General features: G+C 45.4%; 1 protein-coding gene and 1 non-coding gene across 2 annotated transcripts; one reads left to right on the top strand and one right to left on the bottom strand.

Moving 5' to 3' along the window:
* Positions 1-31,497: 31,497 nt before the first annotated feature.
* CLIC5 (chloride intracellular channel 5) lies at positions 31,498-131,411 on the bottom strand. The gene is made up of 6 exons (XM_059400335.1): positions 130,998-131,411; positions 78,984-79,093; positions 75,518-75,643; positions 67,300-67,406; positions 43,222-43,406; positions 31,498-36,153 (listed from the first exon to the last, which is right to left on the bottom strand). Exons 1-6 carry the CDS (start codon positions 131,058-131,060, stop codon positions 35,986-35,988), a joined length of 759 nt encoding a protein of 252 aa, XP_059256318.1. The 5' UTR covers positions 131,061-131,411; the 3' UTR covers positions 31,498-35,985.
* A 2,974-nt stretch (positions 131,412-134,385) lies between these two features.
* Positions 134,386-134,492, top strand: LOC132018865 (U6 spliceosomal RNA). Its single transcript, XR_009404642.1, has one exon. It is a non-coding gene; the product is annotated as a U6 spliceosomal RNA (small nuclear RNA).
* Positions 134,493-144,179: the final 9,687 nt, after the last annotated feature.

Genomic DNA, 144,179 nt, shown 5'->3' with positions numbered 1-144,179 from the left:
AGTGGCTGGTGCCTTTCAGAGTTCCTGCTCCTGAGTAGTAAGGAAGAATCAGGTTGAGGAAGAGTAGAGCCCCCTTCAGCAGGCCAATCCCAGGGAAAATTATAATTCCCTTTCAGCTTATCTTCTGCCAGTTCAGGACATGGGCAGCTCCTCGTAGGGTCAACCCTAGGTTGTAGATGATGGGAATTTCAGACCCCAGAACGCTGGTTAGGGAGATTTGTAGTTGCCTGTAGTTCTCAGAATACCTCTCTCACACTGTGTCTTAGAGAGAGATCTCGGGATTGGTTACGGACCTTCAAACCTAGTCACTGAGTCTTCTAGATCCCCCCAAGGACCGTCTCAAAGCCATCTTCTCTCCCAGTTCCTGTCTTTTGTTCCCCAGTCTCGGACTGTGCACAGCAAGGACCAACAGCCGTGGAGAAGTGTGGAAATCATTTACTACAAGCCCCCAAGAGGAATGTTGAATTTCGGATCAAAGTTAGAATGGACCCGTCAGGCAGTATTTATCCGCCCCTTTCTGAGTTCTGATGACTGACATTGTTCTGTTTTTATTACTGGCCCTTGGAAGCAATTGTTTTAGAAAAATATTGTCTAGACCTGAAATTGAGTGAATATGACATTAATTACAGAGGCTTTCCCCTGAGTGTCTCTTTGCCAGCTGTGTTCTCTGCGCGGGAGCTGCTGGGGGTTCACAGGGGATGAGATGGTGAAGGGCAGGAACCGCCAGCATAGAAAGGCTACAGGAGGCCAGGTTCTGGGCTCTGCCTTTATGTAACCCAGAGTCCTTCAGTTCGCCCTCTCAACAACCCAGGGAAGGTGGTACCATTTACCCTGTTTGACAGATATGGAAACTGAAGCATGAGAAAGTCAGATATTATGTTCAGGGATGCACCAGGCAAAAAAAAAAAAAAAAAAAAAAAAAAAGGTGCTATAAGGAATCATACAGGTCAACTGAGGTCTGAAATGTATGCTCTTTCCATCTCTGGCCCATTGTCACTAGGTAGCTTGGAAGGTGAAATGCTCCCTGCAGTAATAAAGTCACTTAAAATGATATGTCCTTTTTATGGAACTGAAATGGGGCTCAAACTCAGGGTGGCTATGCCTGACCTTTGTGTCATGGCACCACTGGGTCAGGGCAGGATGTGGAAGTACTATCCCTGCACACTACTCTCATCTTGGGAGGACTGGCAATCATGTAACCATGAAGAGGAATGGTTATGGTAGCTTCTGTCTTTTTATCTCTACCTATGTCCCACTAAACTCAAACTAGATTAATCCCCAACTCCGCAACTCAACTCATGTTCAATTGGATTCACAAAATTCCCACATTCCTTCTAGTACCATCCAACACATGCAGAACAGTGGTGGAGGGAAAGCAGGAATAGAAAGAGACAATGGTCTCTACATCTTTGTGCAAACATTGCAAAATCGTACAACCATGTGACCACATGACTGGGGCTCCTTCCAAGGACTTGTGCAAATGAGAGAGCCTGAAGTTTAAATTTCACTAACATCACAGGAAATCTTTTTCTCGTGTGTGTGTGGGGGTACTGGAAGCATCTCCACTACAGGCGTTAAGATGGGATTACTAATGAGAATACGTCTTTCCCCACTCTGCGCTGGGGTTACAGGAGGGTTGAGAACCAGAACTTTGGAGTTTATGAAACGCCAATCTTGGTGCTCTGTGGCTGGTGTTCTTTCTAGCACAAGTGTTGGCAAACTTTTTCTATGAAGGATGAAAAAGTAAATATTTTACCCTTTGTGGGCCCTGTGGTCTCAATTTTAGCTACTCAACTCTGCCTTGTAGGGCTACAGCAGGCCTAGACGTTGCGTAAATGAAGAGCATGGCCAAGTTCCCATGTAATTGTATTTAGAAAACTGGGGTGGTTTGCTGACCTCTGTTCTAGTCCATCTCCCTTAAGCTGATCATTTGCTGTATTGAAGAGGGGGGTGCCTTCAAGGAGGGGGTGTAGTTTGAAAGTCTGCTCTGTTGGTTAAAGTCATTTCCAGTTGCCACCATCTTTTGGTGCCTTTGGGGCAGGAGGGATTTGAAGGAAGAAAGAGAGATGGCTTGTGAGAGGGACAAGATCGAGGATTATTTAGGTACGCAGATTTTTTTAAATTAACATATAATGTATTATTTGCCCCAGGGGTACAGGTTTTTGAATTGTCAGGCTTACACAATTCACAGCACTCACCATAGCAATACCCTCTCCAATGTCCATAACCCAGGCTCCCTCTCTCTAACCCCCACCCCCTAGCAACTCTTAGTTTGTTTTATGAGATTAAGAGTCTCTTATGGTTTGTCTCCCTCCTGATCCCATCTTGTTTCATTTTCTCCTCCCTACCCCCCCAAGACCCCCTGCCTTGCCTCTCAAACTCCTCGTATCAGAGAGATCATATGATAATTGTCTTTCTTTGACTTATTTCGCTCAGCATAATACCCTCTAGTTCCATCCACGTCATTGCAAATGTAAGATTTTCTTTCTTTTGATGGCTTCATAGTATTCCATTGTATATATATACATCTTCTTTATCCATTCATCTGTTGATGGACATCTAGGTTCTTTCCACAATTTGGCTATTGTAGACATTGCTGCTATAAACATTTGGGTGCACGTGCCCCTTCAGATCACTACATTTGTATGTTTAGGTTAAATACCTAGTAATGCAATTGCTGGGTCATAGGGTAGCTCCATTTTCAACTTTTTGAGGAAACCCCATACTGTTCTCCAGAGTGGTTGCTCCAGCTTGCTTCCCACCAACAATGTAGGAGGGTTCCCCCAGGTATGCAGATTTTATTTGCTGCTTTCTCCACCCATTTTTAAGTCAAACATATTCTAACATATAGAAGTAGACACTTGGCTCTTTTAATCTAACTTGGGTCACCTGACTGGATGTAATTGAAACACTGGGTCCAATGAATCTGTTTTGTCTATAAGTTTTGGGGTGTTTCCATAATCCTTCCGGCGCCAACCCTTGTCATTCAGATCCACCAGTGTCTATTTCGACAGCCTACGTGCTGGCATTACCAACATCTTACTTTTCCTGGGCTGGAATATTAGGATGATTAAGGTAAGGTTTCTGTATTTATCTTTTTGAAGAGAGGCTTTACAGGAAAAACACAGAAACTATTCTTTTTTTTTTTTTTTTTGCTTTGGAAACTTCAAACTATTTCACCAAATCACTATGATTATTGTATACTTCAGAGTTAAAATTAGGAATAAATTTTAGTATTACTTTCCCTCTCTTTTCTTTTCTTCCCTCTCATTTTAACTGAGTTATAAGAAAGGACTTGATTAAATAAAGTGGAAGGCATCATGTTGTAATTTAAAGCATTTTGGATTTCAGTTTTCCTCATATATACATGTCTTTATTATATTATATTTCCACTCCCCCAATTAGATGTTTAACATCAGTAACAGATGCATATATTGCGTCTAATGCATACTGAAGGGATAATGTCCAATATCAGTCCAGGGACCTAGCTAATGTTTGACATAAATAGTATAAAATATTATATTTAACCCTTCATGTATGAAAAGTTCCATTTATCAACGCTACCAAGAGAAATAAATGACGCTGCATTTTATTTCAGTCTTGGCACAAAGAGCAAGTTTTGGCCAATGGTGAGTTAATTCATTAGAGAAAGCTAGTGATTATAATTTTTACAAATGTGAAGTATTTTGGTTCTTGTTTTGATTACAATTGATTCCCTGGAAATTATTTTAGAAGATGTTATATTTCTCCTAGGACCTGTGTAGGACCTATGAGAAAGGATGGGTCCAGAGTTGCACTTTTGCTAAGTGGTAAAGTTGGGACAGTCTGATCCTTGGTCCTTTATCCCAAGAATTTTCCTCATGGAAAGCAGGTTGGGATTCAGTGCTGGTTCTCTGGTAGCATGGGGCAGTGAAGGGTAAAGAGCAGAGCTTCTGAGTTCAGCCTGAATGAAGTTAGCATCCTATCCTTGGCACTCTGGTGGTGTGAATTTGGGCAGTAATTAATCTCTAGAATCTCTGTTGTTTTTTTCATGTGTGATTGGCAGTGGTAATACTCAATTCTTTTTGAGTTAAATGAGATTATTTTGTCAGAGCATTTGATAAGCTGTAACTTAACTAGTTAGGTTAGATATCTCATCTGCACCTCACCTTCTGTAACAGTGCTTACTGACTTTGGATACACCTGGATTACCTGGCTTCCATTTATACTCTGACAGAACCCAAATCAATAAAATCTAATAAATAATTGAAAAAAATCAGAGTGCTTGTGTCTGAAATCATTTCACTGCTCCCACACCAAAAGTGGGCACGCGTGAGCCACAGATCTTAGCCCACCCAACAGTGTTTCATTTGTGTGTGGAAATTTGGTAAGAAGGCGGGGGGGGGGGCTTGTATAATGATAGATTATATTTTCACAGCTCTTTCGTATTACTTTTTATAGAGCTCTTCATAGATGTTACTGATTTTATTCTCTTGGCAATTCTGGAATATTTTTCAGTTTCAAAAAGATTCTCCCATTTACAAAAGTTCACACAGTTTTGAAGTGGCAGAACTGAGACTTGCTCCCAGATCTTCAGACTCCAACTCATTCCCAGTCTCTAAACTTGGTGTTAATCCACCGCCAGAAGATGCTCTATTACCTGTCTGGTGTTGCTTTCCTCCCAGCAGACTGGTGAAGGCACAAGGAGAGGGACGCCCCCTAGATCCAGGAGGAAGTTACCTGTGCCCACACTGCCAGTCCTGGGCAGCCTGGTGCTGTGGACAGCTGGGGGAGGGGACTCAGGCACTCCACTGCCTCCCGTCTTCCTCCTGAGAACCCAGGAGAAGTGGTTCGTGGGGTGTGGCTTTCCAGAGGAGGACAATTTCCCCCCAAACTGGAGGACTAACTAACATGGGATTGCCAACTTTTTATTTTACTGAATGAGGTCATAAGAAAAACAAAAACAAGAACAAAACATCAGTCATCAACAACCAATATCCTCTCAATGAAAACATTCAACACCACCTCCAAAAAGGCAGAACATAGGCTCAGAAAAAAGGATAGCTTTTCCATGGACAATCCCCTCTCTCCCTGTCTGCCTTCCTTTCTTCCTTCCACTCTCCTCCCTCTTTCCTTCTCTCTTTCACTTGTCCTCTTTTTCCTTCCCATCTCAGAGCTTTCCAGTCCACAAGCAGACCCAAGCTCTCTGTCATCCCTGGAAAGACAAGCTTCTACATTTTGGTAGAGACCCCTGGATAGGAGTGAACGAAACCAACTGTGTGATTCTTGGAGTCTCTGAGGTCTGCACATTTCCAAGGAATGTGAAGGATTAAAAATACTAGTGCACCATGATATAAGAAAGCATGCAGCAGAGCAGAGTCAGGCCACCAAAGTATTGAAATGGGCCCACAGAAAACAAAGGGGACCCACCTCTCCTTTTCCCAAAGGAGGTGCCAACAGCCCAACTGCCATAGAAAACATGAAGTCTGAGACCTGCCCATGTGTTTGACAGCCCTGGAGGGTTCCCTGAGGAACAGTCTGGGTGGGTCCTGTCAGGAGAGGGTGGAGGCTGTGTTGCTTGGAGAGGCTGCTCTGAGCTGGACATTCCACTTTGCAGTGGGGGATTGGGTTTCTCTCATGCAATCACCGTTGAGCATGAATCACTTCATTTCCTTTATGTTGTCCCACCCTACTTACCCACACCCCTTCACACACACTTCAGCCTCCCCCAGAGGTCCCAGAAAATCCCCATCAAGCCCAGCTCTTTGATAATCTGAACTAACTCTTGGAGTGGTTCCTCTACCCATATGGGGAGCAGTGGACACAAGATCACAGATTCATTCAGTCTTCTGTGAATACCGTTAACATGCTGTCCAGGGACCAGCATAGTCAGCGTTATCTGAGGGCTCATGAGAAGTGCCCTACCCCAGAACTGTGGAATCAGGATCAACACTTTAACAAGATCACCAGATGATTCACTTGTACACTAGGGTCTGAGAAGTGCCACTCTAGGACTCTAGGGTTGACATGCCTCTGCCCATAGCTGAGATGTAGCTGATAGCTTTCAAAAAACAAGTCATAATTCCCATACTACTGTGGAGTGAGCACGAGTCAGAGAACCATTGAATTCAATCAGGAAACCTGCGAGATCCTAAAATTAGTTTCAAATAGAATAAAAGAGACTGCAGTATAGTCAGTGCAAGAAAGATCACTAAAAACAGAAACTTTAAATAAAACAGGAGTTAATATTCTATAGGACAACAAAAACTTTGATGTTATGTCTTCTATTAGGCAGACAGTGTTTGCATTTCTATCAGATAAAAATTATATATAATACATCAATCTTCTATAAATGAACATCTAACTTTACAAAATCTGGACTCTTAATATTAAGTAAGTCAGAAAAATCTATGTCCTCAAGGACAAAGCCAAATGGTTCTTATGAAGGCTTGTGAGACATGCTTTAGTATAACTCTGAACAGGAACTGGCTAATCCTTTGTGTCATTTCCAAATTTTGGATATTCTTTTTTTTTTTTAATACTCCTTCTTCTTTTTTTTAATTTTTAATTTTTATAAACATATAATATATTTTTATCCCCAGGGGTACAAGTCTGTGAATCACCAGGTTTACACACTTCACAGCACTCACCATAGCACATACCCTCCTCAATGTCCATAACCCCACCCCCCTTTGCTCAACCCCCCTCCTCTCAGCAACCTTCAGTTTGTTTTGTAAGATTAAGAGTCACTTATGGTTTGTCTCCCTTCCAATCCCATATTGTTTCATTTATTCTTCTCCTATCTCCTTAACCCCCCATGTTGCATCTCTACTTCCTCATATCAGGGAGATCCTATGATAGTTGTCTTTCTCCACTTGACTTATTTCACTAAGCATGATACCCTCTAGTTCCATCCACGTAGTTGCAAATGGCAAGATTTCATTTCTTTTGATGGCTGCATAGTATTCCATTGTGTATATATACCAATGAATTTAACATGAAGTTTGACCAGAAGGATGTTGCCCACTTCCTTCTGCCACAAGAACACCTCTAATTTCCCAGCACACACATTCCATTCTACTAGGCTTCAACTCCCCTCACTGGAGATACTTTGGGATCAGAAAATAAGATTGAGGTGCTGCCTCCAGAAACAAGCATGAAGAACATGGGGTCTACCTGGGACAGAAATGGGAGAAATGAGAGACTTCTGTATTGTTCTTCCTTTAGCATCCTGGCATGGAATTCTTTAACTGATTGACCACTGATATTCCAGACAGAGTCCAACCCTAGAAGATGAGATGCAAAATGGGCAAGTATAGAAGATGGATTCAAGGAAAGAACAAGTTATTGGATACCAGGATAGAGTAGAAGTGACAGTAAGCAGTTCCTCACAAACAACAGGGTCAGCCGGTCACTTAAGTCTGTCGCCTAAGGAGGGGAGACTGATGGAAGTCTCTAGGGGCCAAAAAGCAAGGGAGATACGGAATTCATCTTTAGACAGTTCATTCAACCTTTATTGACCAACTGTTGTGTTCTTGGCATTGGGCTACTGGGATGAATAAAAATCAATCTACATTTCAGGTATGGTTCAGTCAAGGTGTTTTAATTTGAGTTTCATGAAGAGGCTTCGGGGGTCCCCTAAAGTTACAAGCATAACTTCATATTTGTGTCAGTTTTTCTGGGGAGAGAGTCCCCAACTTCTGTCAGATTCTCAAAGTATCTGTGTCTCCACACAGTTAGAATCCAATTATCAAGTAGAAACAAAATTTTAAGAAGAGGGCACAGACTCACAAAATCTGCCTTATTAGCCCCAGAGGCTAACAAAATGGGAAAAATAGTCAACATTGAATAAAAGTAATGCCTATTTAGAAAGCTTCCTTAGGCAGAGTCCCACAGGCCTCCCAGTGTGAAATGGACCCACAGAACAATGGCAGCTTTCACAATGGCGGCTGTCCTGACCTGCCTTTCCAGTTTACTGTTTCTTCTCCCTGCAAGGTTTCCTCACTTCTTTCTGCTTCTCTGGAGACCTAGCCATACTCCAGGGCCCAGGTCCTCCAGAGAAACTTCTAGAATTCTCTAACTTGCAAAGGGCCCTTTCTCTTCTAAACTCCATGGCCTTTGCTCTGTCTTGCTTTATTAATGGTTCATGCCTTATTTTCTGTGCGTCATAAGCATTTTTAAAAAATATTTTATTTATTTATTTGTCAGAGAGAGAGAGCACAGGCGGACAGAATGGCAGACAGAGGCAGAGGGAGAAGCAGGCTCCCTGCCAAGCAAGGAGCCTGATGTGGGACTCGATCCCAGGACACTGGGATCATGACCTGAGCCGAAGGCAGCAGCTTAACCCACTGAGCCACCCAGGCATCCTTGTCATAAGCATTTTTAGAGCAGGGAAGGGAATGGAGAGGGTGCTACTCCTTTGTGTCCCAGCAACATTTGGGTCAGTGACAAGCTGCACTGTCCTTAAATGGTGTTGTGCTTTTGTTTTTTGGGGGGTTTTTGTTTTTGTTTTGTTAATTTTGGGGGGCTTGGGCCTTCTGCATTGGAAAGGGGACACTCTTCGTGGGCGTCTCCTGACAGGCATGGAATATAGAGAAGGACATATATACAAAGCATGAGGCGGTAACAACTAGAAATCAATCCCGCCTTGTGCGTACAGCCCCCGTTTTACTCCATTTCTAACTTGAACCATTTCCTTCGCAAATTGTTTGGCGCAGAAACATTTCAGTACCGCTTGAGGGAGTGGAAAAGAAGATACGTTCAAGGAAAAAAATGGAGTTTGGTAGGGCCAAAACTGTAAAAAGAAATACAAACTATGGATTCCGGAGAAATAAACAAAGACAAGGAGCGACTTCTTCAGACAACACGGGCTCATCACGGTGCATGCATTGCCCACAACTATGTTTGCACAAATATATCAGGGGTATCAAGAATGCTATAATGATACTCCATCACCCATGGTTCTCGTTTTAACCACTGTAATAAGCAAAACATACAGAGCACATTGCTGGCTTTAAAGACTATAATTTTCTCTGAGGAGAAATATTGCAAAAAGGGAAAAAGGAGAGAGAGAGAGAAGAAAACATGATACTTTGTTCTGTTCCTAAAAAAAGCATTTTTCCCTTTCTTTGCTGCTCTTTCCTTTCATTAAACTGTCCTTAAGTGCTTTTAGAGAAAACTAAGTAGGCCACAATTCTGGGCTGCTGACTACATAATTATAAGTCTGGGAGGCTGTAGGGATGGCCAGAGAGAGGCCCAGTCCCCTTCCTGAAATCCAGAGACCCATGGGGATTGTGCCAGTTGTGGCTGGACTCCTCACGTTGAAATGATTTCTCATTTTGAAGGAAAATCAGGGACATTCTTATCCTTATTAGTCCTCTGAGAACTTGGGCCACTGCCAGATTTTATTGGAAAATTGCAACAAAAGAAATTAGAGATAGTGAGTTCTGCAGGGGTCTTATATTTGAAGGGTTACACTAGAGGCATATCGAAACCAGATTATTTCCAGATCAGTTCTGTTCCATGAACTAAAATATATTTTTTGCCCTTTAAATATTCACATTTCCTTCCATTGAGATTCATATTGTTCATGTCTGCGTGTGTGTACAATGTGTGTGTGTGTGCGCGTGTATGTGTGTGTGTTTGTGTGTGTGTGTGTGTGTAAGAACAAGTTATAAGATTACCACGGAGAAAGTTAGGATAGAGAGATGGGTGCGTATTCTGCCACCAAGGGATTCACTTCAACTGGGCAGGCATCATCTCATCTGCTGGGACCCAGAAGATGGCTGGAAGGACCCCCTAAAAGAGACACAACGGGAGTCAGGACACACTACCCTCTGGAAGAAAGCACCGAGATTTAGTAGAAAGTAGTCATTGCAAAGGCCTCAGAACAAATGTGTCTGATGCTTGGATCTCTCCCTGGGGTCAATGTCGGAGCTTCCCTGGGGAGGCAAAGCATGGGGAAGGAGTCTAGGCTTGGAGGTGCACGCACCTGGCATTGTGTTTTAGTTGGGTGGTTTGTGTTGTTGTGACCTGGGCAAACTGTCTATCTGGTTTCCAAGATGAAAGAATTATAGCAGAAAATCTCCTAGTCACTTCTCATTGTGAAATCCAGAGAGTGCTCATCTCCTAGGCACATCCAGATAGCAAGGGGGGACTCAAAGTAGACATGTGTCCTCTCTCCATCTTAGCCCTCCCCCCACCCATTACTCCTGTACCACAGCATAAACCCTGACAGTTCTTAAGGGGATGCCCTCACGTTCCAGAACAAAAACCGTTGTGGGGAGGAAAGTGTCAGAAATGTGAACTAAGACAAATCATAATCTCATAAACTCAACAAAGTGAAGTCACGTGCTACGTATGTCTTTATCCCCTGATAGTGTAAAGATCACAAGGATTAAAATCAGAGAGAGGAACTAAAAAGAAAGGAAAACCCTGTGCACAATCTCAGGAAAAGACTATCTCCCAGCCCCCACCTTCCCCAATTTTGTCACTCAGCATCTCTGTAAGATAGGAACATTCACCCCAAGGGAGATCTTCTCGTCATCAAGAAATACCTTCTCACCTCATTTGATCCTGAGTTTTGCGTTGTGATTAGCATCTCGAGGTTTCTGAACTCTGTCGAAGTTTCAAATTCTTCCCTCCAGAGCCCTTGGGGTTGGATGCACATTCTATGCAATTCTCATGAGACTCTAAATATCAGAGACATGGCCTCCATCATGAAGCATTTCGGCCATGTTGGCTCCACAGCATGGGCTGAATTTCAAGAGCCTTTGCGCCCAAGGACCTCAGCTCAGGCCTTGGGAGGCTGATTTGGTCAAAGACACTGGTTTGGGCACTCTTCCTATGCATGTGGTGTTTCCATGGGCTATCAAGAGTTTGAGGGACCAGCCTTAGCAAAGTTAAAAAATGTTCAGATGTGGGCTTGATAAGTCATAGTGTTAATAGAGAAACGTAGGTGCTTAAAACAGAACAAGAATTAGGGAGCTCAGGGCAAACCTTCTCTCCTCTTCTCCTCCAACTGTGATTTTTGGAGATCATAAAGTAGTTGATTCCATCCAGGAGCCTCAGCTAGAGACCTTGGCCTTTGATCTCCCTGGCCCAGAGTGAGCCTGGCATCCTGCTGAAGGCCTGGCACTGGGAAGCAAGCATCAGGCTTTCTTTCAAATAGATGGTTTGTTCATCTCTATGTCCCGGTTTCTCCCACACCAATTAGAGTTCGGGCAACACATTAAAATCCTTCAGAAAAGCAGTCCCTTTAGCATTGTTATCAAATGCTTTTTCCAAACCTCAGAAACTTCTTCTTGCTTTCTTTCTTGCTCTCTTTCCAAGAAGTGCTTTGCACCTGAGGCGCCCACTTTATAAATGTCAGGCTGGCTTCCCTGATCTCTCGCAGAATGCTCCATGCAAGGAGGATTGGGGCCATATTTTTTCCTGCTTGGCAGTGTTCCCTTGAGAGCTGTGGAATGATTCTCCCCATGGATTACAAGGGGCGCATGGAGTTAGTTATCTTGTTTGTGGTCATAAGCTGCACAGGGGCAGACAGAGCCTACAGGCTGTGCACAGAGAAAGCAATCAGTAAATACCTATTGGATGCATAAAAATCAATTAATAACCCCCTTTTATACTTCCTTTTGCATTAGCAACATTGAGGTGTGGGAGATGTAGCTAAAGGGCACCATATTTTATCACACACTTCTCTTTGCAAACTTTCTGTTGGCTGGAACTGGAGTCCACCCCTAACAGAATTATTGGTGAGTGTTGTCTCTTTCGTAGAGACATCTACCCACCTATGCCTTTCTGGCACTTTCTGCCACAGCCTTCCCCCCAGTCATGGAGGGGCTCCTCTAGAGCCTTCCAAGGCAGAGCATGGTCACCACCACAAGTCTGCCACCATGTCTGACTTTGTGTTTCTACTTAAAACTGTTCTGTGACCATCAGCCAAATCTTGATAAAGTATATCACTTGGGTCCTCCCTCCTGGGATAATATATTTGCATTTAATAGGAGCTCTTAGGAGATCCTGTGCTCTCACGTCTAGAGGTGTTTTCAGAGTGACGATTTAGGCAATGGGAATTTAACCACAGGTATTATAATAATTTATCTCTCCTTTTTTGGACTAAAATCCACTTGAGGGCAGTCTCCTATTTTATTCATTTAGGATGCCTGGAAACACCTATCTCTAGCCAGTCATCAGTAATATTTCATAAATAAATATTTCAAGAATAAATAACATTTCACACCTACCTAATATAATAACTTAAGAGATGATATATATGAATTAATATATATGTATTGATATATCCTGTCCCTATGACATATTTGAATCTTCTACAGTTCTGTTCAATGGTTTTAATCACTTTTGTTGACAGATAAAATGTTTAATATAGAAGTTTCCAGTGATCCCCATCTCTTAATATTCATAGCCTTGTATAATCCCCTTCTCTTGAGTAACTTGCTTCTGGCCAACAGAATATGGCAACATTGATTATGTTATGTGACCAGACTCTACTTCCATGACTAGGTTACAAAAGACTGTCACTTCCCTTAAGGTAGCAGACACCTCTGTTGGCTTTGATGATGAAGGAAGTCGCCATGTTGGAGAGGTCCAAATGTCCAGGAAGTGAGAGCAGCCTTTGGCCCTTTGGCTAGTAGCCAATAAGGAACCAAGACCCTCAGTCCAACAACTTGGAAGGAACTGAATTCTGCCAACAACCACAGAGGCTCAGAGGCAAATTCTTCCCTGGTGGAACTTTTAGATTAGAGCTTAATTCCAGCAGCCATCTTGATTGTAACCTTGGGAGAGATTTTGAAGCAGAAGATCCTGCTGAGCTCGGCTCCCACTCCTGACCCACAGGAGCTATGAGATAATAAATGTGTGCTGTTTTTTAGCTGCTAAATTTGTGGTAATTTGCTATGCAGCAACAGAAAACTCATTTAGAGGTCTTTTATCCCGGTTGTCCTCCAACTTGTCACACATCCCCAGTGACATTTTAAATGAAATCAGCCCTGGGAAAAATGCCCAAGATTAGGAGTGATGGTCGGATCTTGGAGAGTTGCCCTTCCCATTTTGTCTCCTCCTTCAGCAGGAACACTTCAAGAAAATTTAGAGCGTTGACCAAACTTCTCAGTCTCTAAAATCCTCTATGGTTCTGATGGACAGAGGCTGAGCCACAGCCAAGAGAGCCTTCCCTTGTGCCTCCCTGTCTAAATTGAACTTCACGCCCCCCTCTGTGGGCTGCTTTGGTCCTTAAAGCAGTGCTTCTCCCTGTCCTAGGCCTTGTGCCTTATGCCTGAAGGAAATGCCAACCCCTCCAGCAGTGGATACCAATCCATTTTCTTTCATAAATCACCTGGGAAGTGGGTGGAAGTGGGAAGCAGATTTGAGGCTTACAGATAGAGAACCTGATTCAGGGAGTCTGAAGTGAGGTCTAAGATTCCTAATTTTTAATATGCTCCCATGGGATTCTGATGGTTTGTAGTGAAGCCCCTTGAGAAATTCTGATCCAGAGTCTCTGACACATTTCTCAGTTTCCTAAAAGCACACCCTTGACATCAAGATGTCCATGTTTTAATGACTAACCAACAGTATTAGATCATCCTTGTGACCTTGAAAGTTTTAACCTCTCTAAACTTCAGTGACCATAATTGTCATCTGATTGACTGATCTAGATAAATCTCTATTAGTCTTATAATCTAGGCCCTAAGTAGTGAAAGGGATAGCTGAATTTAAATAAAGTAAGAGCACACAAATGGCATTTACTGTGCATCAGGCACAAAGTCATTCTACATGAACACTCTTAGCTCCTAAAATAATCTCATGAGGTATGTACCACTATTATCTCATTTTACAGATGAGGAGACTGAGGCCCAGGAAGACTGAGTGATGTGCCCAAGGTCATAAACTTAGTGGATATTGTAGGCAGCAATCAAATATTGTCAGCGTGGCTCCAGAGTCCATGCTTTCAGGGGCCACGCTAGCCCACCTCTTTCGCAGGTTAAGTGTTCACGAGTTTACAAAATGGCAATATTAGGGTGGACTACACTTATTGGAGATGAATATGAGTTACAATTATCCTTTATTGTGGAATAGGATCACTGTTGGCAGGAGGTATGGGAGGAAGCAATTATAAACACAGGGAACACCCAGAGAAGAATTGTGGAAGTAGGCCTGAGCGTGGCGGGTTTTCTCATCTGGGCCACTGACAGCTAAAGGCTGAGGATCCCGTTGCGTGGGGCTAAATGTATCCTAACCGATCAAGGTTCTACCAGGAAGCCAGGGTCTTTAGTGAAATAACACCAATAAGAGTTAACAACAGTATGTGCTTCCACACAAGTTATTTCATTGCATCAGAAATGAAATAAAAAAAAACAGGGCACCTGGGTGGCTCAGTCAGTTAAGCATCTGCCTTCGGCTCAGGTCATGATCCCAGGGTCCTGGAATTGAGCCTCTCATCAAGCTCCCAGCTCAGCAGGAAGCCTGCTTCTCCCTCTCCCACTCCTCCTGCTTCTCTTCCTCTCTCGCTGTGTGTCTCTCTCTGTCAAATAAATAAATAAAATATTTAAAAAAAAAAAAAAAGAAAATGAAATGAAAAGTCACCAGCTTGGGAGTTGGAGAAACTATCCTCTCCAGCCTCTGTTTCCCCATCTGTAAACTTTGCAAAATACCATCACCTCCCTCAAGTCATGAGGATTAAAATGAAATCATATTTGCATTCCATTCAGCTCAGCATCCAGCACTGACCACCTCTAGAAAGCAGAGAGGAAGGCAGTGATCACGACAGCAAATAATTATTGAGCTCCTACTGCATGCCTGCCTCCTTTCAGTGTATTCTTTCATTTCACCCTCTTGGAGAGAGGTATGGTTAAAAGCACCGCTTAGGATTCTAGTCAGCAGAGCTCCTGGGGAGCAGACATGGGGAGGGCAGGTGGAATTATCTTTCTTTCCAGTCGATAATTCAGGAAGCAGTACAGGAAACGGAAGTGGCTTGCTGAGGATTACATGATGTCAGAACTGGGAACTTCAGGCTTTCTCCATTTAAAATCCCGAGTCTGGGCCATGGGATGTCAGTGGCCTGTCTCAGTGTCTTGGTGTCTCATGCCCAGGGGTGAGCATTTGCCTTCTGCTGGCCTTTCTTGTTAACAAACGCAATAGCCTCTGGTTGTTATTAACAATATTCACGGCCACAGACTCTGAAAGAGGAGAAGCTGTCATGCCTTGCATGGCTCGGGAGAGGGCTGTGGCTCCCACCGGATGTATCCAGAACACCCATCCAAAGGCCTGGATGGACCTGATTTAATGAGGTCGCTAGCTAGCTCTCCATGGTAGTGAGAAGGAGCCTTGTTGGGAGAAGATTTGCATCCTCCGGGAGCTCTTTGCAGGGTGATGGACCAAACTGTCAGCAGTGGGAGGTCTTGGGGAAAGATCTGGGACTCTTCTTATGTGGAAAAATCCTCTAAGCAGGTACACGATCTTTTCCACTTCCCTGCGGGGACCACCCACGTGCTGTGTACACTGGAATGGGGAGGGGAAGTGACCATGTGTTTTTACTTAGGTGTGGGTCGCTCAATTGTGTTAAGTGTCACTGCCTACATTGTTTTAGCCCCTCACAGCCCCCGGATCCGAACAGTGGCTCTGACTCCTTCATTCTGGTTTTGATCATGCAAGTTGAAAATGAATCTACAGAGGTTAGAGGAGGACCGAGTCATCGGCGCACATTCCTTATCTCCAGAGAGCCCAGTGTGTTTCTCGAGCTCACACAGCCCGTTGGGGCTAGAACCCCGGGTGGCCCTAGAACCTGGAGCAGCTGCAGGCCAGGGTGGAAACAGCCATCCGGACCAAAGAGCACCCAGTCCTGATTCTGTTTTCTCCAGAAAACAGAGTGGCAGGGTAACCTCCTGCATTCAGGAATATACTTCACATCATTCTTTCTGTCCTCCCGCTGGGTCCCCACATCAGCCTACAGCGTTCATGCTACTTTTCTATCCACTGTACAGATGTCTGTGGCCCAAGGTCACAGAGCACATGGGGGTAGATTTGTGGGTGTTTTTTTCTTCTCACACTGCTCAAGGCTAGCCTGGATCTGTTTGAAGAGATCCAACGCGTCCAGGACTGTCCTCTATGGTGGGCCTTACTGTGGCGGGAACCCTCCCTTCTTAGCTTTATTTTCAAAGACTTGAGGGATTCTGTAACTACATTGTAGGTGTCTCATTTTCACTCATGTTTTGTCCATGCCCCTTCCCTGACACCCTCTGTCCCTTATTTGGAGACAGCTGAGTTTGGTGGTACGATGTGAGGGCTGCTGGAAACCCCTAGCCCCGAACCCCTTCCTCGGCTGGAGTCTGTTGTTACTAGCTAAAACCCGAAGCCCAGCTCTTGACTCCAGGCCCCTCTAAATGCAGACCTTCTTTGTGGAGACAGTGCACCCCATAATTCTTGATAGTTCAGCTTCTGTAATTTGTATCTGGAGGTTTCCCAGCTCCTTGCCTGGAAAACTAACACTAGGAGAACATTTGGGTCCCAGGCAGTGAGAGAGGAACTGGATCTTGGGGAGAATGAGGGATCACTGGGGAAGTCAGAGAGCTGAACTTGGACTTCAACCACAGCCCCACTGGGGGGTCACTTCAGCTGAGCATGAGTCTGCACTCAGAGCTCCTTGGCACAGAGTGTGGGCGAGGCCAAGGCAGGACTCACCCAGCTACACAGAGAGGAGCGACACAGCAGAGCAGGGGGACCTGCTGTGCAGCGGGTGTTGGCAGAGGCAACCAGGGAGGGTGTCTGTGGGTGGCACGAGCACCCGACTCTGGTATTTCCATTTCTGCCTGATGAGGCCAAGTGAGCCCAGTCTTCCCAGGGCAATTCCAGCACAGCTCATTTGTGCCTGTTTTACAATGGTGTTGATAAAATCCCCACGGAGCCCCGGAGCATGTGTGAGGAGTTCCCACCAGAAATCTAAACAACGCCCTGGCGTTGCTGACAGCTTAATAATGTGACAAAGTTCAACTCGTTCAATGACAGGGACAAGAATGCAGCTGGGCTGGTCTGACCTAGAGCTTTACACATAACCCCCCTCCCAACGCTGACCTAGCATTTGACAAATAACCTTTTCTTAGCCTCCTCGAAGGCACCAGACAGAACCAAGTGCCATGAAGGGGCCACATGCCACCGTTAAAATGTTAAATGGAGTGGCAAGGGCCACCAGAGTCCCTGGGGGCTGACATTTATCTTTATTATTATTATTAATAATAATGCATGTATTGCTTTTTGGTGCATTCCAGGGTTTTTTGCACTCCTAAATCACGCGGCTATACATCAGCAGGCCCGATAAATCACCCAATGAACCCAAATTCAATGCAGCTGTCAGGCCAGATCCGAGGGAAGCGGAGTTAGCTTAATTGAGCTACAGCAGGGAACCAACGGGCGTTGCCCAGAAAAATCAGAATAATAGCAGTGTTGCTGGTGACATTTCAAGAACTAGACGTGAACTGCTAGCTTCAGCTTTAATTTTATAAGAGGGAATGGGGGGGAACGGGTGCAGGGAGAAATCCAGACTTCAACAAATATTTAAGCTTTTTTTTTTTTTTTTTCCTCAAAGCCAGTACAGACAATGAGTTCCACATTTAGAAATCTCGGTAGAAGGAATTCCACTTTTTCTCATTTCTCTAGCTTCTTCTCATTTCTTCTGCCTGCTCACCTCCTCCACTCCATGCCCCTTCCCTGTAAAAAGAAAGCTGAAAGCAAAGGAACAACGGGATTTGAGTTGGAGCCAACTGAATGGGCCAAGAGGTTACATATGGAGCTAACAAATCATGGAACCGTGAAGGATATTACTGATTTAAAGTTATGTATGTTAAAGCCCAAATCTTAACAGCATTCATAAAGGTAAAGGTAAGTAATGGAGAGGCTTAACCGGCAGAAAATAAGCTTTTTCCCGGCTGCCCTGCCTCCCCCCATCAGACTTGCAGTGTGTCTCAGCCAGAGAAGGATACCCAGCCACAGAGTCTCCCTGTCAGCTGACAAAAGGAAAGGCCTTACCCTTACCAACCTAGGAAGGACAAGTTCAGCTGGATCCTGCATTTATATACGAGGCCTCAGCTACCATGATTTGGTTTATTTTTGTGTGCACAAGTGTGTGTATTTCTTCTTCAGATGTTTTGGGGTTACCAGAAAAACCATTCCCTTTTCCCTCTTAATTTTTAAAACTGTGTGTAATTTCAGGGAAATTTGATCCATGTGTTTCAGATTCATTTGCACATAATCATGAAAAACCTTTCTGGAAAGAGCGATTTTCCTTCCCTAGGAGACTTTGGTGCCCTTTTTAACCCACTGAGCCACCCAGGCGCCCTGGTGCCCTTTTTAAATAAGCCCCAGGAGTGCCCTTCTACCCCAGGTCACCCTCTCCCAATGCAGAGGGCTGTGTTTGGCCAAAGGAAAGCCAGCCTGACCACTGAGGGCATGGGGTCTGGTGTGAAATGTTGAACACGTGAATTTGGACTGGGTTTTGGCAGAGGGAAAATGATTTCCCCTGGCCCCAGTGTTTACACAGAGAAAGAAGTCTTTCTTACACACACAGACACACACACACACACACACAAAGATGTGAAGATGCACAGATCTGCTGGGGAACATGTCCTGTGGGAGCTCGGCCTATGAGGGTTAGCCTCCGGTTCACAGGTTCCGAAAAGGCAATTGTTGCTTTACTTTGAGGTTCTTTGGGAAAATGCTGTCGCCCAGAGACTCCCAACTACCAAAAACACCCCGGAACCCTCTTGGATGGGTTTCAAAGGCCGTAGCCTGTCTGCGTCCAGGACACGCATTTCCCCACCCTCCATCCACAACAACCCAGCCACTGCACTGAAGCCACAATGGCATTCCTTCAATCCAAAACAAACATGTCATTACCAATCTCAGATTAATTGATGCCATTTGTGTGTCCTGCCTGTTGGGTTTCAGCTGGAGCCAGCCCAACAGCAATGGCCACCGCCCTTGCAAACCTCAAGGCGCTCGCAGCTTTGGCCCTTGGCAGAATTCCCTTAGCTGTTCTTTGTCACCCCTGTGACTCCCAAGCCTTTTCTTCTTCCCATTCCCTTCCCACTCTGAGGCTTTGGGTAATTTTGAGTTTCTAGTGGAATGAGGTTATCTGTAGAGTGGAGTTTTGCTTTGAGTTAATGTCTCTTCTGTATTTCATGAATTTTAAGAAACACATTTGTTTTAACACCCCTGAAATCAGGATATTCCTTACAACTGATAATGAGAAAACATGATGATGAAGTAATGGGAAGCATTTCCCTTTTTAGGGGTACATGTGATAATGGTGGGTCTAGTCTGGGTCCCAAAGAGATATATGATCACTTCTCAAAACACAGATAAACTTTTACCTCTCTCGCTCATTCTCTCTCCATTCATTCTGCCATAAGCATATACTGACCACACGCCTGATTGCACAGCGAGGGGATCGGAACCGTGTTGGAATGGCCTCTCCCTTTCAGAAAGTTATAATTTAGTTCTAGACATAAGTGAATACATGACCAACCTCTGCAAAGTGCTAAATTAGTGGTGTGGCCAGAAAGTGGCCAAGAAGAGCAAGCTGGAGCCACAGAGCTGAATGGAGAGACTGAGCCAGAAACAGGCAGCCTCTTTGCTGGCTTGGCTCTGCACTCCCACCTGTAGAATGAGGGACTTGTAGCATATCAGAGCATCCCAGCATGTGTCCCCTAGAACAGAGTCAATGGGAATGCTGTGGGAGAAGAGGGTTCCACTGTCAGGGGTTGGGCCATTGAGAGATGTCGCCATATTCTTTTCTCAGAGACTCCCAATACATATTAGCTTATTATGAGCTCTGAGAAGTTGTACCATGAAAGATGTGTTTAAATTTTGTTTAACTCAGTGTTTCCCAAATATATTTGTTCCTGGAATCCTTTTTTTTTTTTCCCCAGTCAATGTAGCTAGCACTGTAATAAACCTTAGGAAAGCTGCAAGTCTCTTCCAACTCCAACATTCCAGGAATTCATGAGACAATGTGTAGCTGTGGTACATGGGGAGAAGGCGTTGAGCTGTGCTCGTAGTGTGATGGGCTCCTGGAACAGGGGCAAAATGTACTTAATAAATAGGGTTTAATAAATATAGTATAACTTAACCATAACAGTATATGGTATAATAAATAGAGGATATGGGGTGCTGGGTGCCAGGAACTCAGAGAGAAGTGAAACACTGCCCCGACCTTAAGTGGCTCTTACCAATGGAGAAGCCTGGATTTTTCCAAATGTTTAGAAGAAAATGTATATCTGGCTTGTCAGTTGTCATTGAAGGTAGAAAGAAAGGGCCTTAAGGAGGCAAAGCATGCCTGGAGGAAAGCAGTGACGGCTCCCTGCAGGGAGAACCATCAGAACCGGGTCTCAAAAAGGAGGGGTGACGATCTGGGTTCCTGAAACAGGAGCAGGAGAAGAGCATTCAAGGCGGGGGTGAGGGGGGGACATAAATACAAAAAAAAAAAAAAAAAAAGGCAGGAGGATGTTTTCGTAGCTTGTAGTAGCTTGAGGGCAAGATACATGGTGATGAGGGCTGACTAGTTGGTTTGGGAACAGACCATGAAGGGTCCAACTCAGCAAGTAGCAACAACAAAAGAGGAGACGTAATTATCTCCCATAATAAGGAGTCTGGAGGTCCATAATGAGAGGGTCTAGGACTGGCTCAGAAGCACAGGGATGCCTCCAGGGGCCTGTGCTCCTTCCATCCTTCTCCTTGGCCATTCCTCACCATGTTGGCTTTTCATCCACATGCTGTTGTCTCATGTCAACAGACGCTGCCACGGAATCAGGCATACTCCTGGTGGATCATACACCTTATCCTTAAACATAGGCATTTGGAGGTGTCTTTTAGGCAAGGGAATCGGGCTTTTTTGCAAAGAGAAGTGATATGATCAGACAGGTGTTTTTGTAAGATGATTTGGTTGCCAAGTAAAGGCAAGAGGGGAAGAAGAGGAACTGGAGGCAGGAGACAATACAGAATTGAAATTATCCAGGTAAAAAAGTCTTGCATGCTAACACCAAATCCCTAGCAGGACTCCAAAGAAGGAGGCAATAGGGGGAAAAAATGCTTTTCTTTTGATATGTAAGGCAACTCTAGGCAGCCCCAAAGACTCACCTTTTCTCGCATTGGCTAGAACTTGGTCACATGACTACCAGCAGCACAACGGAGGCTGAGAAGTCCAGTTCCTGGCAAAGGCAAATGCAGTAGGCATGAGACCATTCAGGATTCAGTCACTGCCGCTGGGCTGTGGCCCAGATGAGAAATGAGCCTTTTAATTCATGAAGCACTAAGATTTGGCAGTTACTGGTTACAGCCATTAGACTAACTTTTGTAATACATGGGAATCCCAATGCTTAATAGTTATGTCTTGATGAATGAGGAATGGAATCGAAAACTGAGCTATGGCAACTGCAATTTTGGGGAGAGGGCGTATGTTGGGGACCAGGTACCCTTCACCGTTTCATCTTTTCAGAGGTTGATGATTTGTAACTACCCAATATGTGACGAGCTGTCAAAAGTACATGTAAAGTGCTGTGTATCTCATGGAATAAGTTTTCAATAATTTCAACTTTCTCATTAAAGGTTAAAAATAAAAAGACAATTCAGTTGAGAATTCTAATTAAAACACTTACTGTCCCACCCTTGCCCCACTATCTATTTCAAGTGCTAGCCTTCCCTAATTATGTTAGTAATGTTGCACCCATGATGTCAACAGAAAATCACTTTTTTCTCCAAAGAAGCAGGTCTGATGGAGAGGGTGGGGTCTGGTCAGTCCCTCAAAGTGGAAGCGTATGGAAAATGCTTCCCTGTTGTGGATACAGATCTGACAGAGGGAAGATGAAAAGATGGGAGGGAACTGCAACTCTCCAGTTGCTGCCTCTCAATTTAATAAAAAAAAAATGATAATAAAAAAATAAAAAAAAAACCTGAGGCTGATGAAATGAGGTCGTAAAAATCCAGGGAGGAAGGGGTCCTCTCATTCTAGAGGTCTTAAAAGCTAAGGGAACACCACATTTATAGGATATCTACAGTAGACTTTGGGGAATATATATTCAATAGGGTTCAAGAAAAATAAATATGATGCCATGTCAAGAAGTTCCAAATGTAGAGATAGCCCAAGCAGAATGGGAGGCCCTCAAAATTCTGAAAACATGAGCTTTGTGAAGAAGCAGAACTCCCCATCCGAAGTAACCAATATGGCACAGGAACTTTTTCACAGATTTCCATGGGATGAAAACAGGGGGACATAACTGAAGATGAATGTTGAAGATGGGATCAGTTGGCCAGAATAGAATCTGGAAGATTAGCTCCCAATGAATTCAGCCTTTTTTTTTTTTTTTTAAGATTTTATTTATTTGGCAGACAGAGATCACAAGTAGGCAGAGAGGCAGGCAGAGAGAGAGGAGGAAGCAGGCTCCCCTCAGAGCAGAGAGCCCGATGCGGGGCTCGATCCCAGGACACTGGGATCATGACCTGAGCCGAAGGCAGAGGCTTTAACCCACTGAGCCACCCAAGCGCCCCTTGAATTCAGCCTTTTAAGCTAAGTACCATAAGAGCTTTCCTGGGTCTCTTCAGAGTAGGCCCTGAAATGGGCTGATCTTCCACAAAGCATGGAGAAACCAAGTCCTCAATATTTCTCTCAGGGCCAGCCCACAGTCCTGATGCTGCCCAGGCTTCTATCTCTGCATCTGGGTCAGTAACGGAAGATGAACCCCAGGGAAGACACTTGCCTAACCCTCTATCCTTGGGTGTGCTCTGAGCCGACCCCCTCCCCATCCTTGTCCATGTAAGTCACACCTGCACAGACCCCTTTCATCAGCCCAACTTCAAGTGGCAATTTAAACCTTTTAAGGCCACCTGTCGAGCACCCACTCACTAGATTTCCTTTTATCACCGGCTTGAGGGGAGTAACTGGATAACATAATTATGAGGCAGGAGAATGGGGTGTTTTGATTTGTGTTCTTTGAGGATTAGCCAAGTGCCCCACTGCCAAATCCATGATCACCTGAGAGGAAATCTGAAGGGAGAACCTGCCAAATCAGTCTTCCAGGTGCTCTTTAGGCAAAGGGCTTTGAAAATGGCCTTTTCTGCCTTCTTCTCATCACTGCAGAGCTCCAAGGCATTTGGGGTGGACAAAGCTGGTGGGTGCCTTCTTCCACAATGAGGTAGAAATAAGCAAAGGAAGACATTTTCCAAATATCTGGACCCGGGACAAGACAAGAAGCCCACTGGATGTGGGAATATGTGCAAAGTAATGATATGGAGCCAGACCTCTGATCTCCTGAGCATTCTCGGGTGCTGTGCCCCCTTTTGTGTGAAGACTCTTGAGTGCTTACTGGCAATGCCAGGGAGGTGGCAGGAAAAGGCAACTTGGTCTCAGACTTCAGGGTGTGTGATGCGGAAATCCCATCTTTGCTGCCGCAGACAGCCTCTCTGAAGATGCTTGAGTGACATTCCAGTTTGGGGTGAGAATATGTGGAAACATCAAGAAGGGACATAGGCGGGACATTTTCAGAAGTGAACAAATACACAGTATACTAGTTTCCAGGGCTTCCATAATAAAGTAACCATAACCTGGGTGGCTTAAAACAACAGAAATCTATCTCTCCTGGTTCTGGAAACCAGAAGTCCACAAAGTGTTGGCATGGCCATGTTTTTCTAACGCCTCTGGAGGAGAATCCTTCCTTGTCTTTTTCAGCTTCGAGTGGCTCCAGCTATGACAACATAATATCAACTCTCTGCTTCTGTCTTCACATGGTCCTTTTCCTTTGGTGTCTATCTGCATTCAAATTTTCATCTTCTTATAAGGGTGCCCCTCATTTGGATTAGGGCCCACCCTGATCCTGTAGGACCTCATCTTAACCTGAATCCCTCTGCAAAGACCCTATTTCCAGATAAGGTTACATTAAGAGGTACTATGGGTCAGGACTCCAACATTTCTTCTTGGGGGGACATAATTCAACCCCTCACACATGGGTAGATGAAAAACCAAAGTTACCATTGGTATAACTTATCCCATGAGTAGCTGGAATGCTGTAGAGTCTTGGACCTCTGTTACTTCAACTTCGGGTTCACCATCTAAGAAGCAATGGCTTTTTAATATTTGCTCTAATTCTAAAGAGAGATGATCTGTGATATGTAATATATATAATAAACTTAAAGGTAATAAAATTATAATACAAATTTAGAAGGTGGTTCTAAGCCTGAGGGGAAGGGAAGCCTTTGGGGACCTACTTGTTACAGGAAGGCTTTAGGAGAGAGGGGTAAAAAATATTGGGAGGAGGGAGGAAAATGATCCACTGACTAATAGAATCCCCCCAGTACCTCCTGCTTATTATAGTATGACTTGTTGAAGGTTGCAGTCAAAGACGAACTGAAAGGCAGGGCCAGAATATAGTAGGTAGTCCTAAAATTCCCAGAAGGTCCAAGGGGTGTGTGGTGGGAGGGGACATTGCTGGATATTCCCAGAAATTGCAGTTCAAAGAAGCCAACTGAAGTGAGAGTAGTTCCAGAGGGTTCAGCTGGGGGTGGGGGAACCCACGAGGCTTGAAGCTCAAGGCAGTATGTGCTCCATCTCCCCTGTGGGCTCTCACCTGAGCTTGGCAAACCCGGGCTGCTGGGGAGTCTCCACAGCCATGTGTTGTCTCTTCCCCAATGTGGGATCTGTGTGTCATATGGGCATTTTCTATCAATTACACTTCTTAATTCAATTCTGTAGGAAGGATCTGTTAACTGGCACATCTAATATTTCTAGGGTTTCAGGAAAGTGCTGATGGGAGAAATATTAAATTAACCAACTGGGTTGAAAACTCATGAAAAATCACACTGAGGTTGTGCCACAAGCTGGGTGGGACACGGAAGGGATGAGTTCAGACGAGAAGCATCATGGACACTTAGAACTTTGTCTCAAGAGCCTATGGAAGTCCTAAATGGCCTATTTTTTTTAATTACCCCAAAAGTTCACAGGAACCTGTCATAAACAGATTTTGATACATATTACATACTTTCCAAAATAGGGACAGAATACAACACCACAGCATCTCGTCACATGACTTAAGTAATAAAATATATAAAAACATGTACAGAGAAAAATCTCTTTCCTACCTTGTTCCCTTACATTCAGTTCCCATCCTACCCAGTAAGGAATATTATTATTATTTTTTTTGTTTATCCTTTCAAGGAATTTGTCAAAAATTTGCCAGCCAGGGACACCTGCGTGGCTCAGTGGGTTAAGCCTCTGTCTTCTGCTCAAGTCATGAAATCAGGGTCCTGTGATCCAGCCCCACAATGGGCTTTCTGTTTGGCAAGGAGTCTGCTTCTCCCTTTCCCTCTTCCTCTGTGTTCACTCCTTCTCAAATAAATAAATAAATAAATAAATAAATAATCGTATTTTTTTAAAAATGGTCAGTCAACAGAGATTTGTATTCTGTTTTCCTTTATTTATGGATTATTTATGTATGCATTTATTTACGTATCTAGCTATCTATTCATAGAGAGAGCATAAGCAGGGGGAGGGGTAGCAGGAGAGGGAGAGATATAGTCTTAAGCAGCCTCCATACTCAGAGCAGAGCCTGATTCAGGACTCTGAATCTCCCAAACGCTGAAGGTCATAATCTGTGCTGAAATCAAGAGTCCATCACTTAACCAACTGAGCCACCCAGGCACCCCTCACTTGTTTTCTTTACCCAACTGGTGACACACTTTATGCATGTTTCTATATTTATTTATATGAATGTAAAATTAAGTATGTGCATACTTATTAATCACTGCATTGTTTGCAGTAGCAAAAATTTAGAACTAAGTTTGGTGTCCAGCAGAAGGGGATTGGTTAAGTTATGGAATAGCTACACTACAGAATAGTATGCAGCTGTAAAAACTGTGGATAAACATTTTGTGCTTATATGGAAAGATCTGGAGGGTATATTAAGTAAAAAATGTAAGATACAGGACAATGTATGCAGTATGTGCTATTGGGGTAAGAATGGAGGCTATAAGAATATATATTTTCATTTTCTTGCAACTGAATAAAGAACAATCCAGAAGGATGCACAAGAAGCTAATAAAATCTTTACATATAGATGATGAAGGAAGTATAATTATGAGGGATGGGGTGGTGAGATTTTTCAGTATTTAATTTGTTATACTACTTCAAGTGCTGAACCACACAAATGCATTAAATGAAAATAATAATTAATTAATTAAATGCATATACCTGGAATCTGCTAATCATACCATCAGGAACTTATTTTACAAATGTTTTCTCATATATGTTCAAAAATACCACCAAGAATGTTCACGGCAGCCTTATTTCAATGGCAGAAGACTTGAAATGACCTTATTGTCTATTAAATGTAGACTGGTCAAGTGAATTAAGTTATACAGTGAAACACTGTGCAGATGTTATAGAAAATGTGAAATATATTGATATAGGAAGCTCCTTAAGATAGATTTAGTAAGAAATGCAGAATTAAAAGTCAAGCTCCCATTTTTAATAAAATAAATCTGAAGCAATATATGCACGCACATGTCCTATAGTCTTACAAAAAACATGATGTGCAATATAACGTGTGTGTGTGTGTGTGTGTGTGCATCAAAAATTTCTGGAAGTTAATATAAGGAATTGTTAACACTGGTGTCCTCTCAGATGTGGGTGAGAGTATTTGCCATAGGAAGGTCATCTTCTTCTCATTGTAATGCCTCTTGAAATGCATGACTTTTCTTTGACTGTGCATGTTTTTTTTTTCCAATTCAAAAATATTTACAAATTCATCAGTAAATAAATGTACAGAGGTGTCTGGGTGGCTCAGTGGGTTAAGCCTCTGCCTTCGGTTCAGGTCATGATCTCAGGGTCCTAGAATCAAGACCCGCATCAGGCTCTCTGCTTTCAGCAAGGAGCCTGCTTCCCCGCCCCCCGCCTGCCACTCTGTCTACTTGTGATCTCTCTGTCTGTCAAATAAATAAATAAAATCTTTAAATAAATAAATAAATAAAAGGTAAACACATATCCATACAATGAAAATTGTACACCTATGAAACAAACAACTGAGGAAGCCCTTTATGTACTTAAATACAACATTCTCTGAGAGACATTGTTAAAGAGTTTGTATTTTTAATTTTAGATGTCCTAAGGAGTTGCATACTATGTGTACCTGGTTCATAATTTTACCCGGTCACAGAACTTTGTGTTACTTTGGGTTTGATCGTATTACAGCTCCGCCTTTCAGACTGAGGAACGTTATTTTTTGTTTCAGTTCTTCTTCCTCTTCCTTCCTTCTTCCTAAGACCTTCTGTTGGTCTTTTGGATTGAAATCCCAACCCCTAATGGCTAGTGAACATGAGCAACTTGCTTAATGGCTACAGGCCTCTGATTCCCTTTCTGTAATTTTTTTTTCAAAAAAGGAGTACATTATGGGAATATTGCAAGAATTTGAGATAATTCCAATACATACTATTTAGCACATGAGGTCCCAAGGATATGCATTTAACATAGAGACTATTGTGACCATTAATATTCCTTGGGATATGTCCATCCAAACTGCAGACAGGAGTGATCATACCCTGGTTTTGCACTAGGAAGTACAAAGCTTTGTGTGTCTTGGCCAATGCTGTTCTAGGAGATCCCAGTATTTGGCTGGCCTTTTTGCCCACAGTATGTACTTAGGCTAGTATATCAGAGAATCAATATTCTTTGGATGCAGTTGGGGCTGTATTCTTACCTATATGGTGCATTTTACAACCCCTGGTAGGGAAGCTTATTGTCATCTGTTAGACATAAATTTTACCCAGTGGCTTCCCCCTCAGGATGTCTCTTGCTGCCATTGGTTGCTCCCGGTCCTATTTGCGTTCAAGTCCATATTTATGAGAATATCTTTTAAAAGAGGAAGTGAAGATGTCCTTGTCATCTCTTTTTATTTTTAGAGAGTTAAAAAGAAAACAACTGCCTCTCCATTTTCTCTCTCAGGGTAGCTCTGGGTCAAGTGGTCTCACTGATTATCTAGTTGGCTTTCTGCCTTGATGCATTTATAGACCCTTTTATTATTGACTTTGGAGCTCCTCGCAAGGTACTCCAAAAAAGCATTTTAAAATAGTCTCCAGTGGGCAATTTACATTTTAACTGCTCCTTTCATTACTCCCCTCAACACCCTCATATAGTTCCCCTTTCTAGAATTAAATAACCACATGATAGCTTTTGGGCTCCATGTCTCTCTTGGTTGTTGAACTTGGCCCTGTTGTGGTCTTAATTGTGCAATGGTTCAGTTAGAGTCTCATGATCTTTTACATTCATCACCTTTCTTCAACATTTGTTTTCAGATTATATCGCATCTTGATAAATCAAGAGCTGGATAATTAACGCCATCTTGGTTTGCTTTTTTTGAGAATCTCTCTGAGAATCGCTGGCACTATGAGAAGAGATGGTGTTCCAGGAGTTGTGTGAGGCATGAGAATGGGCTGGGGGCAACAGGAAAGAATGAAGATGATCATTTTCTGCAAGTCCTTTGGTTCCAGGTGAATGTAAAGTCTCTTTTCCCCCTTAATTAATCTAAAATTTAAGGGTGAAGATCTACCTGTCTCTTGGGTGTTACTTTAGAGGCCATAGTACTCTAAATATCATCACCCTTGAAATACAGACTTGGGATTTCAGGTTTTCTGGCTTCACTTTTCTATCACACTTTCATAAATCCCATGGCAGGCCCTGCCAACTCACAATTTTTCTTTCTCTTCACTTTATCCACATTCATCTTCCTGAAGGACAGGCCTGACCTTACTCTGAAGGCCAAAAGTTCAATGAATTTGTGGGAAAAAATTCTGGTAGAAAATAGCTCTTCACAAGTCCAGTGCTAATGTTTCCAAAGCTGGCCCTCTTATGCACATACATACGCAGCTTCCCATAATGTTCCTGACACCTCTGAGGCTATACTGGCCGGGTATCAACTGGGGTTGGTCTAGGGTGGCAATCCTTATGTTGCCAAAAGTAAGGAATTTTTTTTATTTTTAAATTTTCTCATGTTTTATTCAAAGAAGGAATTCTACACGTGCCAAGGAGTCCTTCGGATGCCTGGGTTTTGCACTCATTTAAGTGACGACTCTTGGTTTCGGCTCAGGTCATAGTTTCACAATCATGGGATCAAGCCCTGCATAAGGCTCTGTGCTCAGCAGGGAAGTCTGCTTGAGTTTCTCCCTCTCTCCCTCTCCCTCTGCCCCTCCACCTGCATTCTCTCTCTCTTTCTTTCTAAAATAAATAAATCAATCTTAAAATATACATATATATAGGAATGATGTAGCAGATGAAAAGAGACATGGAAAGATGTTCATAATGTATGAGTAAGGAAAAAAATTGAAAAATAGTATACAGAGTGTTAGTTGACAATGACCAAAACAAATAAATGAGAAAAAAATCACCAGAAAAACATGATTGGAAAAAGCTACAATTATTAGATTGATTTCAATCAAAAAGAACACCTCTTCAATAGAGTCTTAGTATATTTCAGAAGAAGGGAGTTGGGGAGGATATCTACAAAGATTTGGAGCCAGAGCCCAGTGATTATAAGGTGGATCTCACCAGGCAGGGAGGATTGGGCACTTTTGAACATAAAACTTTGGATTGGTGGGCACACCCTAACCCACCAGTTCCTAATACCTATGTATTTTCTGGTGATCAGTTTCTTTCCATTTAGGAGGGCTACCGTGAGACCTTCCAATGGACTGATGGTTCCAATTGGATGAAATGTCATTTCCATTTATAAAATTATTTATTACCTCTAGGTAATTTTCATCAGGAAACTCATCATTCCAAAAAAGAGGCCTTAGTAATCCTGTTGGGGAACAGTCCCAGAAAGTGGCTTTACTCAAGATCGTATAGCAATGTAGTGATACATTTAGGATCAGAAGTCTGATCTCCAGTTTTCAACTCTGAGCTTCCCTGAGTCTGACACCCCAGGCACTTTCCCATAAGGTAAAATTTACTGGGAATTCTGGGGATCTTAGCTACTGGACATAAAAATGAAAGAGACACAGTTCACAACCTTTGCAAGTATAATGAGACGCTCTTGTTTCCAAGTTTAGTTTTGGCAGGTTTTCTGGAACAGGGCTCCGTTCTCAAGACCAAATACAGGCATGGCCACTTACGCACCCCTTGGTCTCATCACAACACAATTAAGGAAACCAAGATGCAGAGAGATGAAGTCTCCTGTGCCCACAGCCCGTGGTCAACCTGCAGAGCAAACAATGGAAACATGGAACACGTCTTGCTTGAGCAATCTGATGACGGAACTGGCTATTAAAAACAACAACAGCAATAATGACAACAAATTTGGCTCATCCACCACTTGGATACCTTCAGCCACTCATAACAACAAACAAACAAATCCCCTCAAATAATCCAGGATGTATAACAGAACAGGAAAAGCAAACTTAAAGCCAAGATCACAGTGGGCTGATTCAGAAGCTCAGTGGTCTTATTAGGAGATGGACCCTCTCCACTCTTGGTGCCTTTTGCAGTACTTTGCCTGATGCTTGTCCTTCATGGTCTCTGGGGTGGGTGGGAGTGGGGCGAGGGCAGCATTTCCAGGCCTCAAACCCACATCCAGAGGCAGTGACTTAAGGAGACACTTGTTCAGAAGATCTTTCTCAGAAGTTCCTAAACAAATCTCTTCTCACAATACTGGGTGAAAGTTGGTCAAGAACCCACTCCCAAACCAACCACAGCCAGGAGGACAGGGTCAGACCATGCTTCGCCCCTTGGAACTGGGGTGGGAACCACTTTTACCTGAATCCTGTGAGGGTGGGGACTAGGGAGGAGTGGGGAGGAGAACCCCTCGCCCAATCAGAGCTCTGCCAGAGGAACACAGGGGTGGTCGGGATGGAGGGAGACCATGGACAGCATCTGCTACAACCTGCTGTGAACTATAGGCCACCTCTCCTGTCAGGACCTCATCTGATATCAATGTTGGCTTCAGGTAAAACTTACTGAAGACTCTGGAGACCTTAATCTAGAGTCAGTGATGTTCTAGGGGTGGGAATTTCGGCCAGTAACACTGATAGGGTCAGGCCACTGTCAGCAAAGAGGGAGTTTTGGGTGCAGGTAGACTAGTATTTTAAAGTACACCTTAAATCATACCTGGACTGTCACTTTTGGCTTACCCTGGGTATAATGATACAGTTAGGAAATTGAAGTGAGAACCTTGAATGAACATCAGTCCTTTTTTTTTTTTTTTTTTTTTTTTTAAACGCAGCTCATGTTCTATAATAGAATTTAGCCCTACTAAAATAAAAATGGATTTTTGGATGACTGGGTCACAAGCTTCTTGTTTTTCCTTTTCTTCTTCCTCTTTTTCTTTTTCTTTGCTTCTGATTTTTAAGAATAATGAACATATTTTCTTTTATAATGGGAAAACAGAATAACTTTTATAGGGGGGCGTAGTTCATACTTGTCATTTAAATAGCATAGGAAATCCGCACCTCAAATAAGCAGTCTGATGATTGCCTTTGTAATACTCGAAAATAAACCAACTTTATTTGAATCAGTTAATACCAATACCAGTCAAGACTAGAAAACAAATTTATAACTCGTTCAGATTCATGAAGAGAACATTCAGCAGTATCTTCATCGAAAGGCAACTTAAATTTATTAAGGCTTGAAAGCAAGTCCTGCTATCTTGTCACCACAGTTAAAGGTCTTGAGAACATCAAGTAACCATCATTTGGAGTGTCTTTATAAAATGTAATGTTTGTTCTTTTATAAAAAGCTAGGCATCTTTTGCTAAATCAGTTAACCCCCAGCTTTTAGAATGGGACAAACACGAGGTCTTGAAAGTAAGACAAATTCCCAAACATCAGCTGGATATTGTATATTTTAAGTGTATGCACAATCATTATTGTGAAATCTCTAACTATACATAAAATATTGGATATATATTAGATAACTGGATTCTTTAAACTATGTTTTAAAAGAAAAACAGATTGCTTTTATAGAAACACATATTAGCCCAAACCTTATAATGAGGCAATGTTTCATTTTATTTTTGGTTGGTGAGGGGAGCATTGGATCTAATGCTGCAAGTAACATTAAATAAAATGAGGCACACTTTTCATCATACCTCCTGATGAAAGGAAAGTATCCTGAAACTAAGCCGGGAGAAGAATATTGGCAAAGGTAAAGGAAATTGCATTCATGAAGGGGACACACGTTACTTGGTTTGAATGCTAAAAAGCACTGGATAGAAGACAATGGGTCTCTTTGCAGAAAGGGCTCCAAGGCCAAAGACATGACAATGTCTGTCCTCCTAACTTTAGAACCAGGATGCTTCTTCACACGCACACTTCTCTCTCCAGTGCTCACGATTCTTTTTAATGGCATGTGAAAAAATAAGGAAGGGGTCCCTTAGGAATCCTTGAGCTTCAGTTTAATAATGAGGTGATACTTCATCTTTCCGAGGAGAGAGAGACAACGGCATCTTGACTCACTCTGCTACTTAAATGGCTTCTGGCCACAAGGAATAGCGGACGATCACAGAAGTAACTACTGGATTCCTGCTGCCTCTAGACCGATTTAATTTTAGACACAGACCCTTCACTGGTTTCTCACAATGGAAAACTCTTAAGAGATGGACCTGTACCTTCCTGACTCTCCGCCCCGCCCCCAACTTTAATTCTATTTGTCTAAGCCTTACTGATTCCTGGGATTCTGAGATCTTCAGGGTCAATTCCAGGCTCGATCCAACCTGCAACAATGTGAAGATGCTTGGTGTTGTCTTTGTGCAGAATGACTAGTAGTCACGGGTGCTGTGAAGAGCTTCTGCCATCTCATTGACACGGGCTGGAAAATGCAGCTGAGGAAACGTCACTCTTGGAGAAGGCTTTTTCTAATGAAAAGACCAAGATCCTTGCTGGTGCCCCCGGCAGGAGATGTGAACACCAGAGACTGGCATTTTCTGAGAAGCTGAAACCAGTCTGAGATTGTGCGGCTAAATAAAAGTGGGTTTTTAGGGGTTCGTCACCTGTGATTCTGAGCTGTCAGGCATTTCACTTCTGTCATTGGGAGATAAAGACACACAATACAAGGACCATGCTCTAGAACACTCAAGCTTTTATTATCCAGCTCATCATATAAGGTTATTTAAATCTTACCCAATACCTTCTCTCAGCGCCAACCTGAGAGGTAGCCCAATCTGATAGATGGGTAAATTCAACACAGTCATTCTGAGTTTGATTCTTCTTTCTGCCTCTGCCTCCTGCTATGCTATTCCACAAAAATAAAATAAAATAGTGACATGAAAGTCAAAGGAGAAAAATAAATCCGAAATAAAATAAGATCTCAACCCAAATCCTTTCTAATGCCACTGAAATGCTTTCTAAGGGATCAACACTCATTCAAGACCAAAGATGGGGTTACTTTGGATGAAGACCAAACCTTCAGGACTCCCTGAGCAGGTTCTGGAGACACCTAAGGACCTCATCAGACTGAGGCCTGAAGATGCTGTATATGTGACAGGTTTGTGGCCAAAGCCCAGGGAGGCTGAAGGATCTCGAGAAAAAAATCTCTTTTGGAAAAAATAATTGGAAGGTTATGTGATTGTTATTTTAGAATATTCTGCTAAATCTGGTAATAAGACATTAAAGCTTTCAGTCAAGAGTCGGTTGTATTGTCATAATCTTATATTAAAATCAAAAGATATTCTTGAATTAAGTACTCAGAAGTGCTTTCCATCTCTAACTCCATCCCCTGTTTTCCGTGGTTATAACTGATCATTTAACTGCCTCCCCCCACTGGTGCCTTAATATCGTTATTTATGCAAAACTAAGTAAACCACAGAAGGAACATCTAGAAACAACAATATTGATTCAGTTTGGCTTCTTTGTTTTTAAAGACTGTGTTTTAAGACCAGCCAATGGCTGAATTCTGACTCTCAAATCAGTCATTAGTATGAGACAACCCCTAGCCGGGAGCTGTGCCACCTGGGAGCCTGTTTTCTGTCCCGCTGCCTTTGCTCCACCGCCATGCTTCTAGAACAGCACCACTGCGGGTCTCTGGAAAGTAAATTGCCTCTTCGGTCATTGTGACTGTGTTGCTAAAGTCAGGTCAGGGTTTCTGAGGACAACAGGATTTACACTAATTAAAAATCCTCTGAGATCATTCCAGACTTCATCTCCCAAGAGGCCAGTTTGGGGCTTTTCCCTACAGTAAAAAGAACTGTTTCCTCACCATGTTCCTTTTTAAACATGTCTAGGGACTCCGTTCCCAGGGAATCCCTGGGAAGGTTTCTTTAAGGGAAGGAATGAATCAATGCCTCTTGCCCTTGCAAAGCTCTCAGGCTAATAAAACATCCTACTGAGAAATTTCCTCTTCCTCACTGGGCTCAAGGGGCTCCTGCTTCCTCCCCTCTGCTAAGATCACTTCAGAGATCCCTGGAGACAAAGTTCTGTCTGGGGGTGGCTGGGCCAACGATGTACCAATGTTTCTATGGAAAGGACCATTGTTGCCTGACCTTCCTGAGCAACAAGTCATGTCCTGGGGCTTTTTGGCACTCGGGAACCTCACTCTACCCGCGGGCAGCCCGGATGGGAGAGCTGCTGAAGGGGACGGTCTATGATGCCTGGTTGTTCTCACAGGCCACCACTAGGACAGAGGGCTGATGATTAACTCGTTTTTCTTAGTTCCCTCTGCACAGGTTCCCCGGGCTCAAGCCAGATGAGCTTTGAAGAAGGTAAAACTGAAGGAGAGCAACTGAGGAGAGAAATATTAGCTAAAAAACTTTTCTTTTTCATCTCGCAGGTGAGTCAAATGGCAGGGGCATCTACTTTTCCTCAAGTTCAAGCCACATGGTTTCCCAGTCAGAAAGGCCCATGGACTTTCTTCCTAAGGTGTTCCATGATCATGCCATCTCTTACCCATCAGGGGCTGTAGCCAGCTCAGCCAGGAGCCCCACCCGGCTGGCAGACCCACATTCGGGAACCACTTGAAGAGACTGGAAAGTCAGTTTTGGCCAATTCTTGGTTGGTAGTGACATGACATCAGCAGTTCAAGACTTTGTGAGATCATGAGAAAGAAGACCTGCACAAAGATTCCCAGGGAACCTTGAGGCTCATAAAGAACTTCCCTATCTTCACCCCCTACCCCCTGCTCCCCCCTCCCAACTGCTTTCTCACAGAACGAAATTCACTCATGGATCTGTCAAACCTGGGCATGTCACCTCCAACAAAACTACCACTAAGCAAGCAAACCCATGGCTGGTAGACGCCGTGGGCCTTTTGGCATTGATACTGTTCCCCCTCTCCTTCCCAGACACCCTGTTTTGTGACTGCATGCCAACTTCGCTTTCTCAAAAGGCCTGGACAGCACAGAGCAGAGGTGGGTGTCCCCCCGATACATGAGAGCAGCACGACCTTCTCACCCTGCAGACCAGAGATGGTCTGAAATGGTCCTCAGTGCCCTGTGTGACCGGAGCGTCAGAAAGCAGAGAGGGACTGAAGGTGTGTGTGCCAGCCGCCCAATCCACAGCCTGCCTGTCCTCCATTCACTCTCTGTCTCCCCCAAACGGGGTGGCTCTCTTTCTAGTAAGATCTCTGATGGCATCTGTCCTTGGCCAAGGAGTTACCAATGAGGAGGGGGAAGGGGACACGGGGTTGCATGTTGCTACCGCAGCCGAGCAGCGAATCTGGTATTGGCAGAGGGACCGGGGACAGTCCCCTAGGCAGGTTCTCCAGGGCTGACCCCAAACACACTGAAAGCCGGACCAGGCCCAAAGGCTGAGAGCTTGAGGGTGTCTATCACTGCCGCCTGCAGATGCCGGCAGGGATCAAATGGGGTTGGCTGGGACCTTCCTAAGAGACAGCAGGCTAGAGTCCACGGGCCCAGCAAGAGGTGGCAGGCGACCAAACAATGTTTCCCAAGGCGATGTGGAAGGGGAGTCAGTGAGGCTGGAGTTGGTTTCGGAGAAGCAGAGTCCTTGTGCTGCCAGTGGCAGGGCGAGGTGGCCGAGCTCAGGACCGGCTGAGGCGCTTGGCGACGTCGGCATAGGCGGACTCGATCTCCTGGTCGGCGGCGCAGGTGTTGGTGAACTCATCCCGCGCGTAGGCGTTCTTCAGGTATCGCCACAGGCCCGTCATCTCGGCCGGGAAGTCATAGTTCCGGTACTTCTTGGCCACGATCTACAACACAGACAGCAGAGATGGCGGGAAGGCACAAGACAAACCCGGGAGAAGGAGTTAGTGGTGGGACCGGGTATGCAAGCAGGGGGGGGCGGAGGGGGGTGGAACCCCGCATGCATCACACCCTGCCACCCTGCAGCAAAATGTGTATTGTGCAAGATGGCAGGCAGAACTGCCTTCTTTCTATCTTCTCTAATCTTATTTATTTCACAAGTAAATATAATTTTCCCTTTGACCTACTCCTTGAGGGACTTTCCTTGGGAAATCATCAGAAAGATTAGCTACCTATCTGTGATCATGGGATCAAGAGTAAAAAATGCAAGAGTGAAAAAAATGACAGAGAAAAGATATGTCCAACAATAGGTACATGAATTAATGCATTATCATAGGTAAATACAATGCCGTGCTGGAGAGCCTTTAGAAATGATGCAGCAGAGGAAGTTTCAGCCATCTGGAAGACTCTCTTAGATCATTAAGTGGATGCCTGAGTGGCTCAGTGGGTTAAGCATCTGCCTTCGGCTCAGGTCATGGTCCCATGGTCCTGGGATCCAGCGGCGCATTGGGGTCCCTGCTCAGTCGGGACTCATCCTCCGCCCTCTGCTCAAATAAATCTATCAAATTCTATCTCGAATAAATAAGTAAAATCATTTAAAAAAAAAGATTGCTAAGTTTCAAGTGCAGTGCAATAAAGTAATAAATTTTTTTAAAGTGTAGTATAATGCATTTGGAGAAATACGCGCAGAGACTAGAAGTATCTATATCAATATGTTACCAGTGGTTATGGCTAACTGACAGAATTATAAATTTTATCTCCTCATCCACTTTTTTTACCTAAGCACCCTTATTCATGGGGGAGAACAAAAAACATAAAAAGGAAGTTAGATGTTGGAATGTACATGCAGGTTCCATGTACGCTGTGGGAGTGAACAAATCGTGACTTCTCTTCGTAGTTTGCACACGTGGGGGCTGTGGCTGGGCATTCTGGGGAGGTGCTGTTTGTGCTGAAATAGTAGCATTGCAGTTAAGAACATGGGCTCTGGATCCCCACGGACTGAATCTGCCATTTTACTCCACCACTTAACAGCTGTGTGACATTGGACTAGTTACTTAGCCTCCTTGAGCCCCCATTTCTTTTTTTTTTTTAAAGATTTTATTTATTTATCAGAGAGAGGTGGGGGAGAGAGCGAGCACAGGCAGACATAGTGGCAGGCAGAGCAGAAGGAGAAGCAGGCTCCCAGCAGAGCAAGGAGCCCGATGTGGGACTCGATCCCAGGACGCGGGATCATGACCTGAGCCAAAGGCAGCTGCCCAACCAACTGAGCCACCCAGGCGTCCCGTGCCCCCATTTCTTTATCTCTAAAATGAAGGTCATAATAAGACCTACATTGGAGGAACAGATTAATACACATAAAATTAATACACACAAAATGCTTAGAGGGATGGCTGGCTCATCCTGAGTGCTCAAGAAACATTATCTCCTATTATAATTCCCTGAGACCCATCTTTTGCCCATTTGCATGCAGAGAGGGTGACCTTTGTCTTTACATGGGGCCTCAAACTCAGAAGGGCTTGTGTTTGGTTCCAGGCTCTGCTGTCACTGGCTGGAAATTCTGAGTACTTTTTAATGGGGCTCCTTTATTGTAACTATACATTGGGGTCTGCACATCAGCTCCTCTTGCTTCTAGGCCTCTAGGGGCAGGGGTGGGAATAGCAAAGAGTAATCTCTCCCCTAAGGTCCTGACTTCTGAATCTTTTTTTTTTTTTTTTAAGATTTTATTTATTTATCAGAAAGAGAAAGGGAGCACAAGAAGGAAGAGTGTCAGGCAGAGGCAGAGAGAGAAGCAGGCTCCCCGCTGAGCAAGGAGCCCGATGTGGGGCTCGATCCCAGGACCCTGGGATCATGCCCTGAACCAAAGGCTGTGGTTTAACCAACTGAGCCACACAGGTGTCCCTGACTTCTGCCTCCTTTTCTTGTTTTTTTTTTTTTTTTTTTTTTTTTTTAGAGAGGTCTTCAGACTGCTGGCCCTGGGATCCTCCCACTTCAGAGAACCCCAAAGTTCAGCTATGCTGGGCTTTTATCTTCATTTTGGTGCCAGTGATGGTCAGGGCTCCCTGGAAAGCTGTGCTGAGTGAACGCAATGATGACCCTATTGTGTGAAAAGCTCAGCCTCATCGGTTTGACCACATTCCCAAGGAGCATGCATCTTCTCCCTCCCTTCTCCTGCATCAGTTTGGAAATTCTGTCTCAATAGTAAGCTCTATTCTATGCTGAATTGCAATTACCGTTTTAGTATCCTCTCTCTCTCTTCCCTAGGTTGTGAGCAGTATAAGGGCAGAAACTCAGCTTCTTCATTTCTATACTGCCTGCTCAACACTAAGGTTTTTGTAAATTTTTTTTTTTACGATTTTATTTATTTGAGTGAGAGAGAAAGAGAGTGAGCAAGAGAGAGAGAAGAGCCAGGGGAGGAGGATGGGTGGAGAGAGCAGGCTCCCCGCTGAGTAGGGAACCTCAATGACAATGCAGGGCTCCATCCCAGGACCCTGGGATCATGACATGAGCTGAAGGCAGATGCTTAAGTGACTGAGCCACCCAGGTGCCCCTCAGTAGCACTGTTTATAAGAGTAGTGACACTAACAAGCATTGATTTACTATGTGCTCTGCTCCAGGCTTTTCTGAGCACTGTGCAATCCTCTACAACTTCTAAATAACTCCATAAAGAAGAGTGTATTATATTTCCATTATAGAGATGAAGAAAGTAAGGCAAAGATAAGTTAGATAAGTAAGGATTCAATAAACGGTTGTATTGCACCTTTACCATCTTCAGGTGTCCTAAATCAAAGTGCATCTAGAGTCAAATGTAAGAAACTCACCTAATTTTAGAGCCTGAAGATCCTTAACAACGAGTAGACTGAAACTGCCAAGTGCCTAAGTGGGTTCCACAAGATGACACGGGAAATTAATTAATTCAACCGGTATCTTTTGAGTAATCACTAATGTTTGTTACAGTCCTTGCTTTCCTCTTTTTATTTGGGGATAGTTGACACCTAATGTCACATTAGCTTCCGGTGCACACATAGTGATTGGACAGGTCTATATGCTCTCCTGTGCTCATCAGCCGTGTTGCTCCCATCTGTCACCAAAGGACGCTATTACAATATCATTGCCTCTACACCTTCTGCTGGGCCTGATGTTCCCATGACCGTCCTTCCTCTCTTTCTCTACATGGCCACCCAGCCCTGCACCAATGAGAAAGGTAGGGCTGTACTTGGAATCCCTTGTATGTGCCCCTTATCCAGCTATTGTTGCTTATCTCCAAACCACCCTCATGTCTGTTTCTTTGGGACACTGGGACGCGTGGGCGGGGAATCTGCCAATCACAGCTGTTCTGCCAGGGACTTCCCATTAGGCACTGCCAAGATGGGGCGCTAGAGAGGGGGGGGCGGGGAGAGACTGCAAAGCTGGAGGAGGGAGAAGGGCCGCCGCTTTCTGTCCTGGCCATCCTGTTCCCGTCAGACTCTCCTTTGCCCCAGTAGCAGCAGCTGAGTCCAGTTTTCTCATTCTGCCACCACTCGTGGAACCAGTGTCCTCACCCTGGCTGAGAGAGGCCAGCACACAACAGTGACCCCACAGCAGGGGATGGGGATCATCCCCTCAAATTAGCCCCCAGCAGCAGCTGAGTATGCCCCACCTCAGAGGTCCAAGGTTGACTTGGCAAGGGCCCCTCATCGAAGTTTCCACATTTAGATCATTCCGGCCTCTTCCGTTTGCCCCCCCTGCCCTTCAGTCGCAGCTGCCTCACTCAAGTAGAACCTTGTGGTATATTTTGCCTTCCTAGTTCTTCAGTACTTACTACTTCTTTCTATTAAATTCTCTCTGTTAAGAGAACTGGTTTGGGCTGGTCACCAAAAAGCCATCCTCACAACGTTGTCCAGCTTAGGTGTGACTAAGAGGCCAAGGCGGATGGCATCTGAGTCTCTGGCAGAGCACCGGCCATGAGCAAATGCTGGGGACAACACCCACTGCCAGTCTTCCTTGACCCCTCCCACTGTTCACTACAGGGTGAGGGTCCCTTGGGTTTGCCCATGAGCCTTTAAGAAGCAGCTGTCGTGGCTAAGAAGCAAGACCATGCAGGAGGGGCGGGTCACAAACGGACAGATGGAGAGGCCTCAAGTCTCTCCATGCTGGGATTTGTTTTCCTTTTTAAAGGATGCACTATGTAGATTTAAAACAGCAGAAGGGCGATGTATGGGTATATACTTGTGCTTATGTCTCCTTTGCTGTTTGCTTCAGGGGCTGAAGTGGGTCCCTGTGCTAGGCACAGGTCCCAGGGGCCACTCCAGAAGGCCTGCCATTCCCCTCCCTGCCCGGATCTGCACTCCCCAAGCCTTGGCCATGTCTCTGGTTCTTTCCTCACATGTTGGCTTGCCTTCAGGGGATGAGGACTAGAAGGGAGCCAGACAGTCAGAGTTCAAACCAGGCTCTCAGGGAGAATGAAGATGAATCTGAATGAGAGCCAGGCAAGAGAGGCAGAGAGCGCGAGAGCGCGCGAGAGAGTGCGGGCAAGAATGAGCACAGGAGCTCTGACGATCACAGGAACGTCCATGTTCATGGTCTGAATTTGCTCTTTCATATGAAAACAGTTAGCTCCCACAGCCCAGATTAGGTTTTGGCCTCAGGAGCCAAACTGGAGGCCTGACTTGGCTCCCCTTTCATTCTTTCTGCAGGACGGGGTTTTGCCAGGTCTCTGGGATCTGATAAGTTGGATCAGCAGAAATCCAAGGAGACAGAAGGCGAGGCCCGGTCTTTGTCCCCTCACAGGCCATCCTCCCTCTGATCCCAGCTCCTCCAAGTGAGGAACTCACTGAACTCCATCCAAGGACATGGGCGGAGCGTTGTTGTTTAGGGCTGGCGAGGGGGACTGGAGGAGCCAGGGGATGAAGCACAGGACCTTGGGGGGGTCTATTTGATTACCTTATTCGACAGGAAATTCTTGAGTGGGTAGTCAGTATAAGTTTAAGTAAGACAGAAGAAAGAAGGAGGAAAGGAAGAGAGAAGAAAGAAGCTAGAAGGACTATACTTCATGTCTCTTCATTTAGGTATGAGAAAAATTGAATTCCAGAAAGAGTCAGTGGCTTGCCCCAGCTCATGCTGTCGGTGGGTGGCAGATACCCAGCCAGGATGTGGGTCTCGTGACTTTCTGAATGGGGGTCTTTCAATACCATCACACTGACACACTGTGACTGAACTTGAATTATACCATCTCTGATGTGCCACTCGTTCCTCAGGAAAGGAGAATAAAAAATGTTTCCAGGGGTGTGGTGGGGCATGCAGTCATTAAGAACTTCAGAAACATGGAGTTTGGCTGGACTTGCAAGTAAGCATTGACTTGGCGCCGGACCCAAAGTGTCTTCATATTAACAGACTGCATTTTCCCAGCCTATCAGTAATGGCCCACGTGATTCCCACCCAAGTCTCAAGACGCCCAAGTCCAGCTCCAACCAAGTCCTGCGGGAACACTGGGGCTTGCACAGCTCAGATTTCAATTCAAGCTGGTTGTGCTCTGATTAGAGGGAAGCCCACATTTCTAGCTCAGGACTTCAGCGGGAAAACGAAAGGCAGATATCCAGCTGATGAATGATTGAATCTGATTCTTCTTAGGGAAGGGCAGAAGGAAAATGGTATATTAAAGACTCAAGCGAGGTGATTGAATGGTCAATCAATGAATATTTATGAAAGGGCTACCTTGTGTCCACCATCGGGCTTGGAGAAGCCACTGTCTCCACAGAGCTTGCTGTCTGACTGAGACATATGATATAATCAGTCATATGTCTGACTGAAACATAGAAGTGTGTATAAAAGTATACACTAGAACAGTCTAGTGATATGGTCCTACTGTATGTTTCTCTAGGCTGGTAAGGGCCCGGAAAGGATGTAAGAAGAAGCAATAGTCTAAAGAATGAACATCAAGGCACGACTGTTGTCTTTGAATGGGATGAAACAGAGCAGCCCTGTTCTCTGCTGCTCCAGAGAACAAAGGGAAGAAGGGAAGCTGTTTGGCTCAACATAAGAAAGGATGTTTTTAGAGGTGTCTGGGTGGCTCAGTCGGTTAAGCATCTGACTCTTGATTTAGGCTCATGTCATGACCTCTAGTTTGTAAGACGGAGCCCTACATAAGGCTGCGCACTGGGCATGGAGCCTGCTTGAGATTCTCTATCTCCCTTCCCCTCTCCCTTACCACCCCCTTTAAAAAAAAAAAAAAAAAAAAAAGGAAGGATGTTTTAACGATCAGAGTCATCCAAAATGATAGGGCTGACTCGTTCGGCAGGGAGGTCTTCATCACCAGAAGCGTGCAGCGACAGCTACATGGAAATCTGTCACAGACGTGCAGAAAGTGGTCCAGTGGGGGTGGTAGACAGTTTAGGTAGACCTTGGAATTCCCTTCTTTCCAACTCTCATATCCTAGAATTCTTGTAGGACAGGATTACATTGCATGTCAACGTTGATCAGGGAGGACAACCATGGCAGGAAAATGACATCACTTTCTTGCAGCCTCCACCCCTTCAACTGATAGATGAGGAAGAGGATACATGCCTGCCCTAGGGAGTTACTAGAGGGAATGAGAAGGCTTGCATATGAAGCAACTTGGCAGAGAAGTGAGGGTATGGCCAGTGGAAAGCTTTGAGGCAGAGGCAAGGAAGAGGCGCTCTATATATCTATCTATAAACATACGCATACACATATAAATGTATGTGTAACCACACAGGCTACGACAATAGCAACTACTATGTATTGAGCCTTTATAATATGCCAGGCACCGTCATGCTGTATTTCTTCTCCCAGCCAAGAAGTAAAACTAAGACTAAGTAATACATGCCTATTTTATGGAAGCCAGGAGAGTCTATACAGCCAGCAAGCAGTGGAGGCTGACTTTGGATTCCTATTCCTGTGACTTCAGAGCCCAGGCTCTGGACCAGCAGGTGGCACTGTCCTTGACTCATCTATGCAGGTGATGTAGACCTATGATGGAGTTGGATATGGCAAGCAACCTGCAGGTAGAGCCGTCTTACCTTGACCACATGGAGTTTGGGCAACAGATTGCAGTCGGCCAAGGTCAGCTCATCTCCATCTAGGAATTTGCGTCGGGACCTCTTGTCTTCGTCTCCACAAGTGTTGGCGTCGATCTCCTCTGGGAGAGGGTTGTTCAGGTAATCGTCCAGTTTCTTCAGTGCCTTGGTCAGGCCTCTCTCAAGGGCTGGCATGAAACAGCAGAAGAAGAATCCTCAGTCAACCTTTCTGCCGCTGGAAACAACTAGTGGTCTTCAGAGTGAAGGAGCCTATCCTGAATTCTGTGCCCCCCATCACACAGCCAACTCCCACACACTGCAGAACACCTGCAAGTCACTAATACAATGCAGCAGAAGAGTGTCAAGTGGTCTGAAGAAGTAAACCTTAACCAAACAGTAAAGACTAACTAATCCTTTCAAAAAAAACCCATAAATATAAAAATGCAACCATTAGAATATATAGCAAAGATTTTAAATGCTTATCTCCAATAGATACGATAAGAGTCAATTTTCGTTTTCTATTTTGCTTCTCGATATTTTGCCAATATTCCACAATTAACCCCCATAATAATGCAGAAAGAAAGGGCTATTCATTTAGTAAATAATTGCTTAGAAATCCTAGGACAGAGAGATACGTGCCAGACTTGGTGGGAGCATTAACTATGGAAGCACCAACCGACCAGCATAAAAAGGGGAGGAGACAAGGCTTCCAGGAAGACACAACATAGTAAAGTAAACCTCCCTGCTTTGTGTTGCCCTTACAGGGCCAATGGATACCAGAAGGGTAATACTTCGTGTAATCTGGAGAAGGTTGTTCAAAACATTGGAGATGTCCAAAATGGAAGGGCTGGTCCACCAGGCAGAGAGCTCCACCATAAATGTACCGACACAGATGCGTGGAAACCAGTCATGGACACGGTTCAGAGAATGCACATCCAAAGGATGACAATGTGGCAAAGACTTCTACAGTCTTGCCCCAATAATTTCCTATCCAGTAATTCATTTCGATGCAAGAGTAGAACCAATCTGTCACTTGGAACCAATCCGTCGAAAATCCCACAGTCAATTCCAGACACAGAACCCTGACCACCCGAGCTCCAAGGACACCGATGGAGGAGATGGCAGGTCGGGTCCCCGGCCACGGCACCTGTATCATCACACTGTCCCCAAGGCTGGGTTTTGTTTTGTTTTGTTTTTTTCTTTTCCCCAGATTCTGGTGTAGAGTATGATGTGGAGGTAATAGGAATCAGTCCTGATGTTAACTCTGGAAGATGAAAGAGGGATGCTGCCCCTGCGGGAAAAGTCCAGAGGATGGGACTCTTATTTACTTTTTCCCAAATGTGCCTTCCGTTAGCCTCCTCCCATAACCCAAGTTTGTCTTTTCATAGAAGGCCTTTGTTTGAGACAATGAAACAACACCAGCCCAAGATAAATCAATTGAACACTTACTGGAATGTTTGAAACAGGCTGGAGGTTGGATGTAGTTTCTCAATACTTCCTTCTCCCTGGTGTGGCATTTGAACTTGTACTTCATCATCTGCTTTGAGTTTCCCGTTTGGGAGAATAGAGGGAACAGGGCTGGGAAAAATGCTTGTATTCTCCTTAGTAATTGTCTAGACTAGGACAGGATTGCAAGCCTCAAGGACAATAGTAGAGGGCGGGTGCGGGACAATGGTTATTATGCTCCCCACTCCCACCCCCACCGAAGCGCTTGTGATCTATATTGGGTTTCTTTGCTTCCTTCAATCCCTCCACCCCTTCCAGTTATGGCGCTTATGACAAAATCTTGATTATAATGGAGAAAGGAAAAATCAGAGTGCCTGTTGAAATCAGACCAATGGATATCAATCCAAGGGACAGAGACGGATAATGAAGGGAAATGAAACACTGCTGCTTGTAATTACAAAGTGCCCGCTGGAGACCCGAGCAGGCCATTGCGTGAGTCTGTGCCCAAGTCCCCCAGTGCGGGAACGATTGTGACATTTGGTAAGAGGCCTAGAAGAGCAACCGGAGTTCCTTGGGAGGACAGTTCTGGATACATCTCAACTATGTCTCCTTGAGCTCTTGAGGTGCGAGGATAAAGTGTGGCAGCAGGCATGGCTGTCACCATACACCGTAGCTATGACATCCATGTGACATACCAAGAGGTTGTGTGCTGAGGATGTCCTCTGTGTGTCACGGTCATTGCTGGAGTCTGTGCAATTTTGATCAGGAATGTGTAGCAAGTAGTTGGTAGAGAGAAGAGGAGGAGAGGCAGCAGGGGAGGGGCTGCACGGCCTGGAACAAAGTGTGTGCTTAAATTTCAACCCTGCCCCAGATAGATTTGTTGTGATGCTGCTCAAGTTTGAGCTTTGTTTCGCTTCATCCCATGGGCCCCTTCCAAAGCCTTGAATTAGATTTTTTTTAATTCCCTATTTATATTTATTCTATTGTCTTCAGACCCCACAAATCTTGGGAACATCCCTGATCCTGGAACTTACAACGAAGTGTAACCTTGGGCAAGCTCCTCACTGTCACTGGGTTTCAGTTTTCTCATCTCAACTGTGAGATGAAGATCCTCATCTTCCTGGGGCCATGGTGAGGACTGATTCAGATTATGCAGAGTAAAGTACCTCCTACCACGCCCGCCCCATATTAAGATGTCTTTATGATTGCTTTTGCTACTGCAGGACCAAATGTGACAGCTGTCTGCTCTCTGTCCCTGACCCCATATTCTCCATCAGTTATATTCCTCAAAAACCCAAGGGGCAGCATTGAATGGTTCTCAGATGCTCCAGTTCTGAGGCCCAGTCTTCAGAGAGGATAATCAACAGCCCAGAGCCTTGCCTCCCATCCTGATGTAACATCCAGCCACACCCCTGTCCCTTATGCTCTGTCTGGATCATTCTTGGTGACGCTCTGTGTGAGACATGGCCATGGGGGGGGTGGTACAGATACAACACATCTGTGCTAACACACGGCCATTCTTCTCAACTAACAGATGCCAGCACCAACACGTCTTCTGCCAGTTCTTTTCCTTCCTAGCTGCCAACTTCTTCCTCTGACCCTGGCTCGATCTGGCATGCATAGAATTTAATTATCTCTTTTGGCCGACAGCACCCAGGTCACGAAATCACTAGTGTTGAACTTTCTGCTCTGGTAAGAGTGAGGAGGCTGCGAAAGAAACCAGAGGGACAAGGAGATGTTAATCCCCTCAGTTTCCACGTTTGAAACCTTCCCTCCCGAAGATTTCCTCTTAGCAGCAGGATGGGGTGACCCTCAGACCCCAGCAAGCCTGAGGCCAGGGGACCCTAAGAGCCGGGAGCAGCAATGCTCCAGGCTCTTGACGGCTCCCTCTGTCCCTCACTGCTGCCTGCCCCTCTCTCCACCCGCCCTTCCCGTGAAGATTTATTCTGTACCACACGCAAATGCGCCGGGTAAAATATGTGACGAGGAAACAAGGGGAATAGTTCATAAATATTCTCAGGCATATGCAAACAATCTCAAATTTATTTTTCTCCTTTTTAAGGAGGAAAAAAAATCCACCCATTCCGTGATCACTTCCAGATTCATTGAGGCTGATATTACATAAGAACCAATATTGTTTTCTCGTCGTAGAGAAATAATGACTTGGAAACGGCAATTTGAGCTAAGAAAATAATATACTCTTACCAGGGCATGGAGGCTGAATGAGGACCAGAGAGCCGAGACTCTGGCTCAGCCTCCAACAAGCTCTTGCAAGCATGGCTCAGCCCTGCTTTGCTGACATTCTTTGTGCAGCAGGGGTCTCAGCAAGCAGCCACACACACAGACTCTCTGGGGCTCAGAATTCACACAGAGCAGAACAGATGTCAAAGGCGCTCTTTGGAAGGACAGGAGCAGCTCTGTGCGCCCAGGGTCCCGCACCTCAGCTCCTCACGTGTGTTTTTTCTCTGGCACGTGAACTTGCAGAGAGAGAGAGGTAAGAACCAAGGGGCCGCTTCCGACCACCAGCTGCAGCCTGGATGGGCATCTCTTCAACTCTCCCATGGAGAAGACAATCGTGGCTATGGGGAGCTGGCCCCAGGCCAAGGACCTTCCATCCCACTGTGTCTCTCACATGCTCAGATCCAGCACCAGCAAGAAATATACTAACTGAATTTCTCAAGTAGACTGGGGATGTTTACACAACCTATCATTTAAGTACACAGTGATGTTATTGAGACCGAATTGTTATTTATACCCATTTAACAGATAAAGACATTGAGTCTTGGACTTTTTCAGGGCACAGATGCATGAGCAAGCCAACAGTTCCCCAGATATACACTGGTTCTGTTTTTAACTGCTGTTGTCTTCCTTATGAGCCCCAACCCCTGGTGATGGGAGAAAGACAACTTGATTTTAGTCAGTTCTGGATTACAACTTAGTCTGATGTCATAAATGGTCCTCTAGAGAATTCTTGGTTTCTTTTGCATAAAAACCCTCAGTTTCTCATAAAGTCTCCATTTCCTCTGCTCTTCTCACTGAGTAAATGGGAAAGGGGAATTGCTGTGACCTCATGGCCTTGGGGAGATAAGCGTACTGAGATCTAGTGGGTGGAAGGCTTTGGGAAGCTTCCACGGGTCCTATGTCTCTTCTCAGTTACCTCTTCTCCAGAAAACTTCCACTTCCTTCTAGAGTAAGCATAGGTGTGTTGACCCTAGGGTAGTGGTCAGAGGTAGGCTGTTTGGCTCCCTCCAAAGCCCTGGAAAGATACCCAAGCAAAGGGCCAAAGGGGGTTTCCCAGATGCATCTCTCTTTCCCTGATCCTTCTACCTGTCTCTTATCCTTCATCCCCAAGTCCCCTGGGCCAGGAGGGGTACACTTTCCTTTTTATTTCCTAGGTCAAATAGTCCATCAACCACAGACCAGCAAGCCTCCTGGCCCACAGCACAGACCTAAGGGCTATTTCTTCTCTATGAGCTGAGTCCTCTAGGCTTGGTTCTTAATGTGCTAAAACTGAGAGATAAAGGGATTTAGAGCATTTTAAGACAATAGCTTGGCCCGTAAGGCTACTATCTTGTTGAAAATGCTACTTTGAATCAGCAACTAAATAGTGAATGCTCTTTTTCCTTTGTTAGAATTCCTTCTACAGAATTCTTACCTGTCATGGGGCTGATAGATGCTTAGGACAGATCAGAATCAAGAAAGACAAAGAGAAAGTATTTTCAAAATATTAGCCGTATTATCCAAATAAGGAAGAAAACCAGGACTGTTTTCCCACTCCCCCTGCTTATATTCCCTCTCTCGCTGTCACTCTCTGTCAAATAAATAAATAAAATCTTTAAAAAATAAATAAATAAAAATAAAAACAGGACTGTTGGATTCCAAAACTTAAATTTCTTTTACCCTGCAAAGCCATCTCTCGGTGCTAAGAACTGACCCATGGCTCTTGGGGAGTCCGCTCAGCCTTCCGCCTTCCTTCCGTGCTATAGACCTTTAGGTCTATAAATAGGCTCTTATTTACCTAACAAGAGTGTGGCTATTAGGACACACGTCTCATCCCTTACCTTCCAGCTAATTCGATAAAATATTTGTGTTCTTCTCCTAGTGGTTTGATTTTAGCTGGAATTCTTGGCACTCTCAGTGACTGTCATTGGGTCTGGAAGGCGTTAGCTCTGAATAGACAGCCTACCGGGACCCTTCACATTATTTCTCAGCAACAAATAACTTTGCCTCTACTCAAGGCCAATGCTGTCACATTGTCTGTGTCACAGTAGAATGTCTCATGAAAAGAGAGAAATTCACATGAGTGTTTTCTATGAAGAAAGATATATCTAAATATTGACAAATACGTGGAGGACTGGAGGAAGATTTTCCTTTTCATCTCCTTCAAGATCATGTCAATATAAGAAAAAAAAAATGCATAACTGTGGTTTGAGGGAGGCCACAATGGAGATTTCTCTGGTCATCACATATTCTTGGAGAGAAAATACAAAGATGGCCACACCTGGTTGACATCTGATAGTTTTAAACACGAATGATAATGTGACGGGAACAAAAAAAAAAAAAAATCAAATAAGAAGAATGTAATATCATCTCTCTCTCACCTTTCTGGAGGAAGAAGACTTTCTTCAGAAACAGAGAGGACATATTGCTTTACACAGATGCCCGAGGGCCAAAGATCCAAGAAAGAGGAAGAGGCTGGAGCAGCCATAAGGCTCAGGAGAATTATAGGGGTAGGAGAAGAGGAGATATAGGTCAGGTGGACAGAAACATAAATGCTCTCATAACGAGGACCATTTTAAGGAGAGACAAAGATGTTCTAAGGTGGGATAGGGGAGGGGACATTTGGCTTTGTGCTGGGCAATGTAAATCCCTCCCCCATAAGAAACCTTCCATAAAGCTCTACATTCATCTCTCAAGCCTTAGGAGTTGGAGTCATGTGGCTTTTCTCTGTTGCAAAAGTCCTTAAAGACAGAAAATATAGCCCAACTATGGTTGAGTTACATAAAGACAAATGGTTGACCACGTAAAGGCAAAATTATTAGCAGATGGGGAACTGGGCTTCATACCCTCAGACCCACATGACCCTTCTGGAACACACAGTAGGTAAGTGGCAGCTGATCTGCATGGTCCTTTTGTGACTCGAAGCATATGCCCAGTCCTTCAACCACAGAGGCAGAAATGGCGGCAGGTTTATAGAAGATGGGAACGAAGCTTTGTTTCAGGTGTGGTGCACCCTATCTTCCTGTGCCTTGGCCCTCTGATTATGTTAACCCCTCACAGGTATCAACTGGGAAGGGGACAGAGATCCTGGGTTGGGGTGTCACATAGCCCTGCACTAGGCTTCCCTGACAGGTCTTGTGATCAGAGACACAGTCACAGAGTGGCACATCCACTCTGCTTTTCAAGAGATCTGAGGCCGAATCCTGCACCCGTTACGGTGGTTCACAAGTTGCTGTCAAACATCTTCTGCGGACTCTGGTACATAGAGGGACTAAACAGAAAATTAGCTCTGACGATTACAGCTGTCCAACTTCAGTTTACAAGAGGACGTATGGGAAGGAAAGAATGAAGCCAGGTGTCTGAGGTGAAGCTTCTCCAAGCATCCAGGAGCTTCCCAGGTGCAAGGAGAATCCTAGGCAGCTCGGAACAGAGAGTGCACTCGCATTTCCAACGTGCTGCGATCCCAAGTTGCCTAGAATAGTCTCTTTCAGATTTGGCATTGCTCTCTCCAAGCTATGGGAGTGTGTCAAACTTTCTTGGTCAGAGAGTTTGGAGAATTCATGACCACCTTTGACATGAGACCAAGAACACTAGTCTTGGCCTCACAGCCAGAGACGAGGATGTTGTCAGAGGGTCTCTAGCTGTGAAAGACCCAGGGGCTTCCGTGTGGGGAGCCATTCCCAGGCCTCCGTTTCTAGGCACTGGTGAAAACAGGAAAGGTGGGAAGATAAACAGTGATTTAGGAGAAGGCAAAATGCAACAGCAACTTCCACAGGTTCCCTACTGTTCCCTCTTGTGGCGTCAGCTGAGCTTGGCAGGATGGTGTAGCTCTTGCTGCCATGGGTATTATTTGTTTGTTCTAGAAAAGATCTCAGCCTTGACTGGGGAGTGAATTCAATGACAAAAGCCCATGGTTCTTTGCAGTAAGAAGGTACTGATCTTAAAACTATGGTGGACTGGAATATAGGACACTGTGGGAAGCTGCTTATCCCCCCTTTGGTGGAGAAATTCACCAAGCAAATGGGTCTATACTTCACTGAGATATTTCTAAGGTAGTCAGGGATTTTTCCTTGAAGAAGAAACAGATCCTCTGTAGAGCTTCTTCCCCAAGCCCAACAGGGGATCATCGTGCAGAATCAACAGAGATCAACCTGCTCTTTCCTCATGTTGGAAAGTATGACTCCCCAAAACAAAGAAACTCTGTGTGTGTGTGTACATATACATATATGTTATATATAGGCAGATGTTATATATACATATATGTGTATATATTTGTACATATATGTATGTGTATGTAAAAGCACATGCATTGAAAAATATATATGTATGTGTGTATATATATGTACATACACACACATATCATATATATATATATATATCTTTTTTTTTTAAGACACATCTTTGGCAATCATTTGGCTATGTTTAACATACCAGCATGGTAAAGAATTTAGGACAACCTTGGCCTGCCTTTCCTAAGATGTTTTTTCTTAAAGTATGAAGGGAGGTATGCATAATATAGACACTCCCAGATTCCAATAATTTTCTAATCTGAAAGCCACAGTGAATTCAAGAAGATGATCACGTATGTCTTCAAATTTAGACTTCCTCTTATACACACACCTTGTACCCTGTGAGCTCCCCAAGTGATAACTTATCCGACAGGAAGGGAGAGAGACGGAGAAAGACGGACTCTGACTGGAGCTAGGCAGTGGAAAGAGCAAGCAGCAGAAAGGGGCCAGGGAGGGCGTGGCTAGCCAGGGGAACCCGCAGACACTGTGTTCCCAGTTAGGGAGGCCTGCCCAGACCTCAGCCGCGGGGCGGCGGCGACCCCTCCTGGCCTGGCCTGTCTTCGTCCGACGCAAACGGCATCTTCCACGGCCAACGTGTAAAACATGTATGTGTGTTTTCTATTAGGCTTTCCAGAAACTCATAAATGGTTGTAAAAACCATTGTGCTAATAGAAAGAACGACATAAATGCTGACTGGAGCTATTAATGCTGGTTGTAGTTTATGTAGCAGACTGAATCAGGCTGAGAACTGTGAGATTTTTATGGTTACTTTGTAACAGGTTATTTTTAAGCCATAGACTAGGCTCCGTCTTCATGAACAAACACCAGGGTATGAACATAGTCAAGGGAGAGATTTTCTGCACCCTCAGTGCAGCGTTTGGACCTTTCTCAGGGCTCACTCCCTCTAAACACTCAGGCTGAAGTGATTTAACCACATTTTGTCCTGTTCATCCTCAAATGCCTACGTCTTTTCTATAATAGCCATTGACAAATTTAGAACCCGGCCACCACAGCTCTAAATCTAAATGATTACTGGTGTCCATTGTTCTGTGCCTGTCCTGTGAACTCTCACCTGGCTGCCCAAGCTTTCCTTTGTTAACGCGTCTCTGTCCAGCACCCACGGTGGGTGGGCCGGCTTCGGTGTTCCTGGCCTCCTGTGGCTGCTGAATGAGGACTCCCCAAACGAAGCTGGGATTGTGCTGAGTGAGGACTCTCCAAACGAAGCTGGGATTATTTGAGAAACACACATGGTAGTTTTTCCATGGTTTATGGACTGACTGGATCACAGTTTCCTAAATGAACCGCCTACTCTTGTTTAAAAACTCAGCACCCCATGCCTTTTAAATAATGGATTATTTCTTTGTATCCCGTATAGAGGTCAGGCGCACGGACGATGGGACTAGCTGCCTGTGTGGGGATCCTGGCTCGGCCACCTACGAGCTTGGGCAGGCTGCTTAACCTCTTGAGCCTCAGTTTGCTCCTTCTGCGAAACAGAGATCCTAACAAAGCACACCTCGTAGGGTAGCCATGAGCGATGCCTGTTGGAGGTTTAGAACTATGTCTGCCACGCAGTGAGCCGTTCTTTTGTGCAAGGCAGGACGCTGCGTGATGTAGAAAATACATCAACAGCATGCAAAAGAGCTAGTCTAAGTTCCTAGAGTTGCAAGAAAAAAGTCTGCTGGATAAATATTGTGCTTGACTTGTCCTCTACCCTGAGGAAGTCACCCCAGATGAGTTAGGCAGTGTTTTCTTGAATATTCAGCTGGTCCTTTCACTCTGACTCTGCTGTCGTAACCACAGCCCCACCCGAGAGAGAGCCTTGCTCCTCCTAGTCATGCAACGCAGCGACCTTAAGGGGTAAGTTCCACAGGGGTGGGGGTCGAGGGATACTTTTGCAGAAGTCCCCCAACACACCACAATTAGACCCTCCAACCCCCTTGCTCAGAGCAGCCCTCTGGGTGCCCGAACTTGCCTCCACATGGATTATGGTCTCGGAGGAGAAGCTCTCAGCTGGGTGCCTTAATCGCATGGCTTGCGTCTTCTAAAGTTTGAAGTGTTGCAGATTAAGGGTACAATTTTTTAAAGATTTTATTTATGTATTTGACACAGAGAGAGATCACAACTAGCCAGAGAGGCAGGCAGAGAGAGAGGGGGAAGCAAGCTCCCTGCTGATGAGAGAGCCCCGATGCGAGGCTCCATCCCAGGACCCTGAGATCATGACTTGAGCTGAAGGCAGAGGTTTAACCCACTGAGCCACCCAGGCACCCCTAAGGGTACAATTTTACACATCTATTTCTTTATTTTCTTTTTTTAAAAGATTTATTATTTGAGAAAGACAAAAAGAGAGCCGGGCAGCGGGAGGGGCAGAGAGAGAGAATCTCAAGCAGACTCTCACTGAGCACAGAGCCGTTCATGGGGCTCCATCCCAGGGCCCTGAGATCATGACCTCAGCCAAAACCAAGAATCAGATGCTCAACCAACCGAGTCACCCAGGCACCCCTATTCTTCTATTTTTTTAAATCAACGTGGGGAAATGATTCAGAGTTGGTCAACCTCAAAGGAGAATTTGAAATACTATGGCTTTTTTTGGCATGGCTAGATCAGCTATTTTCACTGTAGTCTCTCTCTTTTTTTTTTTTTTTTAAATCACCTTTAGCTGAAAGTGAGTTATATGCAAATATTCATGCTTGCCTTCTTTGTTACTGAAAGAACCCAGATTTCCTCAGAGTGGTAATATCCCAGTTAAAAACGCTTCTCTTCCCAGACTTTTACTAGAGAAGACCAAATGCCTGGTATGACCAATAAGATAGAAGTGAAAATTCATGGAAATTCATGGCTTTTGGGAGAGAAAAGACAGACACAATTGCCCTTGCCTAAAACTCAGACTTAACGTCTGGAAGCAGAGTATCTATCTTGTGACATGAGGATGAAAGTCACACATTAAAGACAGAGGGTTCGTGCTCTAAGGATCTAGACCCATGACTCTTTGAGCAACTACAACCACCCAGACCTCTCTTCTCTCTGGACTTGTTATGTGAGAAAAGCAAACTCCTATTAAGAAGTGAACATTTACAAAGAGTACTTAGGACAGGGCATGGCACATAGTAAAATGCTGCCTAGGTTTTTGCTAAGGAAAACATAATCAATATTTGCTTTAGCATCTGTAATCAGGTTTCTATGACATGCGGCCAAACACAACCTTTGCCAATTCACATAGATATTGTCAATATTTCTTTATTCCATTACTATTCTAGCACCTTGCACAGTGCTTGGTACTGAATAAGTGTTTGTTGAAAGAATGAGCTCTTCAGTGGGGTTTGAGGAAAAGTGAGGGCCCCTAAAATGTAATTCTATATGTCTCTATATGCTTATGCAACTGGCTTTATTTCATTAAAGGGCCTATAATGGTTCCCTTTCTTCATGTAATGATAACATTTGGTCTCTCAGGGATGGATGAAGGGAAATCATTTGTTTGGCCTGGTATGCCCTCCTGGTGGTTCATCAGAGTCAAACGAGTATAGGTCATCAGCAACCCGGCATCTGTAAGCCAGGTGACACAGGTAAGACCAAGACCAGGGTCAGACGTGGGCCAAGTGTTGAATAAAACCTGCCTTTGAGGTCCCCCAAACAGAAGCCAAACATGGGTAATTGTCATTGCAGACACCAATGGGCACGTGATCATCAGAGTCAGAGCTCAACACAAAGGAATCATGTGGTTCAACCCCCTTCTCTAGAATATTCAGGAATGGGAGGGGTTCTGGGCGCAGAGAAATATATTTCTTACTATGACACGGATCATTAAATGCTTCTTTGACCAGGGCTTTCTAGAAGAATAGTCTGACCTCTGACTTGTGGCTGGAAGAACACAAGTATTTGGTTTTCTGTGTCTTCACTTCTGATTCTTGGTGAAATTCCACCTCTAACACTACGTTCAATGTTCCTTGAATGCATTTTATAAAAATGAGGATGATAAGAAAAATACCACTTAAGCAAACACTGCTACCACCACCACACTGACAGTCTTCATGAGAGAACTGTTCTAATTGTTCTTATTGATTGGTTTTATATGTGGTACAGAAAAAAATTCTTTTTTTTTTTCCCACCATGAGGCTCCATTTACTACAACAGAGGCTATGAAAGCATTATAGGTTCTCAACTGAGAGACAGTTCCAGTCGTAGAACATAATTCCAAATACCAGACTGGATTTAGTCTCGGTTTCAATTCCCATTACTTAGTTTGTAGCAAAAGAGTTTGAAAGCTGAGAAATGCCTGGTTTTTCCTGTGACCATCATGGCTCCCTCACGCCTTCTGAACAATCGCTCCATGCGCCAACCTCTCCTGTGAGACAAGGAGAAACCATGGTCCATCCTGCTTGGATGGGACAGTATTGAACTTGACAAGGAGCATTTATCATTGAGGTGTCTCAATGTTTTCGATAGAAGGTTCAGGACACCACCTGGATTTCCTATCCTGTCATCCCCCCAAAACGGCAAAACCCATTCTACATGCTACTTTGCCCAGACCCACTCTCCACCAAGAGTCAAGACAAGAGAGAATTTTCCCTCAGAGCTATGTGCTAATCATAGATGAGGAGTTCTAAGCACAGACCCCGTGTCACCAGCTACAGTTCTCCTGACCCACATGCACATGATGGGAGTATAAACAGACTCACGCACACACGACTGCCCTTCTGTGGTCTAACTACCATCATGCTGAATACTGAAGATGTGAGGCCCATGTCGTGTCTCATCACTAATAAAACTCCACATGTAAGCACATGTTTTCAGATGAATGGGTACATGCCATTTATTTCAGGAGCTGTTGAATGGCCTTGGCTAGTGCCTAGAAATATCAGAACACACACGTGTGTGTGTGCATGTGCGTGTGTGGAGACAGAGAAACATATTTAGCTCCCATGTGAAGACCGCACAAAGACAAGAGGTGTCAAGTACACAGAATGAGGTAACGGTAGCCGAGGGTGAAAAAGCATTTAACTAGGGTTCAAATGAGTCATTTTATGTTCCTTTATTCCCCAGGCCTTGACGTGAGGCCAGGCCAGGCCAGGCGAACTCGTTCTGGTCAGACAGCGGGAAATTCCACCACATGGAATGGTGTTGGTGGTCTCTGCTCTACTCCAGCCGGGGAGCCCACCCAGCTAACACCGGCTCCTTCCACTAATGAATGCGCCCACCCACGCAGGACCGTCCCCCCCTGCCCCCCCCCCCCCCCCACAGTCAGTGTGCCATGCCACCACCAACCGCCCTCCAAAGATTCGGTTCAGAAGCGAAATTTGTTAAATTAGAAATTGCCGGCATCCGCCTCGATAATGAACCAAATCAAAGGCCCTCTAGAGGAATCCCCTGGGCAACTCCTGGGAGGTGCCAGAAGGAAATACTCAGTCCTTCCCCTCCCTCTTGCTCCCAGCCTCAAGGACCCGACGCCTGGGAGGGGGTGCATGGGTACAGGACGCGCCAAGCCTCGGAGGTGGGTCCCACTGAGCCTAGGTTATTTGTTTTTCCTTGTAAGAATGCTAATCAAAGCAAAACTTTAACCCAACAAACAAACAAACAAAATATCCTGAGTTGGCTCTTTGCGCACAGGGGTGGCCAAGGAAGGCAGCCTGAAGGGTTCCTTTATGACCAGAGGCGTTTTTGAAACGAGACAGCAATGGCTGCTTTATGAGGAAGTGGCAAGACAGTCACCTCGTTATCCTCACCACTGCGGTGGTCCGGGGACCACCCAGGAGGCTCCACCATGATAACCGCTTGGGCTGGGGACTTTGTCCGGGGAACCAGTTGTCCCGAGTTGGGACACAGCTGTCTTTCTCCAAAAGAACAGGTCAGTGTTTCTGACAGGATAGACCTGGAATCCCACAGCCACCTCGCTGGGTTCTGCGCCTCACCGGAGTCATTAGAGTTCACATTCCTGCCTTTTTCATAGGGCCTGAGCTCTCCCCCCAGAACCGGGGGCGGGGGGGGGGGGGGCCTGAATGAGAGGCGGGGCCGTGCCCCTCCCCCCGGAGAGGCCGCGGCCTTCAGACTGGGCCCACCACCAGAACATGGGGCCGAGGGCTGGGAGGGAGGAAGAGGAGGAGGAAAGAATCCCCTCGTGATTGAAGTGGCTTGGGATAATAAATATCCACTGTCTTTTAAACACGGCTCGCCACATCCTGGGGGATCCGGAAAAACTTGCCGCCTCGCGCCTCCCGGCTCTCCCCCCCCCCCCCCGCCCCCACAGCGGTCCACATTCAGGACGCGTTGGGAGAAGGCCTTTGATTGTAGGGGGCTTGGTGGTTCTGGGCTCACGGCCCTCCCCGGCCGCTTTGAAGCCTGTCAAACACCTTCCTATTTTAGGTCCAGGAGGTTCATAACAGTCAAGACTGGAGGTGGTGGAAGGGGAAGAGGGAAGGGAGAGAGAAGCAATGAGGGCATCTGGTTAGCAGGTAGCCGGCGGCCTCTCCGGAGATCCGTCGGGCCTGCTGGACGTGCGCCACCCTGGGGTGTGGGGGACAGAGAATGGAAGATGGCTTTGAGTCCCCAAAGAAGATGTGGCCTCTTCTTGAAGCCCCAGCCAAAACTTGGGGTATAACTGGTTCTCCTATGAAGAGGATGCTTGAAAATCCACAGGCCTCTCCAAGCTGAACCGATCAGCCCCCTCTAGCGCAGATCCCTCCCGCTGCCAGAAGAGGGCAGCACATGCTGCTACATTCAATGAGAGCCGGGCCACCCAGAGCGGAGGGCCGACACCAGGGAATTTGGGGGAGGATTTATGAAATTAGCAGCAGCAAAGTAGCAATAGCTAACCCATATTGGTGCCTATGGTGTGCCAGGAACTGTCTTCGGGGCTTTACTGCATTCATTCATGTTATTAACATGACAAGGCTACAAGAAAGAACACTGTTAGACTCTCCCTATTACAGAGGAGGAGGCTAAGAGGTCTAGAAATTAAGAAATTTGCTCTTAGAGTCTGAGATGTCCTGAGGAAAAGGTCAGCAAATTATTGTCCAAGGGCCAAATCAGCCCACTGGTCGTTTCACACTGCCCTCAAGCTAAGAATGGTTTTTACATTTGGGGATGGGTGAAAAATTTCAGAAGACTATTTTATGACCCCTGGAAAGAATGTGAAATTCAAATGGTGGGTGTCCGTAAGTGAAGCCACACTCCCTTGCTTGTGTGTTGTCTGTGGTTCCCTTATATTTCCAACAGTGCGCTGAGCAGGTGGGACAGCCTCTGTGGTTTGAAAAGTCTGAAATATTTATCTGACCCTTCATAGAAAATGTTTGGGGAGGGGGGAGACTGGATGGCTCAATCAATTAAGTGTCTGTCTTTGGCTCAGGTGATGATCTCAGGGTCCTAGGATCGAGGAGTCCCACATCGAGTCCTTCATCAAGCCCTCATTGGGCTCTTACACTGCTCAGCGGGGAATCTTCTTGTCCTTCTCCCTCTGCCCCTCCCCCTTCTCCTGCTCTCACTTTCTCAAATAAATAAATAAAACCTGAAAGGAAAGAAGGAAATGCTTGTCAATCCCTAACCTATGAGACAGGTGCTATGTGTTTCCAGGCACGAGAGACAGGGACACAGCTGACCCCTCAGCCAATATGGAGTTAGGACGGACAGCCTAGAGAGATCTGAAAGTAATGCTGACCTCAATTCACTTTCTTTCCAAAGGCATCACTGAAGGCCAAGCGTAAGGAGGATCTGATGCTCCATGGCAGAGCTTCTAGCAAATTATAGAATGCTCCATTTGGGAAAGTTTATGGGAATCATCTACCTCTCATGTTTCATGTTTTCATACTTGACATCTCTGAAATCAGGCTGTTTCTCACAATCAATATGTTATAGTTGAAATGAAAGGATTTTTGTTTATCTGAAAGCATCTTTTGTTTTTAACTGGTAATTAAATAATGAGATGACACTTTAGATCAGGCAGTTCCTACCTCCATAGGTCCAGCCTCTTTCTGTTCCCCTTCAGTGACGGAACACTCACTTCTTTTGTTGGCAGCCCATTGTACAGATTTAACTAAACTTCTTCGTATTGGGATAAAGCCCATGAGCCTCAAATTCCATACATCAAGTGGGGTTGGCCTTGTTTAATGACAGATTTTACTAGAAGGGAGTGAGGGGTATAGCTAGGAAGTAGGTACTTGACCACTGGGACAGGGAGGTGCACACAGATCAGGGGGCGGGAGGAGCCCATCTGCTGGAATGGTCAGCCAGACAGGCGGGCTGCGAGGTGGAAGGGCAGGAGTGAGCTCGTGTGGACACAAACCACTGGGCATGCGGCAGGGAAAGAAAGATGGCCAGGGCTATAGACAGATTTTTTTCCATCAGCGTCAGCCAGTGAGTATGGCTCACTGCAAGGGACACCTTTTAGATAAAGAGAGAAGTCGGGACAGTTTGAAGATTCAGGCCTGAGTGCAGAAAGGAGCAAGGAAAGCAGGTGCATATGGCTTGGTCATGCTACCACGGATGAGGGCTCTGGGGGAAGATGAGGGGAAGAGAGAGGGACAGGATGGGAGTAACTGATATTGTGTTAATATGTGCCGTGTCATCCTTTAATGACACGTCCATCAAGTGAGAATGATCATTGCAATGATGAGATGAGCTCACCGAGGTTTCTAGAACATTCCAAGAGTCCTCTTCCTGATATGTGGCTATGATCGCCAATTTTCTCAGAAGAAGCCAACAGAGCCCACTTCATGTTTCCAGGTCTCAGGATGTGAAGCTGCTGATGTGAGTCTCAGAAAGGAGGAAACCCTGGCCTTTGTTTGCAAACAGAATCAGGACTACTCAGCAAGCTTCGTGTCTAAGGATCACGTGTTTCAGCAAAGGATCTGGGGTCAGGAGGTGGTAGGAACCATGATAGACTCTCCTTCCCCCTGTGGTGGCTGCTGGGTTTGGATTTGGGTTGGTGAGAAGGGGGAGCAGAGGGCTAAGCGCCAACCAGCTGCTTTTCAATTTGGGACATGTGTCCTGGATTTTCTGGGACAGTACCAATTTCTTATAATTGGATTATTTTCAATGAAAGCAATTTGTTAGACAGCTGATCTTCAGTTTGGAAAATATGGCCACAGCACTTCTAACTAAGGAAGGGCAAAAGCTAGAGAGACAGCTCAGTCTGTGGTGTGGGACTTTACACTAAACACACAGCACTGTGTCCCAGCACACCTTCGGTACCCAAGGAAGGCTTTTAGGGCTTTATTTAGGAAGGTAGAAGTATTTTATTAGGACAAATACTTTAGGATGGGTATGGTAGGATAGCACAAGTCATCCTTAAGTGGAGAGGGACACATCTTTGCAAAGGCAGCCCGCTCAGGTGCCTGAGCCTCATGATGAAAACAGACATGGGTAGGTGGGTTGATCTGAGTCTTGGAAATGACAAAAAGCAGGAGGAGAGCTGGTGGAATAGGCCTGAAGCTGCAGGGGGCTCTAAGGGCCCTTGGGATACATAGAGAGGAAAAAGGAAAAAATGCATTTTGGGGGGAAAAGGGGTACAAGTCAAGAAAAGTCTGAAATATTTATCTGACTTGGGTGGGGGAGGGGCAAGGTGAAGTAGGCACCTGCAGGGAAAGAGGAGAGAAGTCACAGGAGCGTGAAGTCGGCAGCCTGGAGTCTACAGACAGGAGAAGGGAAATCACACAAGGCAAAGGCCAAAGCCAATGAAAATAGCAGCTCCTCCATACCAGGACTCAGCCCCCAGATCGGTAATACTAGTTCATCTTCTGGGAGGTCTGTATGTTTTTGTCCAGGGGGAGAACCAAACTGTAGCTGACCAGAGGGTCCCTTTGGGCTTCCCGTGCTAGAAGGTTTAGTGCCAAATCTGTGGTCTGCGTCTGTGTGCAGCCCTGGCTTTCCATTCGCACCCCGTCCTCGTGTGTGTTGCGTGGTTGTGCATCACGTCCCCCTCCGAGCAGTTATCAAGCCTTTCTGGAGCGAGCGGAGTGAGGATACATTTGAAACTAAAAATGCCCATTAGACAGACGAACACAAAGGCAAAAATATAAGGGAATGCTGCACTTGAAGAAAGAAGAGACGAGGGGATTCCAAGGAAGCCTCGCAACACCAAAACCATCCAAACCGGGGGGGAAAAATAAATCATTCGGCTCAGAAACACGGGGTACCAGCAGCCTGACGTGTATGTGTGTTTTGTAGCTAGGGAAAGCCATAAGGCTTCACATGATGTATGCGTGAGATAAAAGCCACTGAGGGGGGCTTTTTGCACACCGTGGGAGGTAAGGAAAGAGAGTCCCTCGGAAGCCAGCATGTGCGCAAGGATGACGATGGCAGCAGGTGCAGGTGTGAAGGGAGCAGGAGAAACACAGGGCTGTTGCCCTAGTCTACGTGCATATGTATGTCCACTCCCTGTCCAGGTAAAAAGAAAATGGGAAAAGAATACGGACAACCACACCGTCATGATCCTGGGCAGGAACGTTAAGTGTATCTGGGGAAACGGAATGGGGCGGGAAGAAAGGTAAAAGGGACTTGAAACATAGTAACAGAGAACTGAAGATGCGGGTTAGACCCTTTTGTGAATCACCCACGCATGCCCTATGTTCAAGACCCGAAAGAAACTTGTAGGCTGAATAGGATTGAGGCATACGAAAAAAACAGAGATTGTGAAAAATCAAGTAAAATAGAGTATCTCACAGCCGGACTAGTGTCAGCAGTTAAAATGAATTTCTTGAAAGCCAAAGGGTTTGGCAGAGATTTTTAGTCTGTTCAAACAGCATTTTGAGGGTTACACATGCACAGTGTAAGGTGGGTATGCAGACAGAAAGGCCCAGATCACCATAGAGAAGACAGAGTAGGGAAGACCAGTATAAGAAGGGGGTGGGCGGAAACCCACAAGCAATGGACTGGAGCAGCCCGGAGCGGGAGCTAGAGTAGGGCACGGGAGCCAGGAGAGACAGAGCTGTAGAGTCTCTGGCCAGGGGAGGTCCATGTGCCACAATGGCATCTCAGAGGAGGGTGAAAACCGCAGGGCCAGAGGGCAACAATTTTGGAAAGAGATAGAGGATGTGATGTGAGAGCTGGAGGCCCACGCGCTGCTGAAGGTAGAGGCCATGCCACCGCCGGATTCCGAGTCTGAGCCACGCAGCAGGGCAGACAGCGGACTGGGGTGGCGACAGAGCTGACTGTTGCTGACTGCCCCTGTGTTACCAGATGTGCCAAAGGCAGGATGGACAAAGCTGACACCGTCCCATGATCCTTCAGCTGCAAACCTTCACTACTGCACCCAGGAGGCTAGGTAGCCATCCTACTGGATGGAAAAAGTACCTTGCAGGGGCTCACAGCAGGGAGCCAAACCCACAGCCAAACCCACGCCCAGTGCTGCTCTCTGCATGCTCAGGGATGTCCCTTCTCAGGGCCACAAGCACTGCCTCCCAGTGGGCTCTTGATCCCACTCAGAGCGGTCTCCTCTTGTGCCTACACCCCCTCGCCTCCCCAAGGGAGAAGGGCCCTGCTTCTCCAGCCAGCCTGGACCCCCACTTGCTGTGTAGGATCTGAGGAACGGGCTACTGTAGGCGAGGGGCTGCCATCAAAGAAGGATGCCCAAGGACCCTTCCAGGGAGCTGTGCACAGCACAAAGCCTCCCATGATCCTTTGCATAGCATTTTGTACCACAGATCACTCTTAAAAACAAAACAAAATAAAACAAACGTTCCTTCCTCAGCTTCAGGATCTTCCCTGTCTTCTGCCTTTCTCAGATTTCTTCTTCACTCCTTGGCCAATCCTTCTTAACCTTCCTCCCTAACTTCTCTCTCGCTGCTCTCCCATAAGTGTGGGTGAGCCTTCATGCTGTCCCTAGTGCTCCCTTCCTCTCACTCATGGACTGTACTATATATACCCCCAGACCTTTTACCCAGACCTCGCTGCTGAGGTGTACCTGTTTGCCTCTGGATAACAGCACAGAACAAGAGCTGACATTTGTCTTAAAAAAAAAATTACGAAGAAGATGATGATAATGTTCAGTATATTATGTTACAAGCAACTCATGAATCACTGAACACTGCATCAAAAGCTAATGTTGAACTGTATGCTGACTGACTGAACAGAATGAAAATAGAGCTGATATCTGAACCCAGTGCCAGCACTGTTGCTGGCACACCTACAAGGTACGGACATTTAGTGCCCCCACTTTACAGATGAAGAAACTTGAACCCCACTGAGAATTGCAGTAACTTGCCTGGTGTCCCCAGGCCAGCAAGAAGAGAGGGACGCTGGGGTCTGAACCCAGGCAGTGGATTTCAGTATTTAAGGTGAACCGCCACACAGCTGCCGGTCTCTGAGATAAGGGGAAACAAAGTCCCTGCATCGCCTGCAAACCAGGTTGGTGGTGGGAGAAAACCCAAGTGGCCAGAAAGTAAGGCCATATAGCGTCTTATTAAGTATGGCGTCTTGAGACTTTTATTTATTTGTTTAGAGAGTGTGTGCAAAGGGAGGGACAGCGAGAATCTCATGAGAAAGTCCAGGCTGTCTTTAAGCCAACTGAAGAGCACGTCTGAGAAGGGGACGTGGTAGGGCGTGGAGGGGGATCTGCTCTCAACAGACCAACGGGACCCGGCTGGGGCGGCTATCGAGGGAGGAGGCCGTACAGTGACAGACACCAGACCAGAGCACAAAACCCTAACTTGGGGTCAAAAGCAACAATCCCGAAGGTGTGACAGGCGGGCCCAGGTCACGGACCTTCCTCCCTATAGCCTTTGGAGAGGAGGAGAAGACACCAAAACATGGAGACAAAATGAAACACACAGAAATGAGAGGATGTGAGTGCGAGATTTGGAAGTGCTGGCTGGGGGTGGTGGAAATAAGAGCTGAAGTGGGATTTTCTGATTCCAGTACTCATGTTTTTTTCAGTAGCAGCTATAATCAAAGTTAAAAGTAAATGAGCATTCCCCACGTGTCAGAATTCGTCGGCCCTGACTTAACGAATCTGCATTATAGAACTGGCCGTGCTATTAATTGCCTTATTTGGCAGATGCAGAAACTGAAAGCCTTCCTAAGTGTATTTTATAGGTGCAGAAACAGAGGCTTAGAGAGAAGTCTCTCTAGTAAAATTGTACAGCTAGAAATGGCAGATGTGGAGTCTCAGTAATCACCTGTTCATATGTTTTCCACCCTCCACCCCTCCCCGAGTTAGCTCTTTGAGGACAACGACTTGGTCTCATTTGTCTTGACCCCTCTAGGACCTAGCATAGTACCTGGTACACAAGAAATGCCCTTGAAACATTAGCTTGGGCTTGTAGCCGTTCGAGGCAACCCATGTTTTTGAATGAATAAGTGAACGACCGAATGTACAAACTAACAAATAGTTCTCTTGTGTGCTTGCTATGAATGGCTCCCCTGGATGGGGGCTGGGTCTCAGGAGCAGGGAACTTTTGAGGTTTTGTGAAACAGGGACATTTTGAATGGCAGTCGCAGTATCCACCACAAGAGTGGAGAGATGACCCACAGGGCAGGACCCCATCACCGTGCTGTTTTTTTTCATACTTTGATGTCAAGAGGGCAGGAAAGGCACACTGCCATGGCCAGTGCACCTATGGGGACTGGGAGGCTTTAGGTGATAAGGTGAGAGAGAGGGCTCTTTTCAAGAGATAATGAAGTTGAAAACACAAAAGGGAGAATCTGAAGAGGGGATATTGAAGAAATAGATGCAGAGTTGAAGATCCAGAGAGAGAAATGGGAAAGAAGCATATGGAGGGGTATCAACAGAAGCATGGGGTGTCTTGCTGCAGCCTCCAGGGGGGCCACCGGTGACACCGACGACAAAGCTGGCAGGAAGCAGAGCTGGGTATGACCTGTCTCTGGGGCAAGTGGCTGAGTGCAGTGAGCCAGCGAGCTACTCTCTGTCTTGGCTTCTGGCTTGCTGAGCCTAAGAACTTCTGGACCCAGCAGACCAGAACTGGAGGGTAAGGGTGAAGGGAAGGGAAACTGAAGGAGGAGGGTAGTGGCCATAGTTACAGGGAAGGAACAATTGCTCAGAGTCCAGTTCAAGGCAGGACAGAAGAACTCCCACGTCAAGGGCTGTTATGGGGACAGGCTCTCTGGGACAGCAGAAAGGCTGGGGCTCTGAAATGCACAGATGAGTCTGGGCATAAAGATTCACAGGGACAGAACTCAACCCAGAGAAAAACAGGGGGAAAGAGAAGACGTGGAAACAATGGAAATTGGAGAGCCTTGAGTTTATAAGAAACCGATACGGGATGTTCAGTGGAAACTGCTGCTTTGGGGTTGGGATCAGAGAACTGTAAATATGGATACGATGTCAATGCCATTTGTAACTTGAAAACTCTGGAAGGTTCCAAATAATCCTGAGGGTGCTTTGACAAGTCTCAAGGAAGGTCTTTGTGGCTGAGAGGACAGGGCCTTGGATGGGGGATGTGCAAACCAGAGCTGAATTCCCTGACACACGCGGCCCTGAAGGGCTACCTGTGCCTCCCAGCCCCACCACAACGGTGGGTGACCCAACACCCCAGAAATCTGTTCTCCCAGTGTTACAGGCCAGAAGTCCAAAATCAAGGTTTCGGCAGGGCCGTGCTCCCTCCTGAGGCTCTCTAGAGGGTCCTTCCTCATCTCTTTCAGCTTTGGTGACCCCCCAGTCTGGTTGTCACAACCTCCCTGTTCCACCCTCACACGGACCTCTCCCCGGGTCTCTGTGTTCCCTTCCTACTTGGACCCCATTTGCAGTTAAGACCTCATTCTCAAGTCCCCGGTGGACATGGCTTTGTTGGGGACACTCCTCTACCCACCCAGGTCCAAACAGCAGGCAAGCAGGAGCGCTGAACTTGTTTAAAATCTCTCCATATCCCTTCTTCTTCTTCTTCCTGTCCCTGAAGGCTGGTTTCCTTCTCATGCCTCCTCACGCCCCTCGAATGGCCGCCGTGACCCACAGGATAAAACCCGACCCTCAGGCTGGAGCTGCGGGCGCTGGTCATTTTCTTCAGTCTCTGCCGCTGGCAGTTTCCCACCCCCACCCCCACGACCTCCTCCCTTTACTCAGAGCCCACTGATCTCCCTTCACCTCCTGAAACCCAGTCGAAACCCTCTCAGAGCAGCTTTCTCAAAGGCCCTGTGGTAAATCCTTCCTGCTCTGAACACCCCTGGCAGACACAGCTTTCCCACTGCACTAACTCTGTTCCTGCCAAAATGTCTTCCCTTTCGCTTCAGCATAGCTGCCCGTCCTGGTCATCGCGTCCAAAAAGATGCTTTTCTCCTCTGAGCTCCTGAAATGTCTAGCATAGCCCACTACGTGTGGGTCCATCATGTGTTCATTTGATGGTCATTCATTCACTCCTTTATTCACAAGATTCGTGCAGGCCTTGCTCTGTTAGGCCCTGTGCTGGGCTCCAGGCTTCTGCCCCTAAGCCTGTCTCATTCTCCCACTGGGAGACAAGAAAACTTCTTTATCCTCCTAGGTCTTAAACACAGTTTTTCAAGTGTGACACGTACTCAATTTGATGGTTCTATTCGAACTGCTTTGTCTAGTTCTTAAAGGAAAGGCCAAATGAGGTACTTAAAGTGCTAGGAGCTTAAATGAGGCACTGAGACAGACCTCTCCGAGAAGCCCTCACAGGAGAACTAGTCTTGGGCTCTGTAGCCAAGGCTGGATGGGGGATGGGTCAGGTTTTGAGCTGCGGCACCCCCAGTATCCTCTGCGCTTGCAGCAGTGGGAGGAAGCAGAGGGCCGGGCTCCCTCTGCAGTGTTCACCCACGTGGTGACCGTGCTGTCCCATCATGACCTCTGCACAGCCCCTTCAGAAGGCCTGCAGGGACCAGAAGGAAGCTGGAATATGTGGTCCCAGGTAGGGCCTCCTAAGAACCCAGGCATGGTCGTGAATCTGGGACAAATGGCCAGCAGTATGGCCGAGGCAGGAAACCTCTGCACAGACCATTACGGGCTCAGAACACAAATTGCCTCCCTGCCTCCAAATTCAGTACAAAGGCCCACTGGCCTTTTCTCCTGCACTAGACAAAAAGACGGATCTACACCCCACTCCCTGTGTCACAGGGGACATGGACGTGGGCAAACAGTGAACAGCACTGGTGCCATGCTTCTTGGACCCGGGTGTCTGAGATGTCAGTGGGATGGGCTGTCAGGAGTTCTGAGTGGAAGGGGGAAACTCACCGGCATTGTTCTGCTGCTTCGTGTTTTTGATGTAGGCGGAGAACTTAGAGAAGATGTCGATGCCGGCCGTGTTGGACTCCCGGTGTTTCGCAGCCAGTTTAGGGTACCTAGAATGGAGGGAGTGGTGTTCTAGAATCAGTGAGAACTTGGAGCTCCTTTCCCCCTTTCTAGTTTGATCTACAGATCTTTTGGGGATCTTATGCTGAACCTATAGGAAGGGTGGATACTCTCTAGGGCTGCCAGTGGGAGACACGATCTGTGGACAGGGAACTAGAAGACCCCTCAGAGGACCGGAGTCTCATCCAAGACCACCATACAAAATTCTGGAGGTGCCCCTGACATTTCCCCAACCCGTACTAAATGAACTCTGTACCGCCAGCAGTTAGGATCATCCTAACTGGACCCCTAATTCTGGGAGCCAGGAGATACAAGGTACCTCGCCACTGGGGCTTTGAAGCTATTTCTCAAAAGAAAGGGTACCCCTGGTGCTCTTCTGAAGTAGCCTTCACCCACTTCTTATTTGTATGCAGTAAGAGTAAAATTTACCAGGCTCTGACAGCAGGACGAGTGTTTCTGATTACTTTATTTCCAGGCGTGCAGCTAGATTTGCAACGACCCAGCCTCTCACCTTGGCACAGGCTTTCATGTGAAGCCAGAAGAAGGTAAGAGGCAGACCCGAGTTAAGACAAGTTTCTATTGTCTCTAAAACTGAATGAGATACACTTGGCCTGTGTGGGCATCCCTGCCTTCAACCCCTTAGCACCCTCCAATTTTCTAGGAATGTCATTTCACAAAAATTGTATGGGTAGGGCCAGGTAGGGATGGAATGAGATGAGGGACGGTGGCTTACTTATCATCATTATCAGTTGTGTGGATCTTTGTGATCTCTGGGTGAATAATTGTCTACTGCCTACTGTTGGATTGCTTTGGGTTAAAATGAAAATACCTTTAAAAAAAAAAATGAAAATACCTTTTAAATTTCTTTTAATCTTGTAAATCATGTGAATGAAAGTCTTTAAAAATTACTTGTTTTGGGGACACCTGGGTGGCTCAGTTGGTTAAGCAGCTGCCTTCAGCTCAGGTCATGATCCCAGCGTCCTGGGATCGAGTCCCACATCAGGCTCCTTGCTTGGCGGGGAGTCTGCTTCTGCCTCTGCCTCTGCCTGTGTTCGCTCTCTCTCCCTCTCTCTCTCTCTCTGACAAATAAATAAAAAATCTTTAAAACTTTAAAAAAAAAATTACTTGTTTTCTTTCCTTTCCTCCCCTAACCTTCATTTTCCTTTCTTTCTTTCCTTCCTTCCTTCCTTCCTTCTTTCTTCCATTTCTCCTTCTCTCTCTCTTAGTCTCTCTCTTTTTTTGCTGCTGCTTTTCGATTGGCCCAATAGCTAGCCAGGACTGACTACCCAGTCTTGTGCCTTGCTAAGTGACTGTTTAATTTCAGATACTGCCATCGGAGGACTCTTCAAAAAGTCACGGGGTCCAGCCCTCTGCCATCAGGCAGATACAGAAGGCATTCTGGTCCTCACTCTACAGGGAGGACAACTAGAGACCAGAGAGGGAAAATGTATCTTGAAGGACCCACGGATCATAAATCAACGGGGGACTGTGAGAACCCGGCCTGCCCCCGGGGCAGCGTTATTCCATTCCATCACACCACTGCTCTGACACCTGCGAAAGCTAACTTGTACTGAGTGCCTGCCATGTGCTGGGCACGGTTTTAGCCCCTTTATGAGTATGCATCACTTAGTCTTCACAATCCTGTTGGTACTCTGATCGGGCTCATTTCCCACGTGAGAAAAAGGAGGCCCAGAAAATTTAAGCCATTTGCCTAAGGTCACGTGGCTAGGTGGCAAAGCTAGGACCAAGCCAGGCAGCTTCACTCTGGAAGCCCAGCTCTCCCGTTCGTGTTCTGTGGCCCTCTTGGACTCAGCTCTTCACCCTTAAAGCCCCACAGCCCTCCCTCCAGCTCAGCGGAGCACCATGCGTGCACTCTCCATCCGCCTGCAGAGGGTGCTCTGCACAGGTCCAGCAAGCATGTCTTCCTGAACATACTGGAAATAAGCAGATTCATCTGCTGTCCCTGGGATACCAGGCAAGTTTCCTGCAAGATACTAGGTAAGCCAAGACCATAGCAATTTAAGGTCATCCTTCCCCATTTTGGCCTTTGCACACAGAATCTGGCAGGCTCTCAGAACTGATTACTTTAAATTATTATTAATAAATACCAAGTGCTCTGTGCTCTTGCTTAGTAAGGTAAAAAGAGAAGGGTCTAGAAAACACATTTTCAGTAGACTGTTTGTTTGGGTTAGTTGTTTTGTTTTGCTTTGCCATCATTTGACCAGACTGGCAATAATCTGACCATTTCTTCACTCTCAGTGTGGGCCCAACATGAGTAGATAGAACCAAATCTGAGATGCACGACAAAGGGCCATGTGCTCAGGGAAAGCAGGCGAGAGCTGGCCTGTCTTCTACGCGCTATGATTTCCTGAGACTTTACTGTACAGCTTAATGTCCCACCTGAAGTTTGTCTTTGTGGGAAATGTGTATCCAAATATTAATGTCACAGATTTCAGTAACTAGACTTGAGGAGGCTGCGCTACTGGGATGTTAAAGGCGTTCATGTTCGCTCCGTATTTCATACCATATTTTGTATATGCAGATAGGTGGGCTACAAAGTACATTCTGTTTCTCTAGAACTCTGAGAAATACGTTTCATTCATAGGAACATCTTTGAAATAAGACTGTGATGTGGTCTGATGACAAAGACGTGGTGACTTTTTCTTAACTCGGGAATTAGTGAACTGCAGCCCACGGTGCAGGTGCAGCCCAGTATCTGTTTATATTCCCTCTCATGAGCTAAGAATAGTTTTTTAACATTTTTATTTTATTTTTTATTTTTTTAAAGCTTTTATTTATTTAGTTGACAGAGAGAGACACGGGGAGCCCAATGCACACGGGGAGACCCTAGGATCATGACCTGAGCCAAAGGCAGATGCTTAACAACTAAGCCACCCAGACACCCACTTTTTTTGTTTTTAACATTTTTAAATCACTGAAAAAAATCAAAAGGAGGATGGTATTTTGTGGCCTGTGAAAATAATATGAAATTCCTACTTCAGTAATCAGACATTTTATTAGAACACAGCCACTTACATCATTAACATGTCATATATGATGGCTGTTTTCACTCTACAGCAGCATAGCTGTGACATAGACTCTACAGCCCCCGGAGCCAAAAAGACTTACTATCTAGTCCCTTACAGAGAAGTTTGTTGACCTCTGCTCTAACTGATGACAATTTCTCTCCATTCTATTTTTAAGATCTCTTATTTCGAATGCATTCATCTTAGACTTACACTTAAGTTTCATTCTGGAATACAAAATAGTTGGCCTCTCTCACAAAAAAGATTTTTTGTAAATAGTACTGAAATATATATATTATACAGATATATATGTATTATCATATGATTATAGTATATATAAATATTATAATATATGTGTATTACTATTTATAATATATGTAACATATGTGTGTGTGTGTGTGTGTGTGTGTGTGTGTGTGTGTGTGTGTGTATGCAGATGGAAGTGCTCTAACTGCCTTAGGGCCCCTACCGACTTCTCACTGACTAGCCCCAGGCCACCATGCCACAGAACACAAGGGACCCACGCAATAAACTCAGCGTGCATTAAGCACCCCCCATGGCCAGGTCCTGTCCCTGGTGTTGGGGATACACTGCAGAAAGAGAGATAATTCTGCCCTGATGGAGGGGCCTCTGCCGATCCTAGGGGCTCCCCTGGCATCTTGAACGTTGACCCTCCTTTTTCTAATGAGCTGAAAAGTTCTCTCCCTTTCCTTTATTCCTGCTTCTTCATCTCACCAAGCCCTCACTTGAAAAGCAGGTTAATGCTTCTGACTCTTCTGATCCTTGGCCGTGTGCTTGTTTGTCTTGTCTCTGCTAATTAAGCAAATGATCCTCAGAGGTAGACATGGTCTGGCTTAATCATTAAGAGACATCCCTTGGGATCTGCGGTTTTAAGACAAAGGTCCTTAAGATTGCATCTGGAAGATCATCACAAACAAGGTAGTGACTTAGCTTTCTAATACCTCAAGATGTCGCTTCATGAGTTTTTTTCTCGATGTCCAGCACTAGGCTCAGTAGTATCATTTTTTTTTTAAGGATTTTATTTATTTATTTGACAGACAGAGATCACAAGTAGGCAGAGCAGCAGGCAGAGAGAGAGGGGGAAGCAGGATCCCTGCTGAGCAGAGAGCCCGATGTGGGGCTCGATCCCAGGACTCTGGGATCATGACCTGAGCCAAAGGCAGAGGCTTAACCCACTGAGCCACCCAGGCACCCAGTAGTATCATCTTTTATGACAATCCCATGAGATCAACTTTACAATCATTATCTTAGAGATATGAGAATTAAAGATGTGCTTCTCTGCATTTCCCAGCTTTTGCTCTCAATTAGGTTGGGGTCATGAGACTGGATTCTGGCCAATAGGTTGAGAGGGGACGTGCTATGACCACTCACAGCCCTGGCCCTTAAAAACCTTTGGCACAAACCTTCTTACTTTTTCTCTGCTAAAGGAGTCTTGGGGGTCACATATTCCAAAGGCTACAATACAGAAGAGGGCCATTCTGCCCACTTAGACTTGGCCAGAGTGAGGAATAAACTGTATTCTGCTACACTACGGAAATCTTATGGCTGATTTGTATGGCACAACCTCATGGTATGGATTGGAACGCAAGTCATTCTGACCCCAAAGTCCATCTTCTCAGTCACCACGTGATCCTGTCCTTGGTACTAACGTTGCTTCTCTACTTCCCGGAGGGTGAGAAGAAGCATTCCTATTTTTGTCAATTGTGAGATATCTACGAACACTTCTCAAAATAATAAATTCAAAGCGTCTTCTACCTCTGGCAATGTTCTGGACCCCATCTGTCCTCAGTACATACTTGCTAGTTGACTGACTACTTGCCATACCATGATATATTATCAATTTGCCCTCCTGACTTTTTCTCACAGCATCTATGCATGAGGGGTATTTTAAATAACAGCCAGCTCTGGAAAAGCACTTTGAGATCCTCACAGGATCATAGAGCTTCTGCTGAAAGGCATCTTAGGGACTACACAGTTCCATCCCCTCATGAGGAAATGGGAGAGAGGCTGACCCAAGGCAATCTACACCACGGAAAGGTGGCCAGAGTCTGCTCTCCTGCCTCTCAGTTCTGGATCCTCTGAGCTCTGGCCACTCTATGGAGGTGAAAGGTGATGACCAGCCCCCTTCCGTCATAATCACAACGCTGATCCCAGTGCTTCCCTGTTGAATGGTAACAGGGCCAGTCTTAGGAAAGGAAGGGAAGTTAGTCTCATTTAGAAACTACTTGAGACTTCTTGAATTTCTTTTGACACCAAATGCTTTGTGGGACCAAATGTAATTTTACCAAAAAAATGGTTGGAGTATTTGCATGTGGTTTTTTCCTTTAAAAAATAAAGCTAAGGGGAAAAAGGCTACCACAATTTCTTGGCTTTCTGGCAGCTTCTACAAACAGTGGTGTGATGAAAAACACATGGCAGAACAGCCTTCAGTGAAGAGTTCTGGGGGCTTTGCTGCCCCCTAGAGAGCCAGAAGGTCAAGCTTCGCTCCTCTGGGGGCCTCCACTATGGGCCACAGGGGCCTCTCTGCTCAAATCAGTGGGCAGCCAGCTGGGGCTAGGGGCTTGTTGTGGGCAGCACAGCAGGTCTTCTTTTGTGAGTCCGAGGCTCTAGCTTGGGGGCATTTAATGGAAGGTAATTATGACCTCTGGCCCAGTATGACCCATACAAAGTCATCTCAAGGGCATTCCTGTGGACTCCAGGATGTTGCCAGTCTCATCACTAGGCCCACCATCTTGGTGGCATTCTCGAGACATGCATTTGAGCAGTTCTGAAGTCCTGCTACTTGGGTGTGGTGGACTGTTGCGTCACTGACACGTTAGAAATGTATGAAGGAAAACCTCCCACACACCACTGCAGTCCAGAAAAGGACGTAGACCAGAGGAAGCAGAACTTAGGATAGGTAATATGTGTGGAGGGGGAAGAGAAGAGGGAGTGTCTGTGTCAGACACCGGGTAGCTCTATTTGGATCATGGCAACTTTTTGTAATCTGATAAAATGACGGTGGATCTGATGATGGTTGTCCTCTGGAAGAACGCACATGTGCACTGGGGGCATGTACCCTCTGGGGGTCTCCCAGGCCCTCTTGGTCCCACTGTGGATGTGGGGCTGGACAGCCCTGAGGAAGAAAAAGAGCCTGGGAAAGGCGCAGCCGGTCAGGGTGGAGGGAGCCAGGCTAACGTGGGCGTGAAGAACAGGAGAGTCTCTCCGGTCATCCTTTTCCACAGGATGGGACAGAGGCTGCGAGCAGAGAAGGAATATTCAAGGGGGCACAGCACACGGCTGGTGGAACTTGGACAGCAGGCCTCAGGCCCAGGGGCTCAGCCCAGTCCTTCGTACCTCCATCAACTGGCCTGGCAAAGGACCTGTGGGACATCCTGCTCCCCACCGCTCCCGGTTCCCATTCCCCACTGGCCTAGAGAGTAGTGGTCACTCCTGAGCATGAGTATTACTCCTCAGAGAAAAGTAGCTTCCCCGTGGACAGTCCTTTCTCAGTCCCCCATGCATGGTCTAAACTCTATTCAGTTACTGCAAACAGCAATGATTTTCCCTTATGGGCTTTCAAACCAGCACCAGCAACGAGGCTGAGTTGCAGAATTGGGGGATGGCACCAGAGCCTTCCTAGGATACTTTCAGCACAGTGACTGGCTGGCGTCCTGTTTGGGGATGCTGTGGCTTCTGGTGGTGGCTGAGATAGTGGTTATAGCCGGTTTAATCAATACCCTCATTTAAAGTCTACATTCAGCTGCTTCCAATGGGCGGGAGACAACTAAGTGTAAAATTAAACCATCTTAAGGTGGATGGCAAAGAATACTTTTTAGGAAGAATATAGAAACGTTAATAGCCTTAATGTTTATATATTCCAGAGCATGAACTGGGAATTTTAATTTAAACAGTCACTTGTTAGAGATGTGACCTTGGGCAAGGGACTCAACCTTTCAATGCCTCAGTTTCCCCAGCTGTCAAACAAGACTAGGTAATATCTATCTCCCAGGGCACTTGAGGACTATAAAAGTATTGATAAATAAATATAATTTCAAAATAAATACAAGATCCATTTAGTTTGGTTTCCAGTGGCCCAATCCCTCTTATTTTAGGTGCTGAGTAGATACTGAGTCTTTCTTCCCCTCTCTGGCCCCAGTTCACGGTTACTGCCTTAGTTCAGCCACATGGCCTGTCTTTTGTGACCATCCCCAGGTAGCTTCTGCTAATTGATTTCTTCACCTCCAACTTTTCCCTCCTCTGCCCTGCTCATCTTCCTGCTCCCCCAAAGTAAGCCTGAAACCTGACTCTGAACACTTTTCCTTCAAACTTTTCAGTGGCTCTCCTCCAGGGTGGAGTATGTGTGAGACTTACCTGTATGGAATCTTCCTCTAGTTAAAACAAAACAGTGTGTTTGTTCTAATCCCTAATTATACTAGAGTATAAGGAATGAGTCTAGTTTCCTGTAACTTTCAGAATTCATTTTCCTTCCCTCTGCACCCATTTTTCCATCAGGAGCAGCTAGCCCTCTCTCTACCAGAGAGCCTCTAGCCCTCTGGTTTCTTACCCCACCCTCAAACCCTCAGGGCTGACTTTAGAAGAGGAGTCAGTTTTTTCCTCTTTGATTATGGGCTTCAACCAGACCTGATCAGATTTGTGACTTTATACTTGGGTATGGTTTTGTAAGTCATAGAGTTACTTCTCTCCTGGCTTACTCTAATTTCGTCAGCCTTCCAGCTCTCGTTCTTAAAACAGGGGAGACTTTGCCCTTGTTTAGGGGTCTTTTAGGCATAATGAATGGGGGAGGACTCATGTAGGGAGACGGAAAGGCGGCCCACCCTTCCTAGACTTCTGTTGAGGAGGTATATCCTCTTCATAGGGTTGTCCACTCTTAGAGTTGGACTTGGAGGAACAGTTTTAAGACTGGCAGCTCTCTGGGTTTGAGAAGAGGGTCCTACGCTCTGGACTGATGAGGCTCCTTTGGAAATCTGCCTCCTCGAAGCTAACACTATGCTTCTGTAATGCCAACATGGACCCACCCCTGCCATTAGCTTCAGAAATAAGCAGCTCATTACTTTTCAGGAGCCAAAGTCTCCTCCAGGAATTCCTCGATCTTATTGACGTCCGTCTTCACATCCCCGTTGAAGGTCAGGAAGGGCGGATGGGTGCCAGGGGCAAGGTTGTGCAGGTCGGCCGGCTTTCTGTAGAGAGATCGAGATTCAGGAGGTGTCTTACACTAGGGCACCTCAACTTTGGAGGGACCTACAACTTATAAATTAGACTCCCCGGTTTGTCCAGCATGCCTCTCGGCAAAACAGCTTAGGTTGGGGGCGGGTAGAGCAGGGAGGTTCGAGAAAGTTCTGAAGGGATGTGGTGTGACACAGGAGGCCTGTCCTGCAGAAGTCATGAGACTAAGTCACAATGAAGGAGTTGCGTTCTACTAAAAAGCAGAGTGATGGCAGATGGCCGTCTAAATGAGTGCCAAGATTTTAATACCCAGGGCAAAGGCTTGGCTCTGCTTTGAAAAGGTCCTTCGCCACTTAGCTTAACAAAAATGAACTCTGCAGGATGTCAAACTTTAAAAATCAACGAACTACATCTTATGTGTATACTAAGAGCTATCTTCTGTGCTGTTAAGAGTATATGCAACAGGAGAGAAGGTGGCCTTGGCATCACCATGGCCCCGATCATGCCCAAGGGCGTGCTTCCACACTTCCACCAGCTGGTGGAAATGAAAGAGCACGGTTGGAGCACAGTGAGAGAAGGAGGGTTGGCGGATGGGGGGGTGGGCAGGGCCGGGGGCATGGGACGGGGGCAGTGCCAAAGGAAACAGTAAGGAAGAGGAGGAACTACAAAGCACGCATCCCTGCGCCCGGCTGGAATATCAGATTCACCACAAACGCTCTTGCCGAGAACGCTACCCTTGCGGGAGTCAGGAGTCGAAAACATTGGATGGAGCAACCGAAGAAAAGTAAACAAGGGGAAGAGAAGTCTGTAATGAAACAAATTCCTGGCGTAATCAGTATGGGAGGGGAAGGGAAGAATTTCAATTACGGTGCTACTCCCCTATCGCTCCCTCAACACACATCCTCTCCAGCTACATTGTGTGGCACTTGGAACTCCTGAGACAGCTGGGACTAAGAGTGGTTTTAAGATCTCATCTACTCGGTCCCTTTGTTTACTTGGTGGGCGTCCCTCCTGTGGACAATGAGAGGACATTCTTTCCCTCCTCCTCGTGTTTTTCAGAGCTGACATAAGGCAGAAGTGCCTGCGTTCTCAGCGGAGCGGCGAAATCTATACTCATTTTATTTTTCAGCCATTACCTCTCTGTGGCTTAAAGAAACAGAGTTCTCTTTTTCCCTCCACCGTGACTCAAGAGAACAGGGGCCCCTGGAGTCTGGCATCGCTGGAGGGTGCTGCCTACGGCGGATGCTGCTCTTCCAGCCAAAGAGAGGCTGGTCAGCTGCGGACCTCTCTCTTCATGGACCCTCTTCAGCATTTTTGGCTCAAATTATGCAATTTGTGTTTAGGTAGATAGGCCAGGTCTAACGGATGGACTGTTTCATCTGTGTCGGTCCTCTGTCCTGACTGCCTTGCCAGCTCCGGAGGGAAGGGGCGATGCTAAGAAAAGTCCGTGTGTCCTGCCTGCTCTGAGCCAGGCACAGTCCCACACGTACCTGCTCCCCGAGGCCTGCCTCACGACATCCCCACAGGTCCTCTGCCAACGAGGCCGTGCTTTCTGTTCCCATTGTATAGCCGAGCAAACAGAGGCTCAGACCAACAGAAGGACCTCATTCCGGGTCACTCGCCCAACAGATGGTGGTGCCAGGATAAGAAACGGATATTCTCCAAAATTGCTGAACTTTGTTGTTTCGCGTATTTTTTTTTTTAAAGCCCTTAACTCTGTCTCATAGAGATGTTTTCTTTCTTCGCTTTTGTTTCTTTCCTTTTCTATCCTTTTTTAAAAATTAGTAAATTAATTTGTTTATTAATTTATTTATTTATTGCAGTAAGAAAGTTTCCTCATCTATTGACCTGGAGTTAGGCTATTGCGCAGCCCGCCTCAACGGGCGTTGGTGGGTCAGATAACAGATATGAAAGAGCAACATAAGCATCTGAGGAACGCTGAGGTGGCTTCCTTCCCCATTCCGATCCCCAGCCAAGCATACAAGCACACTCCTGCCGATGATAATCCAGGGGAGGGAGGATGAAATCTGGGGCTTGGGCATGGTTTGTCCATTCAGGAAGGCAGGAAAGCATCTGTGAAGCCGAGGGAGCCTCCTAGCCAGGATCTGGCCTCTACAGGAGACAGGGCAAGCGGGAGTGCAGCCTGACAGAGGGGGCTAGGTCACGGTGAGAAGCGTTGGGAGACAATGTTGGGAACACTGAAGATCGGACAAAGAGCTACAGGCGGGTTTGTTCTACGGGCAACGGGAAGGATCAGAACCATATGACTAAAGGACTATTTTAGGAAGAATGACTTGAGGATAACATAAAGGATGGATCCAGGTTCCAGAGAACCTGGAAGGATGATGTCCAGTTGGAAGAACAAAGAGGCAGTCGGCTGGCAGTGGTGGGACCCAATCCCAGTGTGAGCTTAGGGAACGGATGAGAGGCCTCAGAGGTGAGCCGCAGCACACTGGGACAATGCCCTGCCTTTGGTGACTGGTTGACAAGGGACATGCAAGAAAAGGGAGCCGGAAATTCTCCAGAGCTTAGAAAATGGAAGAACCCAGGTATTCAGGAGGGGAGCTCAGTTCTAAGGGGAAACGACAGATAAAAGTTTTGACGTCTAGATTTTAAAGCGATCATAGAAAATGCAAGTGGAAATTGCTCTAGAGATTTCTAGATGGTAGGGACCTGGGTATAATAGCATAATCTACATAAAGGTGACATGTAGAATATGTTAAGCTCACCAGGGAAGAAGCTATACAGGCAGATGCTAGAGGCTCAGGGAGGGAGCCTTGAGCTCCTCTGCAGTGAAAGGACAGGTGGAAGACAGGAAGTAGGATATGGGCCTGAAATGAGTGGCTATTGATAGTGAATGATCCCTGGTATTTTTAATAACCATTAAAAGTGCATGAGCAACTCTTCATCCCAGCCTATAATTCAGAATGCTCACACTAAGGAATTCCAAAAATGAGAGCAATGCAGGGGAGATGGTCAGATGTCAACAGCCTGGAATCCCAGGAGTCTTACATCTGAAGTCCTACTAGGGTCCCCCAGCTTGGGATGCTAGTACTGCTGGAATGGCTGACTCCTGGATTTTAAGATATGCATGTCTACCTCTGGGCCACTCTCTGTTGCATATCCAATATCTACTCCTTCCCACTTTCTTGCTACTAACACCTCATTAGTTTGGGCAGAGAAATGCTCAGTCCCAGGTCCCTCTCTAATATGTGGGGATGGCCCTGAGACACATGGTCCATGTGATGAGAGCAGGAGGCTGCTGGAAGCCATGGGCAGGCTTTCGCCCTCCCTCATAGAAAGTTCTCCGTTCGTGTGGCCAAACACATCCCTTCTTAACATGGCATTGTTTACCTTTTCAGATCCACAGTGGTGACATTGAACACAACACCTTTCAGCCAGAGGATCATAAAGAGACGCTGAGAGAAGGGACAGTTGCCAATGCTTTCCCCATCGATTCCAGCCTAGAAAGAAGAGAAAGAACCAGAGTCCTAAATCAGCACGTGCATATTGGGAAGAAGGAATATACGCCCAAGGGAGAACTGACTAAAACCATGACACAACCTAACTTCAAAGGCAGTTGCCCTAGGTTATTGTCCTTTTCCTCAAGTCTATGCCAGGCAATGCCTGGCACAAGGCAAGGACTCAATAAATAGGTGCTGAATTTGAGGAATAAATAGGAACTGAATTTGAGTTCCCAGCATGGCGACTATGTAGTCATAACTTTCTGAAACCATAGGACCCTACATCTCAGGATAAAGGGAGACCATCCACATCTCACAGTCTAACATAAATGATGTTGGACCACCAACTTCTATACCCCCAGGTAATCATCTAGTTTATGCCTAAATGTCTTCACACACCAGTAATTTGTATCTCTCAAAGCACTCCATTCTGAGGGTAGTTCTAACCATTAGAAATGCTTTTCTTTGGCTATACCTAGCCAAACTACGTTCCTCTCTAGTTTACTCTGTTGTACCCTTTGGTCCTTGCTCCATGATATATCGTGAGTAAAAAAAGTTCAGACTTTGACCCCATCTCTCTATATCTAGAAGGCAGACTCAAGATTTTAATCAATAGCCCCCTTAGTTCTGACTAGTACTTGACCTTCAGCATCAATAAGCCATCATTTCTTAAACTATCCCTTTTACTTGATCAATGCAAATTCACTCTCAATATGTACAAGGCCCTGGAGAAAATTACACAGAGGATTCAAAAAAATGCATTTAGCCAAGGAGCTTGTGGCCTCCTGTGGGGTTGGCTGGCAGATAGGACTGGAACAATATCAGATAGCTCTCCTGAGTGCTTGCATACTTCTGCTCACTAGATTTCCCTTTCTTAGGACCGTTCTCAAAATAGCGTGGTTTTTTTTTTTCGTTTTTTATTTTGTTTCTGTTTTATCATCTGAAAGGCAAGCCTAGTTTTATTTCTGAGTGGGCTGCAGAGACATGAATTTTATAACGACCTCATTTTCAGCAAATGCATGAATAACAACAACAAAAAAAGTTGGGTAACTGATCTCTGTATAATTCACTTCCACAGAGTGGTTTATGGGTCCCTGACATGGTACTTAGGGGGAGAAATCACCCATTCACTCAAGTTCACTGGTGGCTCCCCTGGAAACCATGGTCCCATCAGGTGGCTGGGAGGTCCCCGGGCTTCCTAGCAAAGCTGGGAACAACTCAAACAAAATACTGGAATGAGGGTTTATTAAGATTTTTTTTTTAAAGAAGAAGAAAAAAATAATGCACTCCCAAAATGCAACCCAGTATTTTCCCCTCTGAGGTTTGTTTTGCTGTGGCATTTGGACGGGGAGGGGTTGATGCCTTCTTTCATACATAAGAGTCTAATTGTATGCTTATTTCTACCTTGCAAATTGCTCCCACCAGAGGCTCAGGTTTATCACGGAAAACTGGCGCCTTTGACGGTGTTGGTTGTAGGTAATTGCTATGAAATTACAGTTATTCTACCTCTCTCTTAACGATCCCAAAAGCCCCATCCTTATTCAGGTCTCGCTTTTCCTCTGTGCTGCAAACAGACCCACTCCTGAGCAGCTGAGACACCACAGGCTCCGTTATACAAAATCGGGAAGGTGGGAGGCCACATTGTGGGCAACACACCTACCCGCAGAGCTAGTTACGGATAAAGCCTCACTCAGACAGGCGACTATTAATTTAATAATAGCCTGGTGCTCACTGGAGTTTATAATGTCGGCTCCCCAAGGCATTCCCAAGAAGCACTCCTCAGGCACCTGGCTCCTAGTCGTTTAAGACATCCTGACAAAGGAAATCTTCCCCAGGGCTCATCAGAAGTGACAAGGAAAGAATTAAAAAACAAAACCAAAAGCCATATCCACGTACTGCCACCTACTTTGCCTCTGGTGGGGGTAGCTTGGGGGGGGGGTAGGTAATGATAAGGGAACTGAAGGAGGCACTAGTAAAATACTGGAATTCTAATAAGCTGGACAGAAAATTCATAGAACAACAACTCATGTCTACATTGTCAGGCACTGTTCAAAACGCTTCACATATAATATTAACTCATTTATTCCTCACGAGAAGCCCATGTAGTGGGGTATTAGCACCCTTTTGCAAGATGTGGAAACTGAGGCACAGAGAGAGGAGAGAACTGGCCTAAGGGTCCCTGGTTTGAACACAGGCGATCTGGCTCCAGATCATGCAGCCATGCCCGGAGCCCAACCTGAGGCCCCAAAGAGATAACCTGGGGCCCCAGGTCATAGAGCTGAAGGTGACCGTGATGGGACTGTGTGCACACGTCCCACCCTTCCACCCCTGTGCCCGCAGCTGTGCCCGAGGTGCGGAGGATGCTGGCTTTCACAGCTTCCCACCTTTTCCCTATTGCCATAAATCACGTTAGGCCCAGACAACTATGCTCTGTCATAAATCATGATGCTACCCAGGAAACCAAAATTGCCAAAGAGCCATAGAAATAACATTTGAGGATGCTCAGCTTCCTTTTCCTTTTCCTTCTTTTCTTTTTCTTTTTTTTTCTCTTTTCTTCTCCGTTCTTGGGGTAAGAGCATTTACCATGAGACCTCCCCGCAAGACATCGTGAGCGGACCATACATTACTATGACCACAGGCACAGCGTGGGACCACAGAGCTCTAGAGCTGGTTCACCGGGCTCACCTGGAACTTTATTCCCGCTGAATAGCAGCTCCTCATTTCCCCTCCCCCCAGCCCTGGTGACAACCATTCCACTCTTTGATCCTATGACAGGGACTGTTCTAGTGACCTCCTACAAACGAAATCGGGCAATATCTGTCTCTCAATGATTGACTGAACTCATCTAGCATCGTGTGCTAGATGGGCTGCAGAGACATGAATTTTATCCATGGCGTGACATTCTCGGATCTTCCTTCCGTGCTAAGACTGAAGACTATTCCACAGTGTGTATATAGCACAGTCGGTTTCTTTATCCATTCACCGGTCCACAGACACGTAGGCTCCTCCCACGTCTTGGCCGTTGTGAACCCTGCTGCACTGAAGGGGATCGTGCCAATATCCCTTCAAGATCCTGATTTCAGTTATTTTTGGTAAATACCCAGAAGCGAGATTGCTGGATCATAGGGAAGTCCTGTTTTCAGGTTTGTGAGGAACCTCCGTACTGTTCTCCAGAGTGGCTACTCCCAATTGCGTTCCCAGCAACAGTGCCCCCGAGTCCCGATTTCTTTGCATCCCCAGCAGTGCTTGTGGACATGGGGGTTTTGACGACAGCCACCCTGACAGGTGTAAGGTGGTATCTCATTGTGGTTTTGATCTGCATTTCCCTGATGGTGAGTGACATTGAGATTGTTTTTCGTATACCTGTTGGTTCTTAACATCTCCTTTGGAGAAATGTCTATTTAGGTCCCTAGCCCATTTCTTAAATCAGGGTATTCCACTGGGGTTTTTTGTTTTTGTTGTTTTACTGTGGAGTTGTTCAGCTTCTTTCTTTTCCCCTTCACAACTCACCACTTATGTGGCCCAGAGAAGCCCTTCATTAAAGTCATGGGTTAAAGGAAGGGAGCTTGTGGCAACCACTCAAAACATCAACAGAGAACGGCCAGGTGAGGTTCCACAGGACCCCAGGCCCTGAAAAGTGTGAGGGAAAACGTGTGGGCTGGGGAAGAGGCTGTGAACAGTAAATGCTGAAGGCAGGCACACAAGCAGTGTACTAGGTTAAATAATGCCTCCCCCACACACCAAATTCACGTCTTCCCAGAATGTTAAGTGCACCCTTATTTGGGTCTCTGCAGACGTAATCAAGGTAAGATGAGCTCATATACCGGATTAGGGCAGGCCCTAAATATGTGGATGTGCTCATAAGAAGAGAGCAATATGGACACAGACCTGCAGGAGAGAGGGTCATGTGAAGACAGAGGTAGAAATTGGAGTCCTGCCTCCACAAGGCAAGGAACACCAAGGATCACCAGAAACACCAGACGCTAGAAGAGATGAGGCAGGGGAGCCTTCTCTGAGCCTCTGGAGAGAGCATGACCTTGCTGATACCTTGATGTTCAACTTCTAGCCTCCAGAATAAATCTCTGTGTATAAGAAAAACCATCCAGTTTATGGTGATTTGTTATGACAGCCCTTAGAAACAAATGCAAGCCAGAAGTGTCAGAAAGAGCATGGTATACAGCTGGTGGCAAATTTTCCAAGTTCACAGTTCTGCTTTGCCATGCTGTGCCCATGTGCAGAATTACCAGCCAACTGTGACCCCAAAGTCCTTCCCCTTTCCTAGATATAGTAAATGTATTTACTGTAAGTTATACTCTACTATATATATGCTATAGATACAATAAAACTTCTGTAATATATAATATTGCCTATGATAATAATAGAATGATAGAATTGTATAGGTTGTATGAATATACATTACATTACTTGCCAGGTAAGTCATATTGTATGCTATGAGATATTGCCTTTCATGTAGTCTCTCCCTCTAAAAGGTGAGCTTGGTTACCCCCCACACAAGGGCCAGGTTTTACTTACTGTGCCCTCAGTAGCAATAAGCACAAACTTAGTCGGTCCTGTTCCTGTTTGAGCCGATGTATTTTGGGGGGAGGAAGGTATCGCACCCTATCTATCTCTTGAGTATCTCAAAATTGCAGTGTTGGTGCTCTGAAGAGCGTCCCAGAGAAGTCTGGGTTGTATGACACAACATAGCAGCAGATCACAGATATCGAGCCATCTCTGTCGCTGATTCACTGTGCGACCTTGAGTAATGAAATCACGTTCCTCTATTGGTCTCTACTACCACACTTAAAAATTCCTACAGTATTGTGAATTCTAGTGACTAATGGAGATTTAAGACAGCATGTCCTCAAACATGTTTGAGCAGTCCTCAAACATTCAAACATTCAAATGTTTGAATGTCATTCAAACATTCAAACATTGAGATGGTCTCATCTCAAACATGAGACCAAACATTTTGGTTTCAGAACTCTTATGTACTTTTTAAAGATCGCTGAGAATCCCAAACAGCTTTTTGTATTTATTGTTTTATAAATGAAAGCTAAAAAATATTTTTAATCTTTGTTTACTTATTTATGTAAATATAATATGGCAATGATAATAAATATATTGTATATTAACATAAATAATACTCTAAAATAAAAGAAGTATATTTTGGGGGCACCTGGGTGGCTCAGTGGGTTAAAGCCTCTGCTTTCGGCTCAGGTCATAATCCCAGGGTCCTGGGATCAAGCCCCGCATGGGGCTCTGTGCTCTGCAGGGAGCCTGCTTCCTCCTCTCTCTCTCTCTCTCTCTGCCTACTTGTGATCTCTGTCTGTCAAATAAATAAATAAAATATATTTTTTAAAAGGTGTATTTGTAAAAAAAAAAAAAGAAGAAGAAGAAGAAGTATATTTTTTAAGGGAAGAACTTGAGTGAGAAGAGTGGCATTGTTTTATGTTTTTGCAAAATCCTTAATGTCTGACTTAATAAAAGTTGGCTTCTGCCTTCAATCTTTTGCTTTTTGGTTGAAGTATAAAAAGAAAATCTGGCCTCACTCAGATATGTACTTGGAAAAGGGAGGAGTAATTTAATAGCTTTTTCAGATAATCGCGGGCATTTTTCTTTAATACCATACCGAAACTCAAAGGGTAGTTTCTTAAAACCTAGTTGGTGGATGGAATTTGAAACCCTATCAGCCAAGTTCTTCTGTTCCACTAAAACCCATTCATCTATCTCGTACTATGAATGGGCCATTCACCCATGAATGATTTTTTAACATCACAAATTCGTCATTTGGTAAACAGCGTTTCACTGAATGATACAGATCTCCCAAAGGCTGATACGTGTCATGGTACAATGTCAAAATATTTCATTCAGTAATAGCACCACTTGAGCTCATCCAAGAAGTATAAGAGACACGGTCAAGTGTATGGGGGCTGGTATCTCTTTCCCAATATCCTCATTTTCTCTTGAAAGCTTGTATTGGACCATAAGCAATCGATACTGTCCATGGTTAGCCTTGAGACGCCAAGTTCGTCTCCTGGATTTTCCAGAAAGAGTCTGGCAGACACCAAGCCTGAGGAGCCATAGTTTGTCTGCCACCTGCTCTTTCAGGTAAAAACCCTGCTCTGTGAGAGACCGGCTGGTTCGGCTTTCCACTCAAACAAGCCAGAGCTGTTCCTCCGACAACCGTTGACTTCGGAATGCAGCCCAGCAGCTTTACGTGCATTTCCCATTTCTTCAGCCAGAATGTTTAAAAGACATGCACCAAGGGTTGAGGTTTTATTCCATTATATACTTTTTTTTTTTTTTTTTACCACTTGATCCAGGACATTCATAAGCGAGACTGGCTTCTTTTTTTTTCTGCACACACGTAACTCCTAGTCCTAGTTCAGACCACTGCCTTGATTTGTGCTAAAACACCAGCAAACTTACTCGTGAAATTTCGACCCCAAGGGGACATTATATTCCTTTGAAAAAGCTGAGACCTCCCAGAATTCCTGAAAGGGTCTCAGGGACCCCAAGAGGTCATGAACAACATTTGAGAAGTGTTGGTTTAAGACACCCCATGAAAGGACCAGGTACATGGAGCTTTGTCTGCGGACAAGAAGAAGCTGATTAATTGTCCCAAAGTCATTTGTAAGCACCAACGTCTGGAAGAGGGAAGAATTTTTCAGAGAGGAACAAAGAAAGAATAGCAGGGAATGGACAGACAACATTTAAGCTTGACAGATTTGTGTCGTTTATCAATTTATTGTCTCTCAGCTCTGAATGCCCTCTGTAGGAAATGTTCTGTGAGAATAGGGGGAAGTTCCTTTCAGCATTTCTAAAGCAAGCATGAAGGTATCTTTCTCAGGAGATAGCACCACAGGGACCTTGCAGGAGGAAGAGTTTCTTCTGCTGTCTGTGGTGTGGGCTGGGGGTCAGCTGTGTGGGTAGGAAGACATCCAGCAGAGTCTGCCCCAGCCACAGCCCAGAATGTGATCCCTATGGCACCTTGCAGCCACAGCCTGGTGATAACCACTCTGTAGCCCTATTGACACAGAAACCAAAGCCCCCACGTAGCCTGCCTCTGGTCGGGGTGTCCACGCAGATGTGATGCTTCCTTTGCAAGCCTCATGTGGCCTGAAGGCCTCCTGCTCCTGCTATACCTGGTTCCCGCTTATGCCTCTGACACCACTGCTGACCACCTGCTCCCCTCTGAGCTCTGGATGGTAGCCTATTGCTTGTTCAAACAACTACAGACCAGCTCTGGCCTCGCCAAACCAGTGAGCTTCTGTGCTTTTTGTGGGGCTGACTTTAACCTCTCCAGTGAGATCTGAACCCCTTCATTAGCCATTCTTCTACAGCTCCAGAATTCTCATATATGTTAGGGTCAATCTTCTATCATGGTTAATACTTTATGTTAAACTTCTCCTGTTTAAACTACTGCGTGGTTTCTCTCTCTTGATTGGGACCAATGTGCTACAGATATTTAAATGTCTGGTATTTCAAAATGCAAGCTTTTTAGGTTCCTTGGTTCATTTATTTTTTTAGAAGATTTTATTCATTTGACACAGAGAGAGAGAGAGAAAGAGAGACCACAGCAGGGAGAGTAACAGGCAAAGGGAGAAGCAGGCTCCCTGTTGAGCAGGGAGCCTGGTGGTGGACTTGATCCCAAGATCCTGGGATCATGACCTGAGCCAAAGGCAGATGCTTAACTGGCTAAGCCATCCAGACATCCCTGTTTGATTCATTTAACAGCCTAGCAAGGATAAGCTCTAAATGAAGCACTAGAAGACAGAAACTCCAGTTCTCTCCAGAAAGTTAATTTACAGCACATTTCAAATTTTTGTTGCTTTGGTCCATGAAAACTATCCCCTAATACTCAAGTGATTAGGTGATTTTTTTCAAGTTTAGAAATAAAAATTCTGCAGTAATGGAGCTAGGACTGAACTCAGGGATAATAATGGTCTAACTCTTTCATTTTACTGGTCAAAAAACAAGCCCAGAGAGGTTAAACAACTTGCCTATGGTTGCACTGCCTGGTCCCATGACAGAATGTGGGATATAATCCCTGATTTCTGATTTGTAGCTTTTTGCCATGCTAGGTTGGTTATTATCTTAGGGAAAGAGTGTCAAGGTGACAAAGGCCACAGGAAGAGAACTTTCTTTGAATATAAAATGACTCACCTGTAGAGCATGAAACTGATTCTCATTATATGAAAAAGAAAGAATTTTTCTTTATAATGACAATATTTGGCTGGACCTACCCATTTTTTCCTTATTAGCGAGTATCCCTTATTATGATTATTTTTTCAGTACAGAATAGACTCTAATTATTTGGTCGGTAAGCCTTCTGCTAGCAGAGATAGGACTTGTGGTTTGTGGTCTACTCGAGGACAGGGAGCTCTCCTCTTGAATAAAAAACAGCCCTTTTCTTAGCAGCCACATAAGGCTTTACTCACTGGGGTCATTCGGGCATTTTTCTTTCAGTGAACAGGTAATGAGTATATATTTGAGGCTTCAGACACTGTCAGCGTTTCCATAAAGTGGATTATAAAGGCTGAATCAGCACTCTGTGGCTTGCTGCTTGTTCAATGGAATGTCAAGAATTCCAAGGCAGGGTTCTCTAGAAATAGGACCAACAGGATGTGAGGGTGCCTGGATGGCTCAGTCAGTTAAGTGTCTGCCTTTGGCTCAGGTCATGATCCTGGAGTCCTGGGATCAAGTCCCACCTCAGACTCAAAGGGAAGTCGGCTTCCTCCTCTCCTCGACCTCCCCACCTACTCATGCTCTCTCACTTACTCATTCTCTCTGTTAAAAAAAAAAAAAAAATGAACCAACACGACGTGTACAAATGGAAGGGATGATGGGTATGTGGATGGATAGATAGACAAATAGATAGATAGATACAATTATTTTAAGGGGTTGGCTCACATGACTGTAGAGGTCTGGTAAGTCCATTGCCTGATGGAGTAGGTCATTAGGTTGGAGACTCAGGGAAGAGCAACAGATTAAGTCCTGCTGATAGAATTCCCTCTTCCTCACAGGGGACCAGTCTTTCTATTATGGCATTCAACTAACCGAATGAGGCCCACACACATTAGAGAAGATAGCCTGTTTTACTCAAAGTCTATTAATTTAAAGGTTAGGCTCATCCAAAAAATACCTCGAACACAGAACTATCCAGAACAATGTCTGACTAAATATCTGAACACCGCAGCCCAGCTAACTTGACACAAAAAATTAAACATCACGCTAGGCAAATTCAAAAGCATTCGCTAAGACAGGTAACCCAGAAGTGCACTGTCTGTCATCAACACCTTAAGTCACCAGATGGTTTTATAAACACCTCGATATGGTTGCGTAACTATCCCCACCCAAGGGCCCCTGTGGGTGCCATACCCGGAAGCCTACTGCGTTCAGGGTCTGACTAAGAGAGCAGGGTCCAGTGGTGCCTTTGACCCTGAGTAGTTACCGCTCTGGTCTGATGGTGGCTTTGGGCCCAAGGACAACTACGACTTGCTGAGTTGCGTAACGTGGCTGTGCTTGAGGCCTCTTGGGAGTGTCCTTCAGCCTCCCCCGAGCTTCGTGTCATTCCTCGCTGAGTCTGTATTCACCTCCTGTTCCTCCACACACTCTCGGGGAAAGAGCTGCCCTTTCCCACCCAACACCAACACTCCCACTCCCAGCCCTTCTTTCCACTCCTACGGGGATTTTTATGTCTACGCTTTCATGTCCACACTGTTTGAATAAATGAATGGGTCTCTTTTAAACCTCTTACTCGTCCTGCTTCTACTTCACATCCTCCTTTGGAATGATTCTCTTTCAATCATTTTCTGGGCCTAAGCAATTCTCTTTTTTTCCCCTTTCTTTGTAACTTATTCCTACTTGAATTTTCTCTTGTAGTTAGAACTTTCGATTACCCTCACTTCTTAAAACTCAGGTTTCTGCAGCCTCCCTGTCACCAGGTGCCTCCTTTCTGCTGGGCTGGCTTTATGGGCCCACCATCTGTGAGGATGCATGAGGCCCGGGGCTCAGAAGGGCCCACGCTTGGCTTAATGCTCTGCTGTTTCTGCTGGCCCTGCCTCTGAACCTCATGTTCTTTTGCTGACAGCGTCCTCCTCCTGACCTTTGCCCCCTCAGCTAGTCGCTCTCCCCCTCCACGCTTGATGCCCTCTGGAGCGCCCAAACATGATTATCCTCCCTAAGTCAGCAGTAACACTTGCTCTTAGACCTAGAACATTCTACTCAACCCCTGAGCTTACAAAAACAGAAAAGAAGGAAAAGGAAAGAGAAAGAAAGAAGAAAAGAGAAAATGTGGAAATGCTACAGGGCTTGCTTATCTCCATTCTTCCTGGTGAATTCTGCCTCTCAGCTTCTCTCACTCCCTTCTACATTATTCTAGATTTTGCCTCATTTCAATCGGAAGTTTGCCAGTTATTAGACACCAGTGTTCTTATTAATAATATAATAATAGTATTCTTATTAATAATATTTTCAATACCAAACAATCTCCCTTTCTAATAAGACACTTGAGAAATCTTCCATTAGCATGAGTGTGACTTGGTGATTCGTTTAATTTACTTATCCATTTTATTTTATGAGACCCTGAGAACCCAAGAGGTATTCAAGAAATACAGAGTTCATGGTCCTGGTATGTCTTACGTGTTACTCCACAGTGCTCCGGGAGGCACAACAACTCCACTATCACACACCTGCACCAGCCCCAGGAACCCCCAGCAGCCAAACCTCTGCCTCTAAGTCAGGCTTTTCATGATCCACTAGCCCCAGACATGATACTTAACAACTAAGTTCCATTGCGCTAGGAGCAGGCTTTTGTCCTTGACCTCACAGCGTTCAGTAGTACAGTATAAAGGGCAGTGGGTAGAGTCAGGCAGACCTGGGTTCAAATTCCAGCCCTGATATCAAGCAGCTGAACGGGTCAGGTTTTATTTCCAAAGTGGCGACAGCCCTATTTCCAGTTCCGTATATCTCCAAAGGTGGAGTCTATATTTGCCTTCTTCTTGAAATGGGGTGGGTCTTTATGGCTGCCTCCACGAGTTGCAGAATGTCAAGTGTATGACTTCTGAGGTCAGGTCATAAAAAGTAGTACAGATCGGGCCCGGCATGCTCTCTCTCCTTTGGTATGCCTGCCCTTAGAACCCAGGTCATGAGGAATCCACAGCACAACAATCAACTTCCAGCCGAGCACTCAGCCAACAGGTGGCATCCCCCACCAGACAGGTGAATGAATACAACTTCAGATGATGCCAGCCCCCGGCCTTCGACCTGTACCAAATGACACCTAGTGAAGTAAAGTGAGTTATCTCCATCAAGCTCAAGCCAAACTTTGGGTTCCTGAGCGAAATCAATGTCTTCATCGTTTGAAGTCACTAAGTTTTGGGGTGGTATGTTACCCAGCAGGTAACACACACACACACATACACACAATGTCATGTTCTTTATCTGCAAATTGGGGACAAACCCTCACCTAAGAGGGTTGTTACCAAACTGAATAGTAGGAGGTATAAAACACATGATGTTCACTTTAGAAACATTCATCTCTATTCATTGTGACCACAGAAGAAAAACATTTAGCAAGAGCTGATTAAATATCCCTGTTTGTGAAATGCTATGGCTTGGTAAAGAGTCAGTAGACCTCTCTTTGATGGCACAAAAATTCAACAATACCTTGGTGCTCAGGGTTTTGTGTGCAAAACAATCCATTCAGTAGAGAAAACAAACACAGGGGCAACCATGGTCCCTGCCCACTGGCTGCAAAAGTGTCCCTTAATAAGGGCAGTGTCACACTGACCATGAGGAAGACAGGGAAGAGGATGTACGTTGAGGGAACTGTTGGTACAATCCCAGGCACATGCATGCCTGCTCTCTATAAGATCGTTGAGTTTCTATGCTGGGCTACATTCCTCAAGCACTGCTTACAGGTGGCTCAGGTGCCAAAGATGAGAACCCAAGGAAGATGGATGGATGAAGGTCACGGTCAGATTGTGGCAGATTCCGGGTGATTTTCTGCTGAAGTCCAGTGGAAGCCTGTATGTCCCCTCATTATCCAAGAATCTTTGCTACATATATTTATGGGATCATCATGCTATTCTTTGAGGCTTGACTGTGGGTCTCAGTGTTTGCATCAGGAAAGTGAAAAGCCGGAATTCTCCCACATCAGAAATGGACGAAACCAAAGGAAACCAAAGAGCGATACAAATCTCCAGCCTCAAATAAACAGAACTCCTTCCCACATGGGTTTCATTTGAAGATGTCTTCTGACTTAAGCCTGCCCCAGAGAACACCAGTCCTAGTGGAGAAAACACGCTTTCCACTTAATTAGGGCACTGTCAAGAGTGTGGTTTTCCTCCCTTGACCTATTTTTTTTTTTTATTATTCGAGATGCTAGAGAAACTAGTTCCAGCTTTTGATCGTGAATCCATTTCCCCTACATTCCCAGAATGAACCTGCAACTCCTATCATCTTCATAGCAGACAAGGGTATCTTGACATTAAACTCCACTTCTCCCACAAACTCTGGTGTTTGGGATTCTGTGATAGTGAAGATCTCTCAATTATTACTCACCCTGCCCTCTGCTCTCATTGTCTGAATGTGGAGTTTAGGATACAGCATCTTGACACCACAAGCTGGTCTGGAAAGATGTTAGAGTGTTCACCAAGTCAGCCATCTGGCCTCTCACTTGGGCTCAGTCACTCTCATCTACCCCAAACTCCCCAATATGATGGAAGAAAAGCCTATGGCACTAACATCAAATCTGAGTGATAAGATTTATTAAATAGGTTCACTGAAACCTGGGACCCTCTGGAAAAATTTTATTGCAAAATTAGTATTTTATAAAATGTCAGTGAAGTATGTTTATAGAAATTAAGAAGTCTAATACTCATTTAAAGATGCCATGTCAGGGCCCGTTAGATATTCTGACTTAATCAATCTGGAGTAGGGCTCAAATCTTTTTTTTTTTTTTTTTCCTCAAAACTTTCAAAAGGATTCCAATGCTTGATTGGGCCTGGCCACCTCTGACCTAGTTGGGCTCATGGTTAGGGATACAATAGAATCACCTAAGGGATGTGTTAAACAAGAAAAATGGACAAAAATGGCCCCCAGGCCCACTCCAAACACAGAGTCAGAGTCTCAGGGAGATTTCAGGTGCTCCCCCTTACTTGTTTGGTTTCCTATTTCCTGGTACTCCTGTCCTGGAGACACCTTCAGATCACAGCCCGCCTTCTCCCAACCCACTTCTACCATCGCTGCCCGCCACCCTCACCCTCAGTCCTTGCATACGCCCTGAAAGAAGGGCACCATTTGGAGCTGTTCTGGGAATGGAGAGCATATTTTGGGTGGAAGATGTCTGGAGAACCTCAAGTCAGTGCAGCAGCAATGCCAAGAGTCTCACTCACCAGCTTCAAGGTTACATCTCCACACACGTTTATTCTTGATCTCTGCAGTGGGGTCCTCCCTGAGGGTGACAGACAGCACTGGGATCAGGCCCAAGCTCTCACATGGTCATATGGGTTCACTCGTAGTTCCTCTTCCCCGGCAATGTCCTCTAGCCAGCAGTGGCTATACGTACCACTTCTTCTACAGGTGGGTCTCCTTCAAGTCCTAGTTTAGCTTCCCTGGCTGTGTGGAACACTAAGAGGTTTCACCCCACGCTGAACCATGTGCAATCACCTGACCTCTTGGGCAGGGCAGCATCTTCACTGAGGGCCTGCTCGGTGCAGGGCTTAGGGTTTCGACGATGAATGAGAACCAGTCCCTCTCCTTGAAAAACTGGACCACATGGAGGCAGCGAAAGGCAAGGAGATGATGTCTGGGTCATAAATGAAGTGCGATCATGACAGAGCATGGGTAGAGCAGGGACACGAAGAGTTCAGGGAAGGTCTTGGGGTAGACGAGGATTTATTCAAGCATAACAGCGGGTGAGGACCACGGAGCAGAAACTACTACATAGATGCAGGTCTGTCAGCTTGATTACACAGTGTGAGATGTTTAGGGAACCATAAGCAGGCAGTCTTATCCTTTGCTTTGTATCAGGGAAATCCACCCAGAAATTCTCCGGTTTAAGGATATCAGCTCAATCACAGGCAAGGCCACAAAGCAGTCAAACCCTATCTTCTGGAAGTCTCTCTGTATCCTAGCAAGCCACCACTTGTCCCTGACCCATTTGCATCCCCCAACCCCGGCCAACATGGCATCATCCCCACTTCGATTTCTCAAAGCCAACTCTGAATGCATTTGAATTTACGGATGAATTCTACATGATTGTTTGCCATTGATCGTGGACCAGATAGAAGCAGAAGGAATAGAGCTTTGGTGGAGGGGGTTACAGGCATCTGCCAGGAAAGTGAGGAACTGGGAGAGAAGAAAGAATGTTAACAGTAGCCCCCCAGAGTCTGGAAACCAGACACACGGACTTTTGCCTATTAAATCCCATGTGAGATCCAATCAGTCCTTACCTCCACAACTTAACAAGGACAGAGCTTCTATAATGGGTGCCCAGGCCAAAGGGAAGAAATTCTTATCACAGAGCTGCTCCAATTTCCATTTCAAAAACTCTACTTATGGGGTGCCTGGGTGGCTCAGTGGGTTAAAGCCTCTGCCTTCGGCTCGGGTCATGATCCCAGGGTGCTGGGATCAAGCCCCACATCGGGCTCTCTGCTCAGCGGGGAGCCTGCTTCTCCATCTCTCTCTGCCTGCCTCTGCCTACTTGTGATCTCTGTCAAATAAATAAATAAAATCTTTTAAAAATAAAATAAAATACTCTTACTTAAAATTACCCCAGTGCTGGTTGGAAAGGCAAGACTTAAAAACAAAACACATTCTTTTTTAATTACTCCGGAGGTGGGAGACTACAGCAATGTTTAACTTTGCCTTAGATGCGAGTGCTATGCAATTGGGACAGTTGCTTGTGGTAATACCCTAGCCGGAATGTTTGGAGGATGTTTGAGTGAACTGAGTTCCCTGTGCAGCCCTTTAATCAAAAGCGGGGAGTGAATTAAAAGCAGAGGATTAGAAGTCTTGTGTTCCAGATCTAGTTTGGGCCCAAATAACTGTGTGATCCTGGGTAAGTAACTGCTACCCTCCCCTGCCCCTGAGCCTTAGTTTTGTTATTTATAAAGTGGATAAAAAAGTAAAAAAGATCATCTTGAAAGACACTTTAAAATAGGGTCAAATGTGGCTCAGAAAAGGTAAATATCACTGAATCTTCTATCTGCAGCTCAGAATTCTACTGGCTGGTTGAATAGAAATCCTGTGAGCCCAAGCGACACCCAGATCCCAGCACAACACTGGCTCCTAGCACAGGCTGCGTGAATGTTCGCTTAGAGGACAGAGCTTGTGGGCTGACCCTCCACACTGAAAGGCTCCTCCAAGGCATCGTCTTCTTATGATTTTCCTCAAACACCTTTCCATAGTATTCTGAGCACGTTACCTCAGAAAGCCATTGAAGAAGCTTTCCTGTTGGGAGGTTCCCCACCCTCAACCCAACCCAGATCCCTCCAGCCTCATCCAACTCCTTCGTTTCTCAGAGGAGGCCAACCGAGAGCCGAGGTCCAGGTAGTGCAGGTGACCTGTCACCTGTGGAGTTAGCAGGAGCGCGGAGACAGTTGAAAGCTCAGTCAAAATCATCAATGTAAGTAATTCAGACATAATCACCGGAGCTGTGAGCACTGAATCCTGTCAAAATTCCGCTCTGGAGGGGTTCCTGCTAGTTCTGGCTTACCTGTCATTTGACTCTTAAAAGAGGAAAATACTGAAGTCCAATTTCCCATCAAAGTGAAGGATTCACTCAAGGTAAAGACAAGAAGCCAGACTCATACTGAAGGTCCTGAGACCACAGGGGGAGGGTAGGGGAGAAGCTATGTGCCTAAATCCCCAGCTTCACATGCCCCTTTCTCCCCCAGGGGATGACTGGGAGGATCCAGGGAGATCACACAGGAGACAGGGGAGCACGGAACCCAGTAGAGAGCAAGCCTTCAGCTGTGGCTCTGCCCTCGGGCCCTTCCCTCCTTCCTCCAGCTCACCACCCCCCACCACCACAGTAAGACACAATCTGGGGAAAGTCTTCTGTGCTACCGTGCAATATGAAAAGTTTCCCACCAACCGGTCCCTCCTATCCCACAAGCCCACCCAACTAATTCCTTTCAGGGTCCTACAGAAGGTCCCATGAAGACTAGAGTCCTGGATCATTATATCTTCTGCTTTTTAAAAAACAACCTCACGACTGCAGACATAAAAGATGAGCCAGGTTTTGGTGTCAAGGAGACCCCATTTCGCTTTCTCTGCCTTGAGAAAAACACAATCTGAGCTCACCCCTGGTGGAGTTGTATGCTCAAGCTTAGCCTGAGCTATAATTGAAAAGAAGTCTGTCTTTTGTAATCCCCGAGACCCAGAGGGGAAGTGAAAAGCTTTTCCAAATGGCAGACTAAGGCAGGAAATGTTCTATTTATTGTACTCCCATAAAGAAAATAAATTCACCCCAGTAATCATACCACACACACAACAGTCAAGGCCATCACCCAGGAAGCCATAACCTGAGATGAAGTCTGTGTTCTATTCAGAAAGGGAATTTTTCCAAGACCTACAATATTTTCTTTCACAAGTTCTACCCGATACAAAAGACAGACTGCCCGCCCTGCTTTCTGTCTGGTCAGTGGCTGTCAGGAGACGTGTGTGCTGGTCCCAGATGTCTTGCAAGATGAACGTGCCATTGAGGTAGTGACTGCCTCAGTGTGTCTTTCTGCATCCCTGCCTGGGAAGTGAAGGGATGACTGCATAATGTCCAGTCCTGCTCCTGATTACTCACTTAGCAATATTATCTGGGCTCAAAATAAGTTGGAAATAGGAGTCCCTGGGTGGCTCAGTCAGTTAAGCGTCTGCCTTGAGCTCAGGTCATGATCCCAGGGCTCTGGGATCGAGTCCCACATCAGGCTTCCTGCTCAGGGGAGAGCTTGATCTCCCTCTCCCTTGGCCTACCTATTTGTGCTCTCTCGCTCTCTATCTCTCTGTCAAATAAATAAATAAAATCTTTTTTAAAAATGCTGGAAATTGCCCTTGCTGGTGAGGAACAGTCTATAAATTCTCCACTTTGTGCCTCAGAGGAAAACCTAAAAGTGGCCTTTATAAAGATACAAATTTACCCGCCAAGCGACTCCAAAATAAGTGAGGTACAAGAATTTTTCTCCTCCATGAGATCCTCTCTGTAAGTCTCAGAGTTTAGCATGATGCTCTTGGGCTACTCGAATTCACAAGCACCAAAACCCCTATTTTTGCCCCTGCATTCTGATACTGGGATCCACAGGAAGGACCCCTCAGATTAACCACTAGGTAGATCATAGGATGTGAAAGTGTGTTTCCAACTCTAACAGAATCGCCCCATCCATTAAGTTTGGAGTATAAGTGTATGTAATGTCAGTTTATGTCAATAGTCACCAAGCATATGATTTGTATCTCCATTTAGTTTGAGGACACCAAATAAACTAGCTGCACATGGTTGTTAAAAAATCCTGCTATGGTCTTGCCCTCTAAGCCAACCCTCAACCATGTCTACTGTTGGCCTTCAAGAGTAGCAGATAGATTTCTGAACTCTATCAAATGTTTAGGGGATCAGCCCCCTCCAAATTATCTTTTGATGGAGGCTCGAATGGCAAAGACGTCTCAACTTGTGCTTCATCTCTCAAGTCTTGGAAGAGAATGCCAGAAGCATGATGTAGAAAATTCTGAGACCTTGATTAGGAACAGTGGGATAGAAGATCAACGTCATTTGGTGATTACATGTCTTATCTATAATGTCGACCTTAGATGGGACTCTGCAGACACTTCTCAACAGAGAGAGAGGACTTCTGAAGACGCAGAAGAGATAGGACACAGCTAAAGTGAGAAGCTTAATTTTCCCCCATGTTCTCCCAATTAGCTCTTAGGAGATCTTTTTTTAATGGGGTTCTTTCTACTAAGTCATAAAACAGACGCTGTTCTATTGTTCTCTTCTCAGTCTTGTGGTAAGTTCAGGGCCAGACATATTCATTCTAAGTGTTCAAAATGTAGCTTGCATGCAAATACCACAGCCTCAGGGAATGACCTTGGGGTTGAAGAGAAACGAGGCCTTCAAAACAAATTTACTAGAAGTGGAGTGTTGGGCATCCGGGACTTCAGAGTGTTTGCAGTTCTGTAACTCGCTGGGAGCAAGGTGTTTCTTCTCTCAATCCCATCTCAATCCAGGGATGGGGGTACAGTGGAGGACAGAGAGGTGCTTGCAATGGCCTCCAAGCTCTGTCCCTCTTCTGTAATGGCAATAACAACAGCTGCCAGGTGCTTCCCAAATTCTCTGTGAGGCTCAAATGTACACACCAGTGCTCTGGAAGCCTGTGGCCCGATAATACCACTGCCAGCCCAGATCCTTTCTTTCTCACCAGTAGATTGACATTATAGCTAGACTACTATCTCTTAGGAAAATGAACAGAAGCCCATTCTTCAACCAAGTCCCATCAAGGGTGCCTGCCTAGCTTGGCTGACTCCTGCATGATCTCAGGGTCATGAGATCGAGCCCCGCGTGGGGCTCCATGATTGGCACGGAGTCTGCCCAAGATTCTCTCTCTTCTTCTGCCCCTCCCCCACTAATAAATAAATGTTTTAAACAAGAAAAAAGTGTTTTAGCTCTCCCTGAGAATTCCCAGCAATGGCCCTAAGAGAAACAATTTTCTTGATAGGAGCAAATTCTAATTGTTTATCGCCTTGCTACTCAAAGAAGGTCCGCAGCCCAACCACATCAGCATTCCTCAGGAATGTAGATTCTTGGTGGAAATGGAGATCCTCAGGCCCTAACCCAGACCTACTGAATCACAGTCTGCATTTTTAACAAGCTCTCTAGCTGATTTATCCCTGTTGGTATTTGAGAAGGCAGGTATTCAGCACCTTTTGAAGACAAAGCCTTCATAAGGTAACAAGGCAAACACACTAGGTCACTGATAACCAGCTTTTCTTTTCTATCGAAAAAAGTACATCCTTGAACATCTGGATTTTACATTGCTCCTATTTAGGAAAAAAAAAAAAATCTCCACGTGGGCACACAGTAATCCAGCCCTCCCATGTTCTCAAAATGTCAGTGAATCTCAGCCAATTTCCATACCTCGTGCAGAGGAGGGGAGTGCTTGCAAATAACAATGGCAGCCGGGTGCTGAAAGTGAACACCGAGGCTGAAACAGGAGCCGGGGTTACATTATTTATTGAAATTCCATGATGTGGCTTGTCCATGGGAAGCCCGGAGAGCTTAGAATCACCGAACAGAGTCATCCTGTGCAGGTCCCATCCTCAGCCCCTTGAAGGCACCTGCCACTCTGCCAGTGGAACTAGTAGGGTGTTGGACCCTTGCTTGAGAGGTAAAGTTGTGGGAACCTGACATGTTGTGATCAATGAATGGGGCTTCTGGAAGGCTCCATGCTGCACACTCATGGCACCCATCATGGTGCAATGCACTGGCTTGGCAGGCTGCCTTCCTGCAATCCAAAGTGCATAGAAAACTTGCATAGGAAGTTGCAAAAATACGGAGGCCTGGGTGGTGCCATTGGTTAATGCTTCCAACTCTTGGTTTTGGCTCAGGTCTGATCTATAGGTCATGAGATCGAGCCATGCATTGGGCTCTGCGCTCAGTGCAGAGTCTGCTTGATTTTCTCTCTCTCCCTCTGCCCCTTCTTATCCCTTGCTCTCTTTCTTTCTCTCAAATAAATTAATTAATCTTTAAAAGAAAAAGTTGTAAGAATATAAGAAAGTCAGTATGTTGCAGCTAACTCTTAAAAACAACAACAACAACAAACAGAAACATTATCTGGCTCAAGGTTTCAGCCCACATAATGCAGAGAAAAGGTTTCTTTGCCAACCAACATGCCAATATATATAAAGTGAACTAAACATTATAGCTAAGTTGTTCTTTCATAATCACTAATATTTGATACTCAAAAGCAAAATACTGCAAACATATGTCCACCAATAGCGGACTAGTTGTTTTTAGAATAATGTGGCCAGGTTATGGAATAGTATACAGCTATTTTAAAAGAGTGAGTTGCTGGATTCTTATGGATTATTCTGGAAGCTGTGTGTGATCCCTTTTTTATTTAAAAACACTACAACTGCCGGGCAACTAGGTGGCTCAGTGGATTAAAGCCTCTGCCTTTGGCTCAGGTCACGATCCCAGGGTCCTGGGATCGAGCCCCACATTGGGCTCTCTGCTCAGTGGGGAGCCTGCTTCCTCCTCTCTCTCTGCCTGCTTCTCTGCCTACTTGTGATCTCTGTCTGTCAAATAAATAAATAAAATCTTTAAGAAAAAATAAAAACACTACAACTGTATCCTTCATGGGATTGAATCCAGTGGTTCTCAGTATTAACAATCACTCCTGACTCTTTTTGGCCCCATGGTCTTTTGGATTTTGCCTCCCTCTTTGTTATGACAGTACCCCCAGGCTTCTTACAGTAAACTATATAACCTCATTTTTATCAAAACCACTGCAAGCTTTAGTGACAGGTATACTGTAGTTACTATGACTGTATGTAAATGATAATGAATCAAAACGGGGAAACTTGATTTTCTTGTTGTCATTCCAGTAAACTCCCTCAGATCTACAGTCCAGACAACTTTTCTCTGTCATATGTAAAATTAAAAACAATAAACAGATATTCTAGAACATTCTTAAACTATTTCTTTAGTCCTTTGAGCCCATCCTGAGAACCCTCCAATGACCTATCACGGATAACAGAATAAACTCCAACCTCCTTGGGCTGCCCTCAAGTCTCCCACCCTCTCTTTCCTGCTTTACCAGTAGTTCCCTGTCAGGATCCCCTCCTATCCCTCCCCACGCCTCTAAGGCAACATCTTGCCCACTACCTCTGCTGGAGCTCCATTTGCTGCATTTATACATTGTACCCTTCCTTTCTTCTGGATCGCCTTTTCCCTATATCTCTGTTTTCCAATGCCAACTCAGATCCCACCCTCTCTGGCAAGACTTTTCCACACTCCTATTAGAATTACTTTGTTGATGGTTCATGTCATCATTCACTTCACCAGTATTAGGCATCAGCAAGGTACTAAGTGCTGTTCTAGGGACAGGGGGCATCCACTACGTCTCCACTCAACACTTTCTCTGTGGCTTGCTCAACGTTCACGCTCCTCTCTGGAAGATGCAGAAAGTAAGAAGCAAAATACAAGAGCAGGTAAGCCCCTGGGCTTTGGAGTCTTACCAGGCTGCCGCACCTACGAACTTTGTGATCCTTGGTAAGCTTCCTGGCCTTGGTTTTGCTCATCTGTAAAGTGGGGATGCAATGTGGTCCTCTAGCTGTGGTGAGGATTAAATCAGTTTGTGTAAAGTACTTAAGGGTTGCCTGTGGTGCGAAATGAGAGCTCAATTAACATTCCTTACATTACGATCTTATTTCTGGACTACTGTTTCCATCTCTGGTGACTTCTTTTCTGTTTTCCATGTATAGAATACCATATTGGGCTTCCTCATCATGGTGGGATAAATTACTCCTTTCTGACTGGGGACTGGATAATAAGGAGTAGTCCTGAGAAGTCACTGGAATGTTTCAAATAAAAATATAAATGGGAGTTCTTGAATGTTTCAAATATGTTAATGAAAGTCTGTAAGATTTCTAGGAAATATTCATTCGACAGTATTTATTGCAAACTTCTAGAACAGTGGTTCTGAAACTTTAGCATGCCTCAGAGCCATCTGGAAGACTTGTTCAAATATGACAGGTCTACAAAGCGCCCAAGAACTTGTATTTCTAACAAGTTTGCAGGTGGTGGTTCTGGTCTAGCAACCACACTTCAGGAAACTCTGTACCAGATGCCTGGGATAGAGAATAATTTTGACAGCAATGTGGGTCAGCCTTCCAGTATAGCCAAGCACCAGGGTCTGCAGAAAACACACAGCAGAATGGGATAAACCCTGGGTCTGGTTAGACTGCTCATAATCTAGCCCTGATTCCATTCTTCAGTGGAAAATGACCTTGGATGAGTCATTCACTTCCTCTGAGCCTTGGTTTCATTATTCATAAAATTAGGATAGAACATTCCCTTCATGCCTCACAGTGCTGTGTGGACCAGGGACAAAGGTAAAGTATTATGTGTACTGACTGGAAACCAAACTTGAGAGTCAGGGGAAGGGACATACCCTCCCTTTCTCCAGTGCAAAGTGACCCTTTGAATGGAGGAGAGACCTTCTAAACAAGTTGCATTCTTTCCCAGATCACTTAAGTATTACTTATTGTCCTAAAGACCCAAGTACCTAAATAGATTTTCCTCAAGACCTTGAAGTAGCTTTGAATCCAGAGCCCATCTCTGGAAATTGACATGAAGGAGGCTCCACTAAGGGCCACAGGGACTCTCTACCCTTTGGCTTTTCGCTTTGTCTTCCATCATTCTGGTCTGTCAGGAGTGAAATACTCCCACTGATTAGGATTAGTATCTGTGAAAATCACCTCACTAAATTACTTGTTAGTGTCCTGGCCTCAGGATTCACTGATGGTCACTAGAATAAATTATCATACAAAGTTTTCTACTGCATTTGCTATAAAAACAATTTTTATTTTGTAGACGTTGATCCTTCTATTTCTCAGTGTTCCCTATACACTCTCCACAAAGCACCTGGTGAGAAATTATCTTAGAACCCAGGGACACATGTAAAAGTATTACTTAATCTTAAGAGTAAATGGGGACCTGGGTGGTTCAGTCGGTTAGGCAGCCGACTTCCGCTCAACGGGGAGTCTGTTTCTCCCTCTTCCTCTCTCTCCCTCGTGCTCTCTCTCTCTCTCTCAAGTAAATGAAAAAACAAAAGAAGTAAATGCTAGTGATAACATGTTGGGAATAGAGCACACTGCAAAATGCACAGGTGATATAATCCCAACGTTTAAAAAAAAAAAAAACTGGAAAGAAAGATACCAAAATGCCACCAGAAGCTATATTTGGAAAATGGGTATGCATGATAGTCTTCATATGTATCCGTTCCAAACTTCCGACAAAGAGCATGAATTACTTTTATAAATAAAAAACAAATAGCATTATTTTTCAAAGTAATTCAGTGGCAGGGAATTTTATTTCCTTCCACTTCCACTCTTAAAAAGAGGATTCTAGAACTAACTGTGTTTTCTCTCTCTCCCCTGGCCTTCCGTGAAGCTCAAAATCATATCTGAGGCACACGTGCAATGGCTTATGTTGACTCTTATCCCAGGTCCAGAGTCCTCACTTTCACGCTGTATTTTATTGCAATTCCTATTAAATGCTTTTACTTATTAGACAAGTAGGAACTCCCGGGGCTATGTAATTTCTGAAATTTCTGAACACTCTGAACTTTTTAGAAACTTGTTAGGGGCCCACATATAAGTTCAATATTTAATCGAACAATGAAATAATGCAGCTTCTAAAACCTAAAAATTGGACATTGCTTCTCAAAGGCTCACGATTTATGACCAGAGAGAAACTGAAGCAGTGGGCAGACCTGATTCACCATTTGCCAAAGACCCCAACGTACACCACATCCCTTTGGTTTGAGCAGCCAAGACTCTGCCTAGATCTGTGAGGGCTTCCCCTGACTGCAGCCTCTGTGGCCATCGGGCCAGCATGGGGAGCACCACCCCTTCCCCATCACCATCCAGCTTTGGTGAGGGTCTGCCAGGGTCTGACCATTCTGCAGAAAGATGCAGAACCTGATGGAACATGGGGAGCAGTCCAGGGCGCCTCCGAGGCTACGATCTCAGGACACTCGGAAGGGCCAAGTAGACGTGAGAGAGGAGAAATGTGAGGGCAACTGACTTTGAGGAGAAAGTTTGGATGTCAAGAGAGATGGCTGTGGAACCAGCAGAGAAACGGTGAAGGAACCACTGGACCACAGACCACGTAGGGGCTTTTGTTCTGGTCCCGGCCACTCCCTGTCTGTTGGGGCGACTTGGGTTAAGCCCCTCCTGCCTCTCCCTGAGGCTCAGCTTCCTTATGAGTTGAGCCAGTTCATCTGTAAGGCTCTTCCAGTTCTTTTGGTGGATGAGTCTATAAATCTATTTATAGATTCATACACTATATATAGATAGATAGATTATATATACATATTCTGCGGCTCACAAGAGATTTTGCACCCAGAGATAAAGGTGACAGCTCTGTTTGTCTCCGATTGCATGATTGCCTAGGTGAGTGGTTTTAATAAGAGACATTTAAGACGTCAATGATTAGCTTTTAGTACTGACTGACCTTTCCCTCTGGAGCGGGGAGTCCCTCTAAATGACATGCGGCTGGGAGTGTGTGAGAACCAAAAAGGACAACCATGAATCTAGAAATGGACTAACCCTTGGTAAAAGGTGCACAATGATTCAAGGGCAAGGTGAAGGCAAGGTTACTGAGGCTGGTTGCCTGATTTTATGGGCTGCTCAAGGAAAAGAATGCAGGTCAGGGAAATGGACTATGAAGCAGTCATAAAACGGGAGCTGAGCACCCCTGTGGCATATACCCAGAGCTGGTATTTCCCCCCAAATCTGTTAGATTCCCAGACCTCCATCCAGGGGCTGCTTCTTCACAGGCTGAGCCCACCAGATCGGAAGTCGATGTGGCAGTGCAGGAAGAGAAGAGTGGGGGTGGACGGCTCCGTAAGGCTTTGCTAGTCTCCTTTCTGGGAAGGGATGTGTTCAGTCATGCACAGAGCCAGGGAAGTGCCATGGAAAGGAACATCCCTGCACTCCTCAGTGTGGCTGGGCGAGTGAAATCAACACAGGAAGCAGAGTGTTTGACACCATATGCTGTCGTGGGCCGGTGTCCTCACCACCTGCCAGAACAGTGAGGGGGGCATTCTGCTGAGCCAACTCCGGCCTACAGTGCTCCCCTATGTCAGGCTGACCTGGGGGAGTAGCAGGTATATGGGAGGAGGGAGGATGAAGAGTCACATGGAGTTAGGTATGGACCAGCTGGTACAAAGGAGCAGCAGGTAGGTCAGGGTAGATTGGGACAGGGGGAGGAGGAGTGTCTGGCTAAAAAAAAAAAAAAAAGAGGAAAAATCACCATCCGTTCATTCATTCACTCATTCATTTTAACTTATGCACACCTACATTCACTCATCAAATATTTCCTCAGTACCTACTTACCGGCTAAAATACAGAGCCTTTCTAAGACAGAAAGGTCTTTTATTCCCCTCTTCCATCTAAATTAGCACCTTATTTATTTCTTTAATACCAATATGTATAGTCAGAAATTACATTACTTCTTGATGTCCTTATTTCTTTATTTGTACCTCATGCATTGGAATATAAACCTTGTGAAGGCAGGGATCATGTCTACTTTTCTCAGTGCTATACTCCAGCACCTAGAATAATGCCTAGCACAAAATAGACCCTCAAAAAATTGTGTTTTTTTGAATGAATAACTCACAGAGATTAACTGAACCTGGGTCCTTGGAGAATATATTCTAAGAGAGTGTGGAAAAGAACCTATTGGAACAGGAAAGGAAAGGAGAAATCAGTACAAAGATTGAATTTCCCACCCCCTAACATTTAACAAGATACTTGACATTAAAAAAAAAAAAAAAAAATCTGAGGAACCGTCAGTAGACTGGCTCCCTGTGTTCGAGATGAGAGGGTTGAACAGTATTAACCCTTAAGTACTTTCCAGGGTCACCTGGCCTGTGATCTACTGTCTTCAGCTAGAAGATGCCAGTGCTTTTTCATGTTGCCCTTGCTGTCCTGAGACACCTGTGCTAGAGTGGGAAGGTCACCTGGCAGAAGGTCGGAAGGCACAGCCCCACACTGATGTTTAAAAGTGGCTGTGTGGCTTTGAGATAAGTCACATGACTTTGGGACAAGACATGTGACTTTGGGAGTCACAAATTTCTTCTGTGGTAAAATGGGGATAATGACATTCATTTGAGCTAATAGTGCCCATTTCCACAGCATTGTTTTGAGGTCCAAGCTGAAAATGTAGTGCATGGACTCTGTAAACCATGAAACCACAGGCAGACATTTGCTATCTGGCTGTCACCAGGAGGCCTCTTCCTGTGACTCACCCCGGAGGAGACCTTCATGGGCTTGTTGCCTTCACCAGAAGTGGTTACACACAAAATGGAATTCGAGAATGGACTTTAAAGAAAAAATCGAAATCATTTGCTTTTGTTTATAGCTATTAATTAAAATCACTCATGAAGAATTCACTGAGTTTTCCATGATACAGTTTTCAAAGGCAAGCAGACTGGTGGGCAAGCAATCCTTCCTTCCCTCCACAAGCATCCATTGAGCAGTTCCATACCAGAGAGGTAAAGTCAACAACTGCCATCTTTGACCTTGTGACTACCTCCAAGGCAGGCACAGAACATTCAACATGCTCTTAGAAGGCAATGGGATGGGAGCAGTGACAAAGCCATGCACATTGTGTTGGAGGGACACCCAAGAGACTTAAATCAGGATGGGTGGGAGGAAGAGACTAAAGAGTCTTCCAAGGGCTCAGTCTAGGCAGAAAGGATGAAGAAGAACTTCCAAAACAGAGAAAGCAGCATGTTCAGGGACTAGGAGCCCAGAGAATCTGGCCCCTCTGGGAGCCTTGAGCTGTTTGTTCAGTATGCCCTTTCGCTTGGACAGGGCATGGTGAGAGACGGATCCAGAGAGACACACAGGAAGCAGATCCTAAAGCAGTCCACTCTACCTAGAGCAGAAACATGAGAATCTAGTCTCACATATTAATGTGAAGCAAAGAATATAAAAGCCACTGCACCATTTTCGTACAGAAGAACAGGAAATATCTATATTTACCCTCCTCATAAACTTCTTCCCATAGTTACCTTTCTGTAAAAAGCAAGCTCATCTCACAGCAATATTTGACTAGGAACCGCAACAGTGAAGTGACAACTTCCTAACCAGCTGTGTTGGAAATCCTGTATGTCCCTTCCAACCCCCTCTCCTGTTGTTCTACCAGGCCTGCACCCATGGGAGGCTGGCATGGGAGAAACCTTCAAGGGCTTCCCTGAGGATGCCGTTGACCAGTGAGGCACCAGCAGAAGACAGGACATCTGAAGGAATGTAAAGTCAGGGCACTTACTGCCCTGGTTCCACACTTGTTGGGCTGCTTCAAGTAGGCCTCATCCCTTTACTGAAGGGCACACACCTTCCGCTGACTCTTTCTATCTTTAGGTAAAGGTTTGAGCCTAAGGGTGATAAAGGGCCTTCGTTGTTGCTCTCTCGGATATATTTCTCCACTCTCTCCCGATGGTGCCCCTAAACCCTGGTCATACCTTTGGAAATAGCCTCTTTCCCAAACTCTCTTCCAAGTACAAATTCTGAGGATTGCCAGTAGTTTCCAACGAGTTCCTGACTGACACACCAGTGTTGTCTTCCGGTATCACTGGGTTCTTTGGTGTATCAGGAATGGAGGGTTGTCAGAATCCTTAGTGTAATTGGTCGAGGCCACCCGGTTCCAGTCCCACCGTGGTCCATGAGAAACTATGTGACCTCCGGCAAGAAAAATCCTTCTGGGTATTAATTTGGATGAGAGGACCGTGTTGCTTAAGAAAGAAGTCAGTGGAAAGCGTGATCTGAGGTTTGGGGACCATCGTCCCTGGAGCTTGAGAGATGCCCAGGCCCACCTTGGGGTAAGGGAAGTGGACCAGCTCCCCTTCTTTCTTTCTTCATATAGCAAGGTTCTATATATGATTTAGCTTAACAAAAATGGCAAGGATTCCTTGAAAATTATTAAGCTTGATGAAGCGTGAGGACTTTACTGATATTTAGAGCTAAGATTTCCCGTCTGCCCATTCATGGGGCAGAGAACCTGGGAAGGGTGTATTCTCCACTACTTTTCACAAGTATGCAGCCAAGAGACTAAGCACACATGGCATCATAAATGCTTAGATTACAAAGAGCCTGTGATTGCGACTTTGCCCACCATAAAAGGGCTTGTTCGGGGACAGACAACCTGGAGCCGTATTTCTTATGCACATTTCCAGAACACCATTTACCTGAGTCATCTTCCTTGAACTACTCCTATGTATCAGTGGCAGTGTGTCTCACTTGAAATTCAGTGTGGCTCCTGTGCTACTCATGGAATGGAGACCTGATACTGTTCCATTGGCAGCAGTGGAAGATGCTGAGAATAGCAACATGAGTGGTACTGTGGACTGAACCCAAGCATCTGACCCTGTTAACTGAGCTGGTATGTGGGAATTTCTGCAAGTGTTTGCTTCCTACAGACATGTATTAACATCACGTCTCATGCTACTAAGCCTTTCTTGATAACTCCCTGTCCAGAAGTCATGGCTCTTTCTCCAAACTCAACACTCAGCACTATCTTCTGCTGACCTTTGAAGTTATATACTTGTTGGTGTAGACGTCCAAGCTTTCTCTCTTTTACTCAGCTTTGGTTTCCTCTAGAGAAAGGAACATGTGATGCATACCTGAAGTCACTGGCAGGGGGACAATGTCCTGGGAAGAAAACTGAAGGCCAGTCTCAGTCTAAGGGATCCTGGTTATGAGTACAGTGGGTCAGTACCAAGGATCGAGGCTCTCCCCGTCCCAGGGAGCAGCATGAATCTCCTGCCCACATGGATAGACTGATCTGAAGCCTAGAGGTCCTGACGTGTGGGACTTGGTCTACCCTTCCAGGCTGCACTTGCATTTGAATCCTGTTTCACTCTCATCAAAATGTTGAGGGGAGGAGGGAGCACACAGCATGATTTGCTCTAATGGAAAACTCTCACAGTCCCCAGGGATATTTACGAGGTGTCATTCCTTATGAACAATGTCCTCTTTCCTGATTCTCATCACTGGGACCTCAGAGAACCCTGTCCAAATTCTCCTACAAGTAGCCCCAACATCCCATTGAGGTAGTATTATTCTGTAAATACCCTAAGTGCTGAAAGTACCTCTGTAAATAAGAAATCATTTTGGTTGTCAAGAGTCCAGGGCTGCTCTGAAATTTTGGAAAAAGCATTGAGGAAAATCCTCAGGCTAAAATTATAATCGATGGAAGTGGTTTTCTAGATTCACCACCTTTCTGTGTTGAATATCACTGTGTGACCATGACCTTGGGTGCTGCTTTCACGGCCTCAGGTAACATGGAAACACATAAACCAGGCAGTCCAGTGTAATCTAAATGGGATAATAGAAAAGGCTCATTTTGGTCTTTAAAAGCATTCTCTGCCTGGCTCTGTTTCATAAATATTTAGGTACACCAAAAATGAACTTGAAAAAGTAAGGCATCCCATTAAAGGTACCAAAATCCCCCAAGGGGCAGACTGCAGAGCAAGTCACATTGCCCTCCAGGATGGGGGACAACAGTGAAGTACCAGCCCTGAGCTAGTGGTTTGAGTTTTACCGACAAGCTGTGGATGGCTAAATTCGGGGGGTCAACTCTGCGGTCCCATGATCAAATTGATCTCTCCTCCATAAGCTTGCCTTATGGCAAGTGACATCCTCACACATCTGCCATTGCTCGTGAGAGAAGAGGACAGGTGGAGAGACTTCTAGTAAAGTCTGTGCAGTAGCTTCAGCTCTTCCTTGTGTGCACTGTGTGACCTTGGGCAAGACACCAAGTCTCCCCCTGAAACTTACCCTTGTCTGTAAGTAGAGACACGCAGACGGAGTTGTCCAGACTATTTGAGTATATAATTATACATATATGCTTTACCCTGCAGTCTGTTTTTACAAAGGAAAGAGGTTATGAAGATCGAGCAAAACAAGGCAGGTTCCCTGCACTCCTTGGAAAGCCTCGCTTTCTGTCTCCTTGTAGATGGCACCAGCCTTGTGCTATTATTTTTTAAAGTGGTTTCCATTCATGTTTAAGTCACTAGTTTCCATTCCAGCAACAGGTCAGCAAGTTAAAGAGGCAGTGAAACAAGTACCTGCCTAAAGCAAACAAATGAACAAAAAAACCCCTCCATTCTGACTTTTATTTGTGTTTCCTTTAAGTTTTAGAAAATGATTGGGGTTGGCCCATGGGTGCCAGATGAAATAAAGTGTGACAGAAAGATGGCAGATTTAACATCTGACTCCTGACAAGTATAACAAGTTCAATGTCACGTACAACCTCCCTGAGCCTGCACCTGAGTTTCCTCATAGCAAAAATTTGGATAATGACAATCACAGTGCAGAATGGTTATAAAGGAATATATGCAAAAAACCCTGTTACATAGTAGTAGTGTCCCTTGTCCCTCAGAAAACCCAATGATGCCAAGTTCAAGATCATAGGTTTACTCTTGATCTAAGCTTGGGAAGAAAAATAAAGTAGGTAAGCATTAAGCATCCAAGAAAGTCAGAGTAAAACTTTAGTTCCCAGGGACGCCTGGGTGGCTCAGTTGGTTAAGCAGCTGCCTTCGGTTCAGGTCATAATCCCAGGGTCCTGGGATCGAGTCCCACATTGGGCTCCTTGCTCGACAGGGAGACTGCTTCTCCCTCTGTCTCTGCCTGCCTCTTTGTCTGCCTGTGCTTGCTCACTCTCTCTCCCTCAGTCTCTGACAAATAAATAAATAAATAAATAAATAAATAAATAAATAAATAATTTTAAATTAAAAAAACAAAAAACAAAAAACTTTAGTTCCCAATATGGTGGGGTCCTAGGGGAACTTCAGACTGTCAACTCACTTAAGTGGTACACAGATTTTTGGTTGATATCCGACACACCTGAATTCAAGAGCATATTGTGCTACTACAAACTGTGGGAACCTGAGGAAGGGACTGGTTCTCAAACCTCAGCTTCCTTTACTGTGAAATGGGCCCAGAACAATTCCTTCCCCAAGCAGTCATGATGATATGAGAAGACGGTGTATATGAAGGGTTTGGCTAATGTTATTATATGTAGAGGAAAGTTAGCTCCATCTACCTATGACAGATAGACTCTAAGGCGAACCCCTCCCACTAACTATGGCTCCTGTCTGCTAGCATTTATGCTCTTGCAAGATCCCCTCCCTTGAGCGTGGATGGGCGCTATGACTTGTTTCTAGCCAACAGAATATCGTGAAGGTGCGGGAATTTTGCACATAATCACAGCCCCAAATCAGTTGATTTTAATTTAATCAAAAGGAGACTGTCCTGAGTGGGCCTTACTTAATCAGGAGAACGCAGGGGAAAGACTTCCTGCCGGCCTGAAAGAATCAAGTTGCTATGGGGCACTTGGGTGGGTCAGTCAGTGAAGCCTCTGCCTTCGGCTCAAGTCATGATCCCAGGGTCCAGGAATGGAACTCTGCATCGGGCTCCCTGCTCAGTGGGAAGCCTGCTTCTCCCTCTGCCCCACTGCTCCCCCTGCTTGTGCTCACTGTCTCTCTGACAAATAGAGAAATAAAATCTTAAAAAGAAGAAGAAGAAAGAGGAGGAGGAAGAGGAGGAGAAAAAGAAGATGATGGATGAAGAAGAAGAAAAACAGCAGAAGCAGCAGCAGCAGCAGCAGCAGCAGCAGCAAGCAGTGATTATGATAAGTGCCCATGTCGAGGGCCCTGTGGCAGGCAACTGTGAGGGTCCTCAGCTCCTCAGTCCCACTTCTGCCAACAACCACGAGGGCTCAGCTCCAGAGGAGGTCTTGAGCAGAGAACCCATCTAATCTAATGTCAGACTCCTGACCCACAAAGCTCTGCGATGATAAATGCACTGGTTTTAAACCATTACATGTGTAGCAAGTGTTACACAGCAAAGGGAAGCAAATACACGGCTGCTTCTGGAAGTCATTTCCTAGAGACAGGGTCAGATGGAGGGAAGTCAGTGTCTGCCTCTACCCCATCTGTTGAACTCTTGGACGAAGCAATGAGGGAAAGAAAAAAAAGCTTCCCTACACACAGTGGGTCCTCGTTCTGATGCAACACCTGGGAAGACCTCTCACGGAACGCTCTGGACACTGCCCTGAGCCTCACCACGCCAGCCACAACCAGGTCTCTGTGAGGCTGTGCCCAGGCCCACTGGCTCTGTGGCTCTAGTTGGCTGACCCACTCTTGTAAAGTTGGGCTAATCTCTTATTCTCATCTTGGCGGGGGGGGGTGGTGGTGTCTCCAGACCTTGCTCCAGTACCACGACGGCTGCCAAACATCAGATCTTGTGATTATCATCTGGACAACCAACCACTCCAGTGTAATTCTTAGTCCTCCTCTGCACGTGGCCAAAATGGGTTTGTCATTGGACCTCCCCACCCCCACTCTACTAACTAAACTCTCGTGCACGGTCTTAACTTTCTATTACTCCCTCCACCTGGAATGTTTTCTCCACTCCCCGTTGCTCTCTGCCTGACCACACTCCCACTGAGATACTGAGAGGTGGTGACCACCTCTGTAAGCCTCAGTTTCCCCATCCTTAAAGTTTGGATTCTAAGAGGACCTACTTCATGAGGTAAGGACACAATGGCAGCCTGGGTGATGCCCAAGTAGAGGGCTAGGTAACAAGCGATAAGGTGTGGCCCATTAGCATTAGGGTCCTGTTCTTTTCCAGGCTTTTCTTCTAATGCCAGGCATCTAGAAGCCGTCCTCCACCCCTAGGCGTGAAATGGCAGCTCCATGCCTGAATGCCTGCCATGGCCCCAGCTCCTGGCTGCTCTCTCTCGGGAGTGGGCATGTGCGGACGTGGTATCTCCCCCTCCATTCTGATCAGAGGTAGACACGCTGACTTACTCTTGTCATTTCTGAGCCCACCACATGGAATACTAACAGCCTTCCATGAACCTCTGTTGATATAAAATGAAACGACGTCAAGGTAAGTGTTTGTGGAAGAAATGAAGGTCAGAAGGTTTAAATAAGAAATGGCAAGAGAGTAAGTTGTAAATTTCTCATCAAAAGAAATATATATATATGTATATATATACATATATATATAAAACGATGTATGCTGATGGGTGTTAACTAGACTTATTGTGGTGATCATTTCATTAATATAGGCAAATATCAAATCATTATTCTTACCCTTGAAAATAATATAATGGGGGTGCCTGGGTAGCTCTGTGGGTTAAGCCTCTGCCTTTGGCTCAGGTCATGATCTCAGGGTCCTGGGATCGAGCCCCTCATTGGGCTTTCTGTTCAGTGGGAAGCCTGCTTCTCCCTCTCCCTCTGTGCTTTCTCTTTCTCAAATAAATAAATAAAATCTTAAAAGTAAGAAAATATAATGATGTACATCAATTATACCTTAATAAGAAAAAAAATTAATGTTATAGAGCATGAGGAGAGCCGTTTAGCTGTGCAAAGCCAAATAATAACGGTTAACATCTGGGACACCTGAGTGGCTCAGTCAGTTAGGCGTCTGCCTTCGGCTTGGGTCATGATCCCAGGGTCCTAGGGTCAAGTCCACATCAGGCTCTCTGCTCAGTGGGGAGCCTGCTTCTCCCTCTCCCCCTGCTGCTCCTTCTGCTTTTGTTCTCTCTCTCTCTCTCTGTGTCAAATAAATAAGTAAAATCTTTTTTTAAAAAGAACAGTCAACATCTACAGAGCACTTACTACACGCCAGGCACTACTGTAAGCACTTTGCAGACATTAAGTCATTCAGTCCTCCCAACAGCTCTGCAAGGGAGGTGTGGAAATCGCTGAGTGACTGTCTATCTCACAGGGAGCGAGCTCACTGGGAACGTGTCCTTCATCTTCTATCCTGAGCCTGACGCATCGTAGCTGCTCAACGGTCAGGAAGGGCTCACAGATGTTCAGATCTACCATCCTGTGTGTGTTCCTCACCTCACCTTCACCAGGCCTGTCCCCCTTACCATCCCACCCCATATCTGACCTCAGATGCTTCACTCACACAGAAGTGGAATAAGCATTTCAGTCTCCAAGGGGTAGTTACGCTACTTAGAAAAACTTGGGAGTTTTTCTTGGTGTGCCTGAAATCACACCTATTTCTATCATACACAAAGCTGGTATTGCAAATCCATATCATATCCTATGAACTGAGACAGAGGGCACAAGACCCCAGGGGAGGGAGGCAAGCATTCATGCCAATCAGAAAAGGGTTTCTTTAAAAAGGTAAAAATCCTGAGCTAGTTTCTAAGAAGAGAACAGGAAAAGGAATGAGAGAACTCTTCAAGGAAAGAAAATGGTGTGTCCAGAAGCCAGAGGCTGCAAAGGAAAAGTCTGGCATGAATGCCAGTAAATACAGATTTCTCTGCACACTTGGGTTGCCTGGTGGAGTCTAGGGGCTTGTCTTCTTCAGGAGCTCCCTGGAATGTTCTAACGTGCAGTCCTTTGAGGGACCTGATGGGTTAAACAAGTGATGCCTGGTTTGGCTGCAGTTAGGATGACCAAGGGTGTTTTAAAACATGTGGGTATTTGGGTCACTCGCAGGGACTCTGAATTGGTCCAGAGTAGGGCCAAGAGTTAGCATTTCTTGAAACTCCCTGGGTGCCTTCTAAGGGGGGTCGGGAATATATCACAGAAGTAAGCAGAGGAGTAAGTGTGAGCGAGGGTCAGTACAGATGACAAAGGAGGTCACCGAGATGGGGTGCAAGAACTCAACAACAGTTCCTGACAGCCTGGTCGGATACAGCTGTACAAATGTGTAACAAGACTTTTTCTAAAAATTAGACTTTAACTTTATGTTATGGATTTTATATATCCTACCTACTCCCAAAAAGGTTTTCTATCCCTCTAAACCAAAACATGGTCTTATCACAGCAAAAATAATTAACAAGAGCAAAGACGAAGATCAGGATAAGGTTGATAAAGGGTAGTGAGAGAAGAGAAAATTGGATCAGGAGTCCCAAAGAATGTAAGGCAACCCTCCGCCCCTGTCTTGGACTATTCTGATCACCTTTGTCCTTCAGTGACATCAGCGGCGCTCATGCCTGTACGTCTCATCCCTAACCCTGACTCTGCCTTGGCAGCCCCAACCCAGTGGCCCAGCACTCCACCTCTGCACTCCCGTGGGATACCCTGCAACAGCGGGGAGGGACTCCTGGAAAAAAGACCTACACGGCATCTTGAGCTCCCACAGGAAAGGATCCCATCTGTCACAGCCAACCAGGAGAGCAGCTCTGGTCCAGAGATCCTTACAGAAAAGAGATGCCTGCAGACAGAAAGCTAGGGAACACTACAGTTTAAGCTCATGGGGCGGGACTTCGTTTCCCAATTTTCAGAGTTGGGAGAGATTTCAAAAATCCACAGGAGCAGAAAATGTCTAATTGTATATAAAAGGAAATTTCCTGAAATTCTAATTTTTCCATTGCCATTGTCAACTAATAAGTTCACATATCTATTTTAAAGTAAGTGAGCAAAACACGTTTTGGACAAAAGAACACCATCAGCATATTTAACACTTTCTGGATCTGGTCACCAGGATTGGTAAGATTTTATTAAACAAACAATCAATCTCTGAGAAACTCCTTGAGGATTTGACAAATGTTTAGGTCTCACAACAACTCATGGGGGATGTGGAAGTAAAGGTTAGTGCAACTGCCTTCAAATGCCTTATGGCCCAGTTTTGTTGTAACTTAAACCAAATATGATGCCTGAGCACATAAACTCCTGTGTGAGCCATAGCAACCCCAGGACACAGGAGAGCCCTTCCCTTGCTCCTCTGAGTATCTCCAGCATGGCAAAAGCACAGCCTCATTTTAACACATTTCTAACTTTAACAAACCCTTCATGTAATAGGTACTGACCAATTTAATGTCTTCCATGAAATAATCTTTCCACAAGAAGATTAAAATAACAGTCCGCGAGAGTGGGAACAGCTTTGCTGTTAGCAATCGTTAGCTTTGCTAACCATTGCTACTGTGTAATAAACACCTACTGTGTGCCCAAGATTACATGCTAGGTCCCAATACATGGATTCTTTCCACATCAAACCCTATGGAAGTCCTCCGACCTCCCATCATCAAGGGCACCTGGATGGCTCAGTCCATTACGTGTCTGACTCTTGGTTTCAGCTCAGGTCACGATCTCACATGTCTTGGGATCCATCCTTGCATCAGGCTCCACGCTCAGCAGAGAGTCTGCTTGAATATTCTCTCCCTCTGCCCCTCCCCTTACTCATGCACGTGTTCCCTCCCCAAATAAATAAATAAATCCTTAAGTAAATAAATACATCCTTCATGGGTAGTTCACCACTACTCTCAAGGTATCTGTTGTTCTGTTTGACAACTCTGAATGCAACGAAGTTCTTTCATAGGTTAAATTAAAATCAGTCCCCTTCCTACTTAAAACTTAAAATCAGCCCTCAGCACTCACCCTTGGGATTGACCCATAAGTTTACTTTCTTCTCCATGCAGTTGATGGAAAGCAGGGTGCATGCTCAGTAGATGTCCTCACTAGGGTTCCATCTTCAGGACAGGTTGAGAGGGGAATCAGAAGGCTGGGGATAAGGCTTTTGGGTAACCATCTGAAATGCTGTTCCTCAGTCACTCGTATTTCACTGGGACTGTATTACCCAACCCCACGTCTAGTGAGAGGGGAAAGAAGCAGATGAATTTGGGCAAGCGAGAGAAGGCAACCATGTTGGGTGCCACAGGAAGCACCACACAGCTCGCTGAGGGCGCGGCTGGTTCTCCTGGACCCTCAGCCACGACCATGTCAGCTCTTGGCATGCGTCCATCTGCTCACCCGCTCAGAAGACAATGACAGCACACTGCCATGTGTATCAAGTGCCTTTTTAATTTGTTTGTATGAGCTTGGGATATGGATGGTGAACAACATCCAAGTCTGCTACAGTATTCAGAAGGGGAAGAAGAGGAAGTCATAGAGAGGCCCTGAGGTGGTCAGGGAACACTATCCCTTTCCCCCCATACACCACGCAGCCTGCCCTGGCCTCTGGGCACTGCTTCAGGGAGCTGGTAGGCTAAGAACACTTAGGAGCTATGGGACTTCAGTTAAGCCACTTAACCCCTGGTGCCTCAGTTTCCTCATCTACACCACAGGGCTATAAGTAGTAGTATTATTATGCAATGTAAAGCAGTTAGGAAGCATGTAGTAAGCACTTAATAAATGTTAGTTAATGTTACTATTCTTCACTCTTGTGGAGGCTCTGGGATTATGGTAACTTGTTTTCACTCAGTGAAAAGGCTACCCTTTGGCAACACTAAAGGGCATGGGGAGGGTGGAAAACGACTTCCTCCATGTGATTGGCTTTACCCCAGCCTACCCCAGGCTGGCCCGGTGAGTCAGATAATTCCACATCCCTGGATCTACATTTGGAACAGACTTTATTAAAATCACCCCCAAAGAATTTACTGAAGTTATAAAATAAATATTCTGTGTTAAATATCCTAATAGGACATTCTAAGGTTTTATCACTGATGTCCTAGGATCTGTAAGACTTCAGAGAAGATTCTGTTGTGCAATTTTTTTTTTTTTCCCTAAAGAAATACTGATAGGGATTCCTTGTTGCAAACCACAGAAAGCAGAACAGGAATTGGTCCAGAAAGTCAGTTCCTGGCTTCTGCTGTGAAGAAGCATGTCCTGCGCGGTGCAGGGACACAGGGGAGAATAAATGTGGGCTCTGCATGTCAGTATTGAAATCGGCTGAAAGTATTCTCCAGTACATAAGCATATGAATAATGAGTCCAAGTGCCCTTTATCAAGACTTGTTGGCATTGGAAAGAACCAATTTTCTGCCAGATCCCAGTATCTGAGACTGCTGAGAGAAACGTCCTGAGTATGAGGAAATGAGGCATGCACACACATTTACACTCATGCACACACGCACACGCACACACAAACATGCACACGCACAATACAACTGGCTAATGGGAAAGTTAATCAAAATAAGTAAACAACAGCCAGAGACCATAAGTGGATTCCATGAATGTACACAGTTGGGAGTTGAGGCCAGGATCCAGCAGGCCTAGGAATGCAGTCCCACCTTTGTCATAGCTGAAAAATTCCCCAGAGAGGCCAAGTGTCTCCGTCAAGAGCACAGGGGAGTCAAAGGCATAAAGTGCCTGAAGTAGTTTGCTGTTACGAACATTTGCCTCAGAAGACAACATTCTCCTTCCTCGGGAAATCAGCCTCCTGGAGCAGCTGAGGCCTCACAGACCCACCCGAACCGCTTACCTATCTCCCTCAGTGTGCAAAACTAGTTTGGCGATGTCATTGTTGTATTTTCACACAGTGACATCCCAAGGTCCCTGTCCCAGTGCACAGATGCCCGAGCCCCGCCCAGAGACGCAGCACGTGGCAGTGAGTGGCATGTGGCTCAGTACACAGTAAAATCCAAGGACCCATTTTCAAGTTGACAGGGACCTCAGCTCCCCTTTCATCCAACCCCCATGTTTTAGAATTGAAGAAACCCAAACAACCAGTCCAAAGTAAGAGGCTGCCAGAAAGCAGAAGCAAAAACCAAGTTCCCTGAGCTCCACTGTATTGCTCTGTTACTCAACGAGTATTGAGTGAATGTGGGATAAATGCAGATATACATGTATTATTTAGCAATAGCATGACTGGAGCATACAGTGTATACCCAACACCACATGCTCAACATGTGGTTATAACATAGAGTATGTATGATACATGCGACCTCTAGACGTAAACATATCAAGATGGTGGCGCACAGACTCCCTTATAGGAAACAGCCAGCCCTGAGGAGAGGATCCACTTCATCTCTGACTTCAAGGTAACCACTGTCAGCTGGTTACTGCTCCTATTTGCTTGGACCCAACTAAAGTAAATTAGCACCAAGCCCAGAGAGCAGAGCCATGACAAGAGTGACATTCATCTTCCATCCCTGGCTCCTCACAAACTCTCCTTTCCCTATGTCACACACCCTTCATCAACTCAGTGCGCTGAAAACCTCTCCTTTTCTCTCCTTGACTGATGTCTGGTTACACATTGGGAGGTCCTCCTTCCCTCCAAAGTGTTAGCCAGCCACGCATTCCCACCAAGGGCCATTTATCTCGCACTCTGGAATGAAAGGTACCTCGCCCTTGATCATGTAATTCTTGGCACCCAGGTAGAAAAATGCTTTCAGAAGAGCATCAGGCTGAGATAAGGTGCAAATAGCCCTTTGAGGGGACCTAAAGTGGGAGACGGGGCAGCAGGGCGTCCTCCACAGCTGTTCTCAGTGGTGTCAAGAGAAATTCCTACAGTTTTGATAGGGGTGGAGAACCTGGGTTCCCTTCATCATCTGCCCCTTCCAGAATCTTCCCTGGCAGCAGGGGAAGAGGTAGATGGCCTCCTCCTCCTCCTTCTCTGTCTCAGCCTGGCTGGAACTCTTGTTTCATGTCTCACCTCTGAACCGAGTCCCAAGTCCTTCCCTGATGTGTTGTAAAACAAGGCTTAATGCCTTCTGGATACCTGGTCCCCTTGCTTGGAGCTGCCATGGCCTTGCAATTTGCCCTTGGGTCACAGTCCTCCTGCCTGCCCAGCGTGCCCTGCACTCTCCATTCCCAGGCTGCAATTTCCACAAGGGTCCAACTGTGCCTGGCTTCTGCAGCTTATTCCCTAACGGAGCCATGCCTGGCATCTGATCAACCTCGGAAAAGAGCTGCCACATGGGAAAGAGTATTTCAAGAACTTTGACTTTGATTTTGTTATTTTTATTCATTAATGTACACTGAAAATTGTGGTTGGTATCCCAGCTCTACCACATTCCGTGACCCCATGGTAAGAAGTAAACCTTTCAAGCCCCGGATTTCCCAATACACCTACCCCATGGCACCGTGGCCACAGGGATGCTGAATTAAACAGAGCAGTTAGCACCATGTGTGGAGCAGAGCACATGCTCAAAAAATTGTATTTTGCATAGTGCCTATTATATTTTGCTCTTTGCTACCTTCAACCATATAGTGTGTCTCAGAATGATTCAGAAAGGCCCTAGCATCAGTGGGGCTGGGCTGTCACATGGTGAACCTCAGCCAGTAGTTCTATTCTCCATGCTGCTTGCTGTGTGGCATTATAAAATCCTAACCTCTCTGGACCTCAATGTCCCATACCATGCTCCTTGAAAGCTCCTGGAATCCCATTAAGACTCATGGAATTCACTGAATTCCACAAATAACATGGCTTATTTTCTTTCAAATAATTATTTTATCTTTATAATGCCATGGAACATTGTAATTTTTTTATTTTTTTTTTAATTTTATTTATTTTTTTATTTCTTTTCAGTGTACATTGTAATTTTTTTTTATTGTGGGACTCTACTATCAATCTGTGATTGAGTCTGGTTCTCAGTAGTGGAGTAAGGGCTGACTGGAACACACTCCAGGTTTCTTTCAAGCCAAGGGCTTTAGCCTTGCAAAGATGAGTTTCAAAGCTTACCCTAGAACCCTAAGACACTTTGGTCAGTACCCTGCTCTTGGATAAACTGGCAAGGGGACAAAGTCTGCCCCTCGTAGTCACCCCCACATCACACAGCAGGCACCATTCACTCCTTGCCCTGACAAACACCTAGCACTCAGTGCCCAGGGCACACGGAGAGACCCCTGGTCTCTCTCCACACTGGCTTCTGATCCTCCTCCTCTTGCTGCCTGACCTGATAAGTAATCCTAGCTAATGTAGCATCTGGCAACCCAGCGTCCATGTGTAGCCTGTTCCGGGTTACAACTATATATATAAAGGGCCTTTGGGGGCCATGCCTTAAACCAAGGGGTTGATGCTCCTGTGGCAGAGAAGTAGAGAGGAGAGTTGAGAACAGGTGGGTCTTTAGGTGGCTCTAAAGCCTTTACCTGGTATTTACCTAACCACAGAGCTCTGACTTGACCTTGGATTGTTCTTGTGACTCACAGAGAATTTAGGAAAAACAAAGCCTTACATATCCTACTCTAGGTTTAGTACACTTTGTCTTCGCCAGCTGGGAGGTAGGGGGGGAAATGAGGTAACAGAGAGAACATGACGCTCAGGGGTGGGGTCTGCAGCCCGTCCCATCGTGTCCTAGCGCTGTGGCCTCCGTCAGAGGACACACCTTCTCTGAGTGGCAGGTTTCTTATCCGCAAACTGGGAGTAAGAACAGGACGTAGTCGAGGTAAGCAAGGGATTCAGACTAGGACACAGTCACGGCTATTATTACTCACCTTCCAAACTGACTGTCTGATTTGCAGAAACGCAGAGACAGCCAGTGCACCCAAGAGGACTAGAGAGTGAGGGCGGGGTTCTCTACCTCAAAGTTAAGTCTGTTTCCCTCCATTGCCCACACCCATTGGCCCCCTGCCATCTTCTCAATCTCTTCCCCAACATCTTCTATTTCAAGCACCTTCTGATCTGGGGATGAGGATAAGCAGTTGGGGAAAACAAAACAAAACAAAAGCCAGAAACATGCCTGTTTTTACAATTGCATGAGGCACAGAGCAGATTCTAAAGGCATGGGCCAATATGTAAGGTGACCAAGATACTATGTTCATTGGGGTGCCCTGAGAACAGCTGGAAGACCCACTGCCCCCCTCAAATTTCTCTTCCACATTTGTGCATCACAGGGCCTTAAATTCCCACCTTAGATTCACTTCTCTGGGTTCTGGATATTCACATGGACCCTCGTGAATTTACAGGCCATGTTCCCATAATGGACTGTGCATCAGAATCACGGGGCACTAGTGAATTACAGACGTCTGGGACTCCATCCCCTGAACACTCTGACTCATGAGTTAGTGCTGGAGTTTGGAAAGTGTCCCCATGGTTCCTAGGATCATGCAGGGCCGAGCAGCCCTGTTCTGGGGGGGACTGTCCAGCTCTGGAGTCAGGATCTCCGGGTTTCTCCCTCTCTTGTGATGAACAACACGGTATGCAGTGCCCAGTAAGCACCTTGTCTGTGATGAAGATGAAGTCTCTTTCTTCCTCCAAGGGGCAGGGTGTGAGGATGAAATCAGGGAAGAGGCTTGCCAATGCATCAGCAAGTGTCGGACACCTAAGTAACCATTTTCAGGGAGCGGGGAAAAGAAGGTCGGGAGAGAGTGCTGGCCTGGCTGGAGTGTCTTCAATACCAGGCTGAAGCGATGAACTTGATCTAGCCCGTAGAGGAATGGGTGTGATAAAGTATTCAAGGAATATTAAGCTAATGACATCAAGCCTGGCAGACAGGAGGGGAGACAGGCTGCAGGCAGGTGTGATGAGGTAACGTGGTGGTAAGAAACAAGGAAATAAATCATTTTTATGGTGGAGAATGATATGTTGTTCACCAACCTTCTCTCCTTTTTCCTAGGAGCACAGCTAGATGATACTTGAGTTCTGGACTATGGAAAACAGGGGACAATGATTTGGCCACTTTCTGTCACAGACCTTGCAAACCTTCCAGATGATCCCCCACCTTCCATCTCCCCCGTGTGCAGGCAAACATAGAGTCCCACAGAGGAGCTGGCAGCCCTAGGGGGCAGCAAGCCTAGCGGGGAAGGAGGCTAAGCAGGGAAAACCATTCACTCAACACACTCTGAGCTATTAGGTGAACAAGTTCATGGGCTGGGGTTTCAGTGGGGCACACACTGACCAATGAAATGCCTCCGTGGAAACTCCAGCTTAAAAAGGAGATTCCTGTTTCTTTGGTCCCTGATAATATCCTGCCACACAGAGCAGATCTCTGCGATGCTCCTTAAGTACCCACCTGAGGGGAAGTCACATAACTTTGCCTGCCGCACCCCCCTCTCCCAGAGTCGTATGGTCAAGCCCTGCCCAGAACTCTATCCCCACAGGAAAAACATAAGGCAAAAAACCACAGATAAGTGGGTCCTTTAGTCTCTAAGACCAATTACACCATGGATCCTGGATTTTATGATGTGACTAACAAAATGCTTACAGCACCCAAATGTGAAAATGAATAAAAAACCAGTGAGACTGACCCCCACCCACATGCTATATGTACTCCCTGGACCTCTCTGCTCCTTGTCTGCACTGGGTAGCAGAGGCGTGTGTTTAGGAGAGAGGAACCTTGAGCTGAATCAAGAAAAGTATATCTGTTGCCATGACAACCTCCCCAACTGAATTTTTAAGCAATAGTAACTGGGACATGGTTTTCACTTCCTCTGCCTTCTAGGTAATGGGTTCCCAGTTGGACTTCATTCACGATACATCCTTCCTCCACCTTTTGTGTCATTTCTCCAGCCTGATACTCGTTGCTTTCCTCCTCACCATAGAATAACGATGATCAGAAGAGGAAAACACCAACTTAAGGTCCGTAGGGGTTGATACAGCGGGTAGGGTAACCAGCACCAAATTTCTACACACACAGCCCATGGGGGGCCCAAGACACACTGCGAAGACCTCCTATTTCGATCTCCTCAGACGCAACATGGGCAGGCACACCAGCTGCAGACAACAAAGTACTTTCTTCTCCCTTAAAATATAATTGCCCCACAAGCCAGTGGTATGCATGCAACCGTCGACATTGTAAATAAGTGTCCAAATCTCTTGACCTGCCCTCAGAAGGGCCTCATGATTGGACCCCAACTTATATTTGTCACCTTCCCGCTTCTCTTCACACTCTGTCACAGCCACACTGATCTCAGTCCTTCTGGGACACCTGGTATCTCCTGCCTCTGAGCAAATGTTCCCATAGTTCCCTTCGTTCAAGACATTACATATATTTCACTCACTCTCTGCGTCTTCATTAGCTTTGCCAGATTCTCTTGTGCCTCATTCCTCCCCCACAAATGGGCATTTCCTGAGCACAGGCCTTATCTCCTCATTTCTTCGTGCTCCCTCCTCCTCTTCCAGGAACTTATTCCTTCAACTGCAGCTCTGAGCAGAACTTCAAACCCACACCCCTCGCCCTGGCCTTCCCATCATTCTGAGTGTGGCTTTTCCAGCATTCTGGTGGACATCTGCCCTTGACTGACCTGCCATCATCTCAAACAAAACACTTGTAACACTGGAAGATTATTCGCATTAACAACTACTCTTTTTTAAAATATATTTTATTTATTTATTTATTTGGCAGAGATCACAAGTAGGCAGAGAGGCAGGCAGAGAGAGGGAGAAGCAGGCTCCCTGTTGAGCAGAGAGCCCAATGAGGGGCTCAATCCCAGGACCCTGAGATCATGACCTGAGCCGAAGGCAGAGGCTTAACCCACTGAGCCACCCAGGTGCCCATCAACTGCTCTTGTCCTCTTTGTCCTATCATAGATTCATAGGGTTTCAGGTTAAAATGAACCTGAAAAAGGTTAAGCTCAAGCCCACTTAGTTTATCTGCACTCAGTTCAATCACAACACCTTAGATAATCATGGTCAAGCCCATCCATGGTGTCGATAAAATCAGGGAAGAGACTCACCAAATATGGAAACCAGTCTCTTGGGAGGTGAATTTACCATGATACCACTGAATCCTAAGTGTCAACATCCCTCTTCACATATCCACACCTTTTTCTTTCAAAGCCTGTGCCCTATTTTGTACTCACATCACTGTCCCACAGCATATCCCTCCTTTTAGCCCTACTTCGAGCTCATGAGGACCACCTCACAAGGAACACTCGAGAATCCTCTTCATGACCTCTTCCTCAAGGCTTTCCTTCTGACATGGTCACGGCGAGAGCAACAGCAAACACAGAGCAGCTCACATTTTACTCACTTCTCTTCCTGAAAGCCATACAGCCATGAATCCTAAAAGGTTAGACTGTGAATTTTATCTGCTAAGAGGAGTTCAGACTAAATGACTTCTAAGAGGGTTCTCCAAGGAAAAAAACTCCCATTTTACAAAAAGGAAATTTGCTTTCAAAGACAGTCACACACCCAAAACTGTGGCCGTGCCAGAATTGGGAGTTTGGGGCTTCTTGCTTCAAGTTCATGAGTCTGTGCACCCCATCAGGCAATGCCGCATATGAACCTTTCCAAAGAGGAACTAAATCTAGGTCCCACCTGTGTAGAAGCTTTTGTTTTTTTCCTATTTACCTATGATGGACCCAAAACCATTTACTTGCCATTCACAACCCTTCCCATTATTGGGTTGTTTTTTGTTTTTGTTTTTGTTTTCCTATCTTCTTTCCAGCTGCATCTCTCCATAGGCTGTTCTCTCCGGCCAACCTTAGCTACCCCCTGGGTCCTGAACAGCCTTACCTCATACTGTTGCTGAATCTGAATCTGATATGGTTGCCACTCTCTGAATCCTAATCATTTTTCCAAGCACAACTCAGGTCCCACCTCCCCTCAAAGTACACTTGGAAACGTCCTTCAGGCCATATGGGTCCCTGTACCTACACCCCTCACTTCATCTCCTGTCACTCATGAGGCACTGATGATTGCTTGAAGCTCTATCCTTAGCTGCAAGCTCATGGACTGTGGGCAACCTCCCCTCCTTGCTCTCCAGGCCCCCTCATCACTTTCCACAGATGATGGCTTCACAAACGTGGTTGGTAATTGGTTGATTGGTCGATTGACTAACTGTTTTCAATCCCTTAACACTCAAAGTTCTTTATCTTACTAATACCTCCTTCTTGCCTAACTTCTAAAAGTACTCGTCTCTCCAATGCCCTCACACAATATTACAAAGGAATAAAAGCAAGTTATGAAAGAAAGGTGCAATGCATTCCTTTCCTCCCCTTTTTCGGTTTACTTGTGGTCAATTCGGATGATTCATGCTAAGAAGTTTCTTGCCTCAGCCTTGCCCACCCAAAGAAATGCATGTTCCAAGGAAGGGCTGGATTTCATGCTGCCCTTTGGATGTCCCACTGTTTGTTTAGCTCTATTTACCCACGCTCGAGGCTAGTGGTTCTCAGTCTTTGATGAATCCCAGAACCACTCAGGGGTGGCTTCATGAGGAAACAGGCACCCAGGCCTTACCCAAATCCTCCTAAGTATGAAAATCTGGAGAAAGAGCATGAACAAGCCCATTTTAAGAAGTTATGCAGTGACTTTTTCACACCCCAGAGCTGAGCACCATTGGCCTAGCCACTGTTCCCCATGAGTGCTACACCAAATGTAATTAAAAGAACCTTCTCACGTTAGAAGAGAGTGCTTCTAGAAGCTAGAAGGATTTCTTTTTCCTAGGAAGGATTCATTTAACACTTGACAACAGGCTATCTATAGTCTTTATCCTTCAAGAACTTCACATCTCGGGACTAAGATACCCCTTGACCACATATATGTGTTTCCAACATAGATTACACTCAGGGAGCTGGCAGACAAATTGCCCAGTACTTGGAGTGCTCCCTCAGAATGCAAGCAGAGTCAGATCTAGGATGCCCTGGGTAGAGAGAACCTTCTTATCACTGACCCACATCTTCTGGAAAGCCATGCTTACCCACTTTGCTCCTTCGCTATTTCTAGTCCTCCAGCCCTGATGACAAAGACCAATGAGGATGTCTCCCATACGACAGTTTTTGAAAATACCAGCTATTGAGAGTCTGTTATGCTCTCAGCAAGACAATACCGTAGCTATGCAGAGCTAGAAGTTTGCAGGGAGGAATGGGTCCTCCTGAAACCAAAGGATGTGGACTCTAGAGCCGTCTTTCTCATCTACGGGCTGGAGTTATAGACATCTTCCAGTGAAGCCCGGCCCAGAGCCCAGTGACAGGAAAAGGAAGGAAGCCACCGAAATAACAAGGTCAGGGCGAATGTAGCCCCCCAGCGGTTTGAGGCCTCCTGGCCCTGCCCCCAAAGCTATGTGAGGGCTCCCTGGGATGAGAGAGGAGAGAGGAGAAAAACCGACAGGAGAAATTAACGTCCCTGGAGCTTGCAGAGCCCAACCACTGGCCAGGGATCTGCACCTCGCCTGCAGCCAGGCCAACCACATCATTCAGTCAGTGACCTCTGTGGGCCTCCAGCTCCCAGAGAAGCAGCTCCGCACACACAGTCAGAGCCAGTGATGGTCACACGGGGCTCCTGCTCGGAGACGAGTCTGAGTCCTGTCCCAGTGACAAGGCAGGCACAGACAGGTTTGAGCCTGTGACTTCTCAGACACGCCAAGGAAGTGCAGTTCATGGTCTTGGCATCTCCCTAAGGAGGCTATACTGGGCCTGCAGAAGAAGTTACATTTTTGCCGCAGATTCATACTTAACTTATTCTAGTGCTCACACCAACACCTCAAAACGTGTCCCACCATCATCAGCACAGCACTGGTAAGAAAATTGGCAGAGAGCCACGGCAGCCTGTTCCAGCCCGCCCAGCTGGAAACCCACAGCCTGCTCCCTAAAGTGGGCCCTCTCCCACCATGCCTCCTGCTGTCACTAAAAGGGGCCCAGCACGTGGCAACAGAAAAGGAATCCAGATGAGAAGGTGTTTGCCAGATGGTCTAAATGGATGGAGTCTTTGCCCTGGCTGGAGAAAGGCAAGCTGGGGAAGCAAGAACTGTGGGCAGGGAGGCAGGAGCTGAGCGCGCTAACAGTAGGCTTCAACATCTGTAAACCCACTGCCCCTGCCACCAAACCTGAGGCATGCAGGAAAAGTCACACTCACAGACATGGCACGACGGGTGAACTTGTGTATTGGTTCCTGACCCCAACCCAAACCCGGACTCGTGAAAAAGAAAAACAGTTGCTTAATGTACTGAAGGGAACAGCAAAACCTAATGCTCCCACATTTAGGTGAGATGTCCAAGGGAACCAGGCAGCCAGCAGGCAGTGGGGATCTGAGAGGGAATGCCACAAGATTTGATCTTGTCTGTTCTGGAAGTCAAATGACTATACAATGGGTCACCACGACTTGACATGTGCTCTGCACCACTGTCAGAGCCTTCCAGATCACTCAATAAATAAAACAGCTAGTCATTTCCACCCAACAATCAGCAGGACTCCGTTTTATTTTCCCCAAGCTGAATTGATGGTTATTTAACTAGACCGACCCCATGCACGGATGGTTCTGGAGTCCTGTGGATAGGGCTTCATAGTCCGTCAGCATCTGTTAACTGAGCACAGATAGGGTACAAGCTCTGTATCAACAACACTCCTGATCATGACGCCCTGAAGCTGTTAGAAATTCTGGGCACTAATTCCCTCTAGGACGGCTACCTATTTTAGCCATGGCAGACACTGCCTGCAGTCAGACTTGCCTCTGATCATGACTCAGTGGCTCTCTACCCGAACTGCACCCTGGAGTCACCTGGGTGGGGGTAAGAAATCTGGTTCTGGGTCTCCTTCCACCACCCCAAGGGATTTTCCTGTAATTGATCAAGAAGTAGCAGTCATCAGGAGTTCTTAAACCTTAAACCTCCCCCAAACAATCTAAATATGTAGCCAAAGTTGAGAACCACTGGTTTCTCTTGAAATTCACACCCCTGGCAGCAAGAGGTATTTGCAACAACTTTGGTGGTGTTCTACTTCTTGGGTCCGAGGATGGGACTGGCTGTCCAGGAGTCAACACAGATGAAAGGTTGATCTAACCTACTCAGCACATCCTGTATTTGTTTTTCCAAATCACTTTCTGTTTTGCTTTTACTTCCTTGCTCTTTCTTCTTTCTATAAACTACATTGGCTGCCACTGTCAACTGTCGAACCTGTTGTCTTCCCCTTACAATCAAAGTCCAAGCTGTACATGATCCCATTTATTTATTCTTGAAATAGCCTTGCAAGTGAGGAAGGAGGCAGGCTTTTGTTCCCTAGGGCAAATCGGGGGCCTGCAGATCAGGAAAGGTTTTATCTGCCATGGAATTCACATTGTTATTTTACTCATATGTGTTTATACCAATTTTCATTTACAAAGTACTTTCACCTACTTGCTCCTCTGGAATCCTCACAGCATGTCCGTGGAGACAGTATTCCCATAATCAGGGTGGCCACACATCCTGATTTGCCTGGGAACAATTCTTGGTGACACCTGCTGTCCCAGCCTAATTATTCATAGCACCCCTTTTCACTCTCAAACTGAATGTCGTCGTCTGAGCCATAAAATATATGATCGCCATCATATAATTGTGGTTATTTATAACCATATAACCATCCTCTTGTTTTCAAGAGGAGGGTACTGAGGCTCATAGAACTTAAGTAATGTGTTCAGTCATGAGTTAATTAGAAGCAGGGACAAGACCCAAACTCATGTCCTGTGTCTCCAAGCCTCTGTCCCATCCATGGAGCCTCTTTGAAATATTATATCAGAGCTGAGTTACTCAAGACTTTCTCATTGGTGATGAAGAAACTAAAAATGTCACTACTAGCATTCCCTGGAAGGAGGGCAGAGCACAGCGGGCAGCGTTCTACGACAGTAGAATGGTTTAGTGAGGTATCAATGAACTTCCCAATTCAGCCAAAGAAGGTATAAGGCCTGACATACGGGTCTTTGGAAAAGAAAGAGGAAGAAATTCGGAGTCCAAACAGGAACATTTGAGGAATGGATCTGAACATTATTTACAGCGTACTTCTGAGCACAGGTGTTGTTCAACCGTTGAACGGGCAGAATCATCCTTCTTACTTCCCCAGGTTGTGACATGGGGCAGACTGTGGCTCACTGAACATCAGACAGCAGGAGCTCTCACGAACTCCCTGTGACTTGCATTTATATGTTTCCTTCATTTTTCGCAGAAGTGAACCAAGGCTAATACACAGGGAACGAGGTAAGGTATTTGAATGTGTTTCAGAAATTCTAAAATGCTGCCATTTATTATTATTATTGTTGTTGTTGTTGTTATTATTATTATTATCAAGAGCACCAGCAGTAGTAGTCATAGTAGTTAACAGACGCTGATAAGCAGGTGATGTGGGATAGAATTGTGTATCCCTGAAACTCCCTGAGTGACCCAGGTTTTGAACGACATGCCCAGCATACCAGCTGGGCAGAGAGGAGGTCCCCTGAAGGAGGTGTTGAAAATGACACATCCCACTCTGGGTAGGGTCCCACCCGGCCAAGAGGCTTCCTAGAAACCAACCCACCCTGCTCAGCAGAAGATGCCTCAGGCCCCAGATGCCTTCAACAGGAAGGCCTTTCTCATGGGAATCACACAGCTAAGAGAAATGTCCAACTTTGGGAGGACCTGATTCTGTAGATCAGGCCCTTGTTTCCCTAAAATAAAACCATTCATAACCTGGGTGGGATCTTTACTTCACAACATTTTCGGCCTATGTGAGTCCCTGGAAACAGTAACTGCAACCCAGAACGTCAAACAAGAGGGGGGGAAAAATCAAGAGCTTTCCTATCAGCTTTTTGTCCCACAGTCAATCCAGTTTTTGAGTTAATCATGAAGGCCTGCCTGGCCATGGATCTCTTTCCTTTAAGACAAAACAACAACATGGGCATTTTAGGATTCTTTTAGGGGCCCTGGGGGCTATGCAGTGAGCTTTTTATATAAATGGAGAAAACCTTCAAAGCTGCCAACGAGGTTCCAAAGGTACAGGCAGAATCGGTCTCAGTGCCTAGTAGTGGGGCAAAGGGCTCCTTTGGCTCTAAAGAGTCAATTTGTGTTTCAAATAGCTTTCAGGAACTTGACACTATGAAACTACCTGCTCCCAGGAAATCTGAGAAAGTCCTAGAATAGCTTTCTTCAAGGAGAGCAGGGAAACTCATCGCTTTGTTAAAGCTCTCCCTGCTGGTTCCCTAGACCACAGACCTGGACACCACCGTCCAGAGCCCCCATTTCTGGCCCTCGGTCCAATGCTGCCAAACTTGCAAGAGGACATGACCTCTTTCATCACCCAGGTCTGCCAAAGGACCTGGTAATCCTGCCTAGAAGGGTCGCAAAAACCAAACGAGACAAAGGCCACCTTTGAGGGGAGAGAAATAGCCTTCGCAAAGCAAATGTCACTAAATGACAGGTGTGATTTCTATGGATAATTTTGAAAAATAAACCAAAGGACGTAACACCTGGCTGAAGAAAATGTAACAGACCTTTGTGGTAGGCTGGGCCAAGTGGGACAGACCATTTACAAGTGTAACATAAGTCACAACCTGAGGGGTTTATTTTTTTAGGCACCGAAAGATACCAAAACCAGAAGGTGGTTATCAAGGTTTCTGTAGGTCTTACACTTTTTTGTGACAATTTCTCTGTTTAATCAGCTTGGAATTCAGGGTAATTTACCCCCAAATAACATCTTTCCCACTCCAGGGAATACATATGCCTTTTAAGTGCACCCCAGGAGACCTCTAAAAGGTATCAAGGACTCCCCCCTTCTCAGTTACCTGGGCATTTCAGGAAAACTACAGTGAAAGGGTATTTTCCCCATTTGAGAAAAGTCCTGGAGCTCAGGCAGCCAGCGGACTCCCCTCCCCCAAGTCCTGGCGAGGCTTTCTGCACCGCCCAGGAGGCAACTCTCCTGCCGCCTCAGGTTTCCCAGCTTCTGCAGTGTGTCGGCCACAGCGAGGACTGATCAAATGTTTCTTTCTTACAATACACCACCGGGCGGACCCGGGAAACGCTGCCTCGCCGGCATCCATCCCTTTCCCTCCTACGGGTTGCAAACGAAGTGCAGCAGTGTTGAGGGAAGATTGTTTCACCCAGGGAGCAAGGCGACTTAACTTGGTTTGTTCGCTGTGCTCCTCCATCCCCTTCCGCCCCAAGTCCACCTGGGTTTCCCCCACTGCCCAACCCTTAGCATTTCCTGATACTACCCCGCGGAATCATGATTATGACAATAGTAATAATGTGGGCGAAAGGAGTGTTTGTTTTCTGCTTTGCAGGTCACAAAGCAAGAAACACCTTAGTTTCCTTCTGCTTTTCTTTGAAGTAGCTCTGAGCCGAAGAGAGAAAAGACCTTTGAAGAGATGTTATTTTTATTTTGTCAGAGAGAATTATATCCGTAAGGTTTGCTTTTCTTCCCGTCCCTCTCTTACCTCCCTGTGCCCTGCAATTTTAGAAGAAAGGTTCAGTGGTCCAGCCATGCGTCTGCCACCCCCTTATACCTCAAGATACCCTTCAAGACTCCCCAAAATCGCACCGGGCAGGGATCAGGACTGATCCACTGGCCCTGCAGCTGGTTTGACAAACTGCGGGCCAACAAGAAGACTGGCGGCCACCTGCCGGATTGCGCCTGACTCCCCGACATCCCGGAGCCCCGAAGCGAGGCTGTCCCGCTTGCAGGAAGGACACCCAAGGGAGCCCTAGGGCCGAGATGTCCTCCCTGGGGAGAGTCCAGTGTCCCAGCTCTGTCTGCGCTGGCACGTGAGCCCGCGCCGCAAGGAGCCCGACTGCTGGAGCGACAGGTGCAGCGAGCGCCTGGATGCCAACCTACCTTCACGAAGAGTTCGATCTCGGGGTCCCTGTCGTCCCCGTTAGCTGTCGCCGAGTCCGTCATGCCTTCGGCGCCCGGGGCCAGCGTCCCGGGCCGAGGAGGCGCCACCTCTGCGGCGCCTGGGCCAGCCCTCTGCGCTCCTGCTCTGCGGGGCCCTTCTTGAGAGCGGCGCTTATTATTATTATTATTATTGTTTTCAAATCTATTTCCCAAGCCGGGAGCAGCAGTGTCTGAGAGATCAGTGTTCGGAGAGATCACATGCAAAGGAGGGAAGCCAGAGGGGACAGGGGGCAAGGGGGAAAGGTGGATTCAGGGATGGCAGCAGGTCCCCCGAGCAACAAGTGCCGGGCTGCAGGGAGGTGTCACAGGATCCGCGCTTGTCAGCGATCCCCGCGTCGCCGCCAACGCGCCCAAAATAGCCGGAGGCCGCGGGGCGGGGTCAGCCCGGGCGGGGCGGGGGGGGGAGGGGCACCCCGCCAGCGCGGCCCCTGTCCTGGCCCTGGCTCTGGCCCCCGCTCCGCCCCGCCCCACCACCCCAGCCCAGCAGCGCCCCAGGCGCGGCCCAGTCGGACTGCCCCTGCCACCGATTCAGGGGGACCTTCTGGGAAAGGTACGGGGAGGGAGAAGGAGTCCAGGCGAAGAGGAAAAGAGGAGAGAAAAGATGGCTTTAAGTCTTAGGTTTCATTAATGATGCTTTAGCACCCTTCACTCCCCAGTTACTCCAAAACCAGCGTCCCCCCCCCCCCAGGAAAGCCCCTTCCTGACTTAGGGATGCTCAGAGTTGGGAGGAGCTTGGGGAGAGGACAGAGAAGGAGAGGATTCCCCCCACCCACCCCAAACAAGCCATCCACGTGCTGGGCAAATGGAGTAGGGCACCGGGGTGGGGATGGGCAGGGCTGGTGTGTGAGGTAGAGGGCTGAGCCCAACTGGCCAGATGCGTCCAAAGCCCAGGACCTGTGTCTTTCTCGTCTTCTGGGCTTGTTTTTCCCTCCCTTTCTTTCTCTGTTCTTTTCTTTCCTTCCCTTGCTTTCCTATTCTTACTTCTGTTCCCTGTTTTGCAGTGAAGTATGATAGACATGTAGGAAAACGCAGGTAAATGCTCAGCTCTATGAACTGAAGCCACGCATGGAGCCCCAGACAAAGAAATAAAATGTTAGCTAGGAAGCTTTTCCTGTCTCTTCTCTTCCTTTCCTGCCCTTCCACACCACCCCCTCCATCCCTGTAACCATTATCCTGACCTGTAACAACGCAGGTTAGTTTTGCCTGGAATCTTACAGTAAAGGCTGTAAATACTCCTTGATGTCTGGCTTCCTTTGCTCACCATGACATTTGTGAGATTCATTGATTCTGTTGTGTGTAGTTGTAAATCATCCCTTTTCATGGCCACATTTATGTATCCATTTTTCAGGTGATGGACATATGCATAGCTTCCAGTTCACCACTACTGTAGATACTGCTGTTAAGAGCATTCTATCAAGCATCCTTGGGTAATACAAGGACACTTCTCTGTTGGGCATATACTTATAAGTGGAATTTTTAAGTCATAGAGTATGAGAATATTCTTCTTGAATCAACAATGCTAGACGGTTTTCCAGAGCAGTTGTACCAATTTGCATTTCTACCTTTCACTTCATTTAAAAATAGGTACTAAATCTTTGGCATCTGAAATCTGGTCAGTTTTGGTTTGTTTTCTCTGCCTTCTCTTTGCTTGTCCTGTTTGTGTTCTGGCTTGCCTTGCTCACAGATATGTATGTATTTCACAGCTTTGTAAGAAAAAATTTAATCACTTAATAATAAAAACAGGTAATAGTTCTTAGTATGTACCAGACAAAAATGCTCAGCACTGTACACCTTTACTTGTTGAGTCTTTACAAATAAGGCTATTATCCCAGTGTTCAAGGTGGGGAAACAGAGGCTTAAAATATTTCAATAACTTGTCCCTGGACATCCAGCTAGAAAATGGTGGATTTGAACACAGAAAGAGTGAGCCTGTTCTTTCAACTACTCTACTAACTGCCTCTTTCCAACTTAGCACACACTGGGTAAGTCACTTTGAAGAAACAAAGACACTGTCCTGGTCTGAATGGAGATTAAGATCCATTTCCGGGTAACTGTCACACGGAAGGAAGACGAAGCTTATCACATGAGTTGGGCAGATGGAGGAGCTCTATCAGTCAGCATGGAGGCAGACCATTCAACACAGCTGGAGTGGGTAGAGGGCAAGCAGAAAGCACTTTGACTGAACCTTCCTGACTGGTCGGACATCTGACAGATGGAGAAGATGGCGTGGTATCCCGACCACCCTTTATGGCAGGCTGTTTCCCCATAAAGTCCTTCCTTCTCACTGAACACTCAACAAGTCCAAGTTTGCAACCCTCACAGTACACTACGGCTCAGTCTAGAGGAGGTTTCATTGCCCTCTCCTCCTCCTTGGTTTTCGGCTTACATCACCAAAGCCTTTAGAGAAACAGTCACCTTCCCAGCTGTACCTTCTGAGCCAATGACTGCATACTCTGGGAAGGCAAGGGCACAGAGGGAGACTGATACCTTCACTGCGTGCCCCATAGACTCATCACTTCCCTGCTCTGGACTCTGGACACTATTTGCAATAGCAACTCTGGCAGAGGTAAATAAAATTATATGCATAAAATGCCTTTGAGGGTTATTTATTTTTAGATGAAAGATGCTTTACATGTGTGATCATTTTCTTGGCTATGATCTAAACAGTGTCTGTTATGACCTCCACTCTCCTTAATTCCACATCTAGCAGAGCCAGCCTCTCTTTCATCTTCTCCAGATATCTACTGCTTATTGGAAAATGGACCAGTTCTCTTTTAATTTCTAGATAATACCTTCCATTTAGACATCCCTCCAGATAACTGGTAGTTTTGCTATTATAAACATTCATATTGCAAAACAACAAAACAAAAAGTCAGCTTTGGTGATAAAACATTTTTGGGGCGCCTGGGTGGCTCAGTGGGTTAAGCTGCTGCCTTCGGCTCAGGTCATGATCTCAGGGTCCTGGGATCGAGTCCCACATCGGGCTCTCTGCTCAGCAGGGAGCCTGCTTCCCTCTCTCTCTCTCTCTGCCTGCCTCTCCATCTACTTGTGATTTCTGTCAAATAAATAAATAAAATCTTTAAAAAAAAAAAACATTTTTGTGCATGTTTCTAGTTTTTGAATTTGCATTCTGCTTTAGTTCAGGATAACATGTCTTTATTTTATACCCTTTAATGTCAAATTATTATTGGTTAGAGTCAATTATGGCTCTGTCCCGAGAAAAACACATCCTTGGTCATAGACTGTACTTCTAATAATCATAGTTTCACGAAGTTGGTGCAAGTGTTGGGTAAATATTTACCTTCAAAGGACTTCAAAAACACCTTCAGTGCTCACTGGGGCTGCACATAGACTAAAGTCGGAAAAATACAGAGAAGATCGGCATGGCTCCAGTGAAAGGATGATGTGCGAGTCTGTGTACCACCCATACTTTTGTATGATTGTTGAAAGCAAAAAATTATAACGTGTCTTGTGGGCTTTTCAATATATTTGGTTTCAATGAGATGTAGACTGATTTATATAATGGTAAGGTTTCTATACTTCACTGGAAGTGGCCAACTATGAACTCTAAGAAGATTGATAAAATTTAGATATGTGTGTTGTAACCACCCTGAAAGCAACAACTAGAAAAGTTAAACAGAGAGATATAGTGAAAAGCCAATAGATACATTAAAATGTAATGGGAAGAAATCTTCAAATAATATAATAAGTTTGATGGGAAAAAAAAAGAGCAAACACAAAATGTATTGTAAAATGGCACATTTTCCTCCTCTAGCCTTCTCCCTACTCATTCATTCATTCTCTCTCTCTCTTTCTCTTTCTCAAATAAATAAATTAACAAAAAATCTAAAAAAAAAAAAGATATGACAACTCTAAATACGTACCTAATACCAGAGCTAAATATGTACCAAATACATCTAAATACATACCAAATATATGAAGCAAAGCTGACAGAACGCAGAGTAGGAAGAGTCAAATCACAATTGTAGTTCGAGGCTACAAAATTTTCTCTTAGTAATTGATAGCACAAATAGACGACAACAACAACAACAAATCAGCACGAATATAGAAGATCTAAACCATACTATCAGCAGTTTGGCCTAATGAACTTTTATGGAGTATCCCATCTAAATAACAACAGAAAACACACTATTTTTACCCACATATGGAATATGCACCAAAGTGAACCATATTCTGGGTCACAAAGTAAACATGTTTCAAATGTTTATAATAGAATCAATTACATTAATCTGCTCATAATAGAATCAATTACATTAATAAAAAATGTTTCTGGAAAACCTCTAGGTATTTGGAAATTAAGCAATTCACTTTCAGAAATTCATTGGTCAATAAAGAAGTCTCAAGGATAATTAGAAAACATTTTGACCTGAATGTAAATGAGCATACAATGTATCAAAATTTGTGGGATGAAACTAAAGTAGCCCTTGAAAGAAATTTATGTTTGAAATAATTCAGTTTAGAAGGAAATTCAGGTCTCAAATCTAAGTTTGTACCTTAAGAAACCAGCAAAACCTAAAGCAAGGAGGAAAAAAATAAATATAGCGAGGGGGGGGAAATGAAACTGAAACAAGACAAACCAACAGAAAAAATCAATGAAACCAAAAGCTAATTCTTGTAAAGGATTGATAAAGCTAATAAATGTCTAGCTAGATTTGCAAAAAGAGAAAGAGAGAAGCTATATATTATCAGTATGGGTATGAAAGATGGGACACCACTACCAGAGTCATAAAAGGATAATAAAGGAAAGATATAGACAACTCTCTGCACATAAATTGGAGACTTCTATAGAACCAAATCTTCAGAGAAACAAACTAACAAAACTCATTCAAGAAGGAGGAGAAAAGTCCCATATACACTAAAGAAATTAAATTCATAGTTGAAAATCTTCTCCCTGCCAAAAAAACCTCCAAGCCCAGATGTCTTCATTAATGAATTCAACCAAACCTTTAAGAAAGAAATAATACCAATTTTATAAATCTCTTCCAGAAATAAGAGGAGGAGGAAACAAAGAATGTGTATCCAGAGTTTGTAAACAATTTTTACATGTCAAAAATAAGAAAACAAACAACCCAATTAAAAATTAGCCAAAAGAATCTGAACGTTTTACCATAGATGACATACCAATGATAAATCAGCACATGAAAAGATGATGGACATCATTATTGAGTAGAGAAATACAAATAAAATGATACAATATACCCATTAGAATGGTGAAAATAATACACACACGATAATCCCATGGGGTAGCAAGAAGGCAGAGCAGCGGGAACTACCTCCCATACATTATCAGTGAGAATGCGGAACTATCCGGCACTCTGACGAAACAATTTGGTAATTCCATGTAGAGTCAAATACAAGCTACCCATAAGACACACTTGTCACCTCCCGGGTGGTATCCTAGAGCAATGAAAACTTAGGTCCTCCCAAAAACCTGTCCATGAATGTTCATAGCAGCATAATTCAAAACTGACGCAAACAAGAAACCACCGAAATGTCCCTCAGTAGCTAAAGGAAGAAAAGAATTGTGGTACATCCGTACAACGATAGAGCACTTAGCAATAAATAAGAATGAACACATACAAAATGGACCAATCTCAGCTGCACTATACTAAGTGACTGGAGGAGATTATGCTGAGTGAAAGAAGTCAAGCAGAGACAGTCAATCATAATATGGTTTTTGGGTGAAGCATGGTGAATGCTTTACCAAACCCCAGTGTTCATTCAATGCTTCACTGGTGAAGCATGAGGAATAGCATGGAGGACATTAGGAGAAGGAAGGGAAAAATGAAGCAGGGGGCAGGGAGGAATCTGAGGGGGAGACGAACCATGAGAGACTGTGGACTCTGAGAAACAAACTGAGGGTTTTGGAGGGCAGGGGGTGGGGGATGGGTGAGCCCAGTGATGGGTATTAAGGAGGGCACATATTGCATGGAGCACTGGGTGTTATGCCCAAATAATAAATCTTGGGACACTACATCAAAAACTAATGAGGTACTGTATGGGGACTAACATAACATAATAAAAATTAATAAAAAATTAAAAATAAAATAAAATAAAATTTGAGTCACATAAAAATAAAAGATTGCATACCGAATGGTTCCAGTTATATGACATTCTAGAAAGGCAAAATTATAGCAACAGAGAGCACATCAGTGGCTGCCAGCTGTTGGGACCGCGGGGAGAGGGGGACCTACAAAGGGGTAACATGAGGGAATTTTTCAGGTGATCAAACTATTCTGTATCCTGTTTTTGGTGATGGTTATAGAGGTTTCTGCATGATTAAAACATACAGAACGCTATACCAAAATGAGAATTTTCTGTAAGTAAGTTTTTCAAATGATCAAGATTCTTAAACACTTCAAAAAAAAATGAAAAGCTGCTAGATTATTATTATTTTTTTTTTTTGTATATCCCCTTTCCACACCTTCTTTGTTTCAGATCCTTAGTATCAGATCTTATCTTACCCTGGACTTCAGATACATAAAACAAGTCTCTGTTCCATGAGACCTAGTGTTCCCAATTATAGTCAATAAAGTAAAACAAGCCTTCACTGAAATAAAAAAATAAAACAACAAAATAAGCACATTTAGACCAAGAGAGAGAGTGTGTGTATGATAAATGGACATTTATTATGAAATAATGATGATCCTTGTAGGGAGTTGTTGTTTCGTTTTTCTTTTTTTTTAGAAATATCTCACCCAGTACCAGAATATAAGCCCATCATCAGCTACAAGCTCCAATTTTTATATGCCTAGTGATATTTAGTTGAACCCACTCACTTTGTCCAGGGTGGTGGCTTTTTATGAGAATCAGATTGTGCCTTTCTGACATTCTTTACAAAGGATCTCCTGGAACATCTCAAGGGTTTAAGGTTCAAGCTGAAGGGACCATCTGGGTTTGATGACAGCTGCAGAAACCCCAGTTACACGGTATCTCTGGGGGAGGACCAGGTGGGTATAGACAAGGGGGCGAGTCGTGGAGCAATTACACCCACATGAAGTCTCAGGTGGGCCTGTGAGGAGAGTTAGGGTGGGTTGCTAGTTCCATCTATTCCTTTATAAATGAATGTGCCCTTACCCATGCCGAACTTGACCAGTAACCTTGGTCCCTACAGCAGTCTGCCTACAGTCTCCCAGGGAGGGGACTGGGAACACACTGGACTGAAGCCAAGTGTCCTTGTCAACAACCGGCGCTCACCCACTGATTCACTCATTACTCATTCTCTCCACCAGTGTTTTGGGGGCAGACTGCTCATGCTCATTCTAGAACCCTCCGAGAACAGGCTGTGCCTATTGCCTCCTGCTGACGAGCAATCTTTGCTCCTGTGTTATGCCTTCATGGATTGCCTTCTGTCTTTTCCACAAGATCAAGAACTCCTTGGGGGCAGGAATCCAGTGTCATGGGTCTTCCATATGACCTTCAGAACATAATGGTTCCCTGCTATAGACTTGTGAACAACCACTACCAAAAAACAAAAACAAACCAACAAACAAAAAAACCACTTGTCAACAAACTGTTAATAATCCAAGTACAGCTGGAAAAATAATTGTTGTTGGAATGAATTAACAAGTATCAGGCAGCTCTTTTATTCCCAGGGTCCTCCACGACTAAGGATTCAGCCCTTATTTTACTCAAAGGCTGACATCAGTGAAATGGATATTAGAGTGTGGGGTTTGTATAAAGATTCTAATTTTGAAGTAAAATAATATAAAAGTTAACATTACTAGGGGTCCGCCATGTGCCAGGGACTCTAAATCATTCTTAAGCTTGCTTCATCTCTATTATAACCCCCACGACAGGTGCTATCAGTCCCATTTCACAAATGAGGAAGCAAAGACTTAAGAAGGTTTAGGAACTTGCCCAAGATCACACGCATCATTATAAACAACATAACCGGTATTCTAACCCAAGGTCTCTCCACTGCAGAAGCCTGTCTTATTAACCCCCATGCTTTCCAGTGTGTGAGAAGGACAATGCAGTTGGAGAAGGCTGGGATGATGAAAGAGACTTAGAAATTGCTTCTTGAGTTGGAATCAGTGAATGACTTGGATAAGGAACAGGTGGAACTGGGGATTCTGGAACCCTCCTTCACTCTGCTTAACCTCAGAGACACCAGAGACAGAGCTGAAAAAAGAAGCAGGCACAAAAATGTGGCACATGAAAAAGAAACAAATACCTAGCCCCTAGAGAAAGGAAAGCCACGGGAGACAAGAGGCCAGAGCAAAGTGATCTGAGGTCATGTTCTATTGCAGCACCATGAATTTTTGGCAGGATTTACTGCTCTGGTAATTGGCTCACTTAATGGCAAAGTTCATACTTTAGTCACAGCAAGATCACATTAAAATACAACTATTACACAAATATATTTTTTAAAGCCTTGGACAGGATCCAAGATAAACACATGTGTAACAAAATTCAAAAAAACTTTTTGACCCACATAACTTTTATGCACACATCTAATTTTCTTTTGGACAACAGGCCCATCTTGCCAACTGACCAGAGATAGCCCTTGGTAACTCAAAAAAAGGCATGGTATTCCAGAGGCCCCCAGTCCGGGGGGTGAGGGGGGGAGAAAGATAAGGAATGTTGGGGAGGGGGAGTCAGCTTGTCCATGGGTGGGAGCAGAATACAAAATGAGTTGAAGGAAGTGGGCAAACATCAGTGACCAAGCAAATTAGAATTCTGAAAGCAAAAGCGAATAGCTGTTACGATTGACAACCAAAATCCATTTGCTTTTTGTTAAAGGACCGCATATTACCCTGGGAATCTACACCTGCTCCATTCACAGCCCATTGGGTTCCAGCGGACTTTCAGGGGTGGGCAGGTGACTGGCATGGGCCAATGGGAACACAGAATCCCTGGGAGCACAGTGATTGGTTCAAAATGGACACATGATCAACTGGGACCCTATGTTCCATTTTTAAAATGAAAAACAAGGCACGTCGTCCAGTAGACTGGTGAAGCAAGCTGCTTAGTGCAAGTTCGTGACATTCTCATTTAAAATCTAGTTGGCAAAGAATCAGTTTTTAAAACTGGATTTATGGGCTCCAGGTGGCAAAGTTAGTTAAGGCTGTCCCTTGTAACTCTTAGAAGATAGACTGTGAATCCTCACTATGATGTGATAAAAAAAAAAGATCAGCCTTTGCTCAGATTTGGGCCTTTTGTCAGAAATGTGCTTAAGGGACAATTTTCCTTCTGCTGGGCTTGCAGAGAAACTGCAGGATGGTCCCAGGGCTGCCTGCTCTGTCTTGTCCCCTCTAAGACAGAACATAATCAGAAAGTAAAGCCAGTAGAGAGAAAACAAGGGCTAAGAGATGGAGAAAGGAAGCCCAAGTTCTGATTATTGTTTGAGTGACTAGATCGCTTGGTACCTAAAAATTGATATCCCTAGGTCAGTTTCCTATCCTGATGGTCAGTAAAATCCCTTTTTGGCTCAAACCGTCTTGAGGTGGGTTTTTTGGTTTTTTGTTTTTTGGGTTTTTATTTTAAAGATTTTATTTATTTATCTGACAGATACAGTGAGAAAGGGGACATAAGCAGGGGGAGTGGGAGAGGGAGAAGCAGGCTTTCCATGGAGCAGGGGTCAGGATGTGGGATTTGATCCCAGGACCCTGGGATCATGACTGGAGCAGAAGGCAGAGGTTTAACTGACTGAGCCACTCAGGTGCCCCTTGAGGTGGGTTTTTTAATGTTTGCAACTGGAGATTTATATCCACAACAGTTAGAACCTGCAGAGACTAAAGAGGGTTATGGGTGAGAGATGCTCCACATAACCAAATAAGATCTCAGGGTTATCATAAGGTAGACATGAGTCAACAGCATAGTTAAGCACTTTAAAAAGGAGGCCCCATTGTTGTGAGATTGAGCCATCAGGCTCCGTGCGGGGTGTGGAGCCAGCTTAAGATTCTCTCTCTATCCCTCTTCCCCTTACCCCCCAAAAAACAACAAAAACTCCTCACACTTCTATAACATCCTATGTAAAACTCTACCATTGTGCTATTACATTGAAATTATTTGTTTATGAATCTGTTGTCTTCTAGAACTAAGACCTTCAAGGACAGAAGACATCTCAGCCCTCCATTAATCACTTCTTGGACTGTAATCATCACTTCACATACCTACAACTCCAACCAATCTAGCTTTTTGAAAGCAGGGCTGGTATTTCTTTTCTTTTTTTTTAATTTTTAATTTTTAATTTTTTTATAAACATATAATATATTTTTATCCCCAGGGGTACAGGTCTGTGAATCGCCAGGTTTACACACTTCACAGCACTCACCAAAGCACATACCCTCCCCAATGTCCATAACCCCAGCCCCCTTCTCCCAACCCCCCTCCCCCCAGCAACCCTCAATTTGTTTTGTGAGATTAAGAGTCACTTATGGTTTGTCTAGGGCTGGTGTTTCTTATGTATGTTTCCTTGTGCCCAGTACACAGTCAGGCCTGTGGTCTATGTGTAGATCTATCTGTCCATATTCACATTTGCTTGGTAAATAACTTATTAGGATTTTGTTTTAGTTCCATCACTGTGCTTTGCTAAATATAACCCGTTGCTCCAGTTCTTAAGGTTTACATACTAAATAATATAAGCAGTGCTTTTTAATAATTGCTTGCTCTAATCTCTTGATTGTGGAAAATGACTCCCTTGCTCCTCCCCCTTTCTGCGGCCCATGACTCTTAGCTGTTTATCAATAGATGCCATAATGAAAGTAGGAAAACACAGTGTGTGAGAACACAAAAGTGAGCCTTGACTCCTAGGTATAAGGTATGAACAGTTAGTTTGCAGGATCACAGGGACTAATAAATATATGAAAAAGCATACCACTTAGCTACAAAACAAATTGCACCAATGGAAGATTTCTCACTTATTTAATTGGTAAAAATGTGTAAAGATTCATGAAAAAATTGTGAGTAAATATGCAATATGATTAGGGACTGTACATTGGTATGACCTTTCAGAGGTCAATTATTTATCAAATTTGAACACATATTTGGGTCATATGAAGACCCAACAGGCCCACTGATAAGAAATTCTTAAGGAAACAACAGGTATATGTTCAATGGTGTTTATTGCATCATTGTTTGAAATAAGAAAAAACTAGAAGCATATTAAATGTCCACACAAAGATTGGGTAGGTTTGGTGAATCCATATAATGAAGGATATAACAAAAAGAACATATGTCAGGATACATTGTTAAGTGAAAGAGAAAACAAATTATAGCAAAGTGCATGAACTTATTTCATTTTTTGTAAAAAATATATAATTTTGTATTATATATTGTCTGGAAGACTACACACAAAATGTAGAGAATGGTTATTTCAGAATAGTGGGATTAGGAGAAGAACATTTCAGTTTTTATTTTTTACAACTTTTACACATCATCTGATTTTTTTCCCCCCAACATAAAGTGTCTTTTCCAGTTAAGTTGTAAGGAAAGGCTCAGACGAGTCAGCTAGAACGTGTGCAGCCCTCTTAGAGTTCCCTGGGGCTCTGTGAAGTCAACCACGTTTGTCTTCATGAAGCCAATTCCCTCCTCTTCAGACCTGTCCTTGGATTCAGAACCTTCATCCTTTTCCAAATTCTCACACTAATAGATCTTACTTTCCCCTTGTCCCTTCAATAAACACGTACTGAGACCCTCCTGCTGCTGTTGTCCTCACATCTGTCCACAGAGAGGACCTTAGTGACTCAGGCTGTAGTCATATCTGCATTTTAAAAGGGCATCAAGGGAGAAAGCAGTTGATAACACAAAGGCCAGCATTCCATAATGGGCTGGGGCCAAAGGAGTTTCCTAGAATGGTCTGAACCAGATTCACTGAGGAAGCTTCTAAAAATGCATCTCTCTGGGCCCTTCCCACAAACTGAATCTGAGGGTGGGGCTACACGAAAGCTCCAGTTTTGATAAGCTCCTTCGTGATCCTCGTGCCCTTTGAGCTCCATCACCATGGACACAGAGGGAAAGAAGAGGGGAGAATCTGAGGGCCAGACACTTTCTGGCAGCTCTCCACAGCTTTTGTACCTTTATTCTACACACACACAGGAAGACCCACCTTGTTGTTCTTGACAATAGCAGCTGAGGAAATGCTTAAGTTTGGGTTCTGAAAGCTCCCAAGGACCCCAAATAGAGAAGGAAGATGAGATACCAAAAGGCGGGAGACTAGCATCGCTTTGTAAAATGAAATTTCTACCCATAGATGGATTTCTCTGTAGATTTCTCTCTTCTCTGGGAAGAGTCTTTCCTACTTTGCCCTTCCTGTACTAACTGACACTGCAACCAGTAGACTGAACCCCACCAATGTAAATATTTATAAGAATGAAGTTAAAAAACAAAAACAAATAAACAAACAAACAAAAACCATCGTCCAGTCCTTAAATGACATCTGAAGAGCCAGTTTGAAGAGTAAGCAGAACACATGGCCATAAAATGCTATAGTAATACAAGGGGTTATGAATTTTTAAGGTTGACATTGGCATGTTTGAGGAAGACTTAGGGTAGGATCTTAGAACTCTTACTCACCACTTGTTAAGAGGAAAGAAACCAATCAGCAAAGATACCATTTGAGATAATGCCTGAGTAGCTTCTCCCTGTTACTGGAAAAGTCTGGATCTTAATTTACCGGAAGCTCAAATTTGCCCTTGGGGGACCCTTCCTGTGTTCTATGGAATCAATGATTCCCGAACTTGGCTGCATGTGGGGGCCATCAAAATGTCACTCCTATCTGCCATCACCATAGATCTTGGTGGCGCTGGTCTGGGCTGCATCCTGGGCACTGGGATTGTTTGTAAACTGCTCAGCCAGCTCTTTTTTTTTTTTTTTTAAAGATTTTATTTATTTATTTGTCAGAGAGAGAGAGCGAGAGTGAGCACAGATAGACAGAGTGGCAGGCAGAGACAGAGAGAGAAGCAGGCTCCCTGCCGAGCAAGGAGCAGGATGTGGGACTTGATCCCAGGAAGCTGGGATCATGACTTGAGCCGAAGGCAGCTGCTTAACCAACTGAGCCACCCAGGTGTCCCTGCTCAGCCAGTTCTAACGTGCAGCCAAAATTGAGAGTGTTGCTTGTTTGAGAACCTTCTTAATCCCATGCACGGAAGGCAAGAC

This window comes from Mustela nigripes, chromosome 5 (assembly GCF_022355385.1).
Source record: "Mustela nigripes isolate SB6536 chromosome 5, MUSNIG.SB6536, whole genome shotgun sequence".
Classification (NCBI taxonomy): domain Eukaryota; kingdom Metazoa; phylum Chordata; class Mammalia; order Carnivora; family Mustelidae; genus Mustela; species Mustela nigripes.
This window is presented reverse-complemented; position numbering and strand designations above follow the sequence as displayed.

What these genes read in the sequence shown, in the direction of transcription:
- CLIC5 (XM_059400335.1), bottom strand. Translation starts at nt 131,060, where the DNA reads ATGACGGACTCGGCGACAGCTAACGGGGACGACAGGGACCCCGAGATC. An exon ending in AGATCGAACTCTTCGTGAAG is followed by an intron (nt 79,094 to 130,997) that starts GTAGGTTGGCAT and finishes TCTTCTTTCTAG; the next exon opens with GCTGGAATCGATGGGGAAAG. An exon ending in GAAGCAGCAGAACAATGCCG is followed by an intron (nt 43,407 to 67,299) that starts GTGAGTTTCCCC and finishes GTTTCATGCCAG; the next exon opens with CCCTTGAGAGAGGCCTGACC.